Consider the following 136037-nt stretch of genomic DNA (forward strand, 5'->3'; position numbering starts at 1 on the left):
TCATCGTAGTGCAACGATAATCGATCAAAAACGTAAAGGAAAGAGGGGGGGGGGGGGGGGGGGGTGCGAAAAGAGCTTATTGTAGATAGAGTTGTACTACGGGTGTGTACAGTCTCTTACTTGTGTGACTAGACGCTGTTTATCTGGCCGTGTGTGTTACTCATCGATCACACGACGCAACCACCAGACGGACACGCGTAGACACACATGTTACAAGTTCCACCTCATTTTTTTTTTCTCCCTCTCTCTCTTTAACTTGCAGATGACATCTATAGGATTCCGGTCAGTCCCCCCCCCCCGTTCTTTATAGGTCGGTGAAACAACTTCCCAGATTGGAAAGTGCCATCGCTACGAGCATAAAAGAGAGGAAGCGACATCGCGAATCGAACTCTGTCGCCTCGACCCCCCCCCCCCCCTCCGTGTTCGGAATAGCGGAACCCACCTTTTGTAGCGAGTGTCTATTGTATTGGAGATCTATACAAGCGAGTTGCGTTGCCTATATTTGTGCATGTTTCTTTCGTACGTAGTTCAATGTCGACGCAAAATCGAATTATGTAACCTCCCTCCCACCCCCCCCCCCGACCCCTTACCTTCAAAGCAAAATGATAAGTGTAATGTTCGCTGAAAAATTGGCAATGCTGTTCATTGCCGATGTGTTGAGCCTCGGCCAAATTGAACGAGTTCAACGAACCGTGAAAAACTAATTGTAACGTTCGTTTTTTGTTTGTTTTTTTTTTACAACTCAATAACAAAAATTAAACGGCAACATCGCGTGAAATCAACACTTCGTTTGTTTTTCGTTTTTTTTTTTTTTTTTTAACTGTGATTATTTCTAAAAAAAAAAAAAAAAAAAAAAATGCTGTCCAGGAAATGAAGAACAGCTGAAAATGCACGGGATGTCCGTGGACACGCATCGCGATCTCTTTTGTCCCCATTCAACAACACCCCCCCCCCCCAAACGAACATTCGGCAATGGCATATTCTCACAGACGTAAACTTCCGATCGGAACTCTGAAAGCATTTCGCAGTGGCCACACGACTCGCAGCCACAATTGTCAATGCCTTCTCCTTCCCATCCACCACCGCTTTTTAATTAAAAAGCGAGCAGAGCCGAGTCAGCATTCGGAACACGCAAATTTTTCAATAACGAATCGAGGCGAAAACCACTGACCGATGATGATGAAGACGAGCCAAACGGGCGACGACGACCAGCTATTCATTGTGAATCGAAACAATAGGATTGTGAACTTTACGGTCCAAAAGCTGATTCGATTTCAAACGACGTTCTCAATGCCACCCATTCAATTTGAAATCCATTGCGAAAATTCACATTTTCATCCGTCGTTCAAATATCGCACATATTTCGTTTTTTTTTTGTTTTGTTTTGTTTTTTAACGTAACAAATCAAACACCGATGCCTTTATTAAAAAAAAAAAAAAAAAAAAAACGCGTGTCGTAATTGTTTCAAGAAAACGCACAACTCGAAACGAGCACGGGAAATAAAGGGAGAAGCGACCGGTTTGAGCTGCGTCACGTTGACGACTGCGGGCGGAAGTACGGGGCCAAAAAAAAAGAGGGATGGGGTGCGCGTATGTACACCCAAAAGCTACCCACCTCCCCGTCCGCCTGCCGGCGGTGGAAGAGGACGAATCCTGCGCTCACCTTGCCTATACAAAACGCATTAAAAAGCAAACGAAACTGAAGCGGTTGTATAAAACATTCGAATGTTAAGAGAAACTGATGCGGCTCAAAAACTTTTTCATCAACGGTTTTCTTGAGCGACAAGAATTTCGCGTTCATCGCGCAAGGTACCAAGATGCATAAAAGTGTAATGTAACAAAGGCTTTGATTTCTATTTTCATAGAAGCTCTAAACTCGGCTGCTCGTTACTCCGCTTCGGTGGGATGTTAAAAGCGAACCAATCTTTTGATCTCAGCGTCTCCAACCAAATCCGTGATCTTTTTTTGTTTACTTCGTGCGCTGCGCTGTCCCTCAGCTTCTTAGAAAACGCTGTGCCACTTGTGTGTCTCTAATGCGGTATACAGCCCCCAAACAACGTTGCTACTCGTATCTTTTTAATGCAGTCCATTCGCAATTCATTGATTTATCTATTTTCATTTTGACAAAAAAAAAAAAAAAATTGCAAATAAAAAAAAAAAAAAAAAGGGGGGGAGTAAATGAGAGATGGAAGGGCGAGAAAGCTTCGTCGAGTTTCGCTTTGCCATTATCGGCCGGGTCGTTCGGTCAACTGTGAAATGGGAAAGGAGTTAGACCACGGCCATAGACACACACGCACCGGGGACAATGAAAGGACCAGTGCTCTTGACGTCACTTATAACAAAACAAAGAGAAAGAGAGAGAGAGACACACGCTAGTAGGGCAGATGGCCGGTTTCGACGAAATTCACAATGGATACGCACCGATGCCTTTTCCGAGTCTAATCGATTGACAATCCAATAGTTCCAGTAGCAGCAGTAGTCGACAGTTAGAGTCTTCCATGTTTCGACTACACCCTCTCTACTCCCCTCCATGAAAAAAAAAAAAAAGACGAATCCTTTCCATGTGTCTTTCCTGCTCGTGTGTATCGTGTCGAGGCGGCAGAAGAGGAAAAAAGAAAGAAAAGCAGACACTTATTTTCACACGAGCTGTTCATCTTACTTAACGGTGCGGAATCACCCAATAGCCTATGAGACCATCGACCGGCTGCAGGGGGGGGGAAGCGGACGCAAAAGAAAAATATAAAGAATCGATGCAACAATAAATTTGGAGGGGGGGGGGGGAGGTCGAATGTCTTCCGTGTTCCATTTGCAAATTGCAGATGGAAAATCAACAACCGTCAATCTTATACGACTGGAAAGAATATTCAAGCCATTGGAAATGGAAAAAAAAAACAAAAAAAAAATTGCTCCCGCCTTTTATTTCCTATTGTTATTTGTGTGTGGTGTATCGTATGTAAAAGATGTCGGTATGCTACCCTATACATAATGGGCCTGGAGAGAGGATGGTAGCATACTTGAATTCTTTTTCTTTTTTGCACGCAGGCAACGCCAGATTCCTAATTGATGCTACTATTCGTGCAGCAACTATTCCCCCTCCTAATGAGAAAAATCCCTTTTTCTATTTTTCAAGAGGGCTCTTTGTTCCGATACATCTTAAAAAAAAAAAAAAAAAAAAGGAGAGGGAAAGAGTAGGGAGTTCATCCATAACAAACAAGCCAGAACGTCTGTTGTCCCATTTTTACGAACTGAAGCGGTTTTTTTTTTTTTTTTCAGATGGCATGTGTGTAGGCCTCTATAATACATGTCGAAAACAAAACAACAAAAAAAGCAAAGTATATATATATATATGCACTCGAAAGTTGCATCTATATAAATATATGCTTTCGGGTAGAATAAAAGAGTGTTATTATTATTCTCGCTAGCTGCTTTCTCTCTAGTTGATACTTATTTGCAACAACCATAAGACGAAGAGTTTTACGACGTCCTTTTCCCACTCGTATAGCCTTTTCTTTTCCTCCTTCATTCTCTCGTTTTTGTTTCCAGCTTTTATGTACATATGGCGCGCACATGTGTAGGCAATATATGATATATATTCCATGTACAGGATAAGCTCTCTCGTGTGCACAAGTCATGCAGGCAACTTATTCAAAGATTCATGACGAAGCGACGACAGCCAGGCTCAATAAGTTTTGATTTGATGTCACAAGTTGTTAGCGCAAAGGGAAATTGACGAGTGGACGTAAACACGCGGAACAATGTACGTATATAGATGGACAGCACGGCTTTACCAGTGTGTCGTCAGGGAAAACAGGGAAAACATGCGGTGTGGGATGCATAATAATAGTTGTCCTACCTTTTGGTTGCTCACTGCAGCTTGGATGTTTGTACCATCAGTTATTGACCCAGCAGACCTGAAAGAAAGTTACAGTTTGTTAGGTGACATGTCAAAGTCTCGTATTTGCAAACATGCAAAATTTTGTGGCAATGAAAAGTTGGGACAAGTTGCACAAATGCTTAGTTAGACACAGAATATCTGAACCAGATGTAATACTGGAGCAAACTTTTTATCGTATTAGCCATAGCTAGGTTTGCAAACACAAATCCAAAACGTCATGATGCAGGATGGTTGCACGAATAAAACAAGCATGTTGTCATGTTTGTTTCATGTCAACTTGAAAATTCAGGACCAAGTATTTCTTTCTTTACAGTTTATCTTCCAGAGTTTTGTGTGGCCTTCTTTTTACTGTTGGTGCCACCCACCTGACTGGTTTCGAAAAATCTCATAGATATGATGGAATAAACTACAGTTAAAAAAAAAAATCCTTTTCCATGATTGACAAGGAATACAAATTCTACATGCCTGTGATGTATGACTTGGGCTTCTTTTAAAGAATTCCATCACATGAAAAATGTGAAAACTTGGGATGAGGGAAGATATTTCAACTTTGAGAAAGAAAAATTCTTACTTTCATCCAATTTGTTTTAGGATATTAAAAACTATTTTACCTGGCACCACGTGTGAGAATGGAATCCAATGCTAGGGCAGGTATATCGTTCTAGGAATTTAAGCAGCCTGGTTGCCCTTCAACTACTTCACGTACTCTGAACAATGCTAGTTCAATTTTACCATTTTTCTTGGAAACCTCGAATATCTCAGGTATCTCAGATTCATTTACATCCAAAACACAATTTAACAACTTGTGAGAGTGAATTCCACATTTTCAAATCCTTTGGAAGAATAATCTGGAATGTCTCTGGCAACGCCATCTGTCGGCTAAGAGCAGAACGCAATGTCTTTATCGTAAAAAAAAAAAACCAATTCAATTCAAAACGTCGTAATCGTTTCGATATTTCGTGACTGTTGGCGGATAATTAGCGCATCAACTGTGATAGAGGCGGGAAACAGATGACTCCACGAAGCGTGATGGTCAAACCAGATGGCACAACAACAAGAAAACCACCGCCCCTGTTGCCACCCCAGAACACTGAAGGCCAAATTGACGCAATAAGCTCACCAGTGCCACCCAATTGTCTCGCAAACAACAATAAGAAAACATGAACAAAAGAACCAAGAGCCAGGAAACGTGCATTGAATCAGTCAGTAGAATGCTTTTCTTCAAGGTTGACTAAACGTAGAAGAACATCACAAAGAGCAACCGCCATTCAAGATGGTGAAGGATAAACCCTTATTATATCACCACCAATTTAAAAACGACGACTGCTGGCGTCACAGCGCATAATAATGCACGAGCACATTGAAAGAAACACAACGCGAAAAATTCCTTTGTCTTGTGTCAAATTAAGCACTGGCCTTGTTAATTAGTCAAGGGCTCAGTTTACACGAAGAACGAGGAGCTTCAGACCTAATTTCGTTCACGTTTTAAGCTCAAAAGAAATTTTATTTTAAAAAAACAAACAAAATCAATTTGAAATGGATTAAGCCAAGCGACATACAGTATACAGTTTGCGAGCATATAAATTCATATAGAACTCTATATCTAAATAAACTTTGAAGTGTTTTCTTTCTTTCTTTTTTTTTTTTTTTTGCCGATGGCGGCTTACTACAATTTTGCCCACAACTCCGCCTCTATTTCTTGTTCCAGTAATTTTTTGGCTTCGGCGCTGTGCTGACATTTACCGTGTTTGCATACGTACGTTATGGATGATCTTCGCAAACTTTTGGTAGGACCGTTTTCTCTTACTTTGGGTGCATCAGGCAGAATCCGTTCAATGATGGATTCTGTTTGTGACTGTGTTGTTATCTCTGCACCGAAAGTCAAGGTAGATTCTTGACTAGGTGATTCCGTAGTTGGTGATTCTGTCGTCAGAGTTTCTTCATCTTCTTCTTTCTCAGTCACGGATTCCCCCTCCTCGTTTTCCGCTTCTTCTTCGGGTTCTGTTTCTTTCTCGGTAGTTTCTTCTTTCTCTGATTCAATCGCCACCTCCATTGATTTGCCTTGGGATTCTTCTTCTTCTTTCGGGGATTTCCCGACGGGCTTCTTTTGTTCTTTGGAACTCACTTCGGACTTTGTTTCTTTCGGACATTCTTTCTGAGGTTGCTCCGTTGATGGTTCTTCTTTTTTAACAACGTCTGCGACGCCATCTGATTCCTTCTCTTCGTCCTCTGTTTCCACGTGGAGCTTAGCCTTTTTTGCCTCTTTCAAAGGCTCGCTTTTCGTATCTTTCTCGGACTTGTCTTCCCCTTTTTTAGATTCAGTTTGACTCACCTTTTCTCTTTCCTTCTTCTGCGATCGTTCCTCTTTTGTGGGACTGTCAGCGGTTGATTTCTTCGTTTCATTTTTCCCGAATTTCGACCCGCCTTTCGCTTCCTCCTCCATTTCTTCTTCAAGTTCGTCATCGTCTTCTTCCTCGGAAGACTCATCGAGAGCTGACCACGGCGCTGATTTGATCATGCGATGAAACGGACTGTGAAACGGAGACACCATTTGGTAGTAGACGAACGAAGGCATCATCATCATGGTTGGAACGGCAGGCCCGTCGTCCATCGAACCGAACAGCGAATGGTGGAAACCAGCGAATGATGGAGAAGAACGACGTGCTGGAACAGGCTTAGCTTCCATCAGGTTGATTGCAGTCATCAGGGCAGACACACCTACCATAAACTTGGCAACATATAATCAATAAAATAACCGCGATGAATAAATAGGGATTGAATTGCCAACTAACCAGGAGACGATGATAACGAGCCATGACGTCGATTCAAAGTGTTTTGAATTCAGTTCTCTATTCTATTGCTACGATGCCGTCGAGACGGACGCTGACGTTGGAATGAATAACGCTACATCGCGAGACGTTTCCGTATATAAACCTTTTAGCGAAGAGGGCAAAAAAAAATTTCAACGTTGAACTTTCCAAATCCTTGGAAACAAGACAATCCTCATCCCACATCTTTGCCCCATGTGGCAGGCTGTTTTGCCTTTTGATGATACGTGCAACAGCAAATCAAAACAATTTTTTTGTGGAAACCGGTCGGTATAGTACGCGTGTATTGTTTTATTCCTTTTAGTTCGAAAAAAAAAAAAAATGATGTCATTCATCAATTCGTACGTGTATGTAAAGTAGCAAAGCGCCAATGTCCTTACGCGTTTACCTTGGGCGCACATTCGAATCTTTGGCTCCGGCATCTATGATTGATGAACGTTATGCCCTTTTTGCATTGATTATTTGAAATTCTTCTTAGTATTAAACACGTTCATTAGTCCAAGATATAAACTGAAAGGTGAAGGGGGGTGCTAAAGTTTTTGTTCGTAGGAGAAAAAAAATCGCTCTGATTAGATTTGAAAAAATACTGTATATATTTCTTAAGAGACCTGTATGGATATGCACATCGTATGTGTTTTCGTGATTAGACGGGAAATCCGACCGGTTTCTTTCGTGACCCTCAAGAAAAGGGACACATATGCTGGACTGGGCCGTGATTGAGGCTGTGATATATGAAGAACAAAAGGGAGAACGACTCTCGAAAAAGATAACTTTCAAGGATTTCGAAAGTTTCGTTTGCATTTACACAATTGGCGGACGATTACGATGAAATGCAAAACGGAAGCTAATTCACTCCCATGTAAATGTTTTTTTTTATAATAAATTCAACGAAAATTCACACCATTCACATTTTTTTCAGGTAAAATTTTATTAAAATAGCCACGTTTATCTGCGAATGGGGGGCCCGTGTTGGTCATCAGTATTTTCTGGAAAATTTTCGTTATAAATATATACGACGTATTATATAGGCCCCATTATTTCCAGCAGGCTTTATATAAGAGGTCACCCATATCGTTTTATAACCTAAATGCTTTTTTTATTTAATCCACCCAAAAGAACGCAAACATGTCTGCCCCTTTTTTCTTCAATACGGGTGGACATTCTTCTAGATGATGTGGCATGGTCCTTGATCCATTTTTATTACAAACAATCTCGATTTACTCTCCTGCCAGCACCTCATATTTTTGAAGAGAATCAGACTCATTTCAAACGTCAACGGAATAGAATCGAAAAATCACCGAAAACTATGCTGGAATGAGATTCAAAAACTTGTGTCAAGGGTAATCAGTATTTTTTTATCGGGACGAGATGACTGGCAGAAGAAGGTCCCCCCCCCCCCCCAAACAATGCCGATGAGCATGTACACCGTGTAATTAAAAAGCAATCAAAATCCATTGGGTAGGATTCGATAGTACAGTCTATAATTTCGCCTTCCTACGACAAAGCCTTGAATATCAAAGTACTTCTTTATCAATTCAGTTTTATCACAGCCTTTTTAGCAATAAGACTTTCAAACATTCTGAAACAAAAAATGGCAGTTGCATTTGTTTCATTAGCCGCAACGTTTGTATATCGTTTTATTGGAAAATAAATGCGTTCGTCCCCAAAGAAAAATACACGTTATGTTAAACCTTGAACTTTGATTACGTTTAAATAACACCTTAATCAACACGTCCCATTGTGTCTTTTAAAAACGCAATCTCACAGTGACCCTGCGAGTCAGCCGAATATGGTTGGTCACCTCATTCACCTTTTATGTCCCAAGGTGTAAAATAATATCCTGTTCGAAGGTTTTGTTACATATAATCGTATCGATTTTTTCTTATACATATACTTGTACGGTATCCATTAAAAAAAAAAAAACAAGAAAACAAACAGCATAATGGCAAATGGCTCAACCGGTTTTTCTTTTTTTTTCGGGCCACATTCGTCGAAAAGCGTTGCAACAAGGTTTCCGCATTATGCCGTCTGTTCGAAACGATTCGAGGTTGTTTGTGCTATCGAAAGTAGTTCACCCGCAACAAATGGCTTCCACATATAACGAGGAAAACTGTCAAGATCTTCCAGCACTAGATTAGTTTCAAAAGAATAGCGTCAAGGTTGCGAACCCATCGGAAAATGCAATCCGCTATGTAAAGCCCCCCCCCCTCTTTTTCTTTATCCTCCCTTCAAAACACGGCATTGAAAATGTCTGCCTAAACTGTTGGAGGCACCGCCCTGTTCCTGACATTTGTGCTCACAGTTGTACATATACTTTCTATATATATATACAATGCAGGCAGGACAATGAGCTGCGTATGTACTGTACACAAGAGGCTCGCGTATACACCAATTTGGATAATAAACAGAGCGCGATTGTCAACTTAGCTCAAGTAAGGCCCAAGGACGTGAAGATTGATCAACCTTATTATGCAGATATGGACCCATTAACCCGAGCGTTTTATTACCTGTACTAGAGGGAAAACCGAACGTGACTTCCTGGAAATGGTGTGCGTACATGCATAATGAATGGCTATACGGATGTAGAAAAATGCCACCGGTTTCTGGTGAGGTATAGTGGTCGAAAACAGATTATAGAGTTAATCATAACGTGAGGGATCTTTTCTTAATCGACCGTAACTGCTCCGTTTGTGCGTAGCATTTAGACTCAAGGACGTATGATTTGTAATCGCCAAAAGCAGAACAATCGGCGGTATAAAACCAGTGAACCGATGAAAGCATTCCATTTCAAAAAGCATTCAATTCAGAAAAATAGCCGAATGGTTCGATTTGATCTCGGTGTGTTGTCAAATGGCATCATTGGAGACGTCTGACGTCACGAGGTTGGGGCGCCTGGGAGAAAACCCAAATGCCAGCCACACTTTCTGTATACAAGTAGAGACGTTACGAAGAATCACGTCTGCCACATCTAGGACGGTTGTTTGCAATGCTAACATTCTTTCGTTCAAGGCTAGCGCACAAAGAGTGAAGGTGACGGAGGCTTACGTACTACAATCGTCTATTTCTGTAGTACTACAGCTGTACGATCTCAAATGAACTGACAATGTTATCTGGACCGTGACATGCTGTTCAATAGTTGATTAGGGCTGCCGAATCGTGATTGCAACGCTGTCTTTTGTTCGCGTACAGCCAAGAACATCTTTTCAAATCGATGTCGTCGCTCTCTTTTTAAATAATGCACACCAAATATCAAAACTTTTTGCTAAATCGACTTGTGTATTTGCTTTTTTTCATAAAAAAGAATGAGCCATTCAAACATCGCCGAGAATATAGACGATCCATTTACATAACTCGTACTCGACAGCATTCGTATAAACATAAATCATTTACAATAGGATAGACGGAATGATCGGGGAAAACGTTCAGAGACATAACACAAGGCGCGCAATAGTCCAATAGGAAATGGAATTTGAATCGCTCGAGAGAGAAATTAAGCAAATTAACTGACCTTGCCATGTTTTCTTTCTCATCGGCTTGTTTAGCTCGTGGCTTATGGTGATTGGAAGGCGGGCGGTGCGGAGCGGGGAAATCGCAGGCCGTTGTTAGGGACGGTGCTGGGCGCGTAGACACCGACGTCATCCCAATCGGCTAATTGCGTTCCGCCTGGCGTTCTTATTATTGCGGATGGCTGCTGCATGGCCGATTGATTCACTTCCGCCGCTACGTGTTTTTCCGGTGCTGCGCTGTTCTTGGGTTTTCCCATCATCCCTGGGAAGAACAAGTGCTGTTGAGGTTGCACTTTGGTGATGGACAATGCCGCAGGGTTGTTGCTCTTCGGTTGGAATTCCGGCAAGGATTTCAGCCAGGCGTTGAATAGCCCATCAATTGTTGCACGTGTTCCGCTCGTTTGTCGGACGCTAGCGGATGCCGGAGGTGTTTGGTAAACCGACGGAGTAGTAGGTGTTGGGATGGGTGCCACGCCAGGTTTCGGGACGGACGAGGTCTCGTCCCGGATGAGATTGGACAATGGATACGTCGCTGTATCGAACAAGAGTCGATTTCCTTTTGTTTTCACTTCGAATTTCTCGTGAAGGCGTTTCATTTCAGAGAAAATATCCATCGAGTCCGTCATGAGTTGCGTTCCGGCTGGTGTTAGGACGCTGGGTGTTTGGTTGTTTAACGTCATTCTGTGCGAATCATCTTCTAATTGTTTTTCATCTTTTTCAACTTCTTTTTCTTCTTCTTCTTCTTCTTCTTCTTCTTCTTCTTCTTCTTCTTCTTCCTATTTTCTTCTTTTTCGACTTCATTCTTCTGGTCTTCTTCTTCTTCACCTTCCTTTTCTTCTTCACCTTCACCTTCTTCTTCTTCTTTTTCTTCCTTTTCTTCTTCTTCTTCCTCTTCTTCTTCCTCTTCTTCCTCTTCTTCCTCTTCCTCTTCTTCTTCTAATCCCCCGTTGCCTTCTGAAGACTCTTCCGATGATTCCTCCGAGGAATCCTTGGACGAAACACCTGTCCTTTTTTCTCCAGATTCTTCTGACGATTCTTCTGAAGAACTACTTTCCGAAGAACTACTATCTTCCGAAGCATCATCAGAAGATTCTTTCTTGGCTGCCTTCGATGTCTTCGTGGACCAATCGAAGCCAAACATGTCTGGTCCTATCCCCGCAGAAATGACAGGTGATCCAATCGCCATCACCTCAACCTCATTCGATGGCTTCTGCAGCACGTCGGTAACGTTGGGCTTCTTCAATGTCACCGGTGGCAGCACGACAGTCTTGTTCTGCTCACGCAACGCTGTCGTGTCTTTGAAAAAAGTCAGACGGTAAGGCTCCCTTTTTTGGCCGGTCATCTTCACGATATTGGCCGTTGCACTCGTGGCCGCTGCCGTTGATTTCAGAACTGGTACGGCCTCTGTCGGACTGGCTGTCAGCGCAAACACGACCAAAAGGCCCAATACTTTTGTGAGCAACTGCACATGAAACAAGAGAAAAAAAAAAGCAAAGAAGAAAATACAAAATGAAACGAAATTTGACGTTGTCAGTGATTGAAAATGAAAGCGATGGCTATTTTTATTTAATCGCATGAAATGTTGTGTACCATGATGAGGCCTGGGGAGACACGGTTGCGTCCGCTTTAATTTTTTTTTTTTGTTTTGCCTCTGGACAACTCCCGAAGGAAACGGCAACAGAAGAACGATTGATCTCGTCTACTTGGTAAGCTCACACTTTTATAAGTTGCAAGCACTGCCTGCTCCGTTGGCTGTCACGGAGGGCTTAGGGTGGGCCGTTTGGACAACTATAGCAAAAAAATGTGGATCGAAAATGTCCTTGATGGACCCTTTCTCTCAATTTTTTTTTAACGCTAGTATATGCACTGGTATGGTTGAACATGTATACCCACCTTGCTTATATTGTCGTAGAAAAAAAGAAAAAAAAACAAGGTACAAGTTGGCCCACCCCTGCGTCCAATGGCGACCGTTTTCTATAGACAATAAGAAATACCCCGAGTCGGGGGAGTTCTGTACTCCCGGAAATCTTTCTAGAATCGCCCCCCCCCCCCCACCTTCTTATTTTTGTTTTGTTATTGTTGAAAAAAAAGAAAAAAATGTTATTTTATTTTTCGTGCTTGTTGAACTACGTGACATTACTGGCGATCTTGTCTGTTACACAAAGACTCGAATGATGGATGATGATTGGTTAAACTAAGGGGCTTTACGAGCTTTGTTATCACGCCGTTCTAGAACACATTTATACCTAATCGATTCAACGAGTTTCCCCCGTCGTGTGGGAGAGAAAAAAAAAATAAAAAGAAAAGCTCGTGATGTTCCAATCACGACGGTATTCAAGTTCAAGGTGATGTCTTCCACCGCGGTGGGAATCGTTCGTCCGTATAGATATGGGACACGCACCTGTACATGTACTTGAAATTGGCAAAACGATACAACTGGTCGACAAAAGTTCTTTAGCAACTAAGCACAATCAACGATCAAGAGACACACAATGGACTGGAACAAGAATGCATTCTTTTCATGTAATAAGTGGTTTCCTTATTTAAGCTGTCCGGTGAAATAAATCATGCTGGAAGTAGATACAACGTGATGGGCTTCTTTAAGAAAATGAAAGTTCGCTACTGGTCATCGTGAAAACAATCAACAATAAAACAAAAAAAAAAATGAAAGGGATAAACATCTTTATAGTTATTTAATAGCACTTTCGAGCGTCAAGGTCTTGAAGAACAATCACGTGCTAGGTATATGCACGTAACCTAATAACCTAGTAGAATAGGGAAACAAATTTGCATGAAACATCATCTTTTGTAATCAACTTCCTTTGGCGTATAAATGTGTTCATGCCATTAGCGAGCCCTTTCATGGTAATTAAACTGTGAATGTCACCTGTCGGCTGTATAGTTGATGGTTTAAACAATAGCCATTTAAAACAAAAAACAAAAAAATCATAAATTTTGTACGTCGCCCAAAACCGGACATGCCATCGCCTTTTTTTTGTTTTCCTCAACGTGTCACACCCAATGTCAAGGCCGTTTGATTGTTTAGGCCAGGAAACAATACATCATTGCTGTTGTCTTTTATACCCCCCCCCCCCCTTAAAAAACGAAACACTTTCAATGTCGTGTAGCAGTTTCTTATAGGTGTTTTGTGGTAAGTTCTCCTTTCGCAATATTTTTGGCAAAAGGTGGATTTCAAACTAATTTTGTAAAAACAAAAAAAAAAAAAAACAAAGGGCAGGGCGCTTTGTTAACCGAACTCCCCATTTTAGCGATAAAAAAAAGATAATAAAGGGAAAAACTAAAAATTCTAAAATGAGATAGGAATGAAGGTCTATACCCAAGCAATAAGCAGCTCATCTAATGATGAGATATGCATCAGACTTCCCTGTCAATCTGGTTCGGCTTGACGATACATAACACAAGAATTTCCAATGAAATCACGAATGAATAATGAGCAATTTTTTTTTTTTTAAATTTCAGTATTCTGATTTCTTCATATCCGATCAATTCCGCCGGTGTTGCACACAGCTCTTATGCGCGGTGGTATCTTGTGCAATTCAATTGCCAAATTGTACGCGATGTTTTAGGGTTTTTTTTTTCTTAAAAAAAAGAAAAAAAAAAAAAGAACAGCAATGTGAAACCGGTTTCTACAACTCAACATTTCAAAGAAAAACTGGGTTATGCGATTTTCGTGAACGCTTATAACGTCTGCATGCGATAACACCTTTTCCTTGTTCATGTACTGCGTATACCTTTTGGGGGACTATAATTAATAACCGATGGCGAAGTCACAACTGTCTGCAGCTCGCCAAAAATGTGAAAGCAACTGCAAATGATTTTTTTGGTTCAACAAGAAATAATTGAAAGACATTAAATTGAGTTTGGGGCAGGAATCCTGTTTCAGACAATCGATCGTGCGTGAGTGGATTAAAGCGTCTCGAATGCGATGATTTCTAAAAAAAAAAAAAAAAAAAAAAAAAAAAAAAATAAAATGTCCGTTTCACTTGTTTGTTTTATTCCGTTGGTTTCACTGATCAAAGAGCGAAAGCGAGGGCAATCGAAAACAATTGAAATTGATGGCTGCAGCTTTGTTTCTCTTGTAGGGATGTGTACTGTAAAAATCCGTTTATTGTTTCCTTACAAACAAACAAAAAAATAGAATGAAGCAAGGGATGGTTGGGGGGCGGGGTGTTAATGGCGAACTATTTTTGATATCAAATCGCATTTAGAATTAATTTACCCAAAAATATACAAAGCAATGACATTGTGACATCGACGAACGTTCACATTCTGTGCACACGTCCTTTGAAAAAAAATTAAAAAAACTCAATTACGATATATACTCCAGGGTGCTGGACATTATTTTCCAATAAAATAATCCAGCAGAAGTATCAATAAATACGATGCCAATACAAATAATAAAAATAGCCACATGCAAATTGAAGAATAATAAAAATTTGTCCTAGATATGATGAAATGGTAGGTGCTGCTGGATGCCGCTGGACGGGGGGTGGGGTGAAAGTCGACCTTGTCTGTTTTCAACCAGTTCTCGCTAAAGTGCGGGCCCTCGAAGCCGATGCGGTTGAGCGGAAAAATCGCAACGCATTGTTATTGACAGGTTTCGATATGGATGGGAAGAAATCATCGTCCCAATTCGCTTGATGTGTCCCGCCAGGTGTCAGGCCGATCGGCGTTCTTTGCCTCGGCTGCGAGGAAGCCCTCCCGGTCGCGTTCGGCGCTTGAGCCGAGCTGTAAACACGCGCTTGCGACGTTGCCACACTGCTGGTCGTCGCTGGTCTGCCTCGGTTCATCGCCGAGAAGAACAGATGCTGACCGCGAACTTTCGGTTTGATTGGCACCTCCTCAATCTGTTCGTCTTTCACTTTCAGCTCGGGTGACCAATCAACGCGCCGTGTCGCATCCACCACCACCGCCGGAACGGCTTGGCTTTTCTTCTCGCTCGATTCGGTCGTCGACGTTTGACGATCGTTCTCCGCGGTTGAAGCGATCGATTTTTCACGGACGGCTTTATCCGTTTTCTTGGCTTCGGGCGTCGTTGCAGACAGCGTCTTGTTATTGGTTTGCTGCGACGGATGCAATCCAGAAATGAATAGCAGTTGGGTTCCCTTCGTCGTGATGCCGTACTTCTTGTGGAGGCGCTGCATTTCGGGGAACACGTCGGCCGAGTCGACGGTTCCATTGGGTGTCCGTCCCGATGATTTCGGTCCATCACCTTCCGACTCTTCTTCTTCTTCTAAAGAGGATTCACCGGATGATTCTTCGGAAGACTCTTCCGATGATTCTTCCGAAGATTCTTCCGACGAGGATCCCGATCCTTCTGACGATTCTTCCGAAGATTCTTCCGACGATTTGCCTTCGCTTTTCGCTTTGTCGGAAGATTCTTCTTCTTCCGATTTCTCATGGTCGGGAGATTCTTCCTCCGATTTCTCGGATGCCTTCACTTCAGCCAATTCTAACGGCAATTTAACGGCCGCAGCCTCCGTCGCGTTGGCCGATACCTTCACGATTGATTTCTTTACGGCGACATCGTCGGCTGGAACTTCAGTTTTATTTCCAGCCAGAGCCGATGATTGTCTAAAGTATTTATCGATTTTCTTTTCGTAATGATTGGCTTTCTTCACCTCCACTAAATCGGCCTTCTTCGCTAACGTGTCGACGATCTCCGTTTTGTTGCGTCCGCCGGCCGATTTGCGTTTGAAAAACGTCATTCCGTACGGTCCTGTTTTGGGCTTGTTAGTGATTGCTTCATTATAGATCTTACCCGATGCTCCGATGGCCGAACGGTAGGCTGACTTGGGCGTTGTCGGCACCATTTCGTGATTGTAGAGCAACTTGTTGCTCCGGCTGAAATAAGAGAATCCAGGAGACGGGCGAGACACTGGATGCGCCTGACTGGCCATCACAACAAACAGAATAGCCAGTAGCACTTTTGTAGATAACTGCGTGCAAATAAAAAAAAAACAAAAAAAAAACAAAAACAAAAGAAACACGGCAAAAAAAGAAAATCCGTGATTGGGTTTTGAACGATCCAAATGAACTCAGCGCGGGATCATTTGATTTTTTTTCTTAATACTTTACCATGATGGAGAAAGAGACGACACTGTCCGTTCTGGAACTTGCGTTGAATGCGACGACTAAAGAACGTTTGAATTCATTCGCTGCAAACTCACACGTTTTTATAAATTTACGTGTCACGCGCTTGCGGCAGGGCTGCGGCTGTTGCGGCCGTAGCGGCGTGCCTTTAATGTCCTTGGTTCAGCCCTTTCTCTCTCTCTTGCTCGTTTTTTTTTTTCCTTTTCGATTACATGTGCGTCGCCGTCGCTTGTTGGCAAATAAGTCTAACACAATACGAAAACATTTCGTCGTCAGCTTCGGGCTCGAATTATGCGTTCAATCATTAAAAAAAAATCGGACATGCGAAATTGCGATGGAATTCCCAACGATACGTCGACCACTCCCGGAAATCTCACGCAATTTTTTTTATTCTTTAAAATGACGGCGACACATCGACGAGAGAAAATGTTCGTAACGCGTTCAAAGTTCAAACAGGGCTGGGCCAACCCAGACAGATTAAAGTTCGATGCGAGCGGCACAACAAAAATTTCTCCCGCAGAAAGAAAAAAAGGGAAGGCCGAAGTGTTTTCACTTGCACCACCTTGATCCGTTTACCGTTGAACTGTTAAGTATGTACTGGATCGGAGATGATTGATACACGCTTTCAACGCGTCCATAAGTGTTCCTTTTTGTGTGTGTTATGTGTGTGTGTGTGTGTCTGTTTCTTAAAAAACGTGTGTCTAATGCGAGGTTATCAGATGGCCACACCTGGACAAGCGCCTTAAGCTATGCGTCCATAAGATTTTAGTAGAGTATTAGACCGGACATCGTCCGATGGCCGTCGCGCTAACTCTCTACGACCTCCGCAACCGCTGCAAAACATAATTCCTTGTTTTTTGTTTTGATTATTATACAATTTTCAATGTCATCCAGCTTTTCAAAATGGATTTGGTGTTGTTTTTTTTTTTTTTTGCTTTTCGAATATTCTTTCCTTTTCTTTCTGGTTTTTGTTGTTGTTGTATTTTCCTGCAGTTTCATACCGACGTTCATTTTATTGGTGGTCGGTACGGCTGAGGTTTTTGAGAGTGGTGGTTCGTTAATTTTCTATGGGATAACACTTCGTCGTTCATTTTCAGTTGAGGGGATTTTTCTGTAATTCGCAAAAAAAAAATATATATATAGTTAAAGAACAACATTCTTGCGGTTGAAGGTGGTCTATCTACATATGGTATGCCGATGGTTTATATTTTAGACTTCCCTTTTTTTTTCAACCGAAAATGTCTACCGGTTGTCCGTGAAATTGTTCTGTTGTTCCAGTCACTTGCAGGAAAACCGTGAATTTCCATTTCTAAAAAATTCATTTTTTTTTTATGATCGAGCAATTGAATTGCTTTAAAAAAAAATGTAGAGTGGCGCCAGAGTTCCTTACACAGGATATTAAAAAAAAAAACAAGAAAAAAACAAGAAAAACCGGTTTTTATAAAATTCTCCTTTTTTGTTCAAGTTCGTTTTTTTTTTTTCTGAAAAAGAAAATATAACTGGGTCAATTTTTTTTGTTCGTTTTGACGCACTCCCGTTGATTTGTTGGTACACATTACCCCACCCGAACAGCAAACGCCTGTTCTTAGACACGCATGATGCATCGCTCTCCTTTTCCCAGTTACACACATGCGTAATATATATATTTTTTTTTACCTTCCCCGAGTCTCGCAGGAAGGTTTATGGTAATCGCGAGCTCATTCACAGAAGCAAGCACCGCGAAAATCCCATCCAAAAAAAAAGGGGAATCACGCAAACAAAACTGTTCATTGCTCAAATTGGACGAAACAAATAAAAACCGGTGCGCTCGAGGAAATTTGCCTTTGATTTCTCATCATTTTTGCTACCGCGCTTTTCAGTTCGCATAAATTAGGCAATAAAAAAAAACAAGTTGTAAAAATAAAAAGAAATGAAAAATAGTTTAAAATCAGCAAAAGAGAAAGCGCCCTGTTGAATTTAATTGAAAAAAAAGCGGGGTCAAACTCCAAAAAATTCTTATTGCTATTTCGTGTATAACACGCAAAAGTATAGAATATATTTTTTTTTTCACGCGAACGTGCCATGGTGGAACATTAATTTTTACATACGGGTAAAACACGCCATACCCCAACAAAAAAGAAACAGATCATCGGGCTTGCCCTATTTATTTATTTATCACTCGAGCGCATGCAAATCTGAAATGTCTTTCGCAAAAAAAAAAGGGAACTCTTGATGTATAACAAAATCAGTTTCAACTGTAATTCGAAATGATGGGAGGGCGGCATTGAGAATGATTTGAGCACACACACACAAAAAAAGAATTATCTGGCTTGCACAGCATTTCATTTACAATGAGCCCAAAGCAGAAACGATAATTATTCCATCATTCCCTGAAAGAAAAACAAGGCCGTCTGTTTGCGAAACACTACATCTTTGTATAAATACAAGAAACAAGAACTGCCCGTGAATTCAGAGAATGTGTCTGTCCGTCCCGTTCGTTTCCTCCGGGACCCTATAGCGCACGTTGCGACCCGCTAAAGGAGAATCGTGTTGAATAACATTTCTTTTTATCGGGGGCGTCAGTGAAGATAACTAGTTATCTTTTTTCAAGGCCGAAAATAAATAAATGCTAACTCTGTTCGGCAATCAAGAACAATGAACGCTCCAGCAAATGTGGCCGCCCTGTCCATAGGAGAAGTTCATTTTCTTTTTTGAAAATTTAAACTTAATAAATAATTGAACGTAATTGACCACATCATCCAGCAATTCATTTTTGTTTTCATTTTAAAAGCGTCAACCTATTGCACGAAAGAGGAACGAGAAACGGTTCAACTCGTCGTTCGGATAACGCGACAAAGGCAAATGTTTTCCTCTCGAGTTTTTGCGGTTAGACCACAGGATATATATTTTTTTTTTTGTTGCTTCTTCTTAAAAACGAAGAGTGTCTGCGTGAGGGCCATACTTATACATATATATACTTTGAAGGAGCGACCTGGAAAGAAAAAAGGGGACGTTTTGATGTGCCTTTATTGTCATCCATTTTCACCTTTCAAGGCGAAAAGAATTCTCAACAGACATTTTGCGTGTCTGTTCATCGTGATTTTTCGTCTGTGAACGAAAATTGTTTGTGAGCCCTTGTTCCTCTTTTTTTTTTTCAGTATAAGACAATATTGAAAATGACACCGCCTTAAGAAAAAAATGGGTTTCAGGTGTAGCGCTAATCATATAGCCCGACTGTTAGTAGAGCAAAACTTCTTGATTGTAAATCTTGTGTTAATGTACGCAGAGCCTAAAGGCCGTGTTGGAGTTGAAAATCTGCCTCTTTTCGGAACGACAACCGTTTCCAATCAAAGACCCCGCCTTGTGGCCTCTCAGAAGCCAAGGCTAATGCTAAAGGGGGTTGCAAATTGTTGCTCTTTTTTTTTTTTTTTTTCTTTTTTAGTCAAATAACGATTTACTCTTTTATTTTCGTGATTCTTTTTTTGCTTTTTGAATTCTTTTACAACGACTAAACAACACATTTCGCCGTGAGGCAATCGTGATAGGGCGTGTACGACGGCTGACCCACAACGGAGAAAAGATTTTTTTCTTCGAAATTTCTGACTCAAGAGTTGAAGGTTCTTTTACGTTGGTGGGGTGTGTCAATCGATAGGAAATTTTTGCATCTTTCTTTGAAACGAAATTCCCGGCATCGTCAAGGCTGAATTTAATGAATGTGGAGCACTCAACAGAGGACCGCTATATACTTTTGTAACAAGTCTATCAGCACTAACGAGCAATACCAAATGATGGAGGAATGTACTGTCGTAGATATATTCGGTGAAATGGTGAGCTATCAAAACCTTGGATAATTTTGTGTTGATTACGTTTTGCGGTGAGGAAAAGTGGACCCACTTCGAGTTCGCTTTCTGGTTGACGTGGAGACACGAGAGCAAATCGTTTGGTTTTTAATCGAATTCGACCGAGCTGATATACATAAACCGTTCAAGATGTTTACAAAGGCTGTTATTATTCAGAACGAGAGTGGGAAACCGTATAGATTGATTGATAACACAGCCAACAAGATCCAATTTCTCACGCTGAGCAGTCATATTCAGGTAAATTGTTTTTTATTTTTTTTTTTAAACTTGGTTTGAAAGTAAAAATCGTGCATTCTAACATTTCTAAAATAATAAGCACCTTGTATCCGAATTCGCATTCCGAAGAACGCTATCGTTTTCCACGTTGATATATTGTTTTTTGTTTTTGTTTTTCAAGTAAAATGGTGGTTAAGTTCGCATGGTTAGAAGAAAAAAAAACGCAACCGCAAGTTGATTCTCACGTTATATCTCTTTCGTTGGCTTGAAAAAATTGTTTTTTGCGCATAATTGAATATGCTGCTTCGGCTCGGGTTGATTGTTTTGTTATCTGCTATACTTGCAAAAGTCAGAAATGTTTCATGATTTGCATGGCTAATAATAACTTGCCGACCTGACAGAACCAAAATACATTTGTAATTTGATACGAAAGGCCCACGATTGAAAAGGAATTTTGTAAAAGTGACGATGGTGATGAGATGGAAAACAGTGCGTTAACATATGAAAATCTGAAGGGAAATCGGGAGCTAATGGAATGCTGAAAAATGCCAAGCAGATAAGACATTGAAATGTTTAGTAAATATATTATCAATATAAATACTTATCTTGGGCGTTCGAAAACTCGTCATAAGTTTGAAATGTCAACCGCAAATGATACACGGGAGCATATCAAACGAATAAAAAGGTGTTAACGCATTTGAGAAGCGTGTTCTCGCTTCTCGTATTATCGGAGCGAAAATAGCTTTACTGTCAGTTGCATTTCGTTGGTCATGTTAGTATAGATTTCTCTCGACACACCGAAACACTATGGCATTCTCGACAGCCGCTCAATGCGATTTTCCAAAGCCATGGTCGGGTAATATCAAGTACAACAAGGACAGTGTGCTTGGCAAAGGGGGTTTCGGAGTTGTGTATCGTGGCACTTACAACGATGAAACTGTCGCCGTTAAAAGAATCGTATTGGAGAATGTTGATCCACTTAACCGGGAAGTGGCATTGCAGACTCAGCTGGATCACGAGAACGTCTTGAAAATTTTGACAGTCGAACAGTCTAGCGATTTCAGGTACGTATATTATCTACTCAGGATCAAAAGAGTTGCAAGGCAGTGTTAAATTGTGCGCACGGCGTTCAGGTATATCGTTCTAGAGCTGTGCAATGGAACATTGGAACAACTTTGCGATGACACCTACGTCGGTGCGGAATTACCATCAGATGCCAAAATTTTGCGCCAAATGACGGAAGGCCTTCGTTACATCCACACGCAGAAATTGGTCCATCGAGACATCAAGCCGGAGAACGTTCTCTTCTATGGCACGACAACCCCTGTGCTTGTTAAACTGTCCGATTTCGGATTGAGCAAGCACCTGAGCACTAACGAAACATGCAGCATGAGTGGATTCAAAGGAAGCCAACTGTGGATGCCACCCGAATTGTTACAGTTAACTGACAATTCATTGCAAATGGGTACTATGTTTCAAGCTAAAGGGTCGCCCAGTAGCGACATTTTTGCCACGGGATGTGTCACTTTCTATTACGTCACTCGCGGCATTCATCCGTTTGGCGCTGGTGCTATCGACGTACCCAGCAATATCCGTCATGATAGACCCGTCAACATAGAAAGAGGTATATTTAAATTTAAATTTCAAGCCAAATGAGTTTTGCTGAAGTGATATGTTTTGAAACAGGCGATCCTGGGCTCAACTATTTACTCGATATCGCGCGGGAAATGATCAGATTCAATCCGAAAGAAAGGCTGGGACTTGACAAAGTCTTGGAAAAGCTTCAGTTTCGCCAGCGATTAAGTAATATACACTTCAAATTAAGTCTACGCGGGTGATGGCGCTCTTTTAATATACCGCCATTTAACCGAATTGCATATTCGATCGCCATTGACTGTACCTCTATGTGTATGCAGGCTCCACTAGAACGCCCGTGTTTCATGTGAGATCTAAATTGTGCAACCAATCGATGCCCGATAATAGAGTGACGACATGTGTCTTTCATCCCGTCGATCCCGTTTTAGCCGTTGGCTTCCACGATGGAAGTGTCGTTCTCATTACAAATGAAATTGATGAAACGCCTTTTCTAAGCTGGGATCGTGAAACCTTGTCGGCCGTACACGACCACCTCTCGACATCATTTGCCCTGATCAACATGGAATGGAATGTACGTCTTTCCTGTTTTCAAACGTTAATAACATCTCATTTAATTCTTGTCCCTTTCCCCTTGTTTTTTTTTATAGGTAAATGGAACTCTGTTAGCAGCTAGTACTGATAAGGGGTCCGTCATTTTATGGACGTATCAAAACAAGGAAATCAACTTTGATAGCGTCCAGCTTGGAGATAACGTCGGAAACATTTATTGGAGCCCATTTGCTACCCACATGTTTGTGGCCAATTTTCGTCATGAGGTTCAATGATTTATTCATATACTGTTACATTTACTGTTACGATTCTCCCTCTGTTTTGGGCTTTAATCAGTTTTTCACTTCGTTTGAAAAGACGCGTCGGCGAGCCAGGCGTGATTCCGGACATAAGGGAGGACTTTTGGTTTGGAACGGAGCGATCGACGAAGAAGAAACGGTTGAAACCAAATTGAGAACGACTTATCACATCAGAGATGTTGCCTGGATCTCGCACGATGAAGTGGCCCTCGCCTGTGACGGAAAAATCCGCATTTTCACCATTATGAACGGCACTAGTTTATCGGCAAACCCCAAACAGCTGCTCCACATTGTAATTTTGAATTATTTGATCCAGTATGTATCAGTGATTTTTAACTTGTTTCACAATAGGGTGAAGTTGGAGTTGTGGCATGGAACGAACGCTCTAAAATGCTGGCCTCCGGATCATCAGAAGGCACCCTGAAGGCAATATCAATCCAGCTTTTGTTATTGATCTACGCTGAAAAAATAAAATAAAATCTTAATGCCATTTTGGGTAATGCAGATTTGGAAGAAAGAGGGCACCCAGATCTCTGTGCATTGCGAATTAAACGCGAAACCCAGCTGCTTGTCTCTTTCGTGGTATCCATGTTCGGACGCAAATACGTCCTCTTCCACGGGCGCATCTAAATATCATTTGATTGCGTGGTGCGTTACGTATTATAGCTTGGCTAATCGATTGTGAAGTAGTAGCTTTTTCCTATGATTTTAAAGAATAACATTTTTTATGGGAGGTCTGCTGTTTAATTTCTTTGTAGTGGCCTCGGTAGCGGATGTATCACCGTATGGAAACCGGAACCCGAATCCATTCCCACTACTTTCCCTGCACACAATCGAATGATACACGACGTCTCGTTTTCACCAAACGCTCAATATCTAGCATCCATCGGTGCTGATGATAAGCTTCACATATGGTCTACCCAGGTAAGCCATTTCCATATTGAATCTCAAATGAAACGAAGCCGGATTATTTTTTTATGTGGCAAGTCGTGGGAGGAAATTGGCGTTTTTGAAATGAAGAAGGACTTGATGGGTATAAACAGACGCAAAATATCGTGGGACTCCAGTAGTCAGCGGTTGACAACAGCCTCGGAGCTTACCGAAGTATCTCTCAGAAATTTTATTCTTATTGCCATTCACTTTTGAGGGGCGGGTTCTATTACACGAACTCACTTTTAACGTTAAAATCAGATTCTCGTGATCGAGTGTATCGCCGGAGTCGACTGATATTGAACGCTCTGATAAATAGAAGCCAGCCAACAAGCCGAATGAAAGAAATAGGTAGGGCGACGACACGGCAATCAAATTTTCTTGCCAGTTTCTTCGTTTTACCCCATAGATTAAAGAATTTTATGTAGCTCTTCAAGCAAAGATGACGTCATATGTATCACATTACCTGTTTAGGCATATACCTTTTGTACGGGGTATTTGCGGCCCTATCCGACAATGGGCGTGTTGCAATGTATTACATTCCTTAAAGATTACGTTCGTGATAGTGACATAATAAACTAAATGTTGAAGCAAAAATCGGAAGCAAAACATTATGGTATCGTTCCATATTTTTCATTTATGGCTTCTGCTGACAATTGTTGGTTTCTAGATTACGTTTGTTATCTGGCATGTGACGTCGGATAGTTTCGTAACTATACGCAAACGTGACCCGAAAAACAACGAGTTGTCTTTGGTCTATGTAGAAATTTCGTTATTGCTACAACTCAAATCACTTTAACCAGTTTAGCCATCGGCCGTTCTGAAAGCCAATGAAAGTGAAAACTGTCGTCGCGGAACATTGCGGTCAGCCTAATATTTAGTGAAATGAAAAAAAAAAACTCGGCGTGACAGAGCAGGTTGTTTACCAATCGGGCTGATTTCGCGTCCGTCAGAGCTGATTTTGCAACAATATCCGCTTGTTCTAGCGTCAGCAGTTGCTTTACATACTGCACATCAAACATCCACCATAAACAAATGTTAACGCCCTTTACGAACGAAAACTGGTGGATGTGACTATAAGGTTACTTTGCATATTTGTATAATGAAGCCAACCGGTTTAGGAGGAGACGTCAATACAACGACCCGAGCCAAAAGAATTTCATTTTCTACAGCCTCACCCAAGAAATTCCGTTTCCACAAAGGTCGATGGAGTACAAAATACATCCTGTTTCCATAGTGCTGGAATTGAAACTTAGCGGTATCTCAATAATTATACCGTCAGCGCCTTTTTACATGTGGAGTGGTATGCGAATCGATGTTCTGTAATTACCGTTTCTTATACAACAGGGTATGGGCATCACTTCATTTAATTTGCCGACTTGTCAAATCTTTTGCTTTCCCTAAAGCTTTTTTGTCAATGCCAATTACAAAAGCATGTGACTCCATGTTGAGCCATTAGTCATAAGGATGCACATTTGTTAAGGAGGCCCCTAAAAAAAATAAAAAAAAATAAAAACAGAGCATTCGTTTGAGAAAACCTTGAAGTCAAATGGAGATATTAAAAATGTTCACTAGAGACCATTTTTTACTGACATTTGTTATTGTCCTTAAATTGTAATGATGTACTCACATACACAGGCGGACTGAACAGCAGCGTACATCAACTTGCTCTTCGGATACCAACTCAAACGTTGTGTGAAAAGTTGAAGTAATAACAGAGAAGAACGAGCCCTAACTTTTACGTCATTTACTTTATCTGTTTCCTCTGATATTTTGAATGGGAAAATACGGGTAAGGCGCTATTTTGAGTTGGACGCACCTTGTGCTGGAACCCTTTCATACGTGATGATTATAATTGTTAATTGCGCAAGAAAATGCCAGTGGGATCTTTAACTGGGAATCCGGTAATCGAACGGCATCTGCTTATACAATAAAAACTCGTTCGGGATAATGTGCAAAGGTAGGTGTTGTCATTCCCCTTGATTATGACGTTTACGATTCAGAGACCTCCTACCTTTTTTTCGGATAAAAATTAGAACCCATTTCGGAGTCATTGCAAACCCACATCCGTGAATCACCTTTAGTCTTTGATAGTGTCTTCTTGTGGGTGTGGCAACAGTCCCGCCTCATAACAAAGTCAATTTTTGTGATCCGCGTTTAATATCGAGTATAAATCGTCCGCTTTTAAAGCTACATTGAAGTTTCTAAGAAAAAAAGAAAAATCACGAAAAAGTCGGGCTTATTTTGTCTTGTTCGCTTATTTTTTAGGCCCAACTTTTAGTTGAAAAAAGTTGCGCTTATAAAGTTGACTTGGAATACGATGGATCCTAACACGGTCCAGCAACATTCGAACGCTGGTTACGAATAAAATCTTTATTTTTCTATTAATTGTGCAGTTTTTGAATAAAAAACAGAATCATAGTAGCCTTAGCCCAACTGCTTTGAAGCTGAATAACGCAAAAACTATTGGTCCCATACAAAAATGAAGCCGATTCTCGTGGTCCCCGTTTAATTTCGAATAAGGTTCGTATAATTTTATCCATAGTTAGAATTTCGCCAAAAATGAAGAAGTGGGAAGGCCTTTCCACTTTTGTCGAAATCCGACAAAAGTGACATTTCATGGAATTGGATGTAACTCACCAGAAATAATCAGAATTAAACGCTAATTCCGAATATAGCATTCGTTTTCCCCTTAGTTTTGCAGTTTCTGAATAAATCGCAATTTAAGTGATTTTAGTTTTTTTTCGTCGCCAACGCCATCTATGAACAGAAATATCGTAAAAATAAGTTTCTATGGTGGAAATGTAATTTAAACTAGGATCAAGACAAAATCCCTACCAGGAAATTCAAAAAAGTGATCGAAAACTGTCAACAAGATTTTGAGCAACTGATTAAATTATACAGGTTTTGATAAAACGTAATCGAAATCAGGTTGGTATTAGCTCGACTGCTTTGAACCTGAATAACGCAAAAACTATTGGTCCCATACAAAAATGAAACCGATTTTCGTGATCCCCATAAAATTTTGAATAAGATTCGTGCAATTTTATCCATAATTAGAAGTTTGCCTAAAATGAAAAAGGGGGAAGCCTTCCCACTTTAGTCGAAATCCGAAAAAAATGAAACCTCATAGAACTGGATGAAATTCACAGAAAACAATTAGAACTAAACGCTGATTCCGAATATAGCATTGGTTTTCCCCTTATTTGTGGAGTTTCTGAATAAATCACAATTTAAGTGATTTTAGTTTGTTTACCGTTGCCAACGCCATCTATCAACAGAAATAACGTAAGAACAGGTTCCGATGCTGGAAATATCACTCAAACTAGGATAACTAAAAAAACTATAAGTCGCACGTAAAAACAATGTTCATTTGTATGATTCTCATTGAATTCTCAATCAAAACCATGTATTTAAAAGGATTTATAAATTTTAGCCAAAACTGAAAAAGTAGGAAGGCCTTCTCACTTTTGTCAAAATCAGCAAAATGTGACATCTCACGGAATTGCATTAAACTCATCATAAATAGTCAGCGTTGAACGCTGATTCAGAATATAGCATTAATTTTTTTCTTAGTGGTGCAGTTTCGGAATAATGCGCAATCAAAGTGATTTTAGTTTGTTTACCGTCGCCAACGCCACCTATGAACAAAAACATGAACGTAAAAATAGGTTTCGATGCTGGAAATATCAATCAAACTAGAATCTAGACATGACTTAGGGGTAAACTAATATTGTACTCGTTATCAGCGTTAAATTTGGATCATCATAGGCCAGCTTCAGCAAATTTCGAGAGATTGCAGTTTTTGCTAATTTTGACAAAATGGTAGGCCTTTCCACTTTATCATTTTTGGCAGAATTTCACAATTAGCTTAAAGTACATGATTCCGACGCAGAATTGAATGCTAATAACGAAAATCAAGTTTATTTTTCAATTGGCCATATAGTTTTTGAGCTAAACGAAAGAAATGACCGTGGAAAAATTGCTTCAAAAACCTGCAAAAACTGACACTCGTTGGAATTCGTTAATAATCACAGAATATACTCAAAATTGAATGATAATTACGGGAAAATTGCTATTTTTTTCATTAAGTCAACCGTTTTTTTAATACACGAATATTTTTGCTACATCGCACTAAACGCTAGCGCGCCAGTACGTGATAGTGCTTTGAACTTTTTTTTTCATGTTTACCCAAATTTGGCTTAAAATACTTGATTTCGATGCAGAATTTAATGCTAATCATGAAAATCTAATTTATTTTCCAATGGGCCTTATGGTTTTTAATATAACGAAAAAATAAGAAAAGTCGGGCTTATTTAGTAGGGCTTATTTAGTCGAGCTTATTTAGTAGGGCTTATTTAGTCGGGCTTAAAAAAATTTTAAGCAAAAACTGACACTCATCGGAATTGGTTGAATGTCACAGGATATACTCAAAATTTAATGCTGATTACGGGAAAATTGTTAATTTTTTCATTAAGTCAATGATTTTTTTAATACACCGAATATTTCAAATACACAAAGCGCTATCACGTACTGGCGCGCTAGCGTTTAGTGCGATGTAACACAAGTAGTCGTGTATTAAAAAAAAACAGTTGACTAAATGAAAAAAATAGCAATATTCGTATAATCAGCATTTAATTTTGGGTATATTCAGAATTTTTCAATGAATTCCAACGAGTGTCAGTTTTTGCAGGTTTTTGAAGCAATTTTCCCGCGGTCATTTTCTTCGTTTACTTCAAAAACTATAAGGCAACTTGCAAAATAAACTTAATTTACGTGATTAGCATTCAATTCTGAATCGAAATCATGTATTTTAAGCCAAATTTAAAATTTGGCCAAAAATGAAGAAGTGGGAAGGCTATAGCCTTTCCACTTTTGTCGAAATCCGAAAAAAATTTGATGTCATGGAATTGGATGAAATTTGCCAGAAATAAATTGAACTGAGCGCTGAGTCCGAATATAGCATTAATATTCCCCTTAGTATTGCAGTTTTTGAATAAAACGGAATCAAAGTGATTTTAGTTGTAGCTGTACATAAAAATTGTGCGTCCTTCAGGTCATATTTTCCTCTTTAGTTATGAAAAACAGCTGCTTGTGGAACTAAATTACAAAAATACAACGAATTTTAAAAACTTCCAGCTACGGATGATTTGGCTTGAGCTTCACAAAATACCCCAAAGCGTTTACAAGTAGAAGCTCGCATATTTTATTTGTCTTTCATACGTAAATTTTGTTTAAATAGCTTTTTCGTCCTCGAACCAGATTGATGTTTCTAAACTTCGAACTAGACAGAAACCGAAAGCTCTCCCACTGTTCCGAAAAACTGGGACAAATTGGAATTAGTTTTGGAGCTACTTTGGCAAGAAAAAAAAAACTAGAGCTGTTTTACATACACGATTTTCCTATTGCCATTTGGTATATGTTTTTTGTTTTTTTTTCATTTAACTATAATTATTATGCCTAATACGGGCTCACTAGACTGCAAGTGATATTCGCCTAACCAGTTTACATTCACTGTACGTCACCCACATCAGCACTATCCATAGAAGTCACTCACCACTTACGAAAGAGAACAAGAACGGGCGTGGTCCGTAACACGATTCAATATTTGCGCACATTTTTCACTGACACGGACTACAATAAATATTGTTGATATGCATGGATGGATCACTCATAATTCAAACAATGCCCCTCTTTAGAAACTATTAATCTACTTTTCCAATGCAGCCAGTATGAGTCAGTGACTAAAAAAGTATACAAATAGAGACTATTCAACAAAAAAACGATATCTTGTTTCCATTCTAACGTTGGAATTTGAAACATTTCAACTTGCCATTTGGTGTCCCACAAAAATTCTTTTCTGACCCAGAAATTGCTCCCTCTTATTATTTTTCTCTTTAATCTGGATGGGTGGAACTCGTTTTTAAAAGCAAATGAGTAGTGGTAAAGCCGTTTAGAAATAACGATGACGCTGCGCAGTGAAAGAAAGACATTCTTTAATCGACGATATGATGTGGGTCATTAAGAAACTGTATTGACCATTACGAGGCTTTCAAGGGTTTCCGCTCTTGGTACATAGACCGAAACCACAATTAAAAAAAAGATATCGTTTTACACACCGAAAAGATACAATCGTTTCTCATGGCTTCTTATGCAGCCTAAGCTCTTTACAATAGTAAATATTTGTTTGATCAATTGCACTTTCTTTTTAAACCTTTGCCTTTGAAAATGGGTTTACCGGGCTATTAAGAATAATATGTACGTCCGAACTATAATGAATCGGACTAATAGCCGGCAATGATTTTATATTAATAAATACTGTAGTTTATATATTCGAATAGAGGTAAAATATATTATTAAATAGAATTATGGCCAAAATGGTAAAAGTATAAAGAATCTTCATTGAGCATCGTTATTAAGTCGTACGAACGTCTTCGTGTGGCAAATGGAATAATTTATGCAGAGTTTGGTTTCGACCTCATCTTTTTGAATGCCAAAAATACTGGTTTCGCTTCCTTTTTCTCGTGAACGAGCTGAACGCTGCTGACGGTTGGTCTCTGAGGTGGCAAAGTTTCTTTCTGAACGAGTTTGGCGTCGACTTTATCCTTGGATTCTTCTTTCTTAACTTCTTTTTCATCTTGTTTCTCATCTTCTTTCTTTCCTTCAGTTTTTTCATTGCCCTCTTCCTTTTCTTCTTCGTTCGATTCGTTTCCCTCCTCGTGCTCTTCACCTTCTTGCGATGCCTCTTCCTCACCTTTCTCCTCGGACGCACCCTCCTCTTCCGATGATTCCTCCGACGTTTCCGATGTACTTCCTAAACCATGGCTCTCTTCCGACGATTCCTCCGACGACGAATCATTGGAGCTTAACTTGGCCGCGTGATTCTCCAACGCAGGTATTTGAGTGGAAACAATGGCCGGCTTCGCCTTGAAATAGGTATTGGTGTACGACACTTTCTTCGCTGGTTTCACATCACCTTCGTTAACTGGCTCAGAGATTTTCACTGGACTAATTACCACCGACGATGTTGTTGTCGCAGCTGTTGTTACCTTGTTATAATTGCTTTCAACATATGCCTTCGGCTTATTCTTGAAAAACGTGTTGGCGTATAATCCGGTCTTCCCGTTTGCCGATGGATCAAGTTGGATATCGTTGCCAGCTGACGGAGGAGTATATCTTATCACGGCCGGTGCTTCCGTTGGTTTTCCCGAAGACACTCCAGCAGATTTGGCTTTGAAGAAAGTGTTTTTCGCGTACGATGCTGCGATAGGAGCCTTTGATTCTGTGAAGGGCTGGTACGTCGTCGTCGGTAGCACAGCGAACGCTTTGTAAACAGGTACGATCGTTGTTGGCTTGTGCGTTGTCACTGATGGAACAGCCGGTTTATAGGTGACCGTTGGAACCGGTTTGTAGTCGGTGGTCGGTTTTACCGAGTAGGACGAAGTGGATTTCTTTCTGAAAAATGTATTCGGGTATGTCGTCCGACTTTCGGGAGGTGCACAGGTGACCAACATAACGCTCAGTGCTATCCCCATAAACAGTAACTGTAAACGACGTACAAAAAAGAACAATTTTTTAAAAAATATCAATCCGTTGAGTTAATTATTAACAAAGTATAAAGTTAATCGATGTGGTATGGTGCGTACGTACCGTAAACACTAAGCTGAACGAACGACGCATGTTGCCGACTGATTTTGAGCACAGTGATTGCAGCACGGTAACCGAAAAACGATTGATCTCATTCTGAACGCTTGCTCTTACTTTTTATAAGTCGCACTGCTTTCAGCCACTGCCTTTTTTTCTCTCTTCGGGTTTGTCACCTGTAAACTCGTTAGGCGGTTCACCTGGTTCTGATCGTCCTTGGGTTGCTGATCAACCTTCCTCTCTCCCTCGCACCTTATAGCGACATGCACACCTATGCTACACGGTGAGCTTTACCTTTCCAACAGAGAGCGCCAGCTTATCTCACATCGAACGTAATTGTTTTTTTTTTCCTTTTGGCTTTGCCTCAAGGTAATGGGAACGAAAACTGAACACCCGTTTTCTATAGTGTGACTAGTGGGTGGGATATGCATTGGCGTGTAAGAAGAACGAAATAGACGATCGCTTTGTTGATGGGCTGACCTCACCCTTCCTTTAATAGGATTTTCGAATTTTTACAGCTTCTTGCCAAAACTGTGATGGCCGTTTGTTGAGTAATGAGTTAAATGTGGCGCCAGGTAAACTTTGAAACTAGGTCATGTTTTTATGTGCCTTCGCATTGATTGACAACGTTTTTAGTTTGACCACATAGCATAATCAGTTGAGTTGAACTTGCTATTATTATACGTACAAAAAAATCCTGAAAGATGTCAATTAAAAAAACAAACTGGAACGCTTGATTTCACTTTCAACCGCATGTTAAAAAATATTTAAATATTGCTCCCAATATTTCAACGATGTGCCTCTGCAGCGAAATAACCTCGTTCAAAATTTGCCAGATCAAACCGTGACCTCACCTTTGCGAACTTTCTCAAACTACTTTGGCAGGTAATACAATTTGAATTGACGACCCGAAGAACTAGGTTGTAACTTTTATCCACTCCAAATGTGCGGCCCTCAAAAGGTAAAATGTAACATTGGGATATAAATTCCAGTACACTTTATTCGCCGTCAGTTAGCTGAAAATGAGAAATGCGGTCATCCATTACGGCTGTCTCTTGCGCTTTACGACCAGCGCACGGATTTTATACTGTCCATAAATCAAATGCTTACTTTGACCGTACTGAAATGGCCAAACGTCACGAGGGTGGTGGTCATCGCGGTGACTATATTTGATCTTAAAGGCCGAACACGTAGACCACTTAGCCTTCAAACGGGGTTTTACTAACACGTCCTCCAAAAAACTGAACCCGTCGGACGTTGTGACGAACTCTATTTTATCATCAAAAAGATAAATGTCCAAAAAAAACAAAAAGAAACAGGTAAAAACTATGCGAAGTACTCCATCAAAGGTGGAGGGAAGAACCCTGACATACTATGAGATACCTGGCACCTTAGAGTTTTAGGGCGGAGGCGGAGAGAGACGGAAAAGAGAAAATGAAAAGTGCGGCGGCGGCGCCTATTTTTTCGACAGTCAGACGTATAGATCACGCGTGCTAGAAGAGGTACAAGGTCTTCTGCTTCGTGCCCAATTTGGCGAAAGAACAAACAAGCTGGGTTAAACGAGAAACTAACAGGCTTCTGTCGCAACTGCCCAGCATTTTCGTGATTTCGTCCTATGTTTGGAAGATAAAATCACAATTTTGAAGGCAATTGTTAATGATTTCGTCTAACAAAGGCTATAATTAGTCAATGTGTAATGTTCGTTGTACAAACAATGACATGAAGAATGATAGAGGAAAAAAATACATGATATACAACCGGCCGAAAAATCTATAATTTACATAATGGAACGTCGTCACGTAATAATATTTAATAGAGGTCTACAATTTGCTGGAGGTTTCATCGAGGGCGTTAGGAACATGGCCGCACTTCGTCGGCAGGCACTAGTGGGCGTGTATAATGAATTAATTCGATTCGTTCGACTCCTCGGCTGATTCTGAATCGAACCTCTTTGAATTTTTGACCGGCTGCCAGAAATATTCTCCAGCCAATTCTTCGGCCGCGTTGCGAAAGTAATCGTCGTCCATGTACTGTTTAACGAGGAACCAATCTTCGGATTCTGGGTGAATTAAGAATTCATTGTCACGAAGGTTGTGGAAATCCGTCGCGTCTAAACTAACAGGCGATCGTTCGCGTTCCAGAGAAAGTTGATTGCCATCTTTCACTGGACGTAATTGAACTTCTAAACTATCGTCTTCGTCGTCGCGTTCGTTAGAATGTCTTAAACGGACAACGTTCAATTGTGTGTCCTTGTTCGAGGCGCGGCCGTCAGCCACTTGATTAACGGGAAATGCAACACGATCGCCAAGTTCAGAGGAAATGTCATCAAGGCCACCGAACGGCCTGTCAATGGATTTCCTGCTGTCGACTGCCGGTGATTGAACGACGGCTGGTTTCTGGGTAGTCGCCAAAAAGCTGTCGATTTGCGAGCTTAAAATCACGTTGGAGAATCCCTTTTGTTCAACAGTTTGCCGGAAAAAGGGTCCGTCGATTATCTTTTTGGCGTTGTCTTGCTCCGTTAAACGATCGCCCACTTCTGAAAACGAATCACCATCACGAGTGATATCGCTGTTTTGAGAGGCTGGCTCCTGGGCACGTTCCACGTTATCTGTTAGGCCATCGTGAGAGTTACGATCATCCAAATTGGCGATGAAAGAAACATTCCGTCCGAGATTAAAAGCCTGTGATTTTTTGAATTGCACCACCAACACTGCCGCTCCGACAAACTTGCATCCATCAAATAAGAAAATGCAATTACAACTTAAAGCTCTGTTTTCTTTAAAATTCAATACTTTACCGTGAGATAGTGTGTGAGGTGCATGACGATTGCAAGGCACTAGTCGCTTCTATGATTTGTGTGTGAATACGTGAATATGTGCGAGCAGCTCCGTCTATTTATGCGAATGGCTTTGTCCTAGGCTGTGATTATCAAAGGCCTTGGAGGTGGACGTCTGCAAGGCTATCAATTGCCTTCGCTAGCGGCTCAGGTATTTTTTGCTTTTTTTTCCGTACAAGAAATGCACCATGAAGATGACCTATAAGTGTGCAACTGGTTTTTGTATTCTCGTTTTTTTCTTACGCGTCATTATCTCATGAATATTAACTCCGCACTTCTCGCAAGTGAAAGTGGTGCTAAACGTCACTGACCTTTCCTTTCATTTTTCTTTTATTTTTTTTTAACTTTACCTGCGGGAAGAAGATGGAGTCACCCGCTTTACGTGTTGTTCTCACTATCGAAATAGAAAGGATGAGTACGCAAAAGTTCGCTCCAGGTAAGAAAAAAATCGATCAAAAAACGGCGGTAGCCAAACTTTCACCCGAGGCGCCTGCATTTTAAGTGAAGATTGCGCCGGTATAAGTGACGGTTGCAGCACTTTCACTCTTAAGCGAGGAATGTCGGATACACCTGTCGTGCCGATCGTTCTCGATTAACTTCACGGAGCGTTAACCACTTCGATCGATTGGCCGTCAAATACTTCGTTCAAGATCGTGTCTGCTTACAGACATGAAGTTTTGGAATTTAAAAAAAAATCGAGGACATGTAGCCACTGTTGAAACAGTGGAAAGGCACATGGAAACCAGTCGACCTCGCCCCGTATAGCGTGAACGCCATCTCATTCAATGGTCGACAATCCGGTATAGAATCAGTGTGAAAATATTGCTCATTGTCTTTAAGAAAACAAAGAGAGAAACGATCAGAAATAAATAGAACCCTTGGTTTATTACAACATCATACAGCCGAATTCAAATATTTAAAATTAAAACGAAACCAATTATATTAATTATTCGTGTGGAAAGCTAGTGGTCAAATCACTGGCGTCACAGGAGGGGGGGGGGAGATCACGCTCATATCATTCTAGGCTGTTTTATCATCAGCCACGTCCGTCTTCTTGTTCGTATCTTTCACGGGTTCCCAAAAATATTCTCTGGCTAAATCACCTTCCAATTCCTCCGAAGAATGATCGTGATTCATGTACTGCTTGACGAGGAACCAATCATCGGACTCTTGAACTGGATCTTCTTTCAAATCCGCCTCGTCTAAATGAACGGGTGTCAAATTCATTTCCAATGAATAGTCATCGTCGTAATCTTGGGCTTGTTTTCGGTTGTTCACGCTGCGCACCGACGGGGCTCGGTTGGTGTCCGGCTGTAAAAAGAAATCGGTTGCCAGGAGACGGAAGTTATCGGCATTGCCGAGTTGATCTTCCAGAAAGAAAGTGTTGTCGTCATCGAAATCATCGTCACGGTTATCCTCCCGCGAGAAGTCGTCGTCCAATCGCAGGACAAATTGCTGGCCTTGATTGCCCGTCGCCTGAACAGGATTGACTGCGGCGGGTTGCGCAACCCGTTGGGCAGGCGCGGCCTGTTGATTTCGAACGGGATTAATCAGTTCCAGTTCCACGGAGTCATCGTCGAAGTCCTGTGAAAGAACCGGTCTGCTGGCTACATTTATCGTTTGAATTTGACCGTTATTGTTGGTGTTAACCGGCAAGAAAACATTCCTATCTCTGATTTCAATGGAATCGTCATCTAAATCAATCGTTTGTCTGAAAACTACGTTTCGGAAAGCGATCGGTACAGGCAAGCGATTGGGTAGGCCCACGGTGGGCGCAACTCGATTCACAGTTTGGGTTGCTACAATTTGTGGGGCATTCTGAGTCAGGACAATTCGGTTCACTGCTTGAGTTGGAATAACTCGGTTAACCGTTTGAGTCGGGGCAATTGGAGCAGCAGCTTGAGCCGGAGTCGCTCTGTTAACTGTTTGAACGGGAGCGATTCGATTGGCCGTTTGGACTTGGGCGTTTTGGCTAAGGGCTTGAGTTGGAATTACCCTGTTAACTGTTTGAATGGGAACATTTCGATTTACCGTTTGGGCGGGGACATTTTGGCTAATCGCTTGAGTTGGAGTTACCCTGTTAACGGTTTGAATGGGAACATTTCGATTAACCGTTTGGACGGGGACATTTTGGCTAACTGCCTGAATCGGTATAACTCGGTTAACTGTTTGGGCAGGGACGATTCGGCTAATGGGAGCGGGAGTAGCAGCGACGCGGTTGATGTTGGCGTTCAATGGCCTTGTGTTTTGATTTATGAAACCCGTGGGTATTTGTAATCGGTTTGCAGCAGTTGCCGTTTGGGTTGGAGGAGTCGGCGTGATCGGTGTGGCGAAAAAGGCCAAGCTGGATCGTATAACTTCGTCGGAGAAATCATCGCGTTCGGCCGAATTGGTGAAAACTAGGTCGACGTTAGTTACGGCTGTCGTAGGCGTTCGAGTCACGACCGCAGCTGGTGATTGCAATTGAGGAGTGGCAGTCACGACGACTCGGCGGACATTTTGAATGAGTTGAGCTCCGTTGTTCGTTGTCTGGATCGGGCGGATGGCCTGTTGCAGTTGTCCGTTTTGATTGACGCTGAACACTTCCAAAGAGACGTCGTCCCGTTCATCAGATTGCCTGAAAATGTTTGGTCTTCTAGCATTGACCACGCGATTAACAGTGGCCGTTTGGGTTGAAATAGTTGCTGGCTGAGCGGGTGCGATGAAACGGTCCGTTATTTCAATGGAATCATCATCGAAATCGATTGTTTGCCTCAGAATTGGATTCCTGAAGCCGATCGGTACTGGAAGTCGATCGGGTAGACCCGTCGTTCTGACCGGAGCAATTTGCTGGACTGGCGTAGCAACAACTCCAGTTCTGATGGTCTCCCTCGAATCGTCATCATCAAACTGCCTGATTGGCAAATTTCTTAAGCTGATGGGCACTGGCAGTCGATCGGGGAGCGATGGCACTCGCGTTGGTGTAACCCGCGTGATTTGTGGAGTTACCAAAATGGATCGCGTCGGTTGGAACGTTTGAGTTGGTGCATTTTGCTGGAAAAAGCGGCGATCGTCAATTTCGAACGAGACGTTGTCGAATTCATCAGAGTTCCTTGAAAACTGGGCACTTCTCTTCACGATGTTGTCTTGCTCTTCAGAAGAAGAGTCTCGAGCATCTTCAGATTCATCAGAATCTTCCGTTGTAGTCTGATTGAGTGCCTTCTCCACGTTTTCTACGGACTCACGACGAGCGTCGCCACTGGCGGTGCGGTCGAGAGCGAAAGACTCGACACCTTTCAAATGCGCCACGAGCAACGCAGCTCCTATGAGCTATTTATTTTAAAGAAAATAATACAACATTATTAAACGGGAAATGTTATTTTGAAATGTTTGATTGTTTACCGTAAGGTAAGTTGGGAGATGCATGAGGAATCGTCTTGAGTACTAGTCGCTTCAATTATTGCAGTGAGAATAATGCCAGTTTTGGTGAGCGCTCGTCTATTTATTCGTTTCCTCTCCAGCGTAACGAAAATGCCACAGATTATTAGCGAAGGCCTTGCGCTCTATGCAAGGTCATTGATTGCACCGCTTACGGCTGTACATTGGACGCGTGATGAAGGCGCTCACAGCAAAGAGCACCTTGGTTTTTATTTTGACTCGTGCAACACCATTTAGAAGGGCCTTTTTTTCTTCTTGGTTATCAATCAACTATCTATTGTTTCTAAACTGATTCAAATGATGAAATGTTCACCTGCTCCATACACATGTAAAACCATTCCCGATATATTCCCAAGGGGCGTTGTGCAAATGTTCATCGGGAGTGAGAGTCAAAAACTTATGAAATTCAAATCGATATCGAAACAGTGGGAATAATCACATTAGAAGACAAAATAATTCACAAACAAACAGACGGCCATCGGATATTGAGATTGAGGACAACCCGGATTCCAGCTGTGCAAGTCGAAAGGGAAATCAAAACAAGTCGACCTCGTCCTCTATGGAAATGAGCCATCTTAAGCGTAAGGTAACAAAAAAAGAACAATCCTCTGCCTCGCACTAAAATTTACATTAAGCGCACGAAGCATTCCTTTAAATAAAGAGAAATAAGAAATGAAATCTCAGTTCATGATACTAGACTGGATCGACTGTTATCATTCGTTACTATATTAGGTTAGTATATATAAATGAAGCATTTTGTATAACACAAGTACATCATTTCACTTTCGTTTGTCGCAAAGTGGGCACACGAAAAAAAAAAAGAGGTAGACCTTCTGTGCCAGAAAGCCTTGATTTTCCTGCGGAAGCGACTTGCCCTACAAAATGCCAAGGTCTCCCACATCCTCACCCATCCCCCGGAGTTCAGGATCATTTACAATTACGTTAAAAAAAAAGTGGCGATGAAAAAAAAGAAATGGCAGCTATTGTTACGAATAATTCCACCACACTCTCCCCTCCCCCCCTCCCGCACAAAAAGAAATGGATCATTAGTTTAACTCGTATCTCGAATGCCCTATTTGACTAGCATCACATGACAAGAAACATTTTGTTGTATTTCACTTGATATATTATTGCTGTACAGACAAGCGAATAAATACGTTTGTACATAATCAAATTCACGGTCACGTAGTGTGATGATTGGTTCGGACGGGAGGACGCCCAACACTCCACACGATGCAGTCTAATAAATAGATGACAGCTAATTGTATTCACCTTGTCTGCTGACTCAAAATCAAACCACTTAATATCCGTTGCAAGAAAAATTCTCTCGTGGACGCGTCCAATTCTCCAAACAAATAATCGTCCATGACGAAGTCCTTAACAAGCAGCCAATGTTCTGGCTGAATGAATCCATCCGTTGGAAGACGACCGAGCGCGTGATTCGGTCGTCCGTTATTAGGTTCCAATGAGTCAACGACATTATTGTCTTGCTCGATGATTAACATGGTGTTGGCTGGGTTTTGAATATCCTGTTTGGTGACTTGAATGCTGATGATTGCCTCCACTTCGGAAGGAATGAAGTCATCACGTAATGGAAACTGGCGGATTCCATCTCGGGCAAGGCTCTTTGCCTTGTCATCGTATCCGGCAGGTCGATGGCTTTCAGCCAATAATGGACGATCAACACCTTTGCCCATTTTGATGTGACGAGATTCATGAACAGTCGATCTGCTCCGACTGACAGGGAAACTCTCTGTCCCTCTTAATATTGTCACAAGAATCGTAGCTGCAAAAATCTAATTTTTAGAAATAAAAAAGAAAACAAGTTTAAAGTGAAGGCAGTAGGCAGTTTTGCTTATCCAGGTTTGTTATGGCTTACCATTGTATTTAACACGCTAGTCATGGCGGCGTTTATTGCACTAGTCGTTTCATCTATGGTTGTGGAAATAATGAGTCCTTTCTAGCGAAACTGGCCGAGTTTTATTCCGTCCGCGAGAGGCTAAATAGCGTGCTTAGTGTTTTTGATAGTATCAGTATTACCATAAGGCCTTGCAGTGTCTACCTTGTCTAATTCGTAGTGGCAAGGCTAATACGCAATGGTCCTTTTTTGGCACCGGTTTATGGTCTGAGAATGTGAACCAAAAATGATGACCTAGGTGCGTTTAAGATGAAGTGGGAAACTCGTTTGTTTCCCTTTGTCCGGAACAAAACATAAAAAACAAATGATTAAATTTATTTCGTGCTAAAAAAAAATTGAAATCCTTCCGTACAGGAACATACGTAACAGCTCGTGGACGGTACATGTGATTTGATAAGACCGCCGTACTTTACGAGATTTCGCGACACATCCTCCTTAGCAGTTGAAGTTTAGCAGTTGAAATTTCAATGAGTAAGTGAAGGATTGTGGATGCTATCCGAAGAAATTGGCATCCTCTCATGCAATCCAATGTAAGGCAATCATACAAGAACGGCAGTTTGGAAGAACTATAATTGATTTTAATTGAGGGCACAGCCTAAGCAAAAGGAAGTGGAACGACTTTAACCTTGGCGGAATGTTGTCGACTATCCGTAAACAACCTCGGTTTAGAGTAACATGGAGTAGGTTATAACGGGCGGGAATAATCTACAGTGTTTTGGCCTGGTTGAGGCTTACGACGCAGACGTGGAACAAGTGATACACTGACCTCCTTTTCCGGGAATTTCAATCCCAAGGAAAAAGAAATAAAAAGTTTCTTCAATGCCTTTATATTCACAATTTGTTGGATTGCAGACATTTCGTAGACTGTTATTACCACGCACAAGGTAAACACAAGAAAGAAAGACAACAAAAATGTGGCTATCTTTGGAATGGCACCACAGATCTCAAGGCCAGAGATGGATAGGTAGAAAAGATCGTGACCCGTTTCGCAGCAGATTATCTAACTGGTTATCATCACGTAAAAGAAAACGACTCACATTCGACTTTGAAATGCCCAAAGGTAAGATCCAGCTTTACCCGTTTCCCACGACAGATAACAGATACATAGATTGTAAACTTTTCTTTTTTTATTTAACAAATAAATATTTTTTAAAAACGTGTCAACTAAGTCAACTATATTTGTACAGATATATGAACACAACAAGTATATGGGGAGGGGGTAAAATAGTTGGCAGACCGCATCTTCTAATTAAGTCTTTACATACAAGTTGAGGCTTCCGGTGTTAAACTGTTCGTTAGAAGCGCGTAGAGTCTTTAAAAGGAAATGTATGTAAATTGTTCGAGTCTCAAATATTCACATACGACCTTCCAGGAGACCCGAAATTCAAGCCATCCGTATCGCCTTTCACTGGTTGCCACGAATGCTCTTTGCCCATTTCACGTCCCATTTCACGAAAGTAGTAATCGTGGATGTGCTGCTTCACGTGGAACCAGCCGTTCGATTTCGCTGGTTTGATCATCCCAGTCACTGGTCGATAATGGAAATCGCTTATCGCTGGTTGTATGGCATCCAAATCGAAGAAAGGGACGTCATCTTCCGATGAATAATCGTCGAAATTCTGCTGCGAAAGCAACAATGTGCTGCTACCTGTCTGCGACTGGGCATTCCGACGAACTGAAACTTTCTTTCCAAAGTCCTGCGTAACAACATCATCTTCAGCTGAGCTTTGCTTTGTGGCCAACTCGGCACTTTCATCGTCTACAAGCAACGCCCGTGAATCACGTCGATCGTTGTTTCCCGCGGCACTACCGGAAGTACTGTGACCGACCGGATAAGAATCGACAGCTAATAACACGCCAACAAGCTATAATTCGCGAACAATAAAAATCAAATACAATTAAAGGGAAAAGATTGTGAAATACGTTTTCGATTGTGAGGCATACCATGAAATAACCCAATGGATGCATGGCGATCAGGTTTTATAGTCCACTAGTTACTACAACTACGGTTGCTAGAAGAATAACTGTAATCACGTAGAGCATTTTGCTTATATTTATACGTTTCGTTGTTCTAACCAACGTCAAGGACATTTTCATGCTGACAAGGTTATTTATCAAAGTCTTGCGTACACACGATGGCGTAACAATTCCGAGGAAGACGACCTAGGTAGAAAGGAAAACGTAAACGAGTTCTATAGTTGATTACGCAAAAAACGTCACGAATTGAAAAGTGCTGGATAATGGATCACCTTTAAAAAGTGCCGACAGCAGGTAGCTGATTGAAAAATTTCAATCAGTTGCTTACAGATGTTAAAGGTAAACTGAACTGAAGTGGCAAAACTGGTCGACCTCGATAACCGGCCAAAACGTGTACCAACTAAATTGGTTTTGCAATGAAGTTGTAAACTGTCGCAAGTTTCATAAAAATGAATTAGCGGGAAACGCCACTCCTTTTCGCAATTTCATGTTTACTTTTAATTGAAAAACAAATTAAAAGATTGAACACAAGGGAACTGTATTGACAGAGGAAGTAAAAAGTATACAGTCATAAAGAAGACCTGATTATTTACAGTACAATCCTACGCATGCGAGAACTTGCTACAAGAAAAAAAAAAGAATAAACAAAATTGCAAGGCTGTCAGCTTAGAGCCGATCATCCCACAAGGACCGCACAGGTGTTAATTGCGCAATATCACCTGCAACAGACGAGCCCGAATTCAAATTAGAACTAGCTTTAACAGGTTGCCAAAAATATTCTTTGGCCAGTTCGTCTCCCAAGGCCCAGACGAAATGATCGTCCATGTAATGTCTCGTGAGGAACCAATCGTCCGACGTTGGATGGCTAAACAAAGTGGTCGGCAAATGATGAAAATTCATTTTCGTTAGCTGCACAGCGTCTGGATTGATCCACTGAACGTAATCTTCCAAAGAGAAATCATCGATTTCATCGTCGTCCTGGAATACGAGACCGACACGAGTCTGTTGTACTTGACCAGTGGAACTCGTTTGCGTCTGGATAGTCTTCTGGATAATTTTCACATCCTCCAACGAGTGGTCATCGTCCAGCGGTGATGACTCGACAGAAGCGGGGTCAGTAAATGTTGAGACTCGGACGTTATGAGGGTCTGCTAGTTTTTCCAGCACATCTTCTAACGAATCGTCGGGATCTACCGTAACATGAGCAACCTGTACTGTTGATTGGCTCTTGTCTGAAACATCCACCTTCGCTAAATCTTTGACCAAATCCTCCCACGAGAATCCGTCTCGTACGCGAACGTTTAACTGAGGAACAGCATGTTGCGTTCCAGCTGCGACGAGACTCTCCGCTGGATGGGCACTTGCCATAATGCTATACCTTTTTACTAAATGATCGTCTTCCAGCGAATCGTCGTCCTCCAAGGATTTGTTTAGCGTCGATTCCATGCTATCTGGGAGGTCCATTGTAGCTGATGTTTCGTGAGAATCATCGACGTCTATTAAAATGGCAGCTTTTTGGCCGAGAGGGAGACTGTTGGTTCCTCTGAAATGAGTCACGATCATCGCCGCTCCCACCAGCTGGAAAAGCAAAATTAATAGTTCAAATAGCATTGAGAAAAGTGTTCAGAACAATTAGCCATTAGTTCTTAAAGCACGAATTTTTCTTAGAGAAATAGTTTACCATAATAAAACGCAAAGTACTCATGGGAATAGTGCCTGCACAACTTGCCAGAACAATCGCTACGTAAAGAATAAAGATAAGACTATTGGCACGCCTCTATTTATACCATTTAGTGGATGCGGAATGGAAAAGCATCGTTTGCAAGGTTCCTTCTATGTCGCCTTATTAAGTTATTTGGTACAAAAAATCAGGAAGATGACCTAGGTACTATAAACTTGTTTTGTTTTCTCGTTTGTTACGATGGCCTTGTGTGATGAAGAACTTCATTTTATGGGAAAACGAAAATCATTTGACAAACTAGTTTAACCAACTGAATGGCAGAGCTTGAATAGATCTAACCTTCGTCAATAATCTAATACAGAAGCGTCACGATGATTTTTGGGTACGGAATTGTTTTTGTTTTTGTTTCAGGAAACAAGGTGTGTCCCATGATATTACCATACGGAGATCACTGTGTTGTTGAGACGAAACATGTAGAGCCAACTATGAGTTGACATTGAAGTCGATAAAAGTAAATTTGAAAAAACAGGAACTATAAAGAAGCAAACTTGCCAACCTTGTTGAATAGTAATATTTAATACCATCACCTATGAATACCGCCATTCCTTCTTCGTCACAGAGAGCAATGAGTTGAACGTTGCAGGCAAGCAGAAAAACAGGTAATATGATGACAGCCATTTCGTGAAGTCAGCCAGGAAAGAAAACTGATGCAAATGTCACCTCATTGGCCATGCATTGAAAGCGCAAGAAAGCGAAAGTTAAGAACACTGTTCTTCATTTAAAGTAAGGGTAAAACAGAATATGGAAAATGCAAATTGAACTTGCTCATTGAATTTTCATGAATTTTCAGGATGAGAAACATTCATTGCTTAATCGCTCCTTGAAATGAAATGAGAAACCAATAACTTTCTTGTCCCGTGCTTAAAGTGCCAGGCATCGTCTACATATATACATATACGAGCAGAATTGTTTAATTTCCGTATGCTATGCTATTCATTTCATGACGTTCGCCCATATTGCGAGTTCATTGTTGCGCACAGCGAAAGCCATTGGCTTTCAGAAGCGGATGGCGATATAACCAGGCAAGGATTGGCAAAATATTTCTTTCAGAGTTACTTGCATGAAAACCGCTTTCTCTTTTATTTATTTAATGTTTATAATAGCACAGTGATATAGTTCATGAATGTTACTCAGGTATCACGAGTTCGAATCTTTGCAACTCCATTATTAAAACTCAGACTATATCAAGTGCTACGCAGTAACCCTGTTGATTTTTCCCGAAGGTTTGAACGAAATAACACTATGAAACGAATCATAACGATAAAAACAGGAAATTGTATTCTTGAAAAACTTATGTACAACCAGTTAAAATAATAACATGATGTTTAACAAAGCTCGTCACTCTATGAAAGATAACATCATTCAAACTGCAGCAGTGGTAGTCTGTTGCCGATCGTCCCACAACGATCGCACCTGCGTAAACTTAGCAAACTGGGCTGCGTTTACTTTTATGGGTGAGTGAGACTCCAACTTGATCACGTCTTTGACCGGTTGCAACAAGGAATCTCGAACCAATTCATGTTCTATTTCCCAAAAGTAATAATCACCTAAATATTCCTTAACGAGATATAAATCGTCGGACGCTGGATGGCCGAAAACTCCGATGATCGGCACATTGTCAAAGATCGATACTGGCGAAGGAAGAACGACGGAGGGAGTTGGCGTTTGGTCAAGACTTGCGTCCGTTTGGAAAATCTGTCGGGCAAGTTGATCTTCCAAAGAATCATCTTGAATATCAAAATGCTGGATGATGAATTGCCCTTCAGTTGCTGCTTGAACGGGATTTGCATGCACTTGGGGTGCGTTGCGTTTCTGAACCAACTCATCTCGTACATGCAACAGATCGCTCTGCATCTGAAATTCTTTGAAAACTTGTTCTGCTGTTTGATTAGTCTGTTCGTGTTGAACGAAAATGACGTCCTCCGACGAGTGCGTGTCGTTCAAATCATCATAATCGACTACAAATGTTGTGCCGTTCACGCCGACAGAGTGAACTTCCAAGGAGACATCGTTACGACCATCGCCATTCAATATTTGGGCTCCACTTGTTTGATTAACGCCGACAACAAGCTGGAAATTGCCCTTGATTTCCAGCGAATCGTTATGGACGTGTTCCACGCTGTCTACGTAGTCGTCAGTTGTTGTCTCGTGAGAATCGCCATGGTCGACCAAAATGGTCAAATTGCGACCGATCACGAACGATTGGATTCCTCCGAAAAGAGTCAAGAACAAAACTGTTCCGACCGTAAGCTAAAAACACGAAGAATAGAATTTTAATTTTGGATGGAGAGTAAATGTTAAAGATAATGAAAGTGTTGCTGTTTACCGTGAAAGAACTGGAGAGACGCATGTTGATTGTGTTGTACTAGTTGCTGGAACTGCAAAAGTGAGAATAATGACAATCCGTGATGTGGATGGCGTATTTATACGATCCCTTTTCAATGCGGGAAAACTAATGAGCGTATGATAGTAACCTTGTAATTTCACGCAAGGCTATCGGATCGTTCATCTGTAGCGCAAAATAAATTGTTCCCACACAGGAAACATAAAACGAAGGATAATCTAAGGGTAAAGCAAATGATACCTTTTCGCCTCGGGAATAGCTATACATGATAAATTTTGTCAATTACTGAAAGTATCTTGGACAACAACTGGTTTGCGTAAAAAATTACCTTATTTTTTTGGTTAACAGCGATCGCGTGCGAGGAAGGAGCTACAGTATTCAAATTTACGCCATCAAGGATGCAACGTGACACGGAAATGAGGCGCAGCTAGTTGCAGGTAAACACGTGAAATTGAAAACAAAGAAAATAACAGAAAAAAACAGTCCATTGGGATGCAACAAAGGACATGGCGCAGGAAATGCAAATGGAACGTGAATAATTACGTAGACGACCTCGTGAAGGTAAATTGAAAAATGAAAAGCGTCAAAGAGAGCTAGAACCAGCGTGTACATTCGTCCTGAATCTACTAAATAACATCGGCACGCAAAACGAATTCGGCCTAACCACAAAGGCCGACACGAGGTAGAGTAAACAAAAAATGAAGGTGCTAAAATTAATTTCTTTACTTTGGTACAAGGGACAGGGAATGCAAATACGTTGCACAAAGAAACTCGGTGGTCCTGATTGAAAATCCAAAAACGTTGAATAATTTTCGTATTTTTTCTCGTAGAAGGATCAATTAGTTCTGGGGGTGTTTTTGCTTGTCTGTTCTGACAGACAAAATAAACTGCCCAACATCAAGGTCAGGTTATGTAACAGAGGGAATTGGGATTGGAGTACAAGTTACGCGAAAAAACGTCTGGCAGCGCTATGAATCAATTACTACTCGAATCCAGCGTAAAACTTCATGCACAATAAATTCGAATTTACGCTCGATCTAATGTACGTGCATTTTGACAACCATCATGTTCTTGTTGCTGGTTTTGAATTTAGGCTTTTTTTTGTGGAGTTAAAGTTACCATGACCCATTTTATTAAATTTGTTTTACAATGTTTGAAATGCCGTACGGGTTGCCGGAGGCAATCAACATCTTGCACGGTATTCCATCCTCCACTACTGCGTAGTGATAGAAGGTTACGCAAAAAATGTTCCACGTATAAATAAAAATGCTTTATTATCAACCTGCCGCACACGGCAAATGAGGATAACAGACCGAATATGCCTGTGGACAACTTTCAAATTTCATAAATACTACATTAAATACTCTACTTGTTTGATCAATATAAACATCTTTCGTCTTTTTTTAGCTTTATCACGGTGCGAATTTGCTTCATGGCGAACCTTAACACGTACGAGGTAATGTCCATCATGCGTGTCTAATATTGCGGGTGACATTCGTGAGTTATATGGACGTTCTCTGAGAGCAAAGCATGATTAAAAAGTGCTACAGAAATTGACAGTTAAAACTGTTGTTGCATGGCCTGCAGCTATTGGGGAGTGGGATATGTAAACGATCGATCAAACTGTTCTGTCACAACATAAAAAAAAGTAATAACAAATAACCGACTAAGATTGGAAGATGACATGAACTTGAAGTCAATGCACGCGATGTGTCATAGTGGTAATAAAAATAGGGGGATTCCTTCCTGATTAGGGAGTCACCTCGCTGGCCGCCGATTCTTCTTTCATCACGATTCACGATCACGACGTTCTGTTTGAAACAAGAATATTAATGAATATTTCCTTGTAATAATTGGACTGCATTAATTACCTTCTTCTTAGGGCTGTTCCCTCTGGCACGTTCCAGATCTAATGGAACGTCATCTTCTTCATCAACATAACGAAGCAAAAACACATCGTGCTCTTCGGAATTGCGGGAACTTGGCCTGTGGACGCGAATTGCACGAAGACGGTCATCAACACGAACGACCTGCTTCTTTCTAGTTGTTACATCGTCATCCGTTTCTTCGGAAATCTCGTCAAATTGGCCAGAATCTATAACACTGGTCCTCCTGCTATTTATTGTTGTTGGTAATTCCACTGCAATCATACCAGTGTGGGTTGCTTCGGACTCTTGAGGAGGTAGACGTAATGGATTAGTTGTTTGCAAAGAAACCGTAGCAACAGTTTCGGTTTGGTTTATCACCACTTCAGTTGTCAATTGAATTTGAGTATCATCAGAACTGAGATTTGGGTGATGATGGACATTCTTCTCTTCTCTTGAGTCGGCAACGTGTTGCTCAAACTGAGTGCGGATTGGATCGGAGACTCTCGTTTCCGTACGTTCGGTCGTTTGAGTTCTGATGTTGACCACCTGCTTTGTTTGCGGGTTCATTTGAACTTCAAAATTTCCTATCCGTTCCCATGGAAACACATGGGATTCTTCGGAATGGAGTGAAATGGGTATGTGGCTAGTAGCCATTATAAATTGCACACCGCTAATTGTTTGTGATTTGATATTGATAACTTCCTTCGTTTGGGGGTTTATTTGGATTTCAATATCACCTATCTGCTTCCAAGGGAAATCGTTGGGATCTTCATCATAGTAAGACTGGCCGTGAGTTGATGGTATCTCTGTAATAGGTAAGAAATCCAAAACGGGCTCTGTCGTGATTTCATCAACGACGTCAGGCTCATTAACAACTGGAATGGGATTTAATATTGTTGGCGAGTTCACAGCCAGAATATTGGGTTGTAAATGGATAACTTCCATGGCGGATGTCGTAAAATCTCCAGCTGGAGTTGTGATTTCGCTGGAGAACTCACGATCAGCCACTGAATGTCTAAAAATGGGTTCATCAAATTTAGCTATTTCTTCTCGTTGGCCTTCGCTAAAAGAAAAAACAAGAACTGAACTATTACTGGGATTAACCGATAGAGCGTTATCAGTTGCCATCGTTGGGTTTGTTCCAGATTCTTCGTTTTTGCTAAAAGAATCACCTTCTTTGTTCTCACCGTAGTTCCTCTTATCGCTTATGATCGATTTTTCATGCTCGTTATCATATCCTTCATCTGACAACTTGTCGTCATTCGAATGCTTCAAAACCGGCTTGGTTGTTGTCGATGAATTTTGGGCATCTTGCACAATTAGCGTTTCATTCACAGGGAATACTTGCCCTTCGGGCTCCTGAGTAACGTCAGAAACGTCGGGTTCCTTAGCGATTGGCTTTCTCCAGTTTAGTGGCAATGGCAACTTAATATCAACTGTTTGTGTAGGCATAATCTCTGTAGTTGGTTGTCGTTCAATGGCGGACTCATGTCCTGCGCTAGTGTTTTGAAAAATAGGAGCCTGAACTTGCGGCTCTTCTTTCGAATGAATAAGGTCCGAATAAGAGGCATCGGTCGATTGAGTTGCGTTCACCTTTTCATTAGCTGCAATTTCCAAGTTTATGGCGTCAACTTCTTTTTGTTGCTTTTGGAATTCGGCCACTGTCACCGCCGCTAGGTTTTGATTTTGCACTGCCCTTGATTTATTGAGGCCATTATCAAATCCATGTTCTACTGCGAAATGGGTTTTCCTAGAATTCGTAGAAACAGGACTACGCAACGTAGTTGTTCGAATTCGATTGATTCGTGGCCTCGTAGGCAATGTCCTCTTCAATGCCGTCATGACTGATCCTTTAACATTTTTAGTTTTACGTGAATCCCACGGCAGATCTTCTCCCGAGTTTGTGGGTGTTGGGTAGCGAGTTGTTGTCGTCGGCAAACGATGAAATCTATTTTTAGGGCCAAATGTTTTCCTTTGGCCTTCATTTTTATGAACCACTTTAGTTCGAAGTATGGCGTCTTGATCCGCTAATTGCAATGAGAATTCTTCTTTACAATTAGAAGACATTTCTTCTTTCCGATTCGGTCTCCGTCGATTAGCGAAAACCGTCCGCCTTCCGACAATTTCTTCTTCCGCCGGTTCAATACTCACAAGTAATTGCACAGTGAATTTCCCATCGAGAACGAACGTGGCCGAGTTCGAATGGTCGGCAATGTTTTTGTTTCCAAACTGCACGCGTTCGTTAGCGTTTAATGAGTCGAGAGCCAACGCCCCGGCGAGCTAATCGGAAATCAGTAGAGTCGTAAATGTTAGGGAACAATTTCATGGTCAGCGAGAAAACTCACCGTCATTAAAAAAATGAGCCGCATCGTTTGGTGGACTAGTAGCACGGAATTGCACAGTTTGTCACAGACGAGGGAAAGAGACGTGTTGGCAGAGGCGTAACTTAGAGAATTATGTCTTCCATCGGGTGCACAACAAAAGTTTATTTAGTGCGATGGACCTTGAGCTTGTCGAAGTTTAGAAAGGTTAGGCTAGATAATTCCAACCCTTATTCTGAGTATATCACGAAGTCACGGTATATACGTGGACAATGACACACTAACCTCATTGGCTTCGATTAACTTCTAGGCAATTCAGAGAATCAGGGAGGCAAATATATCAGCTATTATTCCTAGCACCTGTTTTGCTTCGAAATTGGATAGCTATACAAAAACCATTTCGATGTAGAGAAAAGAATTGAGCGTCTTCAATTGTTTAGCGATGGAAGTTGGGGTAGAAACAGAGAGGCTGTCTGTTATTTTAAAACGTGTATAGCGCAAGTTTTGAATGTAAGCCTTTAATCAAAGCAATTTTTTGTTTTCATGAAAAATGCGCTGTCATTGCAGAGAAAGAGAATTGACGTGGTAGAAGCTCTTTTGTTTGGTATAAAAATGAAAATGTGGAGCTAAGAGGAGTTATTGCTGTGTTGACCTGTATTTCAGCATACTATTAATATTACGATCATACTAGTGTAGAGAGAAAACAAATGGGCGGGGAGAGAAAATGATTCATTCCAACTTGGAACGCAATGTACAACTACTGTCGCCCAACCTACGAAATGCGAGCCAAAAGACAGGTGATAAAGAAAGGAAGAAAACAGGAAACCGTGGCAGAGGTGCTCGCCATATTTAGGGATGAAGTCGAGTAAACTGCAAGAGCCTCAGCGTATTTCTCCATTAGACGCTGGCCGTTCGCCCCAGACGCCCTTTTCAAACGACTGTCGATTTCCTGCACCTTTTGTTGGAACATGGGATTTCCTAAGATTTCTCGCGTTCCCCTGCCATCAGACTCTTCGTAATGGCTTATTAATTCTCCATGGCCGATGTTTGGTTCTAAAAAGCGTCGTATCTCTGGCAGTAAACTAACGTCCACTTCCAAAGACACGTCTTGTTCATAAGAATGATCATCATGTTCATCAGAATAGGTGATGACACGACCACTTCTGCTGGACGGTGCAGTTGTTGGGCTTCTTCCTAAGACATGTTGCCTGGTAGCTTCGATTACAAAGGGATGGTCTTCTTGTTCGTCAGAACTCGTTCTGACACGACCAGTGGCCGCGTTGGCTCGAACGAACTGCTTGATTCGGGCGAGCCGGACAGGCATCAGTGGAGGCATTTCGTCAGGGTTGTCATCTTCGAAGCTACCTTCGTCAGAATCATGAGAAACAAAATACCTGCCGACTGTTCTTGGTGGTTGACTGTTAACTTCCACTGGGCTGGGACTAACCGATTCAGCAAAAACACTGAAGAGCGATCTGATCATTGCAAAGAAGCCAACGTCTTCGGGAGATAGGCTGACGGTTGGCTCTTGATCTACGTCCGTCTTGGGTTGAATTTCTAATGCAGGTGGGTCAGTCTCAATTACAGAATCCTCTCCTACACTGGGTTGAGTTTCTTCGGCAGGAATATTCGTATCAACTTGCCCATCAGTTTCAGTTGGACTCGGTTCATCACTGGCCAAAAACGTCCCTTCTCCTGTTCCAGCGCTACTCCTGCCAGCACTCTCCCCCCCAAAAAATGCGGTTGGATCTTCAGTTGCTTCCGATTGAGTTCCTTCTCCAGCGACAAGAGTTTGAGTTTCCTCTTCAATCATTGTCTCTGCCTCACCTCCACTGGAATTGAAGGAATCAGCCTCCGCGAAAGCCGATACGAGCACAAAGGCTCCTAATAGCTATGATTCCAAAAAAATTTCAATTTAAACTGAACATGCATAGAAAATCTCAATACAAGTGTTACCATCGTGTAAAAATGACGACGCATGTCGAACGAACTGGCTGGCGAAATAAAACAGAGGTAATAAAATCGCCTTTGCTGGTTGCCACGTAGATTTATACCTTACGGTTATTACAACAATTTGAACAGGAAAACCTTCGTTGACTCGTAGCAAGGCTATCGATTGTTAAACGCTCTCCTATAGGTGATTTAAGAAACATTTTAAAATTTCTAAAAAAACCTGCAGCAGAAACAGTCCATACTAGTAGCAGTTTGGTATCGTAACCTTGCCCATAGTGTGAAATAAGAAAATCAAATAGAAATTTAGCAATCCATTTTTGTTGTACTCTGGAACGCGGAAACATGAGCAGTGGAAATTTAATGTTTGAACCAAGCCTAAAAATAAAGAAACAATAGTGTAACAATGATTCATACTGTTTGAAAATTATGGATCAACGTGTCATGTGCCCACCAAGAGGAAGTGAAAGGTAAGAAAAACAGCTGACCTTGCATATCGGTGGCATATTAGTCTAGACAATACTATTTGAATTACACATCAACACGGTCGAAGGACGTCAACTTGCCGGTTAAAGACGGTGTAGGAACAGGTTGGGTCGTTGTTCAATGGAAACCGCCCAGCCTTATGCAGAAACAAAAAACCTGGTTTTATGCAAATGAAAAATGATTCATTTTCTAGCTGAGGAAACGGCAAAAAGTGAATGTAGATTTTCACGTACGTGCGGCCATAGCTTTTCCCCCATTTGTGGCCGTCAAGTTAATAATCCAAGTTGAAAAGACAGCATGGCACAATGCACTCTTTAAAACATCACCATAGTTTGATACATTTACGCATTTGATAGCCTTTTGGTTGCCAGTCTAGCTGCCGGGCAATCAGCTGGACGAGTGTTTGTGCCGTGCCCAGCCCGAAAGAAAAAAAAACAACACGTACCTTTCACATCGCCATGCGAGTTGTCGCTGCAACCTGTTGGCCGCCACTTTCGAATTGTCAACTAATTGGAGGTTAGTGACTCTGCATTCTTACTTTTGTTTCAGCCTGCAGCGTCCCAGCCACGCCAAATGACACTACTTTCAACGCATGGAATTTATCGTAGCTTAAACTGTATTTCAAATTTTAGAGAACGTGAAAATAGAAAAAAAAGCAGGTTACAAACGATACCACGAGTACGTAGCGCTAAAACATACCATGAAGATTAACCGATTTAATAGTTATTTGGAAGATGGATAATTATTGGTGTTTGAGCAAGACTGGCAGACCGATGTTCTTTTTTTTTTTTTACAGGAAAAACAAATAAATGAGAGCAAACTGGACAGCAAATGTACAGCGAGCAAACTGCTCGATAAGGCGCGTTTAACTTATGAGAATCCAAGCAAAAGGCAAGTGACCATAAACGGAAGGAGGACAGAGAAACTGAAGGATGTTGCAGAATTGGAAGATGGAGATAATTTGGCCAGAGCGGCTAAATATTTCTCGATGAGACGCTTAACTCTCGCGCTTTTCGAGTCCTTCAAACGACCATCGATTGCTTGAAGTCTTTCCTGAAGCCTTTCCTGGACAATGGGGTTTGTCAGGAGTTCCCTGATTTTCATGGTGACTTCTTTCTTCTTATTGGCTTCTTCCATCAACGTTTGGTTGGTGCTCTTCGTTGGTGTCGCCGTTTGGTTTTCGACATCTAATTTGAAAAGCTGTTCGATATCCGGGAATAAAACGCGATTTTCAGTCTGTACCGCGGCTGTTTTGTCTACCGCTTCAGTTGATGATTCTCCATTTTCTACGTCAGTCAACAGCCGTTTAATTTCAGGCAATTTACTGACGTCAACTTCTAAAGAGGATTCATCTTTTTCGTCGGAATCCTGCGGCAGTTGCGTACTCGTCTTATTGCGATCCTCCCTGTTACCGCTTAACGCGCTTTTGGTCATTTCCGCTGACACGTTATTGCCCTCATCCGATTCTGTGGCAAGATTAACATCTTGTTCTACAGATTCCGTTTGATGCTCGATATTCATCTTCTCACCATAGACGCCATCTGACGCCTCGGTATCCGTTGAAACGTTACTCCGCTCTTCCGATTCAACGACGCTGGGCTCTACGGAACTCGTTCGGTTTGCAATGTCACGTGATATTTCGGCCTCGGTAGAAGCGTCATTCCCTTCCTCAGACTCAACATGAGTGAATTTTTGTACTGGTGTTGTTTGATATTGGTCATCTTCGTTTGGAACGTCACCCGATGCTTCACCCTCCGCCGAGACGTCATTACCTTCGTCAGAGTCCATTAAGAGCTTAGCACCTTGAAGGAACGCTGCTGTTTTGTTTCGGGCACTTTTCGAGTTGCTGTTGACCACGATAATGAATTCCATCGAAACATCGTCATTTGTCTTGCCTGCGGAAAGAACCTCGGGGCCCACGATCGTAACTCGGTCATTGTCTGCCGTTTCGGCACTGTGTTCAGGTTTCTCGGTGACCGAGTCCTTTGATTCCAAAGAAAAATCATCGATTTCTGCTGAATTGTCTTCATCCATCACACGTGTCGTGGTTGGTGCAACAGGCGTTCTATACTCGATGTAGGAATAAAGGATGCTGCTTATGTCGTCATCCTCGGAAACATCGTCCATCTCGTCCGAATGTAGGGTCGTAAAATAGCTTTTGAATATTGGCAATCGTGTTGTAGTAGTTTCAAACTTGCTGGGATGATTGACGATAACGTTTGTTTGAGCGTTGTAAATGATGGCTCGGTCTTTCCTCTCTAGATTGGCTATTTCCGACGATAAGGTGGCTTTCTCTGCCACAATTGTAGAGGCTGGCGTTAGAGGGGGGCTCTTCGTAGTCGATGGAATTTGAATACTGCTCGTCATTGGGGTTGTACTATTCAAATCGTCCTCTTGTTCGTCTGAATTTTCCAAAGTCAAATTAAGAACGGTGGTTGTCCGATAACGATGAGAATATTTCAAAGCCACTTGGTTACGAACTGTCGTTGTCTCAGTGCTATTATTCGTGTCGTCTTGCTCGTTAGAATTGATGTGTGCCAATTCGATATGAACTGATGCCGGAGTCGTTTGAGTTCCATTGCCGGAATCGACTTGTTCGTCAGAATGTTCTGGAAGGCTGGTTGTTGTTGTTGTTTGTAAACGACTGACTCGATTCCTCAAAAGTAAATTACGCGCGTTCGTTTGAGTATTATTAACTGGACTGACTCGTTCTTCCGAATCTCTGGATGCTGGAGTTGTAACGCGGAAGCCTTTGAAACGATTCGTTGTTGCCAAACTGCGAGCGGTGGTCGTCTGAGTTGCATCATCCACTTCTTCGTCAGAGTTCTGGGAAGTTGTTTTAATCGATGGAAGAGTTGTTGTTTGTATACGACCGAATCGATTCCCTGCGAGAAACCTGCGTGTCGTTGATGTTTCTGTCTTGTTCACGACATCCCCATCCTCATCGGAACCGTTGGGAATTCGGGCAGGAACCGTTATCGTTCGAGGAAGACCAAACATTTTTCTGGTTGGCAAACTGCGAATTGTCGTCGTGGATGTTTGGTTTACATCTTCTTCTTCAATAGAATCTCGAGATATCGGAGAACTTGTTGTCGTTCGTGTCCGACTAAACATATTTCGAAACGATGGGGTGCGTAATGTTGTCGTAGTTACGTTAATCACATCATCTTGTTCTTCTGAATCTTTCTTTGATGCTGAGGCAGAAGTTGTCCGGAATCGACTCAATCGGTTGGTGGATGTTACACTGCGTGATGTAGTTGTCTGAGTAACTTTAACCGAGTTAGCTATTTCGTCAGAAGTGTCGGAGATAGGAACAGCAGCAGAGGCCGTGCGGATGCGATTGAATTTATTGCCTATTAATAATTTATGAGGTACAGGCGTCGAGGTAGTGACATTACCTTGCTCTTTAGACTCTTGCCTCACTGGCTTGGGGATTGCCGTTGTTTTGAAACGGTTAAGTCGAGTTTTTGGCAACGAAGGACGGACCGTCGTCGTCTGGATCTCCTTGACCGCGTCAACCTCTTCATCTGAATCTTTTGCTGCAAGTGTCGTGGTATGGAGACGACCGAATCGATTACCGAACGTTAAACTTGCAGCTGTTGTTGTTTTAACCTCATTAACCGATTTGATTTCTTCCGCCGAAGCATCGGGAGTTGAGACAGTCGTCGTCCGTACACGACTAAACCTGTTGTTGGTTGTAAAGCTGCGGGCTGTCGTCGTTACAATTTGCTTCGTTAAACCGATTTCTTCGTCGGAATTATTAGAGACGGGGACGGATGCGGTTGGCGTTCGAAAGCGCCCAAATTTGCCAGATATCGGATTTCGTATTGTTGTTGTTGATTGAATAGGTTTTACAGTTGTTTGAATTGTTTTAACTGAATCGTCCTGCTCGCTGGATTCTTTGGTTGCTAAACTGCGGGCTGTTGTAGTACGCAAACCGCCGAACCGATTTTTGGTGGGCGAGCTCCGGGCTGTTGTTGGTGTCGTTGTTTTCTTATCCGAATCATCGCTTTCTTCATCCGAATGTCCAGAGATTGGATTAGCGGTTGTCGTTGTTTTGCTACGATCTAATCGATTTTGCAACAACTTATTAGTGGCTATTGTTCTCTGGCCTTGGGCACTAATTGGGACCAGCGTTTTAATTTCTTCACTGGTTGTGTTGACCACCACCTGCGCTGCTGGGTCAACTGTTACGCTCTGATTAACAGTCGCAGCCACGTGAGTTTCCAGTTGAGGCGGATTGCCTTCCGACGATAAATCAAGCACCTCTTCAGAATTGTTCGAGTCTTTGTTTCCTTCGTTTGCGTCTGAGATGTGGCCACCGCTGTCAATTGGAAGTAAATTTATTCGACCTGTATCCTTTGAAAGGTTAACAGGTGAACGCAAAAAACTTTCAATTGTTGCCAAACTTTGCGTGTGGATCACTTTCTCGTTGTCGTCCGTTTGGGACTGATCGTCGAACGTGGACCTTTCTAGACTTTCGCGTGTAGAATCGACCTCACCGGACACATTGGCCAACACCAACGCTCCGAGAAGCTAAAAGGGAAGAGGAATAAAACAACAAAAAGAAATGAGTTAAAATCGATGTCACTTACCGTGGGCCTAATTTAAAAAAATCTATTGTTACCACTATGTAAAATAAAATGCGCATGGTGATTGTGAACGAACTAGCTGCATCGAGAATCACAGAGGAAATAAAATCGCTCGTGGAACGGACCCATGCGTTGTCGTCAGTCCAAGCAAAAAAGGAAAAGTGAAAACCTTGGAGCTGCCTGCGCATTGCAGCCCGCAAGGTTTTTTTTGCCTTCCTTCACTTTCAGTAACTATCTACTATAAACACGAAACAAGCGCACACATATATGCCAACGCGAAACCAGTTCCCAGATGCTGAAACCCGGTATGTTGGAATGAATTCATTTTGTTCATTTCGAGCCATTTGCAATGGGGCTATGAATGTTTTTTAAATGACACTTCATTCTCTTTGCTATCTGCAATTTCCCCTATTTATTTCAAATTCTAATTTAATTCCCGCCCGTAGTACCGCGTTATTTTTTTTTTTTACTACGTTCGTGAACAGTACAAGGTTTCAAAAGTACAATAAAGAACGTTGATCGTAAAATCATTCTGATCTTTTTTTGTGCTGATGCAACGTCAAGGATATACGATGACGCTGTGTGAGCCTCTCCCAACGAAATCTGGAGTAGAGGTCACGTACATGGTGGGCGTCGGATCACGACAGGCTATAGTAGACCCACTGGATTGAACTGACATTGAATGAAAACGCATTCCAGAAGGAACTAGAACAGCCTCACCACCACATTGAGCAAAAAGTAGATGCTTTTCCTGGAAATGAAATGGCATATTCCTTGAAGTCCTTGCTTCCTTTTACTTAAAAGTCGATGTTCCACGAGTCTTTGCCCCAAATTGAACGGATGTGATAATTGAATGAGAAGTTAATGACCGAATAATGTAGAGTTTCTTTAATTTTGAGTCACTGTTTTCGCGTGTGTTCTTGTGCAATGGACCTGAGCTGACATATCAATAGAATAACCGGAATCGAACGGGAAAAAAAGAAAGTACTAATGGAAATGTGGTGCACTCTTTTACCCACGTCAGCCAGCACACACACAAACAAAGTAAAAAAGGGAAAGTTTTTCTTTTTTTAAATTCCCAGTTTAAAAAGGCGAAATACAAGCAGATTCGTATATACATTTTTTTTAAAGATGATGAGATAGAACGGGACTTGCAAGACGTGCACCAACTTTTCCTTAGATTCCAGGTCGTGACCCAGCTGATTAAAAAAAGAAATGATCGTAACTGACAATCTGCCATGAAATTGGAACACGCTGACAAGTCATTGCACCATGCGCGACTATTGTCAGTGAACTGGGCGACCTCAAGTTGTTCCAATGGAAAAGCAATTCAACAAAACGTTTCGTTAACACCAGTTAACCGGTTACTCAATCAACACCGTTGGCTAATTTTCCAATTAAACAGAAATTTCAAAAGGAAAGAACTAATCAATGGTTTTTTACTTTAAATTAAAAATTAATTTGGTTAAAAAGAACACATGATTGTATTATTTACAACGGTAGAAAACAAAACCTTTCTGGTTTATACAAAGGGATACGTGAAACATGTAAACATCTAAACTACAGTCTTGGGCCGTTGATCAGGCAGAGATCGCACAGGTGTAAACCCGGCGAATTGATCGGCCTTCACTTTAATGGGTGAATCAGAATTAGCCTTCGGAAAACCTTTGCCTGGTTGCGTGAAGTATTCTCTAGCAGAATCGTCTCCCATTTCCCAAACGTAATAATCGCCCATGTACTGCTTCGCAATGTAGAGGTCGTCCGATGATGGATGGCTAAACACGCCGATGACGGGCAGATGGTCGAAAACCGATACTCTGCGTAGTGCGACACGTTCCAACGATTTATTGTTATCTTCCAGCGAGACGTTGTCATCAGCAAGATCTTCTGTCGAGTTCTTCATCGTTTCCATGCTGTCCACGAGGTCGTCGAAAAGATCATCGTCGATTGTTGTGGTTTCTATTTCGTTAGAAATGTCGGGAGTGTCAACACTCTGCCCGACGGTCACGTCTTCCACAGAATCGAAATCAAAAAGCTGGGCGTTATTCTGGCTAGAGGCAATTGGGACGACGTTTCTTTGGATTAAACTACCCGCCATTTCCAAAGAATCATCGGTAACATCTTCTACGGATGTCTTATTCTTCAAGCTCTCCACGCTGTCGATACGATCGTCTTCCGTTGAGGTTCTGTTTTGATCGTGCTCATGACTATCTACAACGAATGGGCCATCTGTGGTATTCTCAAGTGAATCGTGATTGTCCACGTTGCGGTCGAGCGTGAACGAACGCGTTGATGGATGGCTAAATACGCGGATGACGGGCAGATGGTTGAAAACCGATACTTCACGTAGGGCGACACGTTCCAACAATTTATCGTTTTTTTCCAGCGAAACATTGTCATCAGCAAGATCTTCTGTCGAGTTCTTCACCGTTTCCATGCTGTCCACCAGGTCATCGAAAAGATCATCGTCGATTGTTGTGGTTTCTATTTCGTTAGAGATGTCCGGAGTGTCAACACTCTGCCCGACGGTCACGTCTTCCACAGAATCGAAATCAAATAGCTGGCCGTTATCCTGGCTAGAGGCAATTGGGACGACGTTTCGATTGATTGAACTAGCCACCATTTCCAAAGAATCGTTGGTAACATCTTCTACTGATGTCTGATTCTTCAAGCTCTCCACGCTGTCGATACGATCGTCTTCCGTTGAGGTTCTGTTTTGATCGTGCTCAAGACTATCTACAACGAATGGGCCATCTGTGGTATTCTCAAGTGAATCGTGATTGTCCACGTTGCGGTCGAGCGTGAATGAACGCGTCCCTTGAAAATTCGTTAAAACCACGACGACTCCGATGAGCTAATGTTTCAGAAAAGATCAAATTAAAGCAACATGTTTTGAAATAAGCGATTAAACATGTTTACCATAACTTTGCTGAACAGACGCATGATGATTGTTGTTGTACTAGACGCTTGAATCGTCTCTGAGAGAATAATATCAAATGGCAATAGAAGCGCGGTATTTATTCGATTTTAAACACGGAAAATAATTAGTGAGGACCTTGCGTCTGCAAGGTTACTACCGATAGTAAAATTAAGTTCGAAACGCGATGTTGGTGGAAGACTGGTTTTCGTTTGTCCCGCCACAACAACCGTCATTCTTTGACGAAGGATCAAACGCCAGAGAGTTAAGCCGCTTGAAAAGGACAAACAAGTGGAAATTAACATGGAACTGATTTCCTCTTTGGCCAAAATCGGTGGACGCTACCGTCTTATTGGGAGTGGCGCGTGTTTTTCCAAGGATAGCGCTTGCGTTCATTTGGAATCTATCGAATAAATAGAGACATAGATGTCAAACTAGGTGGGGAATTTCAGCAAGTTTGGGCCGTCGAGTTAATAAGAAAGATTGAAATTTACATGGCGCACAGAAGTACGGCGAAGGAAAGTGGTTGGCCTCGGAAACTCATTCACGGTGGCAATGGTTCCAAAGATCGATCAGTAAGAAGAGCTTTTGAACAACGCAACAATGATCTAGGGCTCAACGAAAATGAGACCATAATAAGGTTGTTTGCAAGCTACAAGGTGAAACTTACTAGAGGTAGGGGCAGCAAACTGAAAAACGAGAAAACAAAAAAAATGTGGGAATGGCATAGGAAAACTGATCTCATTTATTTTTGTTGTATATACTGTACCTTTTTATGTAAAACAGCTTTGCCCATGGGAAAAAGAAACAGATTTTTTTATTTCTATCTTTTCATGCAAAATAGCTATGCCCCTGTTCTAAGGTCATTTATTATATAAGCGCCGCATACGCCTAAGGTAGGCAAGCCCAGACCTGTCACGTCACGTGATAGATTGTGTCGAGCCATATATTTTTGCAATCAATTACAGAAATATGATTAACAGGAAGCGGAAATGAAAAAGCAACAAACGCAAATGTAAATCTCACTGGCCTCTAAAATAAATAGCAACGGGAGGGGGGCAAAAAATATGAAAAGGAATTCCGCGTCCCGAAACATGTTTATTAGCTTTTCAATCACTTTCCTTGTCGCAGAATTTTGACTTATAAAACCCCCCGTGACTGCTGTGCGTAGTTGATCTACTTTCTCCCTTCAAGATTTTTTGCGAGGTGGGCTGCACGTTGTTTCATTAAATCATGGCTGTCATAGTAGTAGCGGTATATTTTCATGCATAATACATAACTGGATCAATCATTTCATAATACGTTAATATAATAGAGGTTACGTATACTTTGAAATTATATCGTTTCGATGGATAATTTGTTAAGTACATGGCTTTGATACAATGGCATAGATTGAGATGCGCGACAATGAATATTCACAAAATTATGAAATTAAAAAGACGAGACATGCTACTAATAACATTGGGTAACACGACAAAGTCATCAGTACGCTTGAGCTGTCACTAAAATAGAAATAAGGAGAATCCCTACCACGCCCGGGTCTAGAACCAATCCAACTATGTTCGTCGATGAATACAAATTTCGAATCACGATTAAAGGGTTCCAACTGTTCCCACAGATCGTCATCGTCGGCGTAGCGGAAATAAAGTAGGCCGTCAGAATGGCTCAAAATCGGTTTGCGTATTTTGGTTGTTCGTGAGCGGTTATTGGCCGTCTTCCGGATCGCTTCATCTTTCCCATTTGGAATGGCTAAAACAGCGATGCGTGATCTCGGTTCATCCGGCAGTTGGTCGTCTTCGTGTTTTCCAACGTCCTTTCGACGAGGAATATCACCATGTTCGTCATCGAGTTCAATAAACTTACTGGTGTCAACCGCACGATCTCTAGTTTGAGATGGAACACGATCAGGATCGTTGGCCTCGTCAAATTGCGTGGGTTTAGAAATGGGATTGTGCGTTGTGGTCGTTTGCAGACGGATGTTGATAACTTGCTTTGTTTTAGGATCGATTTGAACTTCGTAATCGTCTCTCTGTTGCCAAGGAAAATCTTCTTCTGAAAGTTCAGCTACTGGAACAAGAGTAGTCGTCACACGGCTATCGATTACTGGACCGGTAGCATTAGCCAGTTCTCGTGCTAGTAAATTTATTTGAGAATTTAAATCGGGTGTAGGAGATGAATGCTCTTCTTTAGCCGTCTCATTTTGGCTGCTCGTTTGAACGTCCAACGTGATTGGAGTTGGGCTTAATTGTGTCTGAATATCCTCCGTTTCATTTTTCTTCGTCTGAACTATGTCATCGTCTTGATGTTGCCGTGGACGCATATCTGAATCTTGGGAAGGTTCGAAAACCAACGTGGGTCCAGTAGTGGGTTGCGTGACGCTGTCCGGAACTGTTGCTTGTTCAGCGTGCATGGTAGCATGAGCATAGCGTGAATTTTGCGCTATTCGGACATTAACGACTTCTTTTGTTGTGGGATGAATTTGAATTTCAAAACCATCTTTCAGTTGCCATGGCAATTCAGTGGGCTGCTGAGGAGGCTGGGTCGTCGAGGAAGGGTCTTTCATCGTTTCTATACGTCCTTGAATGACCGTCTCACTTTCTTTCGTGAGATTGTACGTGATTGGGTCAGGATTGCTGGATTGGCTCATAATTTGTTTTCTATAATAAAATGGTATTGGTAAAGGCATAAGTGCTTCTCTGATTACCATTTTTGTCCGAGGAGCACGTATCTCTTGTGTTGGAGTGATAGGATTCTCATGAAGGGTGAGGTTTGATTTCGTCTGAATTTTCGTGCGGATGTTGACCACTTGCTCTGTTTTGGGGTCTATTTGGACTTGATGATTGCCTCTCTGTAACCAAGGAAGCTCTTCGTGTTTGGTAGTAGTTTGTTCCAAAGCTGGTGTCACTAGTTTCTCAGCACTAGAATTTTCATGCTCTACATGAGGCGGCCTTACAGTTGTTTCATTAGTTGCATTTAGATGGGCACTTATGTTAACCACTTGCTGTGTTTTAGGGTTTATCTCGACTTCAAAACCATCGGTGTTTTGCCATGGAAACTCTTCGTCTTTTCCAGACGAGTTGGACGGTGATAACGATGGTTCAATATTTCTCGAGTCCCCGTATTCGTGAGACGGCCTGACTGGTTTGCTTTTTGTTTTCAATAAAGGCACACGAATGTTGACTATTTCCTTAGTTTGCGGATGGATCTGTACTTCAAAATGAGCTCTGCGCTCCCAAGGCAAACAGTCCGGCTCCTTGCAGTGGACGGGCATTTGAGTTGGGCTACCCGATTCAATTAAGCCTTCAGTCGTTTGATTGGCTTCCATTTTATTTGGATCCATATTAGGACCATGACTCCGCTCCAGGTTTAAGTTGTCAGCTCCGGAATGCCCAATAATAGATTTAGGGCTAGTCGTATGATTCACGATATCGTCTGACTGTACCGTGATCGGTTTCTCAGAATCCCTAAAAATTGATTCGTTAAACTGAGACGATTGTATCACCTTACCGTTTTCATTAGAATAATTAGCAATAGAATCATTGCTTCTTGATGGACTCTCGCCATAAGATTCTGTTTCATTTTTCTTCTGATGGAATACATTGTCTATATGTTCGGCCGACTCACTATTATTCCTTGGTGTAAGTAATAATGATCCTTCTCTTGAATTAAGCGCATTACGGGCTGTAGTAGTTAGGACACTTGGCTTCCGAGCTGACGTTCTACGTGCCCATTCACCATATACTATTCGAGTTCTGTTCACCATCTGCTGTCTCGATGACGTAGGTAACGGATAGCGAACTGTTGTCCTGATCGTTGATGTTCTATTTATCACTTGCTTTGGCCTCGTGTAGCGGGGCGCAACCGTTACACGTTTATTATCTTGAATTGCCTTCTCATCAGCCGTCGTTCTTGATTGACTTTTGTTGATCCTCTTTAAATCTGCGAATGCTGGCGTTTCAGGTGAGTTTGCTTTTTGATATGACAAGGAATAGTTGCATTGTCTGCCTTGACAACGTCTTGCGTTCAAATTTGGTACATTGCGGAATCGGCCCCCATTAATGCTGTCAGGTAGACTCACTTGTCCTGTAATTGGATCAACACTCACTATCAGCTGCACGGTGAACTTTCCATCAACAGTTGTCGTAACGGTAGTTCGCTTTTGTCGCAGTTGATGCCCTGTTGATTGCTTGTATCCATTTAAGTAAGTATTGAGGCCATCTTGAAAATACTGTTCTCTGTTCCAGTCAAAAGATTCGGTGACTTGTATGACCAGCATCAATACGCCAATCAACTAAAAATAAAAACATTAAACAAACTGCAAAGAGAAAAACAAAAATGAGGAGACGCGCTTACCGTTACGTTTAAAAATGCAGACATGATTCATTGGTTGACCTTCTCCAGTGTCACAAGCGAAGCAAAATGACGACTACATTTGATATAACCCTTTCAAACAGAATCGATAAGGGGAGGGAGGCGCCTAATATTGATGTTGATCATTCGGGGTTTCACCGCGAAAAGAAAGGAACTGTAACTGCTGCATCTCACTTATACCTTTTCACCTGTGCGCCATCAGAAACCTGCAGCCCCTGTAAACAGACTGCCAAGGTTTAGAAAGGTCTATCGCACTTTGCATTCGCGCGAATGTTGGATGTGTTACAAAACATTGACACACTTTCACGCACAATTGCATTACTTGTTGTTTAAAAAGCGAATAACAAGGGCAATTGCATTGCAATTGGCCATCGGAAAAAGGACAATCAGCATACAAATTTACATGGCAAAATAAGACATTTCAATAGCCTTTTTATTACTTCATTTTTGTTTTAAATGGCCCATTAGTTGTGTTGGACTTTAACGGCCAAAAAAGTGGGCTAGAAAATTTGCAAATTGAAATGCATGTATTGTGACCAATGGCAAATGCTACAATAATTAAACAGACTACTCATTAGATTTAAACGCCCCTTTGTAAAGTAAAGAATTAATAGAATTGAGAAAAATGTACAGTGAGCTTAAACGTGCCTGGTTACCAACAAACTAATAGGCAAGCGATAATGAATGGCAAAAACGAGTTGATGATCGGAGACGAACTACTAGAAGATAACGCAAGAGCTTCAGCGTATTTCTTCATGAGGCGCTTACTTCTAGCTTCCGGCGCCGATTTCAAACGACCATCCATTTCGTGTATCTTTTGCTGGAAAACGGGGTTCGTTAAAATGTCGTTCAACTCTGAGGATACATCGTTTTGCTCTCCAGAGTGTCGGAAAAATTCCATTTTAGGGCGTCTTTCTTGTTTGCGCAATTGGGGCCTCATAATTCGTTTGATTTTTGACAGCAATCTGACATTGACTTCCAGCGAATGATCATCCTGTTCTTCAGAGTTTCGGGACGGTGTCGATTGATTTCGGCTATTCTGTTTAAGTCTCTCAACCGAACTATCATCTCGCATTTCATCGGCATGTTTATCATTAACAGCTGCTTGAATTTGTTCAATCGTCACCTGTGGCACTTTTTGTCGATTACCACCGTGACGTGGAGCTTTCGTTGAAGGCGTTTCTTGTTCTGGAACTGGTCTGGGCAGATGAATCTTCTGATGTTCATCAATGTGACCGATAATTTCACTGGACACAATGCCATCGTCCACTTCTACCACAACAGTTCTGTTCCGCTGGGCAGTTGCTTGTTTAGCTCCAACGCGGGGATCCCTGTCTACGATTTCGATGGAGATGTTAGGCTCATCAACATCTCCGTCAATGATATGCCGGTTAAGATTTATTGGTCTTTGGATATTGTTATTGCTTGATTGTTGGCTTTGGCTTGAGTTGGAAGCAAGCATTTCATCGGCATGGTTATCAATAACAGCTGCTTGAATTTGTTCAATCGTCACCTGTGGCACTTTTTGTCGATTGCCACCGCGACGTGGAGCTTTCGTTGAAGGCGTTTCTTGTTCTGGAACTGGTCTGGGCAGATGAATCTTCTGATGTTCATCAATGTGACCGATAATTTCGCTGGACACAATGCCATCGTCCACTTCTACCACAACAGTTCTGTTCCGCTGGGCAGTTGCTTGTTTAGCTCCAACGCGGGGATCCCTGTCTACGATTTCAATGGAGATGTTAGGCTCATCCACATCTCCGTCATTGACATGCCGATTAAGATTGATTGGTCTTTGGGTATTGGTATTGCTTGATTGTTGGCTTTGGCTTGCGTTCGAAGCAAATGCGGATCTCAGTGCTCTTTCATCGGAGATTTGATTTTGCTTATCTGCAGGTTGATCGCTCTCAGTTTGATAACCAACAATGCCTGTCATTTCAGTTCTTGGTTCGGTTTGAATGTTAGTAACCGTAATAGTTTCGCCGATGTTCGTTTCCGGCTCGTATTGAGTTCCTCCTTCAATTTCAGTGTTAACAAAAGCATCAGCTCTTCCTAAATTTATTTCAGGTTGGATTGGGATCGTTTGCGCAACGCCTTCGTTAGTATGGAAGACACCAGTGCCTAAATTTGCCTTTGGTCGGATCGTGAGGATGACATCCGCATCCTTTTGAAACTGTTCCGCACTGCTGATGATGATAAAGCTATCGGTTCTACCTGAATTCGGTCCTTGCTCGGCTAGACTTACCTGATGAACGACGGGATCCATTGGCACTCCATATGGCACGATAACACGGCCGAGGTCTATGGGCTCTGGCTGGACTTGTACAGGCCCAGCGATATCTTCATGTACGAAAGAATCTACGTTACCTAAATTAGACTCTTGAGTTCGAGCTAATTGACCTGTTTCAAATTGAACGGGAACCCGATCGTTCAGCACAAATTCTACAGACGAATCTTCCTGTCTCCATTGTGCTCTGGGAAATGGTCTATAGGACGCGGATGGTTTAACGTGAATGTTGAAAACTTGTTTCACTTTTACCAACGGCAAATGGCTCGCCCTTCCAGACAAGTTTAAGTTGGTTGCTGTTTGGCTTCTCATGTTGAAACGTTCGTTAGTATTAGGATTCAGTTCTACAGCGAAATCACCTTTTTGTTCCATCTGAAATGTGTCAAGTCCTCCCGAAGTCGAAGGAAATGGACTTGCGTGATCACCGACCGCAATTTCAGTTTCTTGAACGTGAGTGATTTGGCTAGCCGTTGATTGTCTTCCCTCACCTGTTTCGCTGTCGGTAACGAAAGATGTTCCGATATTTGTTGCTTGATCGAATGGAGCGGCTTGTCCGCTAGTTTGAATAGCCGGTGCCGGCTCATCCATTTTGCTAATGGCAATCGATTCTCCAGTTGTTGCGTTCCGGGCGAATTGATCGATGGTTGCATCCAATTGGCTCTCAGCAAACGATTCACTTACGCTGGCAACGATTTGTGAATCTCCAGTTGGATTTTCTGCATCCTGCCGTGGCTGAGTTTCGAAAACTGGAACATCGACCTCTCCTGCTTGAACAGGTTCATTGGTATTCAGGATAATGACGGGAGCATCCGCAGAACTTTCAATTTTTGCTTCTTGGTTTGTTGGAATCAATAGAGTACCGAACGCGTCTGCCGGGAATGTTCGAACGTTGCCTTTGTTTGCGAATGAATTCGCTTCTCCGAAAAAGAGATGAGTTGTTTGATCGTCTATTACTTCCTTTAAAGTTTCTCTTCCGTCAGCGATGATAACGTCCTCAACTTGCCTGGTTTTCGGCGGATGGATCTCAGCAGTTTGGTTGGCTATGGTCTTCACGCTTGAGGTTGGTTCGCCCACCGCTTTGCTGTCGATGGCAGATGAATGAATTGCTCTTTCATTGAGGAGTACTCCCAGTAGCTGGAATGAATAATTAATGTAATGTAATTACAAAAAAGAAAATTTTGAGGCTTACCAATATGTAAAAGAGACGTGGCATGATGTCGGGAGAAACGAACTAGTTGCCACTGACACCACCGAGCATTTAAAATGGGTAGTTCGAATGTCAGTTCGGTTATAGTCTAACATTTCAATGTGATCAAAAAAAGAAAATAAAACCTTGGCGCGACTGATTAGGGAAATGTGGCAAGGTTAAGGCTTTTATTGCTCAACGTTCCAATCAAACATTTGGACAGACATTCGCAAAGGACCTTATGATTTTCCAAGTATGCCCGTTTTTTTGTTTCTGTTATTTGTTAAGAAAAACGCTAGTGACCGTGACAAGCAATACGCGGATAATGTTTAACCCCTTCGCTTTTGTTTTAAAATTTAATAGTTGAAAGACACAACGAATGCCATCTGGCATTGAAAGTCGTTGCGATTAGTTATTCGAAAGGATTTTTTTTTTAAATGCATTTCTCTCTAGTGCTACCGTATATGTGCATGGCATTATTGACCTACCTAATTCAAAACTGATTTGTAATCGTTCGCTTTCGATATTTGGGAAAAACTTCCAAGGGAACGGTGAGTCATCTACGTAAAAATCTACAGAAATTGAATCCAGTAGCTCGAAATGTTTTCGAATTTATACACTGTCACGTAGGTTTAATCGAACAACTTGATGAGAGGTGTACGTGCTCACCCAGATTTTGGTAAGGGGAAAATAGATTCATTAACTGTAAGTTTTTGCTTTAACCTTGGACCTGACTGGCAAAATTTTCATATTTTGCTTATTCCCGCTAATTACTTTCTTGTAAAAGGACAATGCCAAAAAGGTTACCACTACATTACGCCCCTGGTAAAGGTGGGGCAATCAAAAGGAGAGGACAGAAACAGGTGGCGTGATACAACACGTAGACGGTGTATTTTCTTTTCTGAAAAAGAATTATTTAGCAACTATCTTCGAAACACCTTGGCCCATTATAGAAGCGAAAAATACAAGGAAACTTTGTTTTATTCTGTAAAAGAAATGAACTAAAAGGAAAATGGATTTTTATGTTTTTATGATTGATACGTTGAAAGCGAATTAATACGAACAATCGACATTGGAGATTGCAGGTGTCACTTTTTTATGTGACATACATAAACAGAAAAACAGGGAAACCCCCCAGTTTAAATAACCACATTTCTCTTGATAACGCTCGTTTTGGGAACGAGGCTTTCATACTTGACTTTTACGTTATGCTAATCAGTTGTGATTGCGGTAACAAAGAAACTGAATTTTGTTCTGCGTGATTGATCAAGTTTCACTGAACGAAAGTCTTCCTCTCTATTGCACCTTGAGGAACGAGCTGTGGTTACCCTTTTTGAAACGAGAAAGTAGAATTAGAAGCAGATCGAGTAAGGACGTTGACAAGCATTTTATTAATAGGTTGCAATGAAAAGCAAAACGGATATAGGCGGGCAGACGTTATACGTTTTCCTTATTTGTTCGGATTCGTATTTTTGGATGGGCGATAGCTCCAAAAAAATATGGCTTCCATTCAGTCAAACCCAATTTTTGTATATATGAATTGCCAAGTTTCAAATCGTTTTTGCACAGCTTTCCTTTCTTCTACGCAACACGCCCCAATCGAAAATTGACGATAGATATAGCGCCCAGCCCACCACCATTGAAGGCCAATTTCTAAAACAGTTTGCCTTTAAGGATTTGATTTGTAATCGTATCCGTATAGTGCAATCAAATCCGGGGTTTTACCCAATGGTATGTACATAAAAAAGCTGACGTCACCTTTACGTTATTAACGCGAATTTAAAACACAATGAAAGCCAGTACTCATTAAAATAAGATTTTCTTTTGAAACTATCGGAGTCGTGAAAATCATAATCAGAGTCTTTTTTTGCAATCTGGTTATCTAAAACTTAAATCTAAATGGCGTGAATGAAAAAAACAAAACGATAAGAATTGGCGGACGGGTTTCAAGTGCCAAGGTGTTTTGCAATTTTTAATGTCCACTTCTCACGACGTATTTCTGCACGATCAACGAGTTTCTTTAACAAGTGCTCTGTGCACTCATTAAAATAACAAGTTGATTCAACAAGAAACGACATTGTCCACACAAAAAAAGGGTAAAAAAAAAAGAAAAACGTAGATAACAAAACATCCCCCTTCATTGTTGGGCGTTTTCCACCAAGGTTATGACGTGGATAACACTGAACAAATGTCGAAGATTGTTCTCCTTGTAATAGCGGGCACACTTCTAATCTTCAAAGAAGCAAATATTGCCCCATTTGAAAGCTTTGCTTTTAAATGCTCACGTAGATTTGCGTTTCTTTCGCTTTTGTTCTCGTAAACCAGAAACAGATTTCTGAAGTGGGTGTCTTTTGTGGTTCGCTAGACTCACTTAGAAATTGTGCATTTTCTATAGCAACTCAGCATAAAGACGTGCCCAAGGTTACAATACACTAATGATGAATTAAAACAAAATGGCTATTAGTGAAATGCTTTACTATTCTTGAGTGAATCGGTGTCCTGCTCATCAGAAATAATAAGAAAACGCCATGTAGGACCACACCTCTATGATTGCGTCGTTTTGTGAGCAGGACATACTTGGGACAATAGAGTAGAGCAAAGCCAACGGTGTTTCGCTCCAGGCATTCTGCTCATTGCAAATTTTCCAAAACTTTCCGCAGAAGAATAGTTCCTTGTCCGTGTAAAAAGCGTTGCCCTTTTTAGTATTGATAAAAATGGCCGTTAACTCTTGCCTCACTGTTTCCTTTGTGGGTCTGATTACGCGTATGAAGTGCTTTTTGAAAGTTATGCGCGTAGATGTCAATTAAAGAATTCAATGTATAAACATAAAGGCAAGGACCTTGATGACATTTATCGCCATACAGTAAGGTCAACTGTTCTTTTCTAATGTTTTCAAATGTCAACTAAGATTTAAGAATGGCGGATCATGAAAAAGATAAACGGGTACGTAAGTAACTTGGTTGGCGATAAAATCTCCACGACTTGGAAATGAATAATTAACAAACAAAAAAACTGGAGTACAGGAAATGCACTGCGTGAAGAATTGCGACATCGTCTTTGTTACGTAAATTCCATGCGGATCTTATCTCACATCCGTCACTATGGTCATGACTAGCAGCATAAATCCACATGCCACTCTAAAATAAATTGCAATCTTTATTCACGACCGAAATCAAACTTGTAATACGGGCACTTCAAACGTATAGCATCTACCCGGATATTGTTTCGTAGGTGCTGGACAAAGAGCTGGCCAGCTCCATCCTTCAGACGAACTAAAATTATGTTTACAGCAACGTATGTCACACAGAATGCTGTGTATTTGCAAATCAAAATGAAAATCCCCCATAACTCACTAATTGAAAACCGAAACCAGCCGTCCAATCAAAAGGTCCCAACCCAATCAAAGCAATAACATTTAAAACTTGTTTATTTATATCACTCTCTGTCTCGTTCAAGCTCGCCGCTTTTTTTTTCAACGCGTTAATTATAACCATAATAAACAAATTAATGATCATTTTCTAGTAACTCGAAATAGGAAATAGAAATAACGCAAAAAATCGATGCACAACTCTTGAATAATTACAGTTGCTATAACCAACTGTTTTCAAAACAAAAAGTAAATTGAAGTGTTTGAAAAAAAAAAAAGGAGGGGAAATCTGTGTCGACGAGAGAGGCCAAGAAATAAGAACGAACCGACTGTATAACATTGGAAGCCAAAAGAATTTCGTTATCCCTTGATAAACGAAAAGGCTATAAGAACCACGCCCAAAAGCAGGCAATGAAAAACGGAAGGAAGTACGAAGAATTCACGGACGGGCTCGAGCTTTCGCCGGATGGAGTGGAATAGACGGCAAGGGCCGTGGCGTATTTCTCCATCAAACGTTTGCCTCTGGGTCCGGGAGCCCTTTTCAGACGGTCGTCGATTTCTTGGATCTTTTGCTGGAACGTTGGATTGGCCAAGATCTCGTTAAACTCCAGGGAGACTTCGTGACGTTCGTCGTAATGTTGGTTCACTTGCTGGCCAAGACGCTGGCCCTGGCTCGGTGCCAATGGCGTTGTGCTTTGGACGGCCGGTTTGAGAAGGCTAAGCAATTGCGGAAGGAGGCTGAAATCGACTTCGTACGAGACGTCGTCATGTTCGTCGGAATCTCGGAAGAGGCGGACACCTTGCTGAGTTGCCCCTTGATTGTTCTGCACGTGTTGGCGATTAGGAACGCGGCCAACAAGGTCCTCCAGCGACAAATCGCGATGCTCGTCAGAGTCCCGGAAGCGACGCCCACTTTGCGGGACTGCGAGGACAGCCGGTTGAGTTTGGACGCGGTGACGGTTGGAATGCCGGCCAATCACGTCTTCCAGCGACAGGTCGTGACGTTCGATAGAATCGTCGGAGAAACGGACACCTTGCCCGGCTGGAACGACCGCCGGCCTTTGATGAGCTGCTTGAACGTGCTGTCGGTTGGCATTGCGGCCAATCAGGTCCTCTAGCGACAAGTCGTGACGTTCGTTGGAATGGCGTGAAAATAGGACACCTTGCTGGGCAGGATGAACGGACGGTCTTTGCTGGCCCGGTGTCGCTTGAACATTCTGAGCATTTGCGACACGTCCGATAACTTCCATCGAAACATCATCGTGTTCGTGAGATTGGGTCAAGCCTATGACGTGCCCATTTACCGTAAACGTTTGGCCCGGCCGCATTCCTTGAAGATTTCCAGCAGCCATCTGAGTTGGCAGGTTCGACTGGCTATTTGCTGTATTCAGAAGCATCAATGCTCCCACCAGCTAAAGGAAAATAACGCAAATAATGAAATTAAACGCGAAGACAGAAACAAATAGTGTTAAAGACATTGTGTACCATTATATTGAAAGAGGCGAACATGGTTGGTTGTCTGGATCGAAACTAGTCGTGTCAGTTTGACTCGACAACCGCCGTAGAAATAAGATCTCTTGTTTCCTAGCCAAGCTTAGATATATGCACGGAGTAGCTCTAACCGAAATCGAATGCGGAAGACCTTGGCTCGACTTGTGGGTTACAAGGTTATACAACGCTGTTCTCTTGTTTGTTCTGCCGTGTGTCTTAAATTCGAGCTCATTCTGTTACACCTTTTTGCACGACAAAAAAATGGATTTTGGATTTTGAAAAAAATATGGGGTATTTACTTTGATTAGGGTGGCACCTTTAGGCTTTTTTTTTGTTTTTGGCTTTTGCAAACACAACTTGGCGCAGGTGATCCAGTGAGTAATAGGAAGTGAAAGGTACTGGTGACCTTGCTGTCAGGTGAGGGTATATCTAAATGAGAATAAAAACAAAAGTATTGCGCTGCGTTGCAAAGAACAAAAAACCTTTTGAATGATGGTTGTTGAACATGCGCACGAAAGGGTTCGTTGGGTGCACAAAAACGTTTAATTGGTAGACAAATTTCAAAGTGACATTCAAAAGGACAATGGCTAACTTCTTGCCTACTTGACACTACGCAAGCTAATTGGTCGATTGTGGTTCAATCAACGTAAAAAAATTTTATATTAGGGGTTTTTTTCAAGTGCGTCTTTATTTGTAATGCAAGTTTAATGTTAGTTATTTTGTTGGCGTACGTCATTTCGTCACTCTGTCTTGAAATCTAGTTTAATGTACGCTCGTTTGAGAGACGGGGTGCCTTGATGGAACAAGATAAAAGGCCTTTGATTCTGAGAAACGAATTCTATCCGTGGGGCACCCTGAGAAAAATACGTGGAACAAAAGGCGAAACTGGTTTGAAAATATTGAGAAATTTGGAATCGAAGTTTTAATTTCTGGGAGAATGGCCCTTTCATTTCACGGGCACGCTCAATATAGTTCCCCCCTCCCATCTACATCATAACCATATAGTTTGGCACAATGAAGCAAAACAGGAATTGAAACGAAGGTGGCCTTCAACGAGAACAACTCTCACGCGCAGAGTTCCTTGCCGATATTATACTATTAAACTCATTTCTTTTTCCTATGATCCAATATATGTTTGCAATCTCAGTGCCAGCTTGAATTGTCCCCCCTTCCGGAACCTGAGGTTTGTCTTGTTATATACACTTCATTAGAATCTCCTGTAAATGGCAATTAAACGTAAACATCTTGAGCTTATGAAATTCAGACGCCAATTTTTTTAAATCACACCCTGATTAAAGAAAATCAATTGAAAAATACAGCCTTGTTGTGTGCGCAAGAAAGGTAAGTTGCAATTGCAGGTCAATCGAGAACCAAATCGGACTGGTGCACCGTAAATATATGCGCGTATGTAACAGTGAATTCCAGTTTGAAAGGAACGAAAAAACCAATGACATTGAGAGCTTCGTGTTTCCTGTTAGTTAACCTCCAACTTTATACATGCTCATTCGCAGGCTGACAGAATATCCAGAAAATAAGTTCGTGGGTAACCTGTTCTAATACTTGTAATCGTGCTACCGTTTCGGGAACAAGGGCGTGGTTTTTATGGAGAAACAAAGCAAAAATGTTTACGCTGCTTATTAAGGGAAAAAAACACTTGAGCAAATTTGATTGACGGATATATATTTTTTTGCCAAAAGGAGATTTTGAAATAATATCGTGTTTGCAAGGAAAATGAAACGTGTGTGTCATTCCTAAATTTCAAGGGGGGGGGGCCAATTGTTGATGACGTCACGAACATTTTTTGTGCTGTCCTTTTAGATTTCCCGTCTTCCAGAAATTCATTATCGTTGCTGGACGTCATTGGCTACAACTTGAATATTAAACTAGTATTACTTTTAAAAATCAAAAGGAAAAACAAATCATCACCGTTTTTCACATCGCTCTGCTTTAACAATCGGTGGTTTATCGCAGGGTTGTGGTGTTATGTCAGCGCTAAGTGGTTAATTCCTATACTACACATAATAAAGAAAATACGTGTTTTAAAGATGAAACGAGTTGCAGCTAAAACTGTATTTAGCTTTCTTGCTGGAACACGGAGAAAGAGGAGAAGGCTACATACCGCAACCACCCCCCCCAATGATTAGGGGGATTGAAAGCTATCCCGAATTGAACTGGTTTAATTGGTTAGAACGAAGTAAGTAATAACAAAAAAATAAATCCCGAAAGAGACGAGCCGTTGTTATGGTACAAGAAGATCATTGGGAAGTGTATAGCCATCTACGAAAACCAAACCAAAAGGCAAGTGAATAAAAGCGGGAGGTAGAAAGATGATTGAATGATCGATGGTGCCGAACTGAACGACGGAGATGACAGAGCAAGAGCTTCAGCGTATTTCTCAATCAAACGCTTGCCCCTGACGTCCGGCATCGATTTCAAACGGTCGTCGATCTCTTGAATCTTTCGCTGGAACAACGGGTTGGCCAAAATGTCTTCCACCTCAAGTGAAACGTCCATTTCCACAGCATTTTGAACGGCCTGATTTCCGTGATTTCTTCCACCTATCGATGCCGCCATTCCCTGTTGATGTTGAACAGCTGGCGGGGCCACTGCGTCCGCTTTCGCGCCTGTGAAAAGCCGCTGGATTTCCGGAAGCAAACTCAAGTCCACTTCCAAGGACAGGTCATCGTGCTCATCCGATTCGCGGTGATATACGGTCGTATTGATTGGACGGCCTTGGTGGTCGAGAACGCGCCCTCTCCTTTCTCTCGAGTCGTCGTGTTCGTGTGAGTCTTCCAGAATTCGAACACCTGGATGGACTGGCGCTGCTTGGATCTGACCATTTGCTGGCTGATGGCGGACGCCAATCACGTCTTCTATAGAGACGTCATGTTCATCGGAATGTCTGAAGTGATGTCCGACGCCAGGTGTTGCGGGAACGCGACCACCGCCAGGTGGTGATTGACTTCCGACGTGGTGCAATTCTGAAGAATCGTCATCGATTTCGTCCGAGTGCCTAATGACGTGGCCGCCAATGACCGTTGTTTCGTGAGGCGTGACAGCCACCTTCCGCACGAGCCCGATCATTTCCATCGAATCATCGCGCTCGTGTGATTGTCTTGACACGACACGCACTCCCTGCTGGCCTATTGGGCGCATCGGAAGACTGCGACCAATGCCCCGCATTTCGTCAGACGTGTCGTCGAGTTCGTGCGAATGCCTCATCGAAGGCATTCGCTGGACCGTTGCAGTTCCGTTGCGGACATGCAAAATCACTTCGACCGACGTGTCGTCACGTTCGTCAGAATGGCTGACACGATGAACGTCTTGGTGGTTCGACCTCGTTAAGTTGTGTTGATTCAATATTCTTCTGACGACTTCAGATGACACGTCTCGTTCGTCAGAATCCCTGAACACGCCCTGACGATGAACGGCAGTCCTTTGCGTTTGGCCGTTCGATAGGTGGAGGACGCCTTCTAACGAGACATCGTGTTCGCTAGAATCTGCCAACAGATGTCGCACATCCGTTGGCGGAATTGCAGGGGTGCCTACACCTGGGGAAACGGCTCGTGTTGGGATGCCTGTTCTGACGTGATGGATTTCCACAGAATGATCGTCCACTTCGTCAGAATGATCGATTAAATGGCGTCCGACGATGACGGCCGCAGCCTGTCCAAGTGTTGCCGGTCGGATTTGAACGTTTTGTTGGTTCAAAACGCGCGCCACATTGTCAAGGGGTAGCGGAGGTCCGTTAACAGGTGTTTGAATCCCAGCGTTTAACTGGATCGGATTAGTATTTAAGGCTGTAAATGTAGGTGTCGGGGGCATACGTGATCTTGTGATTTCATCGGAAAACAAATCGTCGTGTTCGATGGAATCTTTCTGTTCGGCTCTGACGTTAACGATCTGCTTTGTTATAGGGTCAATTTGGACGTCAATGTCATCAGCGTGTTCCAACCATGGCAAATCAACGCGACCGCCAGAGCGCGGCCGATCAAGGGGAGGTTGAGGATTAGTCGTTTGACCAAGGCCAGTCGCTTTGGCCGCTACTGCTGGAACATTCGGAATGGGCGGTGCGTTTAAAACCGATACTCTTGAAACAATTTCATCAGAATAATCGTCATGTTCGTCAGAATGTCTGAACATGGCCTTGTGGATCGGTGGGGGTTGAACGCTGACAGGAGTCGTGACCGTACGGATAATAACCTGTTTTCCCGGTTGGGCGGAAACAATCAAACGCTCGTCCGGATGCTTGGTAATACGTTGGCCCGCTTGGCTTCCGGCATTCGGTGTCATTTGAATTGATGCAACCTGCTTATTAGAGCTCAAAATACCTGTAATGGATCTTTCTTCGTCGGACAGGTCATCGTGTTCGTCAGAGTGGAACGAAACGGGAAGCCGGACGTTAGCCGTTGGGGCTCGAGTCACTTGGTTAACGGTACGGATCGTCGGGTTTCGGCCAACAGCCGGAGCAACAGTGCCAACAGCAATCCTGAACTCTGAGGAATCATCGTGTTCATCCGAATGCCTGGCAATGGCCTGTCCGTTATTGGCCGGACGTTGTAGCCCTATCCTTTTCAGATGATCTTCTGCCGATGTGAATAGCTCGTGACTTTCGCGAGATTCAAATCCACGGACTCCATCACTTGTAATTGTGAAAGAATCAGCTTCTTTTAAATTGATTGCAACGAGTAGTGCGCCAATCAGCTGGAAAAAAAACAAAAAACAAATAGAATCACAATTATGAGAAACACGTTAACTGTCAGAGGGACATAATTTATAATTCTTGTTTTTTTTTTTTTGTTTACCACTACGTAAATTTGACGGCACACAGTGGTCGTCATCGAACTAGTTGCTTCAAGTTTCACTAGGGGAATAACGTTACCGGTTCCGGGCACACCTGGATTTATACACATTGCGTGATACAGCGAAAAAAAAAAAAAAAATGAGAAAGAAAACGAAGACCTTGATTCCTTCGGCGTGGAACAGCCAGTTGTCAAGGTTGAAATGCCGCGCTTGTTTTTTTTTTTTTTTGGAAAACCAGGTTTTTACCCTAGGAATATTTATTGATAAATTAACAAATGGAAATGGTTATTGTATATTACGTGTACCAGGACACGAACAGTTCCAGGTATATTGGATTCAGTTTTCGCTATTGGCACATTTCGACATCACGTTCAAATCATTTTCAGAATTATACAGAAGAGACCAATGAATGTTTTTGGAGACTTTCTGGGAAGTTAGGCATATCCTTGGATGACGTCACACTGTTTTTCATCAATATCTTGATGGACGGAATATCACTATTAGAAATGAGATATCGCGCCGCAGTGTTCTTATGTTAGGAATGCGTTATTCAATCGTGAACATTGGCCTTTTTTATCGCAGTTGTTTATCCATACAAAGATGAGCATGCCTGATTCGTTACACATCATCACACCGTAATCACGGTGAAGGATTAGTTTTAATCTACCTCGTCCCTCCATCATCCCACGCGTATGAATGGTGTATTCATAATCAAAAATGGTGTTGCGACACAGACAGGAAGTGAAAGGAAAACTAGATTCCGCTGGCCTTGGCCGGGGGGCCTAACGACTTTTGCGGTATAACGGTAGCATCGGTCGTTAGAGACATGTCGGCCGGGTTACTCACACAAGGATACATTTTCTGATATTAGACTAACTGGGCGACATGAACTGCCTCGTCAGGATACCGTGAAAGGTTGCACACCCCAAAAAAGAAGGCGTGGACAAAGGTGAGTGAGGCTGCACATCGTTCGTTTGAAAATAGGTCGTATTAACACGAGATACATTTTTTTTTTCAGAACTAAAAACCCACATTTATTTTTGTCCTATTGCCCTGCATAGTCTATTGCCAACAGGGGACACAATGCATTTCATTTAAAATGAAGGCTATCGGTTGAAGCCTTTTGGTTTATGCTTTGAACAATAACAACAGCAATGGTAGAATTGCAGTCGTAAATATAGTTTTGAACAATCCGAATGATGACGTGTTACAAAAATTGAAACAAAAGGGTGGACCGCCCTTGCCAGAGCCTATCAATTCATCTCCTGCTTTTATGAAAGCCAAGTATTGCAAATCGTGATGGTGCGTTGGAGGCCACACTTCACAGGTTGGTGGGGTTTGAAATCGACACGACTGTCACGGACGGAAATAAAAACACGGAAACGACGGATATGTATCTATATCAGAGAAACAGATCTATGAATAAAGGGAACGCAAAAAAAGTTGAAATTCCGACACGGTTCTTAAAGTACTGTTACAATCGTATTCCAATTAAATTATTTTCCCAATTTGTTCATTATGTGCACATAAAAGAAAATATTTATTGAATATTTGACGCTGTTTATTTTCTTTATTTTCTGATTTTGGTTTTGGTTTTGCATCCCGGATTTGTGCTGCGCTTGCGCAAAACGTTTTACACGCATGCACTTCGAAAAACAAAGGAAATTTGGCAAACTACATAAAAAATCTCAGTAGGCGTTTTTCCTTGACGTAACAATAAAAGGCAAAATTGTTGTGGGCAGTGTCGACAACCAAACCTAAAAAAAGAAACAAACTAACCCTCAGTCGGAACTTTAAAAAAAAATCATGTGTAATACGAGGACGTCAAATGTGCGCAGTGGGGATCTAGAGGACAAAACGTGCTCTGCGGTATGTCAGGCCCTTATTTAATAAATTATGAAACAATAAGTCTAAGTGTATACAGTGCTGTTATATGAATCGGGAGGGGACAACAGGCGCCGTTCAAGGCGTCCCAAGATTTTAGAGGTCATTAGAACGGGGCATTATTCCACGATGAAAGGAAAGGTGCGCTGTAGGTTAGGGCGTTTTTCGGCAGCTCCACCTGAACATGGCTTAAAGGCTTGATGACCTTCAAAACGATATTGTTCGTTTATCCGTGCATTTAGTGAACTAACGACGAACAATATCACTCGTCCACTTTGTCATTTCAACTGAATCAAGGAAAACGTTTTGTACGAAAATCGGCTAGAAAATAAGATTCGATAGTCAAGGGCCATGTAACTTAATGTTAAATTAATGGAGTAGACGCACTATCTTGAAATACTATGGACTTTTCTCTTAGCCATTAAGTTAGTACTTCTTTCAAAAACTTTTTTGTTGTTCCGCACGAATTCATTGGATATAGAGCGATGGAGGAAGGTAACGTTATTGGGAGATGTGGACGCCAAAATAGATAAGAAGATTTTTACGACATCGTGATTTAATTAAGATATGTATCGTTTTCAGGCGTCTTTTTTTTTATGCAATAACCTAGTATCAACCTTACCTTATTGTGATCTAACCTTCTTTTAACTTGTAGTTCTGTTGTACGAATTTGTTTTACAATAAAACTAAGATGAATGCGAAAACCAAATACATTTCGTGCGAGTGAGAAAGGTGATGATACAACCCAAATATATTGGATCTTACGTTATACCGAAAGCACAGGGATAGGATCTGGCCCGTCCCGGGCCTGGATCGTGGCTGATTGAGAAACGAGGAGTGTTTCTGGGTCAAGGTTGGAAACGAGAGAAAGATAGAAGTAAGAATAAAAATCAAAACTATCAAAGCGATTATTTGCATGCTATATCTGTGCAAATGTTATCCTGTAAAAAAAAAAAGATATAATTCGCGGTTCGTCGCCTTCGGGAACTTCCCCCTAGGCCAGGCCGTTGCTCCTTTTTGGTCCGTAGACCGAGGCGGAAGTTAGTTCCTCAAATTAAATCATAGCAATTCAAATACCATGGTCGCTTAGGCCTGTAGTTATGTCCGTTGGAGTGATATCCGCATACTCGACCCGATACTATCACGACGGGCCACTACGTACAATCCGTCTGCTCGTGGAGCGGCTCTTACCATCCGTTGGACTTCTGGTTTACTTACCTTTGGTAAAAAGCCGATTGAATCAAGACGATACGTATGTGCACTGGGATCAGTGTTAACCTATTAGCATTGGCCAGGTGATTTATTAGGCCGATGTCGCATGTAGCCTACACTCATCTCGTCAGTCCATGCAAACGCCGCTGGCCAAGATGCAGGTCTGAAATGTTCAAAGAATTAGTTGCGTTGGAGAATGATAGACGTACATGCTCGTCCTGATATTATCAAGACCGGCCACCGTAGCTCATACCCGTTGAACGACAATTACCTTCAACTTACCAATTGCTTATTTTTTTTCTTTGGTAACAGCCGGTTGGGTATGAGTGATACTAGTGTGCACTGGGACAGTGTTTAACCTTTCTACTTTTTTATTACCATGTAGACTTCGGTAATATCGCATGCACGTTATCACTCCCATCATCCCCCTGCAAAATAAACATTTGGGATAAAATACTACTATGAATAACTTACCTTATTATTCCTTTACTTCAATCCAGCGGAGCTTTCTTCAGCGTTCGCACTTTCCTTTCTTCGTAGAAGTAGGCTCGCTACACCTACTTCTACATTAAAGGAAAGTGCGTCACGAAATTGCGATAATGTTTTGGAGTCATGCGGTTCTGCATTTGGCACTAGTCAACTCCTATTATGGGATTTTAGCCCTCAGTTTGTGCGTAAAGATAGAAAACTTACGATTTCCACCGCCAGGTGAATTCACGGTTGGTTGTGTTACGTTCCTACACCACCAGGTGAATCGTACAGTTAGTTGTGTCAAAGGTTGATTGTGTTGTTACATATTGTCATAAGTCATACTGTATCATAAGTCCAACGGATGGTAAAAGCCGCTCCCCGAGCAGACGGATTGTACGTAGTGGCCCATCGTGATAGTATCGGGTCGAGCATGTGGATGTCACTCCAACGGACATAACAACAGGCCTAAGCGACCATGGTATTTGATTTGCTATGATTTAATTTGAGGAACTAACTTCCGCCTCGGTCTACGGACCAAAAAGGAGCACGAGCATGGCCTAGGGGGAAGTTCGGGGGGGTTCCCGACGGCGCTCAACCGTGAATTACCTCTTTTTTTTTTTTTTTTTTTTTTTACAGGATCATATGAAGAGATGCGAAATCAAATAGGACTCAAGTGACGATATTTTTTTCGTTATTCACGAAGAGACGAACGCCTTGAATAGGCGCAAGTACCGCTTGTACCCCACCGTCCTAAGTCGGATTCGATTTTTTTTTAAGCGATATCATAAGTATTTACGCTTTTATCCTATCCACAATATCGACATGGCTTTTTCATCACTCGCTGTTCTGGTGAAAAAGGTTCAATATAACAAGAAAAGTTATCGGAAAAGTTATCGGCTGATAACACGTCTAGCTAAAGGCAGCTGATCAAATACAAATGAGAATTTTATATCGAATTAATACCGGTTTAAAAAGCGAATACCAGAATGCAGTGCCGACCTGATGTTTGCTCCGAATCCGCGCTAATGCGCTTTATGTCGTTGACGAAGCAAATCTTCTCTCCTTGTTGTCGACTGGAATAACGTAAGGACTGTGGAGCTTTATAAAATTCCTTGTCAGCAAACTAGTTGGCAAAACATATGATTTCTTCAACCTTTTTTTTTTTTACTTTTTATACGATAACACAAATCGAGAAAAATAAAGGACTTCTTGTTAAGTTCTGTAACATGTTAAGTATGCTACATAACACAGTACATTTATCCAGCACAGTTTGTGGCACATGGTTCTTCAAATTAAGCACCAAAAGAACTAGGAAATAATGGATATACATAAGTAAAAAACACCAAAGCAATAGCAAATGCAACTTCAATCGGAACTCGCTTAACAAAATTAGCAACCATTAGATATTGAGGACGAATTTTACTAAGGCCGTCCATCCATCTAGATTCCGGGACATTTTTCGTGTTGCGAACCAGTATCTTGTGGTACTTTTTTACTTCGGGCAAACAGTATTCTTTACTTCCTGTTCGAGTGGCAAGAAGGACTGGATTCATGTCATGACCATCATTCTGGAAAATGTTTCCTCCTTTTTCTACCAAAAGCTTCAATACATTCAACGATTTGCAACGTTTATCACAAACGACATAAAAATCCGGTGTATGACCGGCTGTCACCGGCATTAGGATTTCCGCCTTTCTCAAGCAGCAGCGAGATCTTCTGTGCCCTAATTGCGTTATTTTCATTGTGTATGGCCCAATGCGGGGGATCCTTCGAAGGATGTCAACAGCATTTGGGTTTCCTACATGTTTGAGTAAAATTTTCACGAGAATGGGCCCGTGAATTCCCGGCGACCAAATGCATTGGCGTCACCTCGTCTTTTCCACTTGTATTCGCATCTCCGTTGTTTTCGAGGAGGATCGTCATCTGTTCGACTGCCTTTTCTCCGGGGCTATCAGTCACGTAACGTACAGATGTGAATCTTTTTTCTCTATCGGGGAGATTAGGATTACCCCCTTTTTCAAGCAGCATCTGTAAGATGGTTTGCCGAGTTTGGGAGTGGTTTAGGACAGCAACGTGAAGAGGTGAGCGTCCCTCTTTGTCTCTTATATTAGGATTTCCTCCATGGTCGAGGATCGATTGAACAATATCAAGTCGAGATCTCGCCATTGCTGACATGTACAAAGCGATGAAGTAACGTTTCTCTAGAGCTGTTAAGGCGAACATTAGCGCCGCTTTCTTCATTGACGGCAACTAATTCTCTCATTTTGTCTCCGCAAATTCCCAAGTTGATCATCGCACAATTGACAGGAGTGAACCCATTGTTTCCTCTGATTTGAACATCTCCGTTGCTCAGTAAGAGTTTCAAAAATTTCATATGCATGTTCTTTTTCGTTATCGGCTGCATAATGAACTGGGGTGTTACCAAATGCGTCAATGGCATTAGGACCGCCATCATTTTCTAGCAGGATCTTAGTTATGACAAATGTTTTCGAGGTTGGTTTTAGAGCAGCAAAGTGAAGGGGGTTTCAATCGGTTGCTATCACCTGTTAGGTTTTACTCCAGTTTTAAGCACTGCTTCCATTATTTTTGACCCGTGGACCCCTTCGTTGAACATCGCGAAATGAGCTAGCGTCGGTATTAAAAATTCTAGTCCAAGGATGATTAGTGTATATCCACTTTGTCAAAACAAAAATTCTAATGTTTTATAAATTTCTTCTTTTATGAGACGAAAGTATATTTAGGTATTTTCCTCTTGTCATTTCTTTGGCTTCTTCAAGACCGAGCTGGTATGCCAAGTTTTGTAGCTGTTTAACTTCAACTATTAATTCCTGAGCTGTCAACTTGGAATAACCTACAAATTGGATAAAGGATTAGATTTCTCAATTTGTTCAACTGCAGAAAAACTACAGTTAATAGCATGTTTTGAGCTTAATTAATGCAAATAACGAATAAATCTAAGGAATTTCAGAAATTAAATCTAGTGAAATGTAGAATGACATGCAAATAAAATGCAAGTAAAAACTAGCATTAGAATTCTTTCAGAAAAAATTCTATGTCACAATAAAGCCTCTTAAAAAAATGAATGGTTCATACGTCCAATGAGGGTGTAGTCATGTTTATCCAATTCCTGTGGAATTATGGATTGGGGTAACGATGGTACTTCGGGCGACCTCGTAGGTTCAATAACAGAATACTCTATTCCTGGATCTGTTAAAATTTTGTTTAATATCAAACTAAAACTTTAAACTCTTACTGTTTAATTCTTTTACAATTGCGTTCAGGCCAAATATCAGGAGATGCACGATCTAGTTTTTCTGTGCTGAGTAGACTTTGTTCCAAATCTGAATTAACATAAAGATAAAATTTTGTTGTAGTTTATCACGAAATATATATCTTGCTATACCTGATGACGTCTCGGCTTTCATTTTTGTTTTTGACATTTCACATTAAACTACTAACGAGGCTTTCTTTTGGTCTTTTATCTGTTTCAATACAAAACAAAGTTTATGTTTGCATACAAACAAAAGACCAAACCCGCTAAACGGTACCCGGCGGTCCTTTATACTCGGCGTTGCCAGTGCATTTAATACTTTTACATTTTTTTTTGTTGTTTTTTTTTTGCACCGTAATCAGACCTCTATTATGTAAACAATTTGATTGCAAAGATCATTTTCTTCTTTAGAAAGCATTTGGCCTTTTAAAAAGAAACGTCGTTATTTTACTGGTTTATTTTACTTCGGCTCAAAATTTGCATTAACGAGTCGACGCGTTCTGTTTCGCATGACGCAAGATAACTTCACCAACATCTAAAGAGTGATTTGTATTCAAAGCACAAAAATAGGGAATTTTCCATAAAATTAGGCCGTGAATTGATTTTACAGTAAATGTAAATTTTGCCCAGTTGGCTTTATAAGCAGACCTGCGTCTTTACATAAGGCTACCTAACACGCAATATTTGCGCGGCAAAAACAAAAAACAAAAAAGCCCATGTACTGAACGAACGAAAAACCTCATTGTCGCGTCCTCAACTCACGAAACTCACTTCACGCAGACTATATCGCAATCGAAATCATCTGATGCTTAAACCTATATCACTGGTGTGTGACTTCATTGTCACCGATGATGTTTAGAATTTCCTAGAATGAAGATTGTCAAATTTTAGCATTTATTTACAAAAGACTAGGCTACGTTTGCCTTATCGTTGTTCTTTTTGTTAAGCAATGGACTTTAATCATCAAAACGTTGTTTGATCCATTTGAAAATGAAGGAGTGGAAATAAAAAAGTTAGGGAAGGAAAAAAAAAGGGGGAAGAAAGATAACAATTGACGTCAGCGGTACCCTACTCTTCCGGATCATAGTGAACAGGAAACGAGTCCGGAAGGTGACGTTAGCCTTCGACCCTATTGTTCGTGTGGCATGAAAAGATGGGGTACCAGCTCAAATTTTAAAAGAGGCGCGTGTTCGACCACTCGCCACGGAAATGGGAAGCATATAATGCCGCGGTTTCCCTTTTTTTTCGATGCATTTTGCCACCATACTTTATACAGTAGCCTATTTTCTGTAAGTCTATATAAAGTACGCTGCTATAATTTTTCACCGTTCACCAAGCCCATTTTGACTTTTTCTTTATGAGCTTGTCTGGTTGGTCACAATTTCGTGCATCATAATCAATGACATCAAGTTTATTATCTGTCAACATTACATTATTTTCCATTCCATTTCTTCAATAACGTCAAACCAAGACGATACAGCGGACGCGGGCGTTGGGAAGACACAGCCCATTTACAACATGTCGAATGATTATGGTAAAATCGGAATATTTTAAAATTGAACTTGTATTGATTATAAATTTTTTAGAATGTGTATCCACCGTCGTTACAATTATAATATCTTACGCGTCTTGTATGTAGTCTCCGTCATTCCTGATTTATGTCAGCTAAATATCTTGCGTAAGAATTCAGACGATAGTAATCACATTTTAAATATTAATAGTTACAAGAATGATGGTCACACCCACCGTGAATGTCTGTTGCGCAGTTGACGAATGAGGTCGTGTTAAATCTATTGAATGCGGTGAATAAAGTGCAAACGGGTCAATAGGAAGATCAAACGAACCGTTCCATTTTGCTGTCTATTTAACATGTGTTCCATTACATGTGGCTTTGAAAAGGCTATAGAAAAGAGAATGGCCTTTGTCGGCCAGTCACTTTTTCGTGGTATCGTTGACTTTCACACAACGCCATTCTACATCTGTTTATACATAGATATGGCTATAAAAGAACTATTCGACACGGGCTAAGGAAATCAAAGCTAAATTCCAATGACACGCTTGTCGGACATCCCAACAGATGCGTCTACATGCAAGTTACGTGGTTACACTAAAGAAGAAAGAATCGATTGTGCAGTTGTAAGGCGTCCCCCAACCATAGATTTGGATCACATGGTCACATTTTTTTTTTTCTTCTTCCTTTTCATACGTCATTGTAGCTTTTGTTGGCGAAACCTTGAAAAGACGAGCCCATTTCAGATATATAGAAAGAAATAATGGTTTTCGTCACAAACTGTTACCTTATTTTTGGCCTTAACACGGAAACCGGAAGTCGCTACACAATTATAGGCTAAACACCGCTTTTTATAAACTTTTTTGCAGAAAACGCAAGCCCAATTTTTTTTTTCCGGGCCTATCCCATTGACAAAAAAGGCGGAAAGCCGATTCTTTTGTGGCAAGTCAAAGGCGGCCTGAAAGCGTAATAAATTTGTAGTCAGCATTAACAGATACTGACAATACAGCCTTGACTTATTTGCTCGTCTCTTCAATATCTTGATGTATGGTTTTGTCGAACACCCGGTGAGTCGCAAATCCGAATAGAATTTTGCATTATGTTATTTTTTTCTGTCTTTCATAATGGGCAATCGCTACGCTTTATATAACACCAAATAGATCGTGATGGTTGTGACGAACATGCGAATAATTTTTTGATGTTGTACAGATTCATGTTCATATTGTTGCACAGGAAGCTGATGTTCTTATTTATTCACGGGTTTCTCACGATTATTGTATTTCAGAAAGCCAATAAGAACGAGTTATCTCTAGCAATAGGCGTTCTGATGTTAATATAAATTACAATAGCAACCCATATTTTCAAATCTATTCAAAGCTAAATGAAAAAATCATCTAATGTTTCTTTAAGGCGTAGAATTGCAGACTTAGAACTGAAGCCACAGTTTCTCGTTTTTATAGTTCTTATTACACGTTGTCGAATGATTAGGGGCGAAAATTAGAATCATCACATGCCCAGGTAAGGCAATCGATAAGCTTTGGCGGTTGTGCTACCAGCAGAAGGAGATAAATGGTAATTGATTTTAGGCCTGAAAGCGACTGTATGTGCAGTAATATACAGTACCTTGCGAAAACGTAAACATCTAAAAAAAAAAAACAAAGAATGCTCTTTCAACGTGAAACAGCTAGCCAGTCAATGACGATTTAATCAGGAAAAATCAATTAGGCCTACCAGTCATCATATTCCATTTACGTGTTTTTCACAAAAGGTTGTGAATTGCCATTTTATGATATTTACTATCAGTTAAAACTTGTTTGCATGCATGGATTCTTTCCACGTAGCAGGAAACATTGGGGCAGTTGAGTGACGCGCAGGTCGGCTATGCGGGATCAAATGGGGGCAGCTCGCCTTTGAATTTCTTCTCAGAATCTTATTGGCTTTATTGCGTAAAGTACAGAAGAAATAAAAATCATGTTAGCTACACGACATTGGAAACAAAAAGGCCCAACAAAAGAAAGGAAATGACTTTTTCTTTGCAAATGTCACTCGTCTAAAATTGTTTTTTTAAATAAGAGAAAGATATAATATGCAAAGGAACATACAATAAACTGAAGTGGGATTAAAAAAAGTCCAAAGTGGTTTTTTTCACCGCCATTTATTTACTTGTTTTTATTCATTTATTTATTTATTATTCCATTTCTTTTTTTGAAGGGAATGTCAACTTTGAAAGGCAACTTCTATATTCTGTGTTCAACTGACTTTTTCTTTCAGATTTTACAAAGATATGCGTCGCATCTTCGGGACGAGATTAAAGCCAGGTACAATAAGAAACTTGTTCTGATCCGCCATGTCCCAATTCGGATGTCATGAAGGTAGAACGTGATGTCCCATTTCTCATAAAAAATAATTTTTCGTCATTTTATTCCCATAAAAGATTAATACGTGTTGATCAATCTTTAAGTTAAATATAATTTCGATCACAAATAATTTCCGTTTGCTACACAAAAAGCCGGTTAGTTTTCAGCATTCAGATATTTAAATGGTGATAAAATAATCCTGGTGTATTCGAGAGAGCCAATGATATTCTTAATACAATAGTGGATGCCTACTTTACGTAACACCCTATAATGAACAGCCCCCCCCCCAACAAACAAATGCAAGGTGTGGTTTGTACTCGTCTTTCTTACCCCAATACTCGCGAAAAGACTTCAAACATTAAGCAATCGTACAACGTCAGCAAGTTCAGTTTTCATTTGAATAGTTGAGAAAATGGAGCGAAAAGTAACAGCGTTGCGTATACCATGAGTTTTACGTCAGTCAGTTAATGTCGGCGGCTGTCACCACGAAGACGTGGGAGTTACATATCCTGATGCAAATAGCACAGCGGAATAGGAGGGTAGCGGTGAACTGCGTGTTGGCTTTATTTAGTTGTCCTCTTGTTTTCTCGCGGCATTCACCAAAGACTTTGAGTATAACGAACGACAGAGACTATTACATGCGCACATTCAAAACCGTCAGGAAGTGGAGTTGGGCGAAGCAATAACCGTTCTAGCTCTTTATCGCTTTCGTGATGCCAGTCAACTGTTATCAGATGAAATTTGCTCGTCACTTGGTCACGTGACTCACTAACTCCCCTGTTTTCCATAAGTGGAACCTGCTAACTTAACTTATCAAATCCTCTTCAGTGTAATGAACCTTTTCACTTTATGTGAATAAATGGTTTATACTTGAAATAAGCGTTTATCGTCCTATCCTTGCAAATCGGGGTTTGTTTAAAAAATATGGACAAAAACCATCATCGTATTTGTTAGAAATAACGTTAGACACCGACCATTCATTTACGTTTCCATAAACGAAAATTACATATTGAACATTCAGTTCAATGATTTCATAGAAACTTAAAAAAAGGTGAATTTAATTCCATTTGACTGAATCAAAGAACATTACGTGCGGACTTAAATAGAAGAAAGCTATGCGCCTATGTCGACTGCTACTTGTATAAAACAAATCGAGCCCGCTTTCCGTACCTTTATTTAAAGATTTAGGTGAACAATTTTAAAAGCCTTGAGTGTTGAGCACGTAAACTAGTTGCTAACGAGTCACGAAATCAGCTCGCAGCGTAAAGAAGCTCACAAAACTGTGACCTATTCATACAGGGGCGATTTTCAATAGGATATCCCCCCGCTCTCTTGTGTCCCTTACGGTTGTGTTCATGCATTAATAGAAATCCCTGTTAAAGCGATCGGTAATGTTGTCAAACCACCGTGTCTAAGCCCAACAGGGTTCTTTTGATATCGTTAAAGTGATCGGATAGACGGAGGGTTACACACCCTCCCTTAAAAATAAATAAGGTTCAACACCCCATTGTTAACAGCTACAGTACGGCTCGCTATAAGCCTCGACACTATAGCCCAGTCTTTTCGCTATACAGGCAAGCGTTAGATAGCGTCTGATGAGAATTTTGACCAACAAAAGGAAAACATTCCAATAAAACCGAGCAAACGAACTGTGCTGCAGAGTAAAATAACATTCAAGAATTCGACCAGTAAGCCTATCAAGCATCACGCAGTTCTATAAAACTTACCACTCTTGTGGATAGAAGATTTCGACCTAATTTTTTCTTTTTTTTTGTTCAGGATAAAGGACCATGAAGCAAGTATCGCCACATGTCATGCTACATTCTTCTAAACGTCCAGGGCAGTTTAAGAAAAAAAAAAAAAAAATGAAACGATAAAGCTGTAACTGAAACCGAAGGGGAAAATGTTAGTAGAGTGATCTCGAATATTTCCTTAAAGTTTTCGTCACTTTGATTTGTATAAAATGAGTAACCTAAAATGCCTAGCAAACCAAGGACAGAAATCGGGTGGACTTGCGTTCAAAATTCAATTGCTGAAATATAAGGAAAATTGTTGTCAAGCCTAAACTCGTCCAAGATTTTATTAAGTACATTAAAGGACATTGAATAAGGATTGCGAGTTAATAATTTTTTTGAAAACTGTACTACATCTTGGTATTCCTTTACGTTAAACATAATTTGCAATATAAATTAAATGCGAACGGTACGGTACATTTTATTGTAAAGACCCATGTTGGAAATGAAAAGTTCAAAACAAACGGTTGATACACAGGCAGACATATAGATTGAAATAAAGGCCTAATCTCTGGCAACGACAATTCAAAGTGAGAATGATTGGGCCAATAAGAGAGACCACGAAATCCAGGAACCCCCTCCGTACGAGGGGTTTAATAGGACAGGCTGTGGATCTGGTTAGACATAAGGCGGGCTTTACTGTTGAATACTCGGTGCAAATGTCAGCCAAAACAGCGGGCGGCCGCGTGATTGCGATGGCATAACAGAAGCGTTTGTGTGAGGGCAGAATACGGCGCCGTCGCTTCAGCGCGTAGTAGTAAGCTATTTCAGCGTCTATAGTAGTTGGGGGTCCGAGTCATCAATCCTGCTTAGGTGAAGACAACGAGTCATCTAAAATGCACCAAGCCTCCTGCTGTTCCGGCTGCCAACGCCTATATACCATCAACTCCTACCGCTTGTATAATACTCGCCTGTAGCTTATAAACGAACTGTGCAACTCTCGTTCTCTCTCTCACACACACACACACAGATCCGTAAGGCTTTTTATTTTTTTTTATTCTCTGTGGTACTTCCAGAGTACCATGGGCGTTGCTTGTTATTAATGGACACTTGCCCCGTCGGGCATCCATACACGCAAAGCTGTATCCGGTGAAGGGTAAACGATTTAATGGTAACAGAGTTGTCTCACTTTTCTTCACCAGTTTGTCCTATATTAAAAGCCAAAAATTTCCGAAAACAAACAACTAAATTTTTTTTTTTTTTTTAGACATCACCGCTATTTGTAATAATGAACTCGCCCGGCACTTTTATAGTACCCCTCACAAATGCTTCGTAACGATTTTAGGGTCTTTGTGCAACACCGTTTACACACTTGTGATTAGGGTAGCATTATAGTATTTCGTCTATACGTGGCAAAAGCAAAATGTCAACTGAATGACTGCAAAGCTGTACAAATGCATAAATACGCAAATAGTAGACTATGCAATGATCCCTTAAGGAAAATAGGAAAAGTGTACCGAAAAATGGAATTCTTTCTTTTTCATTTCAGGATGTTAACCTTGCAATAGTGGCATTATGTAGCCAGTTTCCGTTAAAAACGTTTGTAGGTTCGAAATCAGTCGTCAATGGGGCGGCCTTCGACAGAGGTGGGGATTCCAGTAAAATAGCATGTGCCGTAATAAAAGGAAAAGTAAAATGGCAATTGTTAAGAGCCACGAACGAAAGTCTGCTGTAACACACAAAAAAAAGAAGAGGAGGAGGAAAATAGCGAACAAATAGGAAGGGAACCTTAAACATCTATGACCTACAAGCTGTATTTGCCCAACCCCTCCCTGATTTGGCTGAACCTAAGTTTTCTCTCCTCTCTTTTTTTCAATTTTGCTAATAATGCCAATGTGTCAAAATGAATTTTCAAAAGTAACTAATAATATAGTTACAGATTACAAAAATTTGGGGAGAGCAAAAAAAAAAAAAATCTATCTTGACATCTTTATTCTAAAAAAAAAAAAATCAATCGCTGCGGTTTTTATCTATTTTCTTGCGGTGCAGTGGGCAGGAAGTCGGGGAGTTGAAAGTGCATTTTTGGCTGAGGTCCCGCCGATCGGGAATGGGAGGACTATGGCTATCAGCGGTCACCGCTTGACTGAGCCCGTTACGGATGAATATACACACAGCGGTCATCAGCCTCTTCTTGTATGGCTCCTCCCCAAAAACATATTCTCGATTACGGTTTTTTTTTTTCCCTTTCACACACACACACACACACATACAGAGATAAGAACACAGATTCAGTTATACCCCTTGTATATATGTACACACATTTCCGGATTTAGGCGTCTCCCCTCTTCCCCGACGTAGTGGAGAATAGCTTCTGATTCTTATATCTTGTTCCAATCTCGTCCTGTCCACGAAGCTCGCGTTATCCAGCCTTCGATAAAAATATGTTAGATGAAGCAAATCGCAGATATTGGCTATATAAACAGGACCATCATCTCACCCTGTCACCCCCTGCTCCCCGTATAGAGAAAAAAAAAATAATGATAATGATATACATTGCTTGTTTTCTTTTTACATTTTCACATTGTATTGTATAATTCGGCCAACCATTCATACTCTGAGAAAGCCAGTGGTTCACTTATGTTTTAGCTTATTTATGGCACACAAAACAGGGTAGGGGATGTACAAATGACTTTAACGTAATTGATTCTTCACCGTTGTACTATTGTAACATATTATAAATTAAAGCGGACCGAAAAATTGTTCATGCCACATTACACATTTTTTTTATCTTGCAATTTCCGTAACATGAACCCATACCGTAACGCTATATTAGAACAATTTCCGACTTGTTTTTGCCACAGTACGAAGGGGTTACACACATAAAAGGTTGAAAATAATATTTTATACTTTACATTTCAGTGTGGTTTCAAGATGGATAGGGGAAAAAAGTTGTTTTTAAAGAAGCTGGAATGTGAAGAAGAAAGTGTTGTTTAAAAGGCGGCGACCAGATGTTTAATTAAGTCTTATTTATTCTGAATTTTGTGACGCAAAAAATCAGATATTTCAAGCGTATTTTTTTTTTCATGATCTATTTATTTTAAAAAGTCGTGGAAAATTATTCTAATTTCCTACCTACATTAAATTTGTAAACAATTTACTTTAGGATAAGTAGCATGCCTAAAACATTAAGGTTAAAGCATTACAAACGTTAGAACTTGCGAAACTTAAGTATCAAAAGCTGAGCTCAGTGGCCTGGTTACTGAAAATTCAAGTATCGGGTCGCCGCCATTGATATTTAATTGAGTAAAGTGCTCAAGGTAACACATCGGTCTATGAATAATAGACGAGTTCAATTTGTGTTCGATAAGGGCGACGGGATTCGTGATAAATAGATGGGATACAAGCTCAAAAATGATACATGAGATCATATACAAAGTCGTAAGCAACTGCGCTTCTACATGTGGTTTGGGCTGGGAATATTGAGTGCGCACCCAATTAACAAGAAATTTAAAATATTCGCCTTTAAAGCTAGCAAAACGCAGGTTCAAATTAGCACATGATAAAATGCTTATGAATGAACATCCTGGAGTGTTCGTTACCACCACCGAGACTGTGGTCCAAAACTAAAAGAATGGCTTTGCGTTAGAGGAATAGACCCGGGAATGGTGGAGGGCAAAGAGCCTATAGGCTGCGCCATCGGTGCTGGGCGTAGGCTTTGGTTCATGGTGGCTAAAGATGGTAGTTGCATGGAAGACGGATCAACGCTGTTGGCTCCTATCCCATTCATGCTGAATGCGTTGACCATGTTTGGTGCATTCCTATTAAAAGACATGGCGTTCATGCAAGCAGCCGCTGCTGCTGCCGAATTAGTCAGTGAAAATTCGTGAGCTTGGACGTTGTTGAGGGATTTGTCAGGCCCCGGGATGTTACTGGCACTGGATGCGCCATTAGTCAAACCTCCAATCATACAAGTTCTCCCATCTCTCACAAGGACCGGGACGGCCACTCTCCGGGCAGAAGGTAACGGCTGTTGAAGATCTTGAACGTTTTTCTCGTGTCGGGCTCGTTTCGTCTTGTATCGGTGATTTTGGAACCAGATCTTGACTTGAGTCGGCGTTAAGCGGATGATGCTGGCTAAATGCTCTCGTTCGGGTGCGGACAAGTAGCGTTGCTGGCGGAAACGACGCTCTAGTTCGTAGGTTTGAGCTTTGGAGAATAATACACGTCTTTTGCGTTTTTTGCTCATACCTTGTCCGTCTTCAGCATTCGTTCTCTCCAGACGGGAATGGGACGGCTCTTTCCGTTTCGCCCCGTGAGCGAGCTCGTCATCTTCGTCGTCATCGCTGTCGCTTAGTCCTTCATCCTGCATCCTGGAATCATCGCGCATATCACCGCTGCTTCCACTAGCATTGAAAACGTCCAGGTCACTACTGTCGTCCAGGATGCCGTTGTTACAGTCAGTGCTATCGGGACAAGCGTCATCCTGACGCGAACGGGACTGTTGGCTATCGGCTTTGAAGTTGGCATTAGCTTCTTGAATGGGCGTAGAACAAGTTGTGTCGGGACTGAGAGGCGTCACGTTGATGGTAGCCCTCGCTTTGGCCGTTCGCGCTTCCCACCGAGAACTGGCCTCCAACGAAGACATAGCAAAGTTTTCGGCCGCCTGTTGACGCTGGGAATGGGCGAACAACCCGAGTTGTCCCAAGCCTTTAGTTTGAAATAAAATCGAAACCTTATTAATTTCTTTGCTTCGTATAGCCTGTTATATTCTCTCATTTTCGCGAAATATCTCGAGCGTTTTGATTGAATCAACGTTAAACGAAAAGTGAAACTACGGGAAGTTTACTCGTAAAACTGCTGGACATTTCGACAGTTCAACTGCAATTAAGAAGCTCGCTATTTAAGAAACGTTAAGATAAACCTACGAATGAATGAATGATAGATCCCTCCTAAAGAAAAAATAAATTACAAATAAAAGTTGCAAAAAAATGTTAACTTACTTAAGTGCCGATTCGGCGTGGTTATCGCTGACGTAGGCCATCGGGCTAAACTATAGAGTAGATCCGACGGATAACCAACTGGGTATTCGATAGTCGGATGCCGTGGGAATGAGCCGTTATAAGGTCCGTGAAGGCTCTCTCCGAGCATTTGGAAAGTAGGTGAGAACAAACTGCTCGTCAAAAGCCCTTCTGCCAAAAAAAAAGAAGGAATAGGTTTATAGATTTATGACTTAAGCAACGTCATGATTGCTGCATTCTGAAGGTGGGCTTGCAACCATCGTTGGAAACTTGAACGGAAGCTACGACTGCTAACCCTCTGCGCGTAAACAACTTGAACTGATGTCTTACTTTGCTCCCCCGCTATATGAGATCGGGCATTGAAATGCTTTTCTAGTTGTGTGTGTATAGCTATACAGAAATTTTAAAACCATTCGGAAACAAGGTGTGACTTACCAGTTCCAGTAGAAGGTGAAATCTTGTCTTTTGAGCAGCTGGTCGTTTTGACGTTTGGTAGATCTAAGATGTCTTTTACTGTGAAACCCGATGGCTTTGTTCCTCCACCGACGCTCGTTTTCACGTCCGTCATTCTACACAGAATTTTTTATTATTACATCGCATTAAATTTCCATCTCCATACAGGCAGAGTTGATATGAACTCACTATCACTCGATCAAAGTATGACAAATTTGTAACCTCTGAATACAAGATTTGATTTTAACTAATCTACTTTTATGGAAGAGTTGCGACTCTGTTTAAAGAAAAGATGATCGTCCGTGTAAAATGCTTACTTTTGATTTTCCTCACTCTTTGACAGTGAGATCGAATCGGCTAGGGAGGTTATCATGATTTGAACGAGCACATTTAAGTCACTGTAACACACTGATCACAATCACTTTGTTCTTTATTTGAAATCACTGCGAAAGATTATAGTTTCAGTAGAGTAATGTCGATCACTGTTTCACAATTCGACTCCACTGTTCCAACAAAGTGCAAGATGGGGCAACTTCCTTTCACTTGTGGTGAGTGTGCCAACAAAAAAAAAATGTTCTCAAGAAGCAAGATTGAAGAGGAAGCTTGTCCTTCTGTTGTGTTGAAATGAGAGGAATTTCACTCAGGGTAAGTGTCGAGGACTGGCGCGTGCGTCTCGTTTCCACCGGCATCGGATACCAAAAGAGAATCACGTAGTGTTTGGCACTCGTGTGAAGTGGAAACTCAAGGGACTCGACGCGCTCGAGAAAGGGCGGGGTCATCCCAAAAAAAGGGGCTGGACTCTACATTGAAGGCCTACAGCGATTGCTTGCCTCTTTCTTAATAGAAAGAAACATTGAATAGCTTAAGATATTTATAACGCTTATCCTTGTAATAGCATCTAATTGTAAATCATTTTAACTCTAAACGTAAATTTCAACTCGAGTCTTTTAATGCCAACTTTTTGCGATAAAACATTTTGTATTGCTGCGAAAACACAATGTGGACGTGCTTTTCTAGCTCTTATAATTTTGTCTTTTGTCTTCTGTTATCTTATAAAGCGGTTCGAACAAAGTGATGCCTCTAACTTGTTCGAAGTCTTCGTGAATAAATTGCGCAAGGGTTTCAAGTGATCACGCGCCACATTGGTCGGTACTCCTCAGCCGGGGAGGGCATAAACCGCTGAATACCCGCAACAAAGGAGGAGCTTGTTTCGAGCGAAAGCCACTGGAAACGACAAACCTCCACGATACTCTATCGATTAAACGAGGCCTCTTTTTAAAGTTTCAAATGCGGCCGTACAGCAGATAGCTTTCAGCCTGATGCTATACTAGAGAAGGTACCATCTATACTCGTGGTCCGTATAGCTTTATCAAGTGAGTTACTGTGCTTAGGTCATTCCTATGTTTAAATAATCAGAAACCGTCTACTGTAGGTCAACATGCGAACTAAAAATAAACGTTTCAGATGGAAACGTGTAAGCATGTACACTATAACTGTTTATCAGCTAGGACAATAGCTTGGACGCAGAAAAAATTATGTAAAAACAAACAGCTAACTCTAAATAACAAAGTAGTTTCAGTTGGTTAAAATGATTGCCTTTTTTCTATTTATACGCAATATACGAGTATACTTTTAGTGTACAAGCATTTAGTTTTTAGGGGCATTTCGTTGTCTAAGCTGGATTATATTGCACAAGACAGAGCAAACCGACTCAGGGAATGATCTCTGGAGATCCTCTAGTCGTCAACTTATTTCCGTTCTCGCATGAAGATTCCCTTTCTTTTAGATATTTACCTAGCCTATGTAGGCTACTTTTCTCTCTGGTAAGGTGTTTATCAAAGTAGCCGTTTTGGCTTGTCTAACAGCACTGAAGAGCCAAAAAGCCTTTAAAAATATTTGGAGGCACGTTTTCCATATTATCGTTTTTTTGACAACGAAGGGGATAACCTTAATAAATGTTTTTAGCTTTTCAACGTCTTTCACTGACGGTGAGAGTTCGGAAAGATGGCTATCCGCAGCCCTTGGTGTCACCTATTAGCTATCAACTCGTACCGGCTGCACGCTTATAAGCAATAATTTATTTAAATCACTTGCTGCTTGGCAAACTATTAAGTAAATTATAAAAGAAAACTTAAGTTTGTACAGGAGAGCTATTTTTGGAAAATAGACTTAAAGCTGCAAGATCAAATTCTTAAGCAAAGTGAACCGTATAAGATGATGGACAAACATGACTGACCCTGGACATAAATGGCCTCTTTCTATTATTACGTGAATCAATAAAACTGAAAATCTTAAAACTATCTTGATTGGTGAAGCTGTGTAACCAAGTCTATGTGTAAAAACACACGCACATTCGCACCTAAAAAAAATGTACATTAAGCTTTTGTACTCCATTTTCAGATTTTTGAAAATTGGTCAGCAAAATAAATTTTGGCTGATATGGACACTTTTAATGCTAATAATTATGAACGAGACTAATGCGTTAGATTAATATGCATGGTATGGATAGCTTTTGTTGTTCTGGAACAGACAGTCAACTAGTAGCCATATGAAGGTGGGAGCTATGGTGTGGTGATCGTAAAATAATACAAGAACTAGACCCACTGGGTGTGGAAAATTAGGAAGCAGGCATTACAGGTTATGATGAATAATATCAATTCCAATAAATTTGACCAAAAGAAAGAAAGGTTGATTTGATATCAATGCAGACGTCGAAGTTTTACCGGAAGTCGGTTTCCCCCCTTTTATTGTGTTTTCCCTCCATTTCATTTGAGCCTATTTACATCGTTTACTGAATATTGACCCTCATGTATCGTAGCAACGATTTTTAAAGGTGACAAGGCTGTCAAACCAGACCCCCGCTGTTGTGTGTACGAGACCAACTGTGTTCGGTCGGTGAGCTTTTATACGAGTTCAAGCGAGTAGAAAATGGATTTAGCACTTGGGCGCTATTTGGGCTATAAGAGAGAAGAGAGGTTTATTCGACGACTGAACCTCTTAACTATAAGCGTATACGCTTTCAGGTTTGAAGCCTCTTCCTCACCTTCCACACTGAAAAAAAAAATCTCTCGTCCTCAAGCTAGTCGATACATAGGGGTGATATGGCTCATGTACAGGCCGCCTATGCATTATCCGGTTTCTGCCTCCTCGGGTCACCCTCTTTTTTTTTCGGCATTGTACTTTCAATAGCAATGCGACAAGGGCGTGTTGAATGGTTTATATTAGTCTATTTAGATTTCCTTATGCGTGGCGTAGCGTATGTATTTCATGTATCTATGTGTATACAAGCAATGCACGCTTACCCTTTTTTTGTTTTGGCACTAATATTTCAACAATTAAATGCAAAAAATTTCAAGACATCCACTTAATACTTTCTTTAAACATTTTGCCATTATCATTATCTTTGCGGTGTTCTCAGAATTTACATCAAAATTTTAGGTTAGGCTATATTCGTTTACTTATATGATGTGGTATATAAGGCGTATAAAATGTACCATTTCAAAGCAAAACACGAAAGATAACTTTTGGGCAGCCGAGGGGGGAAGCCAATAGAAAATGACTGAAAAGCCTTCATCCGTAGATATATTTGGAATCGAATGGATCAAAAAGATTTATGGAAACGGCAAACGAATATTGTTTTCAGGCGTTAAAATGTCAAGAAGAATTCTCCATCGACGGCGCACCCCACATTGTCATCTTTGTTGATCGAACAATATGCCGGAAGTTCCCACTTTAACAATTCCGAGTCAATTCGCACCCTAGGTGGTCCCCCACCTTAGCCTATCCATTTTTAGTGCAAGGGATACAAGGAAACCATCGGATTTGAACGGAACGCCTAGAAAACCCACACATTCTACTTAAACATTTTTGCAACTGCTTTTCACATTTTGAGTACAGTGCAGTTTACAATTTAAAATTTAAAAAATGAGTTACTGAGCTACGGTTTCCGAAATACCATGGTCTTCCTACACGTATATATAATATTGATTACAGATAAATAAATTTATTTCGTAAAAATAAATGGCTGAGAATGGAATTATTTAAATGAAATCGAGGTATAACATATTAATAGCTATCGGTGTTATTGTAGCGGGATCTTATCACGAATGGGCTATTCAGTAAACAGTCTGTTTGAAGGGTATATATGTACAATTTTACAGGGTATCTGCTATTAATAAAACAGCTTACGGATCAGTCAGTTTTGACGGCTCGAACCAACAAAAGCGGTTAAGTTGGAAAGTTCTACTGCGACCGAGGTGAAGCGATGCACTAGGGAGATAGTGTCTTCTGTGTTGGTTCTAATGCCTCGATGCAAAGTAGCTTGACGTGTCAAGGAAAACAATCTTGAAACGTCGTCTTCAGCCTAAAAGGTTCTTATATATCTGTTTTCTTAGATAACCATGTTTTTCCCCCTTCTTTGTTCGTTTGATATGTCTGACCAGCACGAGATGATAACATGGCATAATCATCCGTGTTCCTAGGACTTGTATACCAGTGTTATGTATGTTTAGCAACGGAAATGACTTTACAGAAGAGATTTCTGTTTTTACTTCACTTTCTCCTGGAAATATGTTTATTAATCTCCTGCTTCAGCTTTCCCTATTTCAGTTCTCAACAGGACTTGATCTAACATGTCTATTTTCCCGACATCTCTAGTTTCTCCGGGGCATAACTGACTAGTGCATGTAACCTAATGCCAACACTACACAGGCAAAATAGGGTAAACCATGTTCTGTGTCGGTCATCTATCAACGATCGGCCGCAGTTGCCTCTAACTGAGGTCCCTTCCCTGCCCCGAAAAAAGCCATTCGATTCAACCCGGATTGGATTCGGGGTGAAAAATTTTCCCCCCATTTTTTGGTATTGCGATAAGTAGTTGATGGTTGTGCGAGATATTTATGGCCGTATTGCTGTATATAACCAGTATTCGAAAGGATTCGAATACAACAGGCACGAAGTGCGGTCACAGTGTTAGAGGCATGACCGTGTGCTTGGTTCGTGGTTTGGAGTTCAGAGTGATATGGTGCATGGTGCATGCTAACGTCTATCACTCGAACCACTGCACCAACCCGAGAAAAGGGTATACTTACCTCACCGTACTTACCCTTGCGTTTGTCCGGCTCTCCATCATCCTCGCGATGAACCATTTTTCATCAGGTGACCCCCGCGTTGCATCCCACGGCGGTAGAAAATAGATAAAGAAAACATATTTTTACCGAGAGAATAGCGTACCTCAAATTGGAAAAAGGTAATATTTACCTTCAAGCTGTGTCCCCTTCACCTGTTTCCATATCTGCATCACAGCGGCTCTTCTGTAGTAGGAGTCACTCCTACATTAAAGGAAACTGCGTCTTGAAGTTATGTTTGGTTAGTTATGCTAGCCACCACTAGATTGCGTTGATAAGCTGAGCGTGAGCGCTGATGGTTAGCACATTTGGCGCAAGATTTTTTAAAATTTTCTTATTTCATTATTCTGCGAAAACAGTTTATTTAAGTACTTCTTCTATTACCAACTACTATTACTAACTTGCGCAGTACTAGAGCATTCTGCCTCTGCTCTAGTGGCATCAAGCCAGCAATCGACACGCTTTCTACTAGTAAACATTTCGGGAAAAAAGATGGGTTAGCCCAGTTGCGTACAAAAGAATCGAGTTGGTAAATTCCCCATCGAGAAACACGATTAAACTGGTAGCTCAGTAGTTGTATTAATTGCAAATACAACATTTGATAATGAAACGCTTTACTTGAAAATTTTGCCTTGGTTAAAGGGACGGCCATTTTTATCGGTGCCCGTCCACGAGAAGTATTGTGCCACCAACGCTTTAGTTTCCTCTGAATCAGGGTCCAGTTTCTTCCAGTCATAGGTTTCATAGTCAATTTGCCAATCCGGGCTCAACTGCATATGATGAAAAGAAATAAAAATGTTAAAACACATCCAATCCTTAGCCAACAAAAAAGCCTTAGAATAGATAATTCTTTTACTTTCCCTCTATTTGTTACACGAAATGTTTATAAAAAACATTCGTGTCTTTGAAAGAGGTTGACATACGTAATGAATTTTACCTGAAATGCTAAATCTTGTCCACGCCAGACCCAGACTCCCGAGATAGTACTGTCGTTGTCGGCCCCGAACAGGCACATGGATGCAAAGCATTGCTTCCTCATTTTGTCCAACCTTTGATACATGCCTATTAAAGAAAAACTATTCATGTAAATTCTCAATCAGAGAAATTATCTTTGACTAACCGCCAATCAAATTTGAGGACATGAAGACTTTGGTAAGTTCTTCAGAGTATTTGTACTCCCCAAACCAAATAGAATAATTCTCTTTGTCAAACTTTTCCCAGAAGTAAGGGATTGATTTGGTTTCTTCATTGTTTGAATAAAAGCGCTTGAAATCATCCATATTGAAAGTCCCTTTGGGCATTTCATCAAAAGGATCTTTGGATTTTGGTTCCTCAAGCAAAGCTGCTTCAGCAGCATCAAGTTCTTCTGGTTCCTCTTCCGCCTTCTTTGGCTTTGGTTTTTCCTCTTTCTTTTCTTTCTTCTTCTCTTCCTTTACAGCTTTCTTTTCTTCTTTCTTGGATGACCCACCCATTTTGCCTATTACATTGAATTGGCATAACATCTCATATTTATGCATTTATGTACATTTCCTTACTTTGGAACTCAGCAAACTTCTTGGGATCCACCTGGCATTCTTTCTGGCACATCTTAAAGTCTCCAAGAACAGCCTTGAACTGGGGTTGGTTGACACAGGTAACAAACCATCTGTTTAAATTTTGGTATGGTTTCCTGTTGGTTTCATCACAAATGTTCTCATAAAGGTGAAGAAGATTGCAGGCAACAACAATGTCTGCAAGGGTTATTTTCTCTCCAACCAAAAACGTGCGGGTTAGAAGATGATTGTTAACAACAGAAAGGATGGTGTTCAACTCCTGCTTGGCATGATCAACAGCCTAGGAAAAAAGTTTAAAAAGTTTAAAATGTTAAAACTATGAAAAATATGTTTAAAATTTTCAAAACCTACCTGTTTGTTATATTGAATTATTCCAAGTACTGGAAAAACAATTGTACAGGACAATGGAAGAATTTCACCATCAGCAAATGACATCCACTGAAGGATATGGGCCTTCTCTACATCACTGTTTCCACGAAGTTGCTGGTTGGCAACTAAATTACAAGACAGAAAAATACTGACATTGCCAGAAAACTAACGGCAACTCGAATTACCGAAATAAGCGATTGCGTTGCTTTCAGCAATGCATTGCCCATCTTGGGATTCAAACGCTGGCACCTAGGACAAATACATTACAGAAACATTAACAAAAGTAATTAAATTTAAAGAACTTACTTTCCCCAATGGAAATTTCTTGAGAAAGGATTCGCTCTTGTTGGTCTCTCCAAAAACAAAATTGGAAGCGACGTTGATTTTAAAACCGGAGTACTGAGCCGCAATAAGAGCCTTGCTGGCCCTAAAATTGCTTGGATAGGTGTACAAAGTCTAATAATTAACAAAGTAACAATGAAGTTTTGCAAAAAATAGCCAATCATTGAAAAATATACTCGGATGTTTAAGAATTTTTTAGATTAAATCAGAGAGTTATGCTCACCCCAGAAGCCATGACGTTGAAGTGCACTATTGCGAGCTTGACGTGGAAAGAAGAAGACGAGGTAAGGCTGGTGTTCAAACCTGTAAGGCTTCTTTTGTTCGTTGGAAGTAATACGGGCAAGAAAATAAACCTGAACTTCTGGTTGATGACTATTAAGGATCGGCCCCGATTTGCTATAATCGGGTAATCCAATTTGGCCAACAATGCCCGATCTGTTAAGATTTGTTTCGACTACTTGTTCAACTGTTTTGTTTTGACCATCTGTCCGATTATCGCGCATACCTATGGGAAAAATCATTGAAGAATATAACATTTTCGCTTTTAATTATTTTAATTTTACAGAAGTATGATAGTGTCGAATGCATATTTATATGGAGTTAACTTTAGTAGCAGGTTTCAAGCCGTTCTTACCAGTTTACACTGGCAGAATCAACTGAATCGATAGGCGTTAAAAGCAGGGCATTGGATTTGATATTCTTGGTTGAATTTGACAAACCAAAATCGTTTCAGCAATTTTGAAATTCAAATCAAATAGTTTCGTTAAAAAACCCAAAATTTCAATCCTCCAACCAAACAAATTTCAAATTCATATCAAATGTTGTTCAAAATAATTTTTTTAAATGTCCCGCCTGCACCGAAAGGCTTTTATTGGGGCGCAGCAAGAACCCCGATTACAGCTAATCGGGGCCGCTCGCTAGTCACTTCTAACAGTTTTTTTGGCCATGATTTTTTATTTGAAATAGATTTTATTTCTACGCAAATTTTGACCAAATCCACATCAAAACATGGTCGTTTTTTAATTAAAAAATTCAATCAAAATGTTTAAAATTTCCTAGATTTGATTTGGATTAGATTTGATCTGTCAAATCCAATATTTTGGTTCGACTTGGGGTGCTTTTCGCGCCGACCATGGCCTACTATAATAACGGATAGTCAACGCGCAATCCCTCCTGCGCCTAAAACTAAATTACAAGAGGATCGTAATACCCCAAACCGAATCCCACTTTCCACAGCCTCTTTTCACCCATTCCAATTTTCACGATATTGGCAATACCTGCCCTCTGGGGAAGAGGAACTACCGTTGTAGTAAATATAGCAAAACTCCACTTTCCACTGCTTCTTTCCGCTCATTTCAATTCTGTATTAGTTACCAAACAAGGGAAAGTGGAATTTGGTTTGGGTATTAGCCTACGACCCTAAATTTTTTCTTTGTTCAGTTACATACATTTCGATCGATATGCTTTAATTCAATTCGTTGAAACTAAATTATACTTTCCAGTCGTTTTCGTATCCAAATCGTAAAGCGCGTATTGTTTTCCAGCTAAACCGGTTTTAATCGATTACCGTATTAGTTCATTTCATGTGTTTATCGTACATAAAAAACGACTGACGCTTTCTTTCCTGTTCGAATGCCAATAAAAAATATTTAATTTGAATTACATTTGTTATTCATTGGATTTATTAAAATTGTTTGCATGCAGTTAACAGCAGTTAGGAAGCATTGAATCGAATTCACGATATGGTTTATTAACTAGTTAACCACAAGTTAACCGGTTAAGCGATTATGATGCACACCTTTAGAACACATTTTGGGATCAAAAGAAGAATAAAACACAGACAAAGAAAGAGTGGAATTTTCTGTGAAAAAGTATTCTAGTTGTCCCAATAATCGTGACTAGCTTTCGCTAATAGATCAGAAATGCCGGCGATTGTTTTGGAAAAACCGAAACTGAGCAGACCCATGTGGAATTCCCTGAAATCCCACATAATTAGAGAAAGACAGAGAAAAAAGCAAGGTAATTATATTTTGGCTTGGAACCGACTTTCGGCTATAGAACAGTTATTGTATTTTGAAATGAGATTTGAAAGGAGTTGTTATTGTTTGTAACAGAACAGGAAGCAGATGCTGAGGTAGAGCGTCAACGAAGAGAACGAGAAGACCAACAGAAAGAACAAGAAATGACTTTAGAAGAAACAAAGGAACAGGTTGCTCAATCAGAATCCAAACTTTCACAGTTGAAAGAAGACAAACACCAATTATTTCTTCAGCTCAAAAAAGTCCTTAATGAAGATGATACCAGAAGAAAAATTAAGGAGTCCAGTTTTAAGTATGCATCTACACATCTTTTCCTTTGATATAAATTTAAACATTAGTCACAGAACTTTGTTGAACAGGTTTTTAATAGCAATGAAAGTGGTCTCTGTTTTAGTGTGGGGGGTGTGTATTTTCTTGTCTTGGTTGTTAATGATTATAGTATTTTCCATAACTTTTAAAACTATTGGTTTAAACTAAAAATGTTTTTGGTTCCTGGATAAAGTCTTAAATCTGTTTTTACCTCAGCAGTGATATGATGCTGTTTCATCCTTATCAAACTGGAACTTCTCTAGTACATCCGAGTACCCATGGTTCTTTGTACATGCACCCCAATCTTGGTACTCCTAGGCCAGTCTTCAATGGTGGGAAAGAAGAATCCCTTTTGAATCTGCACGGAGTACCACCTTCGTCACTCTATGGACAGCCGGTGAATATGGTCCCTTCTCTAGGACATCAAATTCAAGCTAGTCAGAAGAGATCCCGGAGTCCGTCTCCGCCACCTCAGCTGTATCATTCATACAAACCACCGTCACTTTCCCCATACAATCCAAGTAAAATGCTAGTCCTTCGCTTTTTTCATTTTCTTTCTTTCTTTTTTATTAATTGAATTCCTGATTATTTGTATTGATTATATTATAGAAGGTACCGGTAGTCCGTATGGAGGGAGCCCTGCAGTCCCTGGTAGCATTTTCTATACACACTCCGTTTCAGTAAGTGCTGCACATAGCGCAGCAAGTGGCGGCTATCAACTGCCTCCAGGGTCGATGTACAGCTACCCCACTCACTCTTCTTCCTCACGCCCAACATATTCTGTTCAAACGCCGGTCTCATCCAAAGATGATGCTTCTTCTGCTTCTAAGCATCATTCAGCTGTATATGTCGGACAAGGAAATGTTCTACCTCAGAATCCTCAAAGAAGTAAGCATTGATTACCTATAATATGAGATTCTAATTGGGAAATAAGATTGAGGTTAGAAGCAAAAAAAATTTAAATAAAAATTACATCAGCAAACCTATTGTGGTTGTCAAACTAAAGAATGCAACTGAAAGCTTGGCAAGAGAAACTCAAAACGTACATTTATAATTTTTCAGATGTCCCACCGAGAAATTCTGGGCCTTCGCTAAATCAAGGTTGGTACCGTATTGATTTCCGGTTTTTTTTTTGCTATGGAAATATGTTGTATACTGATTATATTATATTTTATTTATTAAAAAATTTTTTTTAGGATACCACCACCAGCCTGTTGAACATATGCTTGGCAAAAATCCAAGTACTTATGGACCTACAGAACAAGAAAAATACTTTATTTCACCTTCTCATGGTTCTGCCTCAAACGTGTCTTCAAACGCTAGTGGCGCCCAATCAGCTGGTGGGTTACGTCCTCATGCTGGTTTATTAGCGCCAATACCAGTTCCTGGTGCGTCGCACCCATCTGGAATTCCCATTCAGCAACAAAATCATACAAAAAGTGGTAGCATTATTACAGGAAACCCGTTACGGCCTCCACCTTCAACCGGCTCCTACCACTCTGCTACTTCTGCACCAAACGTAAGTAAATTAAAAAAAAAAAACTCAATAGCATCCATGTGTTTAGGTCAAATTTGATCAAACTGAAGTTTTATTTAATATAGCAAAGCTTATAAAGTACCGAGTAAGAATAGGTTACGTTTAGTTTTGCAAATATGTCCGAAGACGTTTCGTATTTCGCCTGTTCCAACATGAGCAGTAGTTTAACTAGTAAAAATTGTATTCTTTTGTTTGCTTATAGCAAACCGTAATTTTCTACGTTTTTCTTTTGCTTTTTTTTTTTCCTATTTTCTGTTGTTTTTTGTTTTCCCGTTTTCTATTTTCCAGTTAAAATAAGGCATTTAAGAGAACAAATGAATTTTGTACAGATGGTGAACACAAATACTGTAGTGACTCGCAAAAATGAGTACTTGTGTTCTATAATGTTTTGCCGTCGAAATTTTTTTGCATAAATTTTTAGCTAGGTTAATTGCACACATGGTCCAATAAGATAGCAAAAGCAATAGCTTATTGCCTATCGCCGCTAGACATCCCTGCCATTAGGGCTCTTTGAAAACAAAATACTCCCTAAGAATCCTAAATATCTTAAAAATAGGATCTGGTGAATCAAGGATCTGAAGATTTGAAACCTTGTCCTACAAAATTTTGGTTTGCCTTATGCAATCTTTTAACATTCGAAAGATAAATAGGTCATTGCTCACTGGTGATGGATTTTCCTTCTTATTTTACGTAGCACCAGTCAAATAGTTCAGTTCTTCATTGGTTTTCTGTCTTTATTCCACTTAAACATATTTGCTGTTAACACGAACAACAAAACTCTAGTCCTTGAGCAAATTCTAGTTTCGGTTTGTATGGCGAAGTGTGTAATCTGGAGAAAATTACTTTTACTTATTTGGCGGCTGTTCTAGAAAAAGACGTTGTCGTCTTACTGCACCTAGAAGCAAACAAGAACTTCTAAATACTATTCTAGGTCAATCAGAATTTACCCATTTGATTCGTATGCCAAAGGCATTTACCAATGCAAGTTCCTCGATGATTCGGTTAACTGTTTTAATAGAATTCTTAGTTCGTAATTATTTTTTACTGTGATTTTTAAAAATTTATCGGGTTAATGATAATGCTTTGGTAACCTTCCTATGAAATAGTGGCTTGGTTCATTCCGAATGTTATACTTTCTCTAGTTCCTTCTTAACGAGAGCAATATTGTATTACGATTTATTTTGTGTGATTCCATTGACTTATAATTGCTATATTAGCTGTGGCTTAAATCGTATCTAAAATAATTATGCTTTTGACTTTTCAGGCGCAAAACAACCGCCAAGCAAATACTCAGAGTGGTGGACAATCTTGCCACCCTACTCGCTATTATGGAAATCCGAGCTAGGAGAACATTTTGTATTTACATGCGTCACACGATCTTAGGTTGTTGCTCAGCTTATTTCAATTCTTTGTGTCTGTTGTTACATTCCTTCTGAAGTGGGTATCTTGGATTTTATTATTAATCGCATCATATTCCTGGAATGAATAAATAATTCTAAGTGTTATCCTCTAATTCGCTGCTTTTGGAATTACAAGTGTTAACCCTAAAATATTCCGAGTTCAAAATGGGAAACAAATGCAATCTACCACGCCAAATCACATTTATTAGAATTTCCTAAAGTGCACCCGTAGGGCAAGGAAAAGGCGCCCATCGTTAGGGTTACAATTGAACTTTAGTTACGTATACAATTAGTGAGATACAATTATTATACCAATTGTTCTACAGAGAATTCTATCGGTATACTGTATGTGTCCGAGTTTTAAACTATTCTTTGCACATTTCAATCTCAGCTGCTCAGTCCGAAGTTTACTCTGCTATGAAATTTTAAATACAGCCAAAAATGCCCAAAAAATGAGAACCTTCAGTTAGCATTAGTGTAACAATACGTCGACAGTTTATCGTGTATGAACGCGCCGAACATTTATATATATTTATACATTTTAAAATATATCGGCATTTTTTTCTGTTTTGCTGCTATCGCCATCTATCGGTCAAATTTCTAGTTAATTCTCTACATACGGCCTCACCGAATATTCCTGCTGGATCAGCCCTAGCGCTGTAGCGTACTGGCGCGCTAGCATTACGACAAACATTCGGTGTATTTCAAAAACGATTAACTGAATGAAAAAATAGCAATTTTCCCGGAATCACCATTCAATTTTGAGTATATCCTGTGACATTCAACCCATTACCAATATAGGAAAAGTCGGGCTTATTTATAGTCGGGCTTAAAGTTTTTTTCTGCAAAAACTGACTCTCTTCGGAATTGGTTGAATATCACAGGATATACTAAAAATTGAAGGCTTATTATTTCATTCATATTTAGCGTTCCAAAATGACCAAATGGATGTGGAAATATTCACAATAGAGACAGTGCTCAGTTGAAGAAAGATTCATATATGGGAATGGAGAGAGCTGTACGAGATAGATATTGGGAGACTGATTATGGAAATGATGGAAGCGAAGGTGAAAATCGGAATGGTTGAAAATGAAATCCATACTATGAGCAGCAAGATACGTCAAAATGTGATGCTCTAGGAAGTAAGGAAACTACACCGCCATCTAGTGTTCCATCTCGCCATGAACTATAAAACAATTTGAACACGCCGGATGCGCTGGAACAATATTTAGCTCGCACTCCTCAACGGTCTGCAAAAGCAAAAACATCTCCTCTTGAAATATAAAAATAACCCTGTTAAGATTTGAGTTGCATTATAAGTCTGGTTACAAGAACGTAAGATGACAAATTTAGTATTATTCTTAAGTTTAATGTTAACAATTTTTTCCCTTCTAGAGATCCAGTCTTACACGTAGAGGCCCTTTGAATATATGAAAATTCTTCTGAAGCAGTTAATTATGGCAATTTGTTTTACCCAAACAAAAAAAATCGCACTTTTTTTCTTTCCCCTTACATCTACCGTCGTCTTTGTAAATACATAAATTCGTTACTATAGCAGCTAATTGTAGTCGAATGTTCGTTCGACCTGAACTGTGTCGACCTTGTATTCTACAGCTCTTTTACAGCAGACAAAAAAAAGGTAGTTTAGGAGGGAGGGTTGGCAACCCTTTGGCCTCAGACCTTTTCTAGCTCTGTTACAGCATAGTCATGTCTGATCCTAGCTCTAGTTCCAGCTCAGAAAGTTCAAGTGATAGTGATGTGTCGTCTCGTGGCTCATCTAGGAGATTGAGAATCAGCACGGCTAGAGTTAGAGTAAGCCCCCACGGTTTAGTTCATAGGGACGTTACTCCAGACATTCAAAGAGAAGAAGAGGCCGACGCCCTGGGGTTAGCCGATCCAGATCGGGACCTTTCGCCGGCTCCTGAGATTCCCCAGGACCCAAAAGTTCCATTGGAAGGAGAGAGGAAAAGGCGTCCAAGGGATGAAGAGAAAGATCAAAACCCGAGGGCAGGGAAACGACATAAAAACGAGGATGCGGTTGTAAAATTCAAATTGTCAAAGAGTAGAGGAAAGAGACTGCTACGCCCCTTTTTTAGGGGAGTAGGCGCATCAAATTCCAAGGTAACTAAGGGGCGTTACCTGGCTTCCTTTAAAAAGCGCTCAACCGCGTTTAAATGCCCTTCCTTGGACGACGCTCTCTACCAACGCCTCAAGCAAGTTAAAGGATCGTCGGCTTCAAAGAACACGATCGATCACAACGAGAGGGCCTTGTACTGCGTACAGCAAAAGATCTTAGAGGCAGCACAACCACTTCTTTTTTTGTCTAATGAGAAACTTGATGACGACTCTCACCGCGAAGCGATTAGTGTAGCTATTCAATTGCTGGGGGATTCCTTTCACGAGGTTACTCAACAGCGAAGAAAGAATGTACTCAGGCAGACTAGCCCTTCATACCTCTACCTCCTCGACGATCAGGACAACTTTAACACCAAGGAGGCTAGTTCTCTTTTCGGAAAATCTTTCGTAAAATCTATGGTGAGGTCTTCACAACAACTTACCATGCTAAGCAATCTTCAACCGGTTCAACGCCTGTCAGGGCAACCTTACCGCAATGGCGGACATCAATTTCGCCATCCTGATGGGCACAACAATAGGCCGTCGGGTCAATCCACCAGCCATCGCTTTGAATCCACCGACGCCCAGCAGGGTTCGTCGTTCAACAACACACAAGTGGGAGAGGCCAACACCCCCTCGGCTAGACTCGGCGGAGAACGCAGCGCAGTCGAGTACAACACGACCCAGCAGAGTGCCGGGACACCAAGACACTTCAACAACAGGGGAAGGTACGTGTCTATCGTTAAATCAAACATCGGCAGACCGCTCTCCCCATCTGGTTCGGAAGTTGCGATAGGGGGTAGGATATCAGCCTTCAAAATGAATTGGTTCAAAATATCAGCTGATCCTTGGATCCTTGAGTTAGTTTCTAATGGGCTGAGACTGGAATTTTACTCGACGCCTACGCAAGAGAACGTACCGAATAACGCAGCGTTGGGACCGAGTCATTGGGCAATCTGTAATGAGGAAGTAGAAGACATGATTAAGAAAAGGGCGGTGGTGCGCGCCGAAACGAGGGGTTTCGTTAGCAGCATATTCATCATTCCCAAGAAATCAGGGGGCTTTAGACCCGTCATTAACTTAAAAAGGCTCAACACGTATGTTGTGTATAGGCACTTCAAAATGGAAGGGGTCAGCTCAATCAAACACGTAGTCCGCCATAACGACTGGATGGCAAAATTGGACCTTAAAGATGCGTACCTCGCAATACCCATCCACAGTGAGGACCAAAGTTTTTTACAGTTTAAATGGAAAAACACTCTCTTTCAATTCATCTGTCTCCCTTTCGGCCTCTCCTCAGCCCCTTGGGCTTTTACTAAACTATTGAAGCCAGTCGTCGCGTATTTAAGACAGCGAGGAATTAGATTAATAATTTATTTGGATGATATATTAATTCTAAACCAATCTAAGGAGTCGTTAAAAGGGCAGTTAGTGGTAGTCGCCAATCTGCTGGATTCGCTTGGCTTCATTATCAATAAAGACAAATCGCATACAACCCCCACACAGGAAATAGAGTTCTTAGGCCTTTTGATTGATTCCACTACTGCTTCCCTTAAACTGCCTGACGCGAAGCAGGACGTCATCATTAAATTGTGCAAGAATGCCTTAAAAAAAGACTCTTTAACGTTAAGAGAAATCGCCAGCGTTCTAGGAAGGTTTACCTGGGCTGTTTGGGCTATCCCGTTTTCCCAAGCCCACTACCGTAATATCCAGAATACCTACATTAACGGACTCAAGCTAGACAATGGGGAACTAAAATCCAAAATCTCACTGAACCGGGAAGCTAGAGAAGACTTGTCATGGTGGACTTCATCGCATAATTTAAAGAAAAAGAAAGCACTGATAGACCCAAGCCCTTCCATAACCATCTACGCCGATGCGTCTCTCTCAGGGTGGGGTGCAGTAAGTAACAATGTAAAAACGGGAGGTCCGTGGACATCAACCGACACCGCCAGGCATATAAACGAACTGGAACTTTTAGCAGGCTTCTACGCACTAAGATGTTTCGCAGAAGAAAGTCGTTCCAGTACCGTATTGCTTATACTAGACAACTCAACGGCAGTGGCCTATATAAATAAAATTGGGGGTTCCAGATCGGCTAGCCTTAACAAAATAGCGCTAGATATAGCTGGATGGTGTGAGGAACGAGACATCACACTGCAGGCCACCCACTTACCAGGGTTTTTTAATGGCGTCGCAGATCTGGAATCGAGAGTGAGAAAATACTGGAGCGATTGGATGCTGAAGAAGGAGGTGTTTCAACTGATCCGGAGGAGATGGGAAGTGGCAATCGATCTATTCGCATCCCATTGGAATGCCCAACTGGAAACGTTCTCGAGCTGGAAACCCCAACCGGGAGCGGCGGCGACGGACGCTCTCTCATTCAGCTGGCTAGGCCGCAACGGCTATGCCTTTCCCCCATTCTCTCTCATAGAAGACTGCCTGACAAAGATAAGACAAGAGAGAGCGACACTGATCTTAGTATGTCCGTATTGGCCGAGCCAATCATGGTTTCCAACAGCCCTAGAGCTAGCTTCCGACATTCCAATAGTTCTCCGCGTCTGCCCGGATCTACTTACGTCCAGTCGGGTGGAACCACACCCCCTGTGCGAATGCAAGAATTTCCAGTTAATCGCTTGGAAATTATCCGGAAACGATATGCAGACCAGGGCTTTCCAGAACAAGTGGGCCAATTATTGCTGGCTGGCTCACGAGAGTCCACGAGAGATGCGTACCAGTCCGCCTGGCTCGCTTGGTACAATTGGTGCGGTAAACAAGACCAAAATCCCCTTCGAAATGACCTAAAACATATTCTATCATTCCTGTCAGAAGCCCATTTCGAAGGAAAAGCGTATGGCACAATAAATATTTATAGGTCGATGCTTTCCTCTACCTTACAACCAATTGATGGTCTACAGATCGGGAAACACCCGCTCATTGTAAAATTGATGAAAGGTATATACAATTCAAACCCTCCGAAACCTAGGTACGAGTTCACCTGGGACGTCAGTATAGTGACCAACCATTTAAGCCAACTTAAAAACGAGGATTTAGCTATCGGCCCCCTCGCTCGGAAACTGGCTACGCTTCTGGCGTTAGCATCCTTCCTTCGAGCTTCGGAAGTGGCTTCTATCGGGAAAGAGGATCTAAGAATAAGTGAATCCGGTATGAATTTCTCCCTCCTAAAACCGAGAAAGGCTCAGAAGGAAGGAGCGCTAAAAACGTTCTTTATCAAAAGAATTCCGGACCCCCGAATTGACCCGGTATCTTGCACGGAACACTACATATCTATAACGGAGAAGTATCGCGTGCAATCGAATGGTAGGCATCTCTTTATGGGATCAGTGAAGCCGTACAACCCAGTAGTCGGATCGACCGTAGCGGGTTGGTTAAAGAGACAGCTGCAGGAAAGTGGCGTAGACACAGGCAGATTCTCGGCTCACTCAACAAGAGGAGCGGCTTTTTCGAAAGCAGCAGCAGCAGGCATCTCTGTCCAAACAATTCTAAACACAGCCCACTGGTCCTCGGAATCAACCTTTACGAGATTTTACAGAAGGGATCTGCCCAAAGAACCTTCCGTAGCAGAAGTCGTTCTGAGCATAGACTAAACAAATGTTGGCTTTAAAGTCACAGTTCAGGTCGAACGAACATTCGACTACAATTGTAAATTGATCGAGAGCGCGAAGCGCTATCGACGATCAATTTTGATTGTATAAGAATAAGAGAGAGAGACCTGAACTGTAACATCCACCCACCCACCCAGCTTTCCTATTTAATGAGTTTATAAGCTAATCATTCCCACATAGCACAAGTCTGGCCGTGGGATGTCCGCTAGATGTCGAGGTCGGATATAAGGTACATCCTGTTGACATCCGTCGGACAGCCCGAAATCCGATTTGGATGTCCGACGGATGTTTTTTTTGTTGGTTTTGACCGCCCTAAACAGCGCCGTCAGACATCCGAAGGATATCTGACCGGACTTCTTACGGCTATAATTTGGACATGTAAGGGATATCTGCATATTCATTCGTTTTATTGATTAATAAAATAAAATCGTGAAATAGAAAAGACTGTTGTTATTTTTTGATCTTTGTATTGAAACATGACCAGATTAATGAACATGAGAAACCTTGTGTTGCACAACCATATGCAGATCAAAAACAAAAAAAGGAAAACAGATTCATAAAGAAATCATTTGTCTGACTACAAAAACAAAAACAAAACATTGCTTCAACATTATTCGGGCTGACTGTATCTGTGTGACTGTGACTGACTGTGAATATAGACGAGAAACATAAAAAAAATACAATTTTTTTCTTTGTGAATGGATGATGAATGGAATGATGATGGGACTCATAGGACAGGTACCGTGCGAGGTTTGTCTTTACAGTGTCGCAGCATGTCAATCATGGCTGATTTAACATCTGCCTCTGTAATCAATGGCGTGTTACGTACCGATGCAGCTGAAAGATCAATACGTATTATAAACGAATGAAACGGATAACATGAATATTTAAAATAAATACCAATTATCACTTTTCCGATGTTGGTATCGGCTAGCTTTTTGTTATTACGATGTCCAAACCAGCTGAAAGATTTGCCTAGTTCGTTGGTCATAAGCCGCCGGGCGATCGATCTAACAATTGTTCTTGGGGTGTTTCCCCCTATTGCGATCAGGTGGGTTTTCTAGAAAACATTTAAAAAACAAACAAACAGACAACACCTGAAGTTTAATTTAATTCAAATTTTAATAATTAAAAAAAAATTACCAAACGTTGTGACTGGGCGGGTACGGCAAGGCAGCTGGGTAGCTGGGCGGGTACGGCAAGGCAGCTGGGCAGCGCGACGAACACGTTTCACAAGTCTTTCATGCACACTTTAAAATCCAAGTTCTGCTAATTTTCAAAAAATTCACACAACACCATACAAAGCACATGACTCAAAGGCAGCTACCGAGCGAATGCCTGAATCGCTAGATCCCCATGCGAAAGAAGTCGGAACTACCATTTTTTTTGCTTTTGGTGTTCATTCCCTAAACACAGGTAAATGGTATCTTCTCAAAAAATTGCTCATCAAATAATTATTATTAATAAAACAGTTATCTTATAAAAAAACACTGTTGAAATTTAAGTAGATGTTTTTACGTTACATATTAAATAGTAATTTCAAGTAAATTTAAATTTAATAAACTGCTGGAACATATCACTGCCATTTAAGTTATCTGACAATGCTGATTTAATATATAGGGGAAAAAGGCGGCCATTATTTTTCTAAATACCATGTATTATATGTGTTTTTCACAAATACGACAAGTGGATTTGCGCCTGTAACTGTCAACATGACGTGAATGAAATTATTTCGTTAACAGGTTTACTGATGTTGGGATCCATTCTGTCTTTTATATCACTTATGCTGTTGGTTATGTCATTTGCCAGGTAATCCCAACCAATTCTCTGTCAAACATTCATATGCCAATTTACCCTTTGTTTACAGTCCACATTGGCTGGTCTCTTGGCAAGACACATACAGCCCGTTCAAGAACATGGGTCTCTGGGAGTTTTGTTTTAGCAGATTCCGTTACCCAAACTACCAATTTGATGACCTCGTTGATGGTTGCCACTATGTCTTCAGCAAGACATACTTTGTGATTTGGGAATGGTTGCTGCCAGGTAAATTTAGAGTCACACTTTCCTTTGCCGGCTACTTCACAACTCTTTCATTTGCTCTCCAAAGGTTGGCTGATGGCAGTGCAGGTTTTTATGACGCTGGCCTTGATATTTTCCTGCTCTGCCCACATTGCCTTAACAATGCTTCTTGTTCGTTGGCCGCTCAACTTCACATTCCGATACCAGTGCAGATCCTGTCTGCCTGTGCACTAATGAATGGTTTGAAATCCTTTTGCCTCTTCCTGTCGGTGGCTGTCTTTGGTGGACAATGTTGGAGACGTGACTGGATGCCCTACCCAAATTTCAACTACCTCTCTTGGTCGTACGTGTTTGCCGTAATCGCCATGTTCATCGGAATGGCTGCCACAGCCAGTTTCTACTTCGTAAGTTCTCATCATGCAATTCACCATGAAATAATTCTAAACCAAGCAAACTATTCTAAAAATGACGCCAAGAGGACAGTGGAACGCAAGAAAGCCAACAGCAATCTAGTTGTTCAGATGCAATCACACGGCAGCCAGATTTACATCTGAAAATGTGTGCCTCATCCTCAAATATTTGGGCTACAAACAGTTGCAGCTGTGAATCTCTTTATCCATCATTCCGTTCCACAATGTCACCTCCGTCCATTGCTTAAATTTAAATCGTTGAGTGAGCTGTAATGTTTCTCTTTTTTTTTAATGTAAAGTAGTTTTACCAGAAACTTGTTTGGGGTCTTACCTGGAACTCTGGTAGAGCGGCAGAGGTCAAGGATGTACTCCATGGTCGTTAATTCGATGTTTCCGTCCATAATGAGCAAACGACAGTTGGCTATGTCCTCCTCGTACTGCCTCACCTTTTTTTTTATTACAAGTTGACGAAAATAGATTGGATCTTTTAAATAATTCTGTTTGTGTGCCGTCACTTTCATTCAGAGTTGTGTGTTCCCTACACACTACAACAAAAAAAGGTATGTACGGTTCTAGAGTTAAATGCAACTACTTAGTAAAAATTTATTAAAAATATTTTTATTTTCAATATATTCAAAAAAATTTGTTGAAGATCTTCTTGTCTGCTCGAGGGATGTTGTTAGGACATCATTTTTGCACATCCATCGGACATCCAACCAGACTAGCCGAAGGACATCCGTGGGCCAGCCCATAGAAGACACGGACATTCGGCCATGGATCGGACATCCGACGGCTGAGATGTGCTATGTGGGTTGTTACCCTTTTAAAACGCAGATTGGATCATCGGCAAAGTGGGATCCAACAGTTCAGGGGCAGGTATTGACGGATTCCGACGACCACCTACCCTAGTAGAACAATATATCTTATTCCTTTCTTATCGATATCTAAATTTCTTTAAAAAAATCATTTTCAGATATGTTTGCGGTGTGTTTGCATTGACGAAATGTCATGGCTATGAGATATCTGAGGAAAACATTTTTTAAATATTTTGTTCCGACAGGTTATGTACACCACTAATTGTGTAACCTATATATATACAATTATAGAGCGAAATGAAATATTGATAAACAACTAAAAAACATAACCTTTATTTCGTTTCTTTTTACAAAATGGTACAACGGACAAACAAAATTACTCTTCCATTGCGTTGCATAACTTAAAGAAAATTACTTTCTACACATTTATTGATTTGTGATTTATTTCTTGTTAGTAAAACAGCATCAGTTTTAAGGACACGTTGAATTCAATAGAACCGATAAAATAATTTGTTACTTATAGACAAAAGCAAAAAAGAATGAAATCAAATAACAAATTACGTCTTAATTGGAATCCGATTCTTCTTGGACTTGAGCTTTCAACTGTTCAGAAAGAAAATGCGCCTTGGTATTGCGTAGATGTAGTTTGGTTTCCTGAACGAAGAATTCGTATTCCATTTCATGGAACGATTTGTTCGAACGGATTCCATCTGAAATTTCAAATATGAAAATTACCATGCTGAAATTATAATGATTTGTAGTAGAAACAGAATATACTTACCTAAGACTGCCTTGGTGATAATATAGGAACGGATTCCTCTTTTGCCTAGACCATTGTTAACTCTTTTGTCCCATCTTCCTAGCCAATTCACTTCTTTCAACAGAGAATCGGCGAAAACGGTGGACCATCATCTGCGAACGTAGTCAGCAGCACTGTTTTTCGAATTTCTCTTACCAACCAGACGAATACGGGTTACCTAAATAATAATTTTATAAAATTTTAATCTCTTTAAACGTATTTCAGGTTGGTAAACTTACGAGCTTTTTCAATAAGCTAGGGTCCTTCTTAAAAATGATTTCAAACGCATCTAGTTGTTGCAAATTCTTCGGAGGAAGGGAGTGGAAGTCGTCCTGCATTTCACTGCAGTCTTCGTCAGAAACTGGCTTGATAGACTTTTCTATAATTGACAATTTTTCGTTAATTTTTGCCAAAGCCGCGGTAAACTGTTCCTTCCTGGGAGCAACTTTTCCTATAAAAATTGTAAAAATAAAAATTGAATTACTAAATTTAAATGTATTTGAGCCATTGCTTAAAAGGTTACCAAAATCTTGGCTTCCGAAATCACGCGATGCATTTGATGGACTTGAAGGATTCATTTGGTAACGAGAATCGAGGTGCTGAGAATTATCTTTCCAATAAGTTAGCATTCCGCCGCTGTAGTAGCCCCCATTATAATTTGAAAATGGTTCCACCGTTTCTAAAATTTGTAAGGAGAAGTATGGCATGAATGAGTGTTGAAAGTTACAAAACATAATAAAAAACAAGAAAAGATTTATTCAAAGCTTACCGAGCTGCTTGTTTCCATGCGAATCATCTTCCTTAGATGCGGTTATGCGGCAGATAGTGTTTACTAAAATACGCGTAGATATGTTACATATGTTTTAAGATATGAAATTGGTGAACAAAACTGGCTAGATAAATAAACTGATCAAGCTTACCAGGCTGAAAAGCTGACTGACTTAGAAAATCCACGCTGTACGGTCCTTCTTTAGAAGTGAACGGGGCATTATTATTATCATCAGGAACTGAAAATATAACAAAATACTTTACACATTTGCATTCGTAAAAAACTATGAATGATAAATTACCATGCTGCAAAGTTGAATGAGTTGGAAGACACACATTGTTGAACGACAACCCTTCTCTGCAAGCAGGGTTGGATTACCGCGTTAAAAAAAATACCGCGATAGTACCGCGGTAATGCGGTATTACCGCTACCGTTACCGCTAGTAAAAAATATCAAAAATCGGTAACGGTACTTTTACGCCATCTAGCGCTGCGACTATAAATTTTTTCCTGTTTTTAGCAGACTGCATTTCAAGTAAATATTTCAAAACGTTTTTTGGAAATAGGAATTATTTCCAAAGTTGTTCACAGGGTTTGAGGGACCTCGATCAAGCAAATACGTCTAAATTTCGGACAAATGCTACTATGTACTACCCTTAAATGACAAATACTACCCTTAACAAGTTGCATTCTCACTTCTGCAGGTTTATCTAGGCTAGTACTAGGAATGTTTTATGGCTGCTATTGCAGCAGTGTTTAAAATTTTGAAGTAATGCAGCCATCCATAGAATATTGTAAAAAATGTTGCTATTATTTGTGTGTGCTTCAAGTTATTAAAGAAAGATAGAGGTTATGATAGTCTAGTTTATTTTAGCCTTTAGTTTAATGAATTTTTTTCTATTCAAAATTGGTTATTTTGAATTTCCTACTAATGACAATTACATATCCGAAGTTGATTGAAGTATGGATATTGTCTCTGAACCATCTCTTGACATATCCATCAACATTGGTGAGGCGAAAACTAGTTCTACACAATCAAAAACAAAAGGGAAGAAAGGTGAGAAAATGAAACATGAAACAAACTTGAAACCAACCAAATTAATTCACATTATAAATCCAAGTTCAATTTTAGATGGCGAAAAACGTATCATTCACTATCCTGAAACGCTTATCAAATAAGTTGGACCAGGCAAGAGAAAGGGAACTTCGTATGATGAATGCCTTATTGGACAGTGCAAAGTAAAGCCAAAGGCACTATCAGCAGTAGACAATTTAAGAGGCAACATCACAAAACACCTTTCAATTAAACATAACAAAGAAAATTTTGAAAATTTTCAATTTTCTATGGAAAGAAACTGACATTACCCGTGAAACGAATTTCAAAGTGAAACGAAGTAGTTCTTTCCTGAAAACACAAGGAACTGCAGCAACATTAAAAGAAACTCAAACAAAACTATCGTAAAGTGGCAACCTACGAAGTTTAGATCTTTATTACATTACGAGACCGAAATTTAGATTTTTCTTGTGCATGCTATGCACTCGTCTTGGAGTCAAAATAAAACGATACTGTGAGAAGTACGATAAGTGTTTCCTTCGAAAAAAAAAGATAAGGCTCTAAGGAAACCCCAATGAAGCAAAATGGCTCTGCAATATTGCTGACTATTTTTAGGGGCCAACAGTTCGTTATAATAAAATCACATCAATACAGAAGTGATTTTCATGAAGTCTGATCGTATTATGCAAAAAAAAAAATTTACCGCTACCGTTACCGTGCGTTACTTGGATAAGTAGTACCGCGGTAGTACCGCTACCGCTTTACTTTTGAAAAAAAATTGAAGTAAAGCTACCGCGGTAGCGGTACTATTTAAAAGTACCGCTTCCAACACTGTCTGCAAGTGTGGGTGGCAGTTTTGTTATGATGAACTGAAAATATCTAATACGGTTAAAGATTGTGTCAAAATAATAAAAAATAACTTGTGAGTTACCAGGCTGCAAAGTTGAATGAGTTGAAAGATACTCATTACTGAATGGCGAGCCTTCTCTGCAAGTGGAGGTGGCTGTATTATTACCAGGAACTGTAAATATTATACGGTTAGAGATTGGTGAAAGTAGTATGGAATAAATTTTAACTTGCCAGGTTGAAGGAATTTTCTTTTGACTGTTAGTAGTCTTTTTTGTTAAACGAAGACCTACTAGTGGCTTTGGGAGAGAACCTGCAGTGGGTTTGGACAGCGTGCTTTTAGGAGAAGATGTCTTAGATGGTTTGGCCTTCACTGCTGTTTCCCTAGAACGTTGAGTGGAAATCTCTTCCTCACTGTCAATTTCTGTTGTTTCTCCAGGCATATTAAGCCTCTTCCTTTTCTTCTCTCGCTGTCCTCTTCCTGTGTTGTGACAATTCAAGATAGGAAGACCAGCTTCCACCCGCGGAAGATTACTCCTTGCTTCCTCATATGAGCCTATGCAGAAATTGAACCAAAATAGCCATCATAATAAAACAATTACCGCAAAAAGCATAAAATAAGAGTTTAAAATGTTTACCAAATTTTTCCACGATTTTGAAACAGGGGTTACTGTCCCATTTTTCCACATCAGGAGGCATTCTACACTTCAAGGGATTGGCTTTGTACGCAACAGCGTACGTATCGTCGGGTAATTAGAGGATGTCGTTATCGATCCAATTTTCAGCTACAACAAGTAGCCAGTTACCTTTTTCACGCGACGTTTAAGGTATATCGACAATCCAGTACGACATAATGTCAACAAATTCTGCACGGTAATAGCAACAAACGTGAAACAGGCGTTTGAAAAATGGCGAAGTAAACTTACATCGGTCGCCATGCGTTACAGTTGCCATTTACAAAATACTTTACTATTATCTTTGAAAATTGTGTATAAACATATATAAAATCATTTTAAAGTAATTTTTAAAGTAAAAAAACATTTTTAATATAATAATTTCTTTTGTTGGAAATTCGCAATGTGTATGTTAAAAATACGTGAATTAAAAACACCGTTTGACATCCCTGTTAAAGTAATCAATCGATTTAGTTAGTTTTCCAAACATCGCTAGCAAACAATAAGTGGATGGGTTTCAGTTTTTATTCTTGTTGTTGAGTTCAGTGTTTTCTTGTTCGTGGCATACATTATCATCTGCACAAAGCCAATAAACTTTTAAGGAACCTGTTTCACGAACTGTAAGGTAATTTACCACCAAAATGATTTCATCATACTACTTTGCTTCTTTGTGATTTGCGGTACGTAATTTTACTTTTTTCCCTGTTTATAGCTGGTGCTTTCATATTTACATTGCGCTCCGTGGCCAAATACTTTATTTAATTCTTCCAACCAATTTCAAGAGTATTATCCGCTTCAGCCATTACGGTACTATAATCATCCAATTTTCAGTGTCATATTACTTGTTTTGGTGGGTTTTCGTTGATAGATAAGCATTACGTTTTTCCTAGACTTTCGTCGTCAGTTTCTATGAATAAGCGAAAGGTTAAAGATTTCGTTGGTCCTAGACAATGAGCCCGTGGAATTCGTAGAATGGTTGATGAACAACTAAATGGAAATGGAAATGACTGCGTCACTCGTGACAACGAGGAAATGGGTAATTTACTCGAAGAAAGACCAATCAACTACATGGGAGTAGGGGATGTTGGTATTATTGTTGGTGATAGTTCGCCGAATCACGTTGAAAGCATTGACGATTCATCAGTTGGGACAGGTAGTGATGTTGAAGGAAGTCATTACGGTCCTACTGAAGATAAAGAATACTTTGCCGATAACTTAACTTTATACTTTAACCATGAACGACAAAAATTACACAGTATTTCAATTGCAATAATTTTAATTCCAAAAAATAGTTCAGCCTGTGAATAAAATAATTTAAAGCCATCTATTTACTCATTTGTATTTTACATATATGGTGCGAGAAGGTTAAGTACGCCTCGCTGCCACGCACGCCAATTGCAATCTTTCATTTTGGGAACATACTTTTTAACTGTTGCTTATAGTGTTACACGAATTGTTGTTGCCAAAAATATTATAATAAAATATATGCCGAAAATAGTTTATGGAGGGGAAAATGTGGGAAAGATGTTTTTCACAAGACAGCCTGTAGACATCTGGTGGACATCAGTAAACTACACTAATATTTGACATATCGTTCTATAGGCTTACAGTTGTTTTAGATAACTAAATACAGTAATTAGACAAGTTGGTATCTATTAGACATCAAAAAGATATCACGTTCTACTAGGGTAACTCAGATGAAGTGAAAAGGTCTGAGGCCAAAGGGTTGCCAACCCTCCCTCCTAAACTACCTTTTTTTCTGCTGTAAAAGAGCTGTAGAATACAAGGTCGACACAGTTCAGGTCTCTCTCTCTTATTCTTATACAATCAAAATTGATCGTCGATAGCGCTTCGCGCTCTCGATCAATTTACAATTAGGACGACGGCAGCTAGCACACACACAGACAGCAGCAGTTAATAGTTATGGATAGACTTGACGGTAATTATTGTTTAATTATGATTTATCGTGGTGTTATAATTCATTTAAATAAGAGCTCAGTGATATAATTAATTTGTAGAAATGATTTTTGTTGAAGAAGTTGTGCCTCAAGAGAAGTTTAATGAGCAAGTTGGTGAAAACTTAAGCTTTTAAAGTAAGAATTCAAAACAAGTGTATGATTTTACAAGCAATTATTTAATTTTTAGTCATTCAATCCACTGGGATTGTCATCGGCTTCGAACTTGCAGAAATCAAACTCATAATCAATTGTTTTACAGTGGGCTCGACAAACTTACTCAGTGTTCCAGGGAAACTGGTGCACATTTCATTGAACTAAGTACAAAAAACTAATCTTTATACTTAAATTCCTTAGCTTTTATTTACTTCTCCATCTTTAAATATTATTCTCCAGCTACTGAACTGACTGCCAATGGAATCGAATGACCTTAAACCGTCTACACGCCTGTAGCAATAACAATAAAATGGATGGCTTAGAGGCAGAGAAAAACTTGGGGTCCTTGTCAATGCAACGTCGAACAAGCGGATTACATAGATGAAGTTTTCGGTTTGCAATTAAAAGCATTGTAGAAGTAAAAGACCTGAAAAAAAAACAAACATTGGGAGTACCTCCTGTCAGAAAACCTGACGCCCGACTCCCAGTCGACGAGTTAAGCCAGGACCGGGAAAGAGAATGCAAGCCCGGAGGACGAGGGGATAGAAAACCTAGGCGGAGAAAACCAGCCAAGTGCCGCGACGTAAGTATCCGCACCGTTGGACGAACTAGAGAGTAAGCGTGCCCGGAGGAAGAGGGCAACACACCGCTTATTAAACCCAGGGAATCCGGTATATGATATCCAAATATGTTGACGTGTTCTACATCTATATAGGAGCGGTCTCTAACGAGAAGGGTCAGAACCTCACACCAAAAACTAACGGAAGAAAAGAAGATAGTAGCCGCCAAGAAAACCCTTTCAACATCGGGGAAGGGGAATTGAAGTATAGTAGGAGGGGGTCATCCCGCAGTTACAAGAAAGAAGAATAAGCGGTGACATCTAGGCCAACGTTGAAATTAATGTTTGAGTCGAATAAATTATCTGTCAACGGTGGGTTTTGTAGGGGTATAAAGAGGGCCGAATAGGCCTATTGAATACACTCACATTTTTGCACCGATCGAGTCTGGTAATTATTTCTTACTTGCTTCCTTGTTGTTGTGTTGTTTGCTGCTGCCTGCCTATTGCCGCTGTCTACCTGCCGTTTCGCCGTTCGCCGCTGGTCGTTGCCTCGTGCCGTTTGCTGCCTGCCGACCCGCCGATTCGCCGTCTCGCGCCGCCGCCACCTGTCTTCGCTGCACCTCCATCCATCACCCTCACGAGTAAGTACTTAATAATATTTTTTCTCTAAACTTATTTCAATTATTCTAGGCGCGGTCCATCCTGAGCTGCCGAGTGTCCAGACCGGATCCGCCCGCCTGCCACGATAGTCCCCCCCTAGAAGGGAGTACTATCCATTATACGCCCGTGATTCTTAGTCGAGTCACGGTCATCAAAATATACGGTAGCCCCCATAAGGGCTAGGCCTTCAAAATTTGCATTCCACCTTCATTTATCTGAGTCGGCAGTCTCCGACGGTGGAAGTAATTTCCACATTTGCCCGTGATTCTTAGTCGAGTCACGGTCATCAAAATATACGCTAGCCCCCATAAGGGCTAGGCCTGTGCTTCGAAAAAATGTGAAAATATATGTAAAAGGCCGAAAAATGTAATTTAAATATAACTTGGAAGTATTTACATTGGGGGAGAGTGGGGTATGTTGGAACACTTTTTGGATTTGGACCATAACTCCCTCACAGTATACTCAATTTTATTTTTGATTGTGGTTAGGTATTTTCTGCTTCTCCCAACTCCATGTTTTTTCTCTTATTTTTAGGAGAAATCATTTACCTGCTACAGATATTTAAAGTTTTGAAAAATTTGTGGAAGGGGGCTCTGGTATTGAGTGAGTTGGGACGCCAGGGTGGATGATGTGGGATAGCCCAAGTAAATAATTATAAAATATATATATGAAATTTTACGAAATTAACAGGATCCTATTAAATAAATTCTATATTTTAGAAACGTTTTTATTTTGATTCAGATTTAAATGAAGCATTTTCCTTATAACATAAGTAATTCCTTGAAAACAATAAATGAAGGGGCCGAGATGGTCGAAGAAAATGCCGTTATTTTTGTTTTTTAAATAACTTCTGTATTTTGTTACATAATAGTTAAAAATTTTTACCCTATCGCGTAAACATATATCTTGTAATTTATTGAAATTTATAATCCCCCCCGCACTATCCCACTTTACCCACTGTCCCGGTTCACCCCACATTCCCCTATTACCTTTAATTACAACTTGTTTACAAAACTTGATGCAGTTCGTGCAAATTCTCTTTTCCAGATGGAAGAAACACAAGGGGATATTCAAATGTATATTCGCGAGCAGTTGCACCATTCACAAAGGGTGATCGAAAAGATTTCTCCCCTACAAATTATGAAGATAAGTAAGGTAAACACGCATAATTTTTTTACTTGAATCTATTTTTAAAATGTTAATTTTGGAAAGGCTTGTTATGGCATTTTGAAGAATGCTGCCTACACTATTCTGCTTATTAAAAAAAATAAAGTCATATACAAAGTGGCGAATAAAGCGATGATCTGAAAACGTTTTGTTTTGCTTATTTTTATTTTTTATTAAAGGTTTCAATTCATACGTAATATTTCGAAGCAGAAAAACAGGATGGATACAAATTGATATGGGAGGGTTGCAGGTAGTCTTTGGGAAGCCGGAGATACGCTGGTATGAGGCAATCGAAAAATATATTTGAATCAAAACATAATATACGATATACGAAATTGGTGAAAAAATCGGGCTTATATTTTCGGGCTTATTTTCAAACCCAACAATTTGACGAAAAAGATACATTACATGAGGTGTATTAAAGAATACACGTAATATTCAAAATTTAACACTAATTTTTGGAAAATTGTTTGTTTTCTCGTTAAACCCGCTGTTTCTTTAATATATTGAACTTTCCGATAGGATGCTGTCTAGACGGGATGATATAGTACACCAACGATCCCATTTTTTGCGATATTTCTCTAAATGGATGGCGTTAGTTATAAGAGGGATTTAACACAGGTTTCGATGGCCTTCAGAAGTGTTTATGTTTTGTCGGTTGTCGTGCAGAGCTCTCGAACTGGTGTTGTTGTGTAGCTGCCATAACAGTTGAGTGCAACGTCACATTTGCCGACTAGTAACTGTCTTGATTAGGGAGGGCGCAGCTGTAAAGCCCAAATTTAAGTTTGTCCAGTGTTCTTGGTCGTCTGTAGATGGAGTTATACGTGAAAACATGTCCATGTAACTTACCTATGGAAAACAAATAAAATGGACAGTAAAAGAGAACAATTTTGTGCAAATCATGGGTTTTATCACGCGTTTTATAAAATCCGTATAAAGAATTTTGATCAGTGATGTTAGTCTGTTGATCGGCCGGCTGTTGGAAGCCGTTGAGTGTAATCGGGGCATACGGTTGTCGTGATTCAATAGCAACCATGGCCGATGGCTATCGGGAACATCCCGAACGTAATAAGGCCCTCTAGTATACATGGTGTGACATTCTAATTTAATATAATATCATAACTAATAATAAGAACGAATGACACAGCCTTTAGAAAACCAATTCGTTGCCAGGCGTAGCGCTCGGCCCCGATTGTCTTTGATCGGGGCAAACCGCGGTTTTTCATTTTTAAAATCGTCGGTTTAGCCATTTTTGACTGCGCTTTGGTTTTCGGCTTGCAACTGGGCGTAACCGGTTTGAACCGCCATTAAAATTTTTTTACAATTTTACTGAAATTCCAAATAAACTAATTATCACTAATTCTTGCGAGCGTAGAGGCGGTCAACAACTTGTTATAAAACAAATTTTTTATCAGACTTACCGCGATCGAAAATTGGTCGATCTTTCCGCCATCTAGCGACAAATTCTGTTACTGATTTATTGTCCTACGCAAACCGTAAATCAGCGGTGCAAACCGTTAAACCGCGGTGCAAACCGTGTAAAACCGCGGGTACAAACTACGGGTACCAACCGGCAAACTGCGGTACGATCTGTTTAAAAAAAACGGCAAACCGAACCGCATCGGTTTATCCTTTAAAAAAAAACCACGCGGGTCGGCCAAAATCGTGCCCGATCGTCGCGGGGCCGAACCCTAGCCAGGCGACGCACGAAGCCCCGGCTTAAAAAGGAAGTTCGCGGCCTTTTATCTCAAAGTCTTTCCGAAACGCCATCTATCATGAAGAAAAAAGTGCCGCAACTGAAGTCGGCCGTCTAGATTGCTCCGCACTTCTACGTTACGCTGCCCTTTTAATTTCCTTCTACAAGATCTTCTACAATCTTCCTTCTACAAGATGATGCCGACTTCTACAGCACAACATCGACGATAAAAAAAAAACATGTAAGAAATTTGTTCCGATACACCTTCTAATGTTGCGTCATCTGTGGAGAAAATTTTCGAAAAAATTGGTCGAAATCCGGTTGGCTATGGAGACGAGGAACAGAGGTTCGATAGAATCACTATCGAGAAATCAACAAAGCGGCATCAAGAGGATGAACAAATGAAGTTTGAGGAAATTAGAGAAAAAGAACAGAAGCGCAACTTTATTGAAAAGATGGGCTACCTGTTTTAGGACAACAAATTCAAAACCGCCAGGTAGATTTCCACTTGACGATGAGAACATCAATCCAAGGGAACAAGTAACAGGTATACAGCTGTCTAAACACGTTTCTGTAAGACATTTGTCACAATCATGTTCATAACGCCTTGCCGAATTGACACGACGGTCTCAAACAAGGAAATGTTTTATCCCTTTCCTGTCCTGAAGGTGTCAAAAAAGACCCACCCTGCTTATTGGTCATCCTGTTTCCTGGCAATCTACCATTGCCAGTCATTCATGGATGACCCCAGCCTGCCACACCGTACCACATCAATTAACAAACAGTGCGTGTAACAAAAAAGAATGCCAATTACCGAGGTCAATGTTCTTGTTCAGTCGTCACACGCACATTACGTATAGACCTCCACAAGAAAAGAGGCAAAAAAGTTTTAAAATTATCTTTCTTTTATCATAGAGGTAAAGGAAATTGAAGATGGAAGCTAGTCAGTACTAATAAGAAAGCAAGATAGTCATTGAGCCGCATCGTTAAATAAGAGAATTACTTTCGTTGTAAAATAGGCAATAGTAGTAAATCCGCCAAGTTTACATTTGGGTAGATTTTGGTTTCGAACCAAAACTTGAGGTAAATGAGCAATAGCGTGATGGGTGGACAACAGTTTTCGTTCCAACTAAAGCGAGAGGAGTTTATGCTGACATTGAGTAAATGGCAGTCGCATGCTAATCGTACTTTCTTTTGTCGCTTCTAGGGTAAGTATGTCGTGTGATATTCACACTGACGTAACATCCCGGTATAAGAAGCTCTTATTGTATTTGGTAAAGAGGTGTCATAAAACCAACAATGAAGAAAGAAAAACTTATGGGTTCCAGTTTCCTTTGCTTCAAGCCATATTTTGCGTATACCTGGTTGGGCATCACACACATGTACCATATCCAGGTCTATAATTATCACTCAACTTGTCAGTCAGTTAAAGTTTTTTCTCGCCATACATTAATTAGATGGTTGCGTGACATCACACGGTTTGTGACAGGCTATATAGAACATTTTTACTTAAACGGTGTAACAGGACAGTTAAACCTCTTCCCACACTCCGAATTTAATAGCCTACTGCAGTTTGTTACGACTTTATAAATAATTGAACTATTATTTTATTCAGCAATGGCTTCGAAATGGCTATCACTTCCTTTTTGAGGATTCAAGTAGTTCGTAGCTAATACTAGATAAATGCAACAAATTAAAGAGAGAATATACGTAATATTTTTAGCGACCTGTTGACATTGTATACATTTTCTACAATTGCATGATGAAGTAAAGGTCGTGATTAACGACAGGGTAGGATAAGCAACTCCTTTCATTTTTCCTTTAATCGATAAGAGTCTATTATAAAAAAATCAGACGCAAATTTTTGAAATAGAAATGACCTTAACCAACCGCTTGTGTACACTAGGCTACTGTGCACCACTCGAAACACATTCGTGTAAAGAATCATGTGTAAATCTGTCATACTATTACAAAATATTTAGTTATAATCCAAAATAAGACGCGTGGGGGTTATATTGAAATTTAACGCAGAACTCCATCAATTTTTCCATTTGTTTTGGCAATAATCGCTAGCCTTCCCATTCTTCTTCATACCAGTCCTTGTACTCAATAATTACTTTCTCCTTTACGTATGCCTGTGCCAATTGCTGTTAAGAACGTCTATTACTTATCCAGTTGTGTTGTTGTCAAAATTTATCTGCATGCTGTATAAGTCAGCTTGTCCTATCTTCATTCCTAACCACATGGTGTCGCGCGTGTTTGTTGATCTATGTTGACTGAAACTATAGCCTACTCTATTTTTTAAGGATTCGTTAGCTCATACACATATGCAGGTACACGCAAAAGAAGATTATTGTTGAGGGTCACCCACGTCACAGTTATTTTTCAACCTATTCTTCGAAACTAGAGGCCGTCGGGTTAGCTTTCTCAAGACCTTTTGCTTGCAATCATGTTTATCTGCAGTTATGATGGGCAAGATAGTTTATCAGCTTCTTTTAACTTTTTATCGCACACACAAACAATGACACCCATATCATGTGCAGTCATATATAGACTTGCCATAGCCTTTCTAATCAAGTAATGTTGTCCTGGTGCTTAAATGTACCGTATAAATGAAAGCAGGAAAAAAAAATAAGACAAACAGATGAAGAGGATGCTCATGTCCAACCAAAACACGGTGAATCATCAAGTCGGTGATGAACTCACGAGATTCATTATATACGTGAATGTTGTAGGCCTACTAGTAAACATAGTTTAGGAAAGCGATGAGCTCCATTGCTTAAGTATGAAGTGGACTGAGCAGAACACAGTGTAGACTTCCAGTCTCGGCCTCGGCCAGCTGTCGGAACCATGACCAGCCTGCTTATAAGGGCCAAAAAGGGGCCTGTCGGTTGCTCCTTCTATTTGAAGGGAGGAGCAGGTAACGTGATGTATCCTTTTAACCAATAGAAATAGCTGTCTTCTGCCAGGCGTGGGCGTGTGCCGTGCAAGCAAACCAATAGATGCCTCGAAAACGAATAGATGGACGCCAGATGGTCGAACGATTGGTCGGCTAAAGCTATATGAATCCCCCTTGCTGCGCACCGTTTTTTGCTGTAACTTTGATCCACCCAAACAGGGCGAGTACGTCGAAGGTTCGGGGTCTGTGGCTTGTGCCATTTTTGTTAGTGAAACAAAGAAGCATGACTTGTCGGGTTCGCCCAACGTGCTGTATACATGACGAAGTGAACCGGGCGAAAATAACGCAATTCACCCGACGACCACACAGGTCTTTTTCTCTTCCCGGCTGTTTATTGTGGTACATAAATGTTTCGTCGTTGATTTGGTTAAAACAAACATATCCAATTTTCTTGAGTCAAATCAAGAAGATGAACATTCAATGCCCTCATTCGCATAATTCTATTGATGATGATTCAACCAGTCTTTGATTGCGTAGGCCTATGGCTAGCAAATCAACACTTTACCCAGAAGGGCGATAAACTTGGCAATTCCATTAAATTATCGTTATCGACGTTCACGTCAGCTTGTAAGGAAAGCGTCGTTGTAGAGACAAGCCAGAGCGAAGACAAAATGGAAACAAGGCAGCGATGGCGATGCGAGTAAATTCGGCGTCCATTACTGAGCCATGCATTTTTGGCCCCACCTCCCAAGAGCTAACATTCACCCGCCTCCAGTACTCCTATCTGCCCTCCCCTTCTTCCTACTTTTCCTCTTTCCCTCCTCGCTTCTCTCTATTCCTCCCCCTTGGTTAAACTAATTTGAAAGACTGTACACACGGCCACTCGATTCAGTTTGTTAGTCCAAGCGGCTTGAGATGTGTGGACGCACCAAACAGGCCAGCCCCCAACCTCCTTCAACATAATCATCTTCATCACCATCATCGGTCGTGTCGCTAACTTTGACCTGTTGCTCTTGAAACAAGTCGCGCATCTCCGTTAGACTCGCCAACAGCCGAGTTATTGGCAAATTGGTTCAAACGCGCTCTGTTTGTTCATGTGCTTGTGCCATTAACGCTAAATTTGCTGAATCGTCGTATCGAGTGCCGCCATCTTCGTGTGTGTGTTGCTCCTATACCTCTCATTTGCGTCTACAAAATTTTCATCTTCATGTTTTATCAAACTAATCGTCAACACACAAGTCTATGACCGTGTTAGGTTTTGTCAACAAAAAAAAACTGGTTCAAGTTGGCCAAGTGCGCACATTGGCCGTGTACTTGGTGAATTCGCTGATCGCTTCCAAGTGAAACTACACATACCCTACGTTTACGTGCGTTGGTTTTTTACTTGCGAAGAATTGAAATAGTAGGGATTCCCGTCATCAAAATAAAGATTTTCTAATTTCCGAAACGATTTTAGTTTGAAACACGATAGTATCGAGAGTTATTGGAACTGCACAGTTAAATCTTCAATAGTTTCGTTCGTCCCAATGTTGTCCGAAAATATGTTGCCACAAAAACTACAGTATTCAGAAACGGGCGGCTCGGGACCCAGCCCGACGTCCATAGGCTCGTCGATGGCGATGTGCCAAACGACTATGGTGCCATCCATGTCGTCGATGGCCTCAGCTTATTCCTTGAGTTCAGCCGCTGCAGCCGCCGCCGGCATGAACGGAATGGGCATGACGTGCATGAACATGAGCACCATGGCTTCGTGTTCGCCACAGACATCAGCCGCTGTCGCCGCCGCAGCCGGATCGTCCGTTTTCGGCATGACTGGTTTAAGCGGCAACGGCGGCGGTGGCCAGCAAGGGCACGCACCTATGAACAACGCCACTTGCATGTCGCCCGGCATGAGCGTCGCTGGCTCCTACACTATGCGTAGTGGCATCGATTCCGGAATGGGCCAGTGCATGTCTTCCGGTTTCGGCGGAGTGCCGTCAACTATGGGCACTTCCCTGGCCAACACTTCGACCGCAGGGCGTTCCAGTGGCGATCTGACGTCGCCTAGTGACCCGAGCTTGCGAGGTGGCACTGCTAACGGCGGTGCCGTCGGTGCTGGCGTCGGAAACAACGGCGCTGGTGGCGTCAGTGGTAACGCGACGGCCGGCGGTCGCAACGACAAAACTTATCGCCGGAGCTACACTCACGCCAAGCCGCCCTATTCGTACATTTCTCTTATCACAATGGCCATACAGAATTCGCCGACGAAGATGTTGACGCTTAGTGAGATCTACCAGTTCATCATGGACTTGTTCCCGTTTTACCGACAGAACCAACAACGTTGGCAGAACTCGATTCGACACTCGCTCTCTTTCAACGATTGTTTCGTGAAAGTGCCACGCACTCCCGACAAGCCTGGCAAAGGTTCTTTCTGGGCCCTACATCCCGAATCGGGCAACATGTTCGAGAATGGCTGCTACCTCCGCCGACAGAAACGTTTCAAATGCGACGCCAAAAAGGAATCGGGTTCGGGAGGCGTACCCAGCATCGGCTCTAGTCGATCGAATCACAAAACCGAAGGGTCTCATAAGAAGGTGACATCCGACGGGAGACATCAACTTCAAAGTGGGCACGATAGTAGCAGCGACGACGACATGATCAACGATTGTCAAATGAAAGAAAGGGTTTCCAATCATCGCTCCATGATTCACCATCACGTAAGCATCTTTCGTTCGTCTTTTTTTGTTTATGCATAGCAGATTTTTACTAAAGTATTTACTGAAAAGCTTTTTAAAAGTTCGTGGATGCTTTTGGTGCTAAAATGGGCTGCTTAATAAAACTTATGTATTATTTGGCTGGTGAACAATTTGGTAAGATGACGATAATGTTAAATACCAAACCACGGGCTTTAATGATATGAACTATATCTACGTTATCTTAGTAGCATTTACTATGTCGAGCATTCAACCCACAGGGATTAGTATACACGTCAAAGTAATATTAAATGCAATAATGGGTAAAAGCAAAAAAAAAAAGTATATAGGCCTAGTATTTATTTTCGGGAACGACTTCAATCAGAAATTGGCGAAATGAAATTAACCAAATGTTTCAGGCCATTTCTTTCGTATTTAAATTTTTGATCTGATAACTTCCAAACAGCACACACAATTTATTCATTTTCTTCAACTGATTTTTTTATTTTGCGAATTACAGAATGGCAATCTAATCGCGGGTCAGCTGATGTCTGAAGATCTCCACCAACACGGGCTGAAAGTCAACGGTGACAAAAGAACCGCTTTGTCGAGCAATCATCACAGTTCGTTGCATCAAGACTCGACAGTTTTGCCTACAATGCTGCACCACGACGACGGGTTGGAGACGATGACCAACGACCCGGAGACAGTGATCCCAACGACGGTGCCCCAGCATGGCATGGTGTGCGACGATCGCTACGAGAAATACAAGACGTACGACAAGTACGACCCCGGAGCAATGGAGTTTAACGCGCTCTCGCAACGCTATCTGGCCGGTGACATGGGCATTGGCGGCCAGGGTCAACTGCTCGCCCCATCCATCGGTCTTCATGGGCTGAAAGACGCAACGGCCTACACATTAGCGTCGCATCCATTCTCCATTCAGAGGCTTCTTCCCGGAACGACCGACCCCAAATCCGACGTCAAAATGTTTGACATGGGGCCGTACGGAGGTTACGCAACGCTTGCTCCTGGTCACGGTTAGTTTCTGCACCGATGTTACATACGATAAGCTCTTCTCTTTATAGGCATCTATTTTTTTTTTCGAGGGAAATCTGCGATATATTTGTATTATAGGAATGTTAGCCTGTTTATGCGTGACTGTCGTTAAAAGGATTTGTTGTAAACACATGGGAAATTGTAGTATTATTCTTTGGCAGCCTCATTGAGGTCGAAGAATGAACAGAGGTCGGTCCCGTTTATTAGTTCCATTTATTGGCTTGTTCTCAGAAAGGTTATAGCAAATCTCCAATATAAGCTCTTGGATTATTCAATTTTGATGTAAAACTTTCCAAACGTATTACTCGTTTTTATTTTATCTCTAGTCTTTAACTTGTTGTAAAGCCCGCTATTATCTTAGTATAAACTGTTCGCAGGCTAAATTAAATATTAACTACATGTTCTATGATTATAGGCCAGGGTTCTTTGCACCATGATAACAGCAACTACTACCAAGCATCGTTTTATCACCAAAACATGCACCACCACAACAGCCAAGCTCACCATGGCAACCACCACCACCACCACGGAGGCCATCATGGCTCTACGGCATCGCCCTCCACTTTATGACAATTATGAGGCGTGTCCATTGCGAAAACTTGAACGAACACTTGTCTCCGCAAAAGGGCGGCGATCGTTCACTGAAACAAACGCATTTGGCCTACGCTCCCCCGGGTTATCAAGCACGACAAGATCTTGGGGAGATACACGAGGCAGCTTGATGCCACTAATTATATATATATACAGTATACAGGGTATTGGCATAGTGTGGGTGTGCATTCGGGAGTGGTGTTGAAAACTGTTTTGAACGAAAAACAAAAACAAAAAACAAAAACAAAAAACATGTAATACTGAAGTGCAATATGCATCTCATATGCAAAAATCCGCATTATTGTATTGTTCGTACATGGAAAGAAAGAATGTTGGACTTGCATCGATGGTTGTTTTGCAGTACAGTAGGTCTTTAAGACGATGACAAACGAAGCCGTCAGCCGTTGAGCCGTGTATGCTACATACATTAACTGAAACGCATATACACACAGACAGGCCAAGATAGACTCAGAACCTATATCGTTGACGAACTTGTTTATAACTTTATATACCCTTTCTCTTTGATAGACATATTAGACAAAATGCTAACCCAAAATGCACAAGTTGGACTCTCTTCCTCTTATATTTTTCAAAACTACACTGTTCGTTTCTCTCCTGATCGTCAGACAAGAAACAATTTCTTTTTATATCGACATTGTCTTTTCATTAAAAACCTTTGATTCCAATTGTTTGTTTTGTTTTTTTTGTTCTTTTTCCGCGTCGTTAACGACTTATGTGATAGGCTTTTGTTTATGTTTAGAGTACCATGACCTCGAGCAATCACCTACATTTTTGTAGCGTGCGCTTGAGGCTCTTGAGAACTCAATTGTTGAAAATAATGACATGGAGAAGTGTGAACATTTAGAATCGCGGAGAGGATAAACCACGTATTGATATCATTCAGTTTGTAAATACAACATAGAATCCAAATAAATATAGTAATAGTCTTGTGTGTGGACGTGATTGACGTTTGTCCATCGACAGTAAATCCATATTGTATGCCGTTTTTGTTAGGTTTCAGCTGGTTCAAGTGCATTCCTATATATATATATATATATATATATATATATATACAACAAATTAAAATTTGATGCCCATGTTGTCTGTCACGCCGAATATGCGAAGCTTCAGCCGGCCAATGGTTTGCGAACAACCATAGGCTTCACGAAGCGCAGCGTTTTGCTGTTAAGTCTCTCGAAGTTGGCCCGGCCGAATAGACAATGGAAGCCAATCTCAATGGGGTTTGACAAAATTCAATGGGTCTGTAACAAATGCAACAACTAACTATTTTGTGAAGGACGAAATTTCATTTGTTGTTATTCTGTTAAAATTGTCTCTCTGTGTTGCAATGTAATTTCATTTTTTTAATGTGTCGACCCTCCGTCGGCCTTGTGCTCCTCCTCCTTACCGTGTTCTTTATTTTTTTTTTTCCCCGTTCACTGTGTGTGCAGATTTTGGATTGTACAACTATATATGAAGTAATGCATGTATACATGCGTGCGTACGTGCTCGTTTGGCCTGTGCACCACTGTGAGGAAATCTGTTACGTGTATAATAAACCAGTGGAAAATCGGACTGGGGATTTAGTGCAAATCCTTGCGATGAATTTTATTTTTTTTACGTCAA

General features: G+C 40.9%; 24 protein-coding genes, 1 long non-coding RNA gene and 1 pseudogene across 28 annotated transcripts in view; 5 read left to right on the forward strand and 21 right to left on the reverse strand.

Annotated features, from left to right (window-relative positions):
* Window positions 1–4662, reverse strand: part of LOC130693397 (uncharacterized) — a 19959-nt gene extending 15297 nt beyond the window's left edge. The window contains exons 1-2 of one of the 2 annotated variants that reach the window (XM_057516528.2): window positions 4506–4662; window positions 3853–3910 (exon numbers count right to left, since the gene is read on the reverse strand). Coding sequence is in view for 1 of the 2 variants with exons in the window: in XM_057516527.2 (XP_057372510.1) it covers window positions 1172–1220 (49 nt within the window). In the remaining variant the exon portion in view is untranslated. Of the gene's footprint in view, window positions 1–1171; window positions 1386–3852; window positions 3911–4505 lie in introns of those variants that run through there. The other variant, XM_057516527.2, reaches the window with a different exon arrangement.
* Window positions 4663–5445: 783 nt separating this feature from the next.
* LOC130693401 (neurofilament medium polypeptide-like) lies at window positions 5446–6783 on the reverse strand. Its single transcript, XM_057516532.1, has 2 exons — window positions 6687–6783; window positions 5446–6622 (listed from the first exon to the last, which is right to left on the reverse strand). The coding sequence occupies exons 1-2, from the start codon at window positions 6708–6710 to the stop codon at window positions 5561–5563; spliced, it is 1086 nt and encodes a 361-aa protein (XP_057372515.1). The 5' UTR covers window positions 6711–6783; the 3' UTR covers window positions 5446–5560.
* A 7555-nt stretch (window positions 6784–14338) lies between these two features.
* LOC130693394 (histone H3.v1-like) lies at window positions 14339–16468 on the reverse strand. Its single transcript, XM_057516524.1, has 2 exons — window positions 16328–16468; window positions 14339–16188 (listed from the first exon to the last, which is right to left on the reverse strand). Exons 1-2 carry the CDS (start codon window positions 16328–16330, stop codon window positions 14767–14769), a joined length of 1425 nt encoding a protein of 474 aa, XP_057372507.1. The 5' UTR covers window positions 16331–16468; the 3' UTR covers window positions 14339–14766.
* A 4735-nt stretch (window positions 16469–21203) lies between these two features.
* LOC130693119 (serine/threonine-protein kinase unc-51-like) lies at window positions 21204–23318 on the forward strand. The gene is made up of 7 exons (XM_057516239.2): window positions 21204–21461; window positions 21531–22021; window positions 22084–22200; window positions 22314–22564; window positions 22641–22808; window positions 22900–23133; window positions 23193–23318. Exons 1-7 carry the CDS (start codon window positions 21205–21207, stop codon window positions 23316–23318), a joined length of 1644 nt encoding a protein of 547 aa, XP_057372222.2. The 5' UTR covers window position 21204.
* A 34-nt stretch (window positions 23319–23352) lies between these two features.
* LOC132087838 (uncharacterized) lies at window positions 23353–24108 on the forward strand. The gene is made up of 4 exons (XR_009420690.1): window positions 23353–23489; window positions 23600–23765; window positions 23829–23945; window positions 24033–24108. It is a non-coding gene; the product is annotated as an uncharacterized LOC132087838 (long non-coding RNA).
* A 5675-nt stretch (window positions 24109–29783) lies between these two features.
* LOC130693400 (microtubule-associated protein RP/EB family member 1-like) lies at window positions 29784–31639 on the reverse strand. Its single transcript, XM_057516531.2, has 2 exons — window positions 31422–31639; window positions 29784–31315 (listed from the first exon to the last, which is right to left on the reverse strand). Exons 1-2 carry the CDS (start codon window positions 31449–31451, stop codon window positions 30227–30229), a joined length of 1119 nt encoding a protein of 372 aa, XP_057372514.1. The 5' UTR covers window positions 31452–31639; the 3' UTR covers window positions 29784–30226.
* Window positions 31640–33092: 1453 nt separating this feature from the next.
* LOC130693407 (uncharacterized) lies at window positions 33093–34433 on the reverse strand. The gene is made up of 2 exons (XM_057516538.2): window positions 34213–34433; window positions 33093–34141 (listed from the first exon to the last, which is right to left on the reverse strand). Exons 1-2 carry the CDS (start codon window positions 34234–34236, stop codon window positions 33320–33322), a joined length of 846 nt encoding a protein of 281 aa, XP_057372521.1. The 5' UTR covers window positions 34237–34433; the 3' UTR covers window positions 33093–33319.
* Window positions 34434–35117: 684 nt separating this feature from the next.
* Window positions 35118–37782, reverse strand: LOC130693392 (mucin-2-like). The gene is made up of 2 exons (XM_057516523.2): window positions 37633–37782; window positions 35118–37560 (listed from the first exon to the last, which is right to left on the reverse strand). Exons 1-2 carry the CDS (start codon window positions 37654–37656, stop codon window positions 35272–35274), a joined length of 2313 nt encoding a protein of 770 aa, XP_057372506.1. The 5' UTR covers window positions 37657–37782; the 3' UTR covers window positions 35118–35271.
* A 977-nt stretch (window positions 37783–38759) lies between these two features.
* LOC130693409 (uncharacterized) lies at window positions 38760–39839 on the reverse strand. The gene is made up of 3 exons (XM_057516540.2): window positions 39731–39839; window positions 39548–39667; window positions 38760–39464 (listed from the first exon to the last, which is right to left on the reverse strand). The coding sequence occupies exons 2-3, from the start codon at window positions 39569–39571 to the stop codon at window positions 38937–38939; spliced, it is 552 nt and encodes a 183-aa protein (XP_057372523.1). The 5' UTR covers window positions 39572–39667; window positions 39731–39839; the 3' UTR covers window positions 38760–38936.
* Window positions 39840–40932: 1093 nt separating this feature from the next.
* On the reverse strand, window positions 40933–41602 carry LOC130693410 (uncharacterized). The gene is made up of 2 exons (XM_057516541.2): window positions 41531–41602; window positions 40933–41451 (listed from the first exon to the last, which is right to left on the reverse strand). Exons 1-2 carry the CDS (start codon window positions 41552–41554, stop codon window positions 40933–40935), a joined length of 543 nt encoding a protein of 180 aa, XP_057372524.1. The 5' UTR covers window positions 41555–41602.
* A 612-nt stretch (window positions 41603–42214) lies between these two features.
* LOC130693404 (uncharacterized) lies at window positions 42215–43357 on the reverse strand. Its single transcript, XM_057516536.2, has 2 exons — window positions 43245–43357; window positions 42215–43141 (listed from the first exon to the last, which is right to left on the reverse strand). Exons 1-2 carry the CDS (start codon window positions 43266–43268, stop codon window positions 42230–42232), a joined length of 936 nt encoding a protein of 311 aa, XP_057372519.1. The 5' UTR covers window positions 43269–43357; the 3' UTR covers window positions 42215–42229.
* Window positions 43358–44559: 1202 nt separating this feature from the next.
* LOC130693405 (uncharacterized) lies at window positions 44560–45789 on the reverse strand. The gene is made up of 2 exons (XM_057516537.1): window positions 45631–45789; window positions 44560–45554 (listed from the first exon to the last, which is right to left on the reverse strand). The coding sequence occupies exons 1-2, from the start codon at window positions 45652–45654 to the stop codon at window positions 44667–44669; spliced, it is 912 nt and encodes a 303-aa protein (XP_057372520.1). The 5' UTR covers window positions 45655–45789; the 3' UTR covers window positions 44560–44666.
* Window positions 45790–46982: 1193 nt separating this feature from the next.
* On the reverse strand, window positions 46983–49968 carry LOC130693391 (uncharacterized). The gene is made up of 3 exons (XM_057516522.2): window positions 49862–49968; window positions 47520–49796; window positions 46983–47459 (listed from the first exon to the last, which is right to left on the reverse strand). Exons 1-3 carry the CDS (start codon window positions 49883–49885, stop codon window positions 47280–47282), a joined length of 2481 nt encoding a protein of 826 aa, XP_057372505.1. The 5' UTR covers window positions 49886–49968; the 3' UTR covers window positions 46983–47279.
* A 485-nt stretch (window positions 49969–50453) lies between these two features.
* Window positions 50454–51860, reverse strand: LOC130693398 (uncharacterized). The gene is made up of 2 exons (XM_057516530.2): window positions 51794–51860; window positions 50454–51728 (listed from the first exon to the last, which is right to left on the reverse strand). The coding sequence occupies exons 1-2, from the start codon at window positions 51815–51817 to the stop codon at window positions 50610–50612; spliced, it is 1143 nt and encodes a 380-aa protein (XP_057372513.1). The 5' UTR covers window positions 51818–51860; the 3' UTR covers window positions 50454–50609.
* A 1025-nt stretch (window positions 51861–52885) lies between these two features.
* On the reverse strand, window positions 52886–57032 carry LOC130693387 (mucin-2-like). The gene is made up of 2 exons (XM_057516517.2): window positions 56901–57032; window positions 52886–56809 (listed from the first exon to the last, which is right to left on the reverse strand). The coding sequence occupies exons 1-2, from the start codon at window positions 56922–56924 to the stop codon at window positions 53144–53146; spliced, it is 3690 nt and encodes a 1229-aa protein (XP_057372500.1). The 5' UTR covers window positions 56925–57032; the 3' UTR covers window positions 52886–53143.
* A 1374-nt stretch (window positions 57033–58406) lies between these two features.
* Window positions 58407–59930, reverse strand: LOC130693118 (uncharacterized). Its single transcript, XM_057516238.2, has 2 exons — window positions 59785–59930; window positions 58407–59719 (listed from the first exon to the last, which is right to left on the reverse strand). Exons 1-2 carry the CDS (start codon window positions 59806–59808, stop codon window positions 58421–58423), a joined length of 1323 nt encoding a protein of 440 aa, XP_057372221.1. The 5' UTR covers window positions 59809–59930; the 3' UTR covers window positions 58407–58420.
* A 1140-nt stretch (window positions 59931–61070) lies between these two features.
* LOC130693389 (uncharacterized) lies at window positions 61071–64278 on the reverse strand. The gene is made up of 2 exons (XM_057516519.1): window positions 64136–64278; window positions 61071–64073 (listed from the first exon to the last, which is right to left on the reverse strand). Exons 1-2 carry the CDS (start codon window positions 64157–64159, stop codon window positions 61206–61208), a joined length of 2892 nt encoding a protein of 963 aa, XP_057372502.1. The 5' UTR covers window positions 64160–64278; the 3' UTR covers window positions 61071–61205.
* A 503-nt stretch (window positions 64279–64781) lies between these two features.
* LOC130693390 (uncharacterized) lies at window positions 64782–67686 on the reverse strand. The gene is made up of 2 exons (XM_057516520.2): window positions 67630–67686; window positions 64782–67574 (listed from the first exon to the last, which is right to left on the reverse strand). Exons 1-2 carry the CDS (start codon window positions 67651–67653, stop codon window positions 64806–64808), a joined length of 2793 nt encoding a protein of 930 aa, XP_057372503.1. The 5' UTR covers window positions 67654–67686; the 3' UTR covers window positions 64782–64805.
* Window positions 67687–71308: 3622 nt separating this feature from the next.
* On the reverse strand, window positions 71309–72597 carry LOC130693867 (uncharacterized). The gene is made up of 2 exons (XM_057517081.2): window positions 72479–72597; window positions 71309–72405 (listed from the first exon to the last, which is right to left on the reverse strand). Exons 1-2 carry the CDS (start codon window positions 72500–72502, stop codon window positions 71377–71379), a joined length of 1053 nt encoding a protein of 350 aa, XP_057373064.1. The 5' UTR covers window positions 72503–72597; the 3' UTR covers window positions 71309–71376.
* Window positions 72598–74147: 1550 nt separating this feature from the next.
* On the reverse strand, window positions 74148–77377 carry LOC130693786 (uncharacterized). Its single transcript, XM_057516993.2, has 2 exons — window positions 77290–77377; window positions 74148–77188 (listed from the first exon to the last, which is right to left on the reverse strand). The coding sequence occupies exons 1-2, from the start codon at window positions 77323–77325 to the stop codon at window positions 74762–74764; spliced, it is 2463 nt and encodes an 820-aa protein (XP_057372976.1). The 5' UTR covers window positions 77326–77377; the 3' UTR covers window positions 74148–74761.
* Window positions 77378–83504: 6127 nt separating this feature from the next.
* On the reverse strand, window positions 83505–84419 carry LOC130693784 (protein lin-52 homolog). Its single transcript, XM_057516991.2, has 4 exons — window positions 84258–84419; window positions 84124–84195; window positions 83948–84061; window positions 83505–83705 (listed from the first exon to the last, which is right to left on the reverse strand). The coding sequence occupies exons 1-4, from the start codon at window positions 84292–84294 to the stop codon at window positions 83557–83559; spliced, it is 372 nt and encodes a 123-aa protein (XP_057372974.1). The 5' UTR covers window positions 84295–84419; the 3' UTR covers window positions 83505–83556.
* A 7892-nt stretch (window positions 84420–92311) lies between these two features.
* LOC130693783 (homeobox protein GBX-2-like) lies at window positions 92312–95881 on the reverse strand. Its single transcript, XM_057516990.2, has 4 exons — window positions 95514–95881; window positions 95179–95312; window positions 94726–94914; window positions 92312–94432 (listed from the first exon to the last, which is right to left on the reverse strand). Exons 1-4 carry the CDS (start codon window positions 95567–95569, stop codon window positions 93321–93323), a joined length of 1491 nt encoding a protein of 496 aa, XP_057372973.1. The 5' UTR covers window positions 95570–95881; the 3' UTR covers window positions 92312–93320.
* Window positions 95882–100882: 5001 nt separating this feature from the next.
* LOC130693889 (elongation factor 1-gamma-like) lies at window positions 100883–102896 on the reverse strand. The gene is made up of 8 exons (XM_057517105.2): window positions 102810–102896; window positions 102551–102700; window positions 102430–102493; window positions 102227–102369; window positions 101858–102155; window positions 101443–101799; window positions 101260–101384; window positions 100883–101092 (listed from the first exon to the last, which is right to left on the reverse strand). Exons 1-8 carry the CDS (start codon window positions 102819–102821, stop codon window positions 100937–100939), a joined length of 1305 nt encoding a protein of 434 aa, XP_057373088.1. The 5' UTR covers window positions 102822–102896; the 3' UTR covers window positions 100883–100936.
* Window positions 102897–104391: 1495 nt separating this feature from the next.
* Window positions 104392–107976, forward strand: LOC130693888 (trithorax group protein osa-like). Of its 3 annotated transcripts, none has more exons than XM_057517100.2 (7): window positions 104392–104605; window positions 104701–104917; window positions 105151–105455; window positions 105544–105822; window positions 105997–106035; window positions 106131–106453; window positions 107736–107976. In XM_057517100.2, exons 1-7 carry the CDS (start codon window positions 104509–104511, stop codon window positions 107814–107816), a joined length of 1341 nt encoding a protein of 446 aa, XP_057373083.1. In that variant the 5' UTR covers window positions 104392–104508; the 3' UTR covers window positions 107817–107976. The 3 variants fall into 3 exon arrangements, with proteins under 3 accessions (XP_057373083.1, XP_057373084.1, XP_057373085.1); XM_057517101.2 differs by having other exon boundaries at window positions 104394–104605; window positions 105154–105455; XM_057517102.2 differs by having other exon boundaries at window positions 104474–104605; window positions 104706–104917.
* Window positions 107977–114946: 6970 nt separating this feature from the next.
* On the forward strand, window positions 114947–116536 carry LOC130693117 (uncharacterized; annotated as a pseudogene).
* Window positions 116537–130902: 14366 nt separating this feature from the next.
* On the forward strand, window positions 130903–135986 carry LOC130693029 (forkhead box protein A2-like). The gene is made up of 3 exons (XM_057516128.2): window positions 130903–132785; window positions 133282–133801; window positions 134236–135986. Exons 1-3 carry the CDS (start codon window positions 131616–131618, stop codon window positions 134388–134390), a joined length of 1845 nt encoding a protein of 614 aa, XP_057372111.1. The 5' UTR covers window positions 130903–131615; the 3' UTR covers window positions 134391–135986.
* Window positions 135987–136037: the final 51 nt, after the last annotated feature.

The sequence above is a fragment of the Daphnia carinata genome, chromosome 3 (assembly GCF_022539665.2).
Source record: "Daphnia carinata strain CSIRO-1 chromosome 3, CSIRO_AGI_Dcar_HiC_V3, whole genome shotgun sequence".
Lineage (NCBI taxonomy): Eukaryota > Metazoa > Arthropoda > Branchiopoda > Diplostraca > Daphniidae > Daphnia > Daphnia carinata.

Excerpts from the sequence above, each read along its gene's own strand:
- LOC130693391 (XM_057516522.2), bottom strand. The coding sequence starts at position 49,885 with ATGCGGCTCATTTTTTTAATGACG. Across the intron at positions 49,797-49,861 it reads GGCTCATTTTTTTAATGACG|CTCGCCGGGGCGTTGGCTCT; the intron begins GTGAGTTTTCTC and ends ATTTCCGATTAG. Across the intron at positions 47,460-47,519 it reads GGAACAGCCCTAAGAAGAAG|AACGTCGTGATCGTGAATCG; the intron begins GTAATTAATGCA and ends TGTTTCAAACAG.
- LOC130693407 (XM_057516538.2), bottom strand. The coding sequence starts at position 34,236 with ATGCACCTCACACACTATCTCACG. Across the intron at positions 34,142-34,212 it reads ACCTCACACACTATCTCACG|TTTGTCGGAGCGGCAGTGTT; the intron begins GTAAAGTATTGA and ends GATGGATGCAAG.
- LOC130693398 (XM_057516530.2), bottom strand. The coding sequence starts at position 51,817 with ATGCGTCGTCATTTTTACACGATG. Across the intron at positions 51,729-51,793 it reads GTCGTCATTTTTACACGATG|CTATTAGGAGCCTTTGTGCT; the intron begins GTAACACTTGTA and ends TTGGAATCATAG.
- LOC130693119 (XM_057516239.2), top strand. The coding sequence starts at position 21,205 with ATGGCATTCTCGACAGCCGCTCAATGCGATTTTCCAAAGCCATGGTCG. Across the intron at positions 22,201-22,313 it reads TCAGTTTCGCCAGCGATTAA|GCTCCACTAGAACGCCCGTG; the intron begins GTAATATACACT and ends ATGTGTATGCAG. Across the intron at positions 22,809-22,899 it reads TGGCCAATTTTCGTCATGAG|ACGCGTCGGCGAGCCAGGCG; the intron begins GTTCAATGATTT and ends TCGTTTGAAAAG.
- LOC130693783 (XM_057516990.2), bottom strand. The coding sequence starts at position 95,569 with ATGATAACCTCCCTAGCCGATTCGATCTCACTGTCAAAGAGTGAGGAA. Across the intron at positions 95,313-95,513 it reads AAGAGTGAGGAAAATCAAAA|AATGACGGACGTGAAAACGA; the intron begins GTAAGCATTTTA and ends AATTCTGTGTAG. Across the intron at positions 94,915-95,178 it reads TTCACCTTCTACTGGAACTG|AAGGGCTTTTGACGAGCAGT; the intron begins GTAAGTCACACC and ends TTTTTTTGGCAG.
- LOC130693786 (XM_057516993.2), bottom strand. The coding sequence starts at position 77,325 with ATGACGACCACTGTGTGCCGTCAAATTTACGTAGTG. Across the intron at positions 77,189-77,289 it reads GCCGTCAAATTTACGTAGTG|CTGATTGGCGCACTACTCGT; the intron begins GTAAACAAAAAA and ends TTTTTTTTCCAG.
- LOC130693889 (XM_057517105.2), bottom strand. Across the intron at positions 102,494-102,550 it reads AGAAATTTCCATTGGGGAAA|GTGCCAGCGTTTGAATCCCA; the intron begins GTAAGTTCTTTA and ends TATTTGTCCTAG. Across the intron at positions 101,385-101,442 it reads GTCCTCAAATTTGATTGGCG|GCATGTATCAAAGGTTGGAC; the intron begins GTTAGTCAAAGA and ends TTTCTTTAATAG.
- LOC130693409 (XM_057516540.2), bottom strand. The coding sequence starts at position 39,571 with ATGACTAGCGTGTTAAATACAATG. Across the intron at positions 39,465-39,547 it reads CTAGCGTGTTAAATACAATG|ATTTTTGCAGCTACGATTCT; the intron begins GTAAGCCATAAC and ends TCTAAAAATTAG.
- LOC130693888 (XM_057517100.2), top strand. The coding sequence starts at position 104,509 with ATGCCGGCGATTGTTTTGGAAAAACCGAAACTGAGCAGACCCATGTGG. Across the intron at positions 104,606-104,700 it reads AAGACAGAGAAAAAAGCAAG|AACAGGAAGCAGATGCTGAG; the intron begins GTAATTATATTT and ends TGTTTGTAACAG. Across the intron at positions 106,036-106,130 it reads TGGGCCTTCGCTAAATCAAG|GATACCACCACCAGCCTGTT; the intron begins GTTGGTACCGTA and ends AATTTTTTTTAG.
- LOC130693387 (XM_057516517.2), bottom strand. The coding sequence starts at position 56,924 with ATGCGCATTTTATTTTACATAGTG. Across the intron at positions 56,810-56,900 it reads GCATTTTATTTTACATAGTG|CTTCTCGGAGCGTTGGTGTT; the intron begins GTAACAATAGAT and ends CTTCCCTTTTAG.
- LOC130693784 (XM_057516991.2), bottom strand. The coding sequence starts at position 84,294 with ATGTCAAAAACAAAAATGAAAGCCGAGACGTCATCAG. Across the intron at positions 84,196-84,257 it reads GAAAGCCGAGACGTCATCAG|ATTTGGAACAAAGTCTACTC; the intron begins GTATAGCAAGAT and ends ATGTTAATTCAG. Across the intron at positions 84,062-84,123 it reads TATTTGGCCTGAACGCAATT|ATCCAGGAATAGAGTATTCT; the intron begins GTAAAAGAATTA and ends AAATTTTAACAG.
- LOC130693118 (XM_057516238.2), bottom strand. The coding sequence starts at position 59,808 with ATGCGTCTGTTCAGCAAAGTTATG. Across the intron at positions 59,720-59,784 it reads GTCTGTTCAGCAAAGTTATG|CTCATCGGAGTCGTCGTGGT; the intron begins GTAAACATGTTT and ends CTGAAACATTAG.
- LOC130693029 (XM_057516128.2), top strand. The coding sequence starts at position 131,616 with ATGTTGTCCGAAAATATGTTGCCACAAAAACTACAGTATTCAGAAACG. Across the intron at positions 132,786-133,281 it reads GCTCCATGATTCACCATCAC|AATGGCAATCTAATCGCGGG; the intron begins GTAAGCATCTTT and ends TGCGAATTACAG. Across the intron at positions 133,802-134,235 it reads AACGCTTGCTCCTGGTCACG|GCCAGGGTTCTTTGCACCAT; the intron begins GTTAGTTTCTGC and ends CTATGATTATAG.
- LOC130693867 (XM_057517081.2), bottom strand. The coding sequence starts at position 72,502 with ATGTTCGCCTCTTTCAATATAATG. Across the intron at positions 72,406-72,478 it reads TCGCCTCTTTCAATATAATG|CTGGTGGGAGCATTGATGCT; the intron begins GTACACAATGTC and ends ATTTTCCTTTAG.
- LOC130693389 (XM_057516519.1), bottom strand. The coding sequence starts at position 64,159 with ATGTCTGCATTTTTAAACGTAACG. Across the intron at positions 64,074-64,135 it reads CTGCATTTTTAAACGTAACG|TTGATTGGCGTATTGATGCT; the intron begins GTAAGCGCGTCT and ends TTTTATTTTTAG.
- LOC130693404 (XM_057516536.2), bottom strand. The coding sequence starts at position 43,268 with ATGAGTACTTTGCGTTTTATTATG. Across the intron at positions 43,142-43,244 it reads GTACTTTGCGTTTTATTATG|CTGGTGGGAGCGGCGATGAT; the intron begins GTAAACTATTTC and ends TTGCTTTTCCAG.
- LOC130693410 (XM_057516541.2), bottom strand. The coding sequence starts at position 41,554 with ATGCATCCATTGGGTTATTTCATG. Across the intron at positions 41,452-41,530 it reads ATCCATTGGGTTATTTCATG|CTTGTTGGCGTGTTATTAGC; the intron begins GTATGCCTCACA and ends CGCGAATTATAG.
- LOC130693400 (XM_057516531.2), bottom strand. The coding sequence starts at position 31,451 with ATGCGTCGTTCGTTCAGCTTAGTGTTTACG. Across the intron at positions 31,316-31,421 it reads CGTTCAGCTTAGTGTTTACG|TTACTGTTTATGGGGATAGC; the intron begins GTACGTACGCAC and ends CGTCGTTTACAG.
- LOC130693401 (XM_057516532.1), bottom strand. The coding sequence starts at position 6,710 with ATGGCTCGTTATCATCGTCTCCTG. Across the intron at positions 6,623-6,686 it reads CTCGTTATCATCGTCTCCTG|TTTATGGTAGGTGTGTCTGC; the intron begins GTTAGTTGGCAA and ends TATGTTGCCAAG.
- LOC130693390 (XM_057516520.2), bottom strand. The coding sequence starts at position 67,653 with ATGCCACGTCTCTTTTACATATTG. Across the intron at positions 67,575-67,629 it reads CACGTCTCTTTTACATATTG|CTACTGGGAGTACTCCTCAA; the intron begins GTAAGCCTCAAA and ends TATTCATTCCAG.
- LOC130693392 (XM_057516523.2), bottom strand. The coding sequence starts at position 37,656 with ATGCATCTCCCAACTTACCTTACG. Across the intron at positions 37,561-37,632 it reads ATCTCCCAACTTACCTTACG|CTCATAGGAGCTGCGTTGCT; the intron begins GTAAACAATCAA and ends TAAAATAAATAG.
- LOC130693405 (XM_057516537.1), bottom strand. The coding sequence starts at position 45,654 with ATGCGTCTCTCCAGTTCTTTCACG. Across the intron at positions 45,555-45,630 it reads GTCTCTCCAGTTCTTTCACG|CTTACGGTCGGAACAGTTTT; the intron begins GTAAACAGCAAC and ends TCGTGTTTTTAG.